General features: G+C 47.1%; 7 protein-coding genes and 1 long non-coding RNA gene across 14 annotated transcripts; 5 read left to right on the top strand and 3 right to left on the bottom strand.

The window, feature by feature from the left end:
* The first annotated feature begins 15,927 nt into the window (after positions 1-15,927).
* Positions 15,928-26,846, top strand: LOC101404011 (elongation factor 1-alpha, somatic form-like). Its single transcript, XM_004425717.3, has 7 exons — positions 15,928-16,274; positions 19,345-19,524; positions 19,623-19,919; positions 23,615-23,765; positions 23,849-24,105; positions 24,988-25,222; positions 26,523-26,846. Exons 1-7 carry the CDS (start codon positions 16,131-16,133, stop codon positions 26,642-26,644), a joined length of 1,386 nt encoding a protein of 461 aa, XP_004425774.1. The 5' UTR covers positions 15,928-16,130; the 3' UTR covers positions 26,645-26,846.
* Positions 26,847-28,897: 2,051 nt separating this feature from the next.
* Positions 28,898-33,372, top strand: RPL11 (ribosomal protein L11). Its single transcript, XM_087446573.1, has 6 exons — positions 28,898-28,918; positions 29,671-29,821; positions 31,087-31,193; positions 31,574-31,705; positions 32,760-32,870; positions 33,294-33,372. The coding sequence occupies exons 1-6, from the start codon at positions 28,913-28,915 to the stop codon at positions 33,321-33,323; spliced, it is 537 nt and encodes a 178-aa protein (XP_087302699.1). The 5' UTR covers positions 28,898-28,912; the 3' UTR covers positions 33,324-33,372.
* A 37,892-nt stretch (positions 33,373-71,264) lies between these two features.
* On the top strand, positions 71,265-83,928 carry ELOA (elongin A). Its single transcript, XM_004425720.3, has 11 exons — positions 71,265-71,382; positions 76,053-76,109; positions 76,904-77,010; positions 77,635-78,823; positions 79,197-79,302; positions 80,065-80,220; positions 80,325-80,422; positions 81,270-81,450; positions 81,724-81,835; positions 82,393-82,574; positions 83,541-83,928. The coding sequence occupies exons 1-11, from the start codon at positions 71,308-71,310 to the stop codon at positions 83,600-83,602; spliced, it is 2,325 nt and encodes a 774-aa protein (XP_004425777.1). The 5' UTR covers positions 71,265-71,307; the 3' UTR covers positions 83,603-83,928.
* Positions 82,542-94,271, bottom strand: LOC147914127 (uncharacterized). The gene is made up of 3 exons (XR_015555825.1): positions 93,763-94,271; positions 90,781-90,835; positions 82,542-82,734 (listed from the first exon to the last, which is right to left on the bottom strand). It is a non-coding gene; the product is annotated as an uncharacterized LOC147914127 (long non-coding RNA).
* A 127-nt stretch (positions 94,272-94,398) lies between these two features.
* PITHD1 (PITH domain containing 1) lies at positions 94,399-101,703 on the top strand. Its single transcript, XM_004426119.2, has 6 exons — positions 94,399-94,623; positions 95,331-95,374; positions 95,758-95,835; positions 99,333-99,437; positions 100,127-100,235; positions 100,769-101,703. The coding sequence occupies exons 1-6, from the start codon at positions 94,426-94,428 to the stop codon at positions 100,868-100,870; spliced, it is 636 nt and encodes a 211-aa protein (XP_004426176.2). The 5' UTR covers positions 94,399-94,425; the 3' UTR covers positions 100,871-101,703.
* A 2,449-nt stretch (positions 101,704-104,152) lies between these two features.
* Positions 104,153-108,580, top strand: LYPLA2 (lysophospholipase 2). 4 transcript variants are annotated; one of them, XM_087446568.1, is made up of 10 exons: positions 104,153-104,248; positions 105,002-105,053; positions 105,694-105,797; positions 106,202-106,267; positions 106,754-106,801; positions 106,892-106,962; positions 107,104-107,177; positions 107,257-107,358; positions 107,462-107,635; positions 107,723-108,580. In XM_087446568.1, exons 3-10 carry the CDS (start codon positions 105,757-105,759, stop codon positions 107,771-107,773), a joined length of 627 nt encoding a protein of 208 aa, XP_087302694.1. In that variant the 5' UTR covers positions 104,153-104,248; positions 105,002-105,053; positions 105,694-105,756; the 3' UTR covers positions 107,774-108,580. The 4 variants fall into 4 exon arrangements, with proteins under 4 accessions (XP_087302694.1, XP_087302696.1, XP_004425778.1 ...); XM_004425721.3 differs by lacking the exon at positions 105,002-105,053 and adding an exon at positions 106,068-106,099 and having other exon boundaries at positions 104,212-104,248; XM_087446569.1 differs by lacking the exon at positions 104,153-104,248 and adding an exon at positions 106,068-106,099 and having other exon boundaries at positions 105,029-105,053.
* Positions 108,581-108,632: 52 nt separating this feature from the next.
* On the bottom strand, positions 108,633-113,474 carry GALE (UDP-galactose-4-epimerase). Its single transcript, XM_014783978.2, has 11 exons — positions 113,377-113,474; positions 111,345-111,470; positions 111,084-111,199; positions 110,886-110,999; positions 110,446-110,622; positions 110,052-110,165; positions 109,896-109,962; positions 109,714-109,799; positions 109,521-109,598; positions 109,168-109,282; positions 108,633-109,023 (listed from the first exon to the last, which is right to left on the bottom strand). The coding sequence occupies exons 2-11, from the start codon at positions 111,463-111,465 to the stop codon at positions 108,965-108,967; spliced, it is 1,047 nt and encodes a 348-aa protein (XP_014639464.1). The 5' UTR covers positions 111,466-111,470; positions 113,377-113,474; the 3' UTR covers positions 108,633-108,964.
* A 991-nt stretch (positions 113,475-114,465) lies between these two features.
* Positions 114,466-130,317, bottom strand: HMGCL (3-hydroxy-3-methylglutaryl-CoA lyase). Of its 4 annotated transcripts, none has more exons than XM_004425723.3 (9): positions 130,215-130,317; positions 126,549-126,632; positions 124,628-124,735; positions 123,449-123,544; positions 121,697-121,845; positions 119,393-119,456; positions 117,749-117,937; positions 116,198-116,323; positions 114,466-115,174 (listed from the first exon to the last, which is right to left on the bottom strand). In XM_004425723.3, the coding sequence occupies exons 1-9, from the start codon at positions 130,272-130,274 to the stop codon at positions 115,073-115,075; spliced, it is 978 nt and encodes a 325-aa protein (XP_004425780.1). In that variant the 5' UTR covers positions 130,275-130,317; the 3' UTR covers positions 114,466-115,072. The 4 variants fall into 4 exon arrangements, with proteins under 4 accessions (XP_004425780.1, XP_087302697.1, XP_087302698.1 ...); XM_087446571.1 differs by having other exon boundaries at positions 130,239-130,305; XM_087446572.1 differs by having other exon boundaries at positions 129,997-130,285.
* Between the last annotated feature and the right edge of the window lie 9,169 nt (positions 130,318-139,486).

The following is a 139,486-nucleotide window of genomic DNA, read 5'->3' as shown; positions in this document are numbered from 1 at the left end:
TAACATGAGCCCAGATCAAGAAACGAACATGACCAGCCCCCCAGGAGCTCCCTTCTCACGTCTCCCAGTCACCACTTCTCCCCAGAGAGGAGCTACTCTTGGTAAGCTACTCTCCTCAGCTACTCTGAGGAGTACCCCAGAGAGCTACTCTTGGGTAACCCTTTCTTTAATTATCAATATAGATGGCATCTGTAGCCCTTAGGTATTATTTTCTTAGGGCTGCCGTAACAAAGGACCACAAACTTGGTGGCTTAAAGCAACAGAAATTTATTCTCTCATAGTTCCGGAGGCCAGAAGTCTGAAATCAAGGCGTTGGCAGAATAGATTCCTTCTGGAAGCTCTGAGAAGGATCCATTCCATGCCTTTCTCCTAGCTTCTGGTGGCTTCAGGCAAAATCCTTGGTGTTCCTTGGAGTGGGACCGCCCTCCAGTCTCTGCTGTCTCCACAGGCCTTTTCCTCTGTGTCTCTCTCTGTCCTTTTCTGTCTCTTGTAGGGACATTCTCATTGGATTTAGGGCCCACCCTAATCCAGTATGATCTCACCTGGATCCTTATCTAAATTACATCTGCAAAGACCCAGATAAGGTCACATTCTGAGGTTCCAAGTAGACATGAATCTTGGGGGGACACTATTCAACCCACTGTACCCCACAAGACTGTAAGCTCCAGGAGGGCGAGTGGCGCCACTCATCTTTGGATCCCCGGAACCTAGCCCAGGGCCTGGCGTATACAAGCTGCTCATGACACGTTGGCTGAATAGATGGATAAGTGGTACACCTTTGCATCAGGGGGGGACCAACACTGCGTGCCTGACCCGCAGGGGGTGGTCAGTAATTGATTGATGAGTGAATGAGATTCGAATGTGGGTTGAGGGTGGACGCAGAGGGTAGAAATCATAATAGGCGCTGTTCATTGAGCACTTTGTGCTCCCTGCTTTCTGGGCATGTTCCATTTAATCTCATTTTATAGATAAGTAGGGGCACCATATGTCCCGGTTTATTTGGGACAGTCCCAGTTTGCACCTACTGTCCCAACATAATGAGTATTTCATCCTCCCCTTTCACTCTCCCCTGTCATTCTCGGAAGTATCAATAAACTACATGGTCACCCCGCAGATAAGACAACTGAGGCCTTAAAATTTCTCTAGGGAATAAATTCAGTACCTGACATGCACCCTCCTCAGAGGCTCTGTTGCCCTCAACTGCCAGGAGTGGTGGGGCACGAATTAGGGCTGCCCCCACAGCCCCTCCATGCTCCCTCTCTTGTTGGTAATACTTCTTGTTCATGTCACTACATATTTGGGGCCTCCCTTGCCTGCTAGTTCAGGAACTCCCTGAAGACAGGGACCTTATTTCTGAGCCTCTCCTGGTCCTAGGGCCTCTCATCCCTGGTAGCTCCTCCAGGAAGCTTGAGGCCAAAGAACAGGGTCAGAGGAGCAGGGCTGAGGGTGAAAGGGAGAGAGTCAGGTTAACTTTTCACTCACCCCCTTCCCAGGGAGAATTGCAACTGGGTCTTGCTTGAAATGGGTCATTCATTTACTCAATCAACAAACAGGCATTGCTCTCCCAGTTAGGGCCAAGCCCTGGGCAAGGTGCTAAGATGCTGTGGAGAAGACGCCTGAGACCCCACTCGGAGACACAGACACAAGTCATTACGTTGTACTGAAGAGGGTCTTCCCGGTGAGTAGTGGGAAAGAGAGGACTCAGATCACATAAGCCTGCACGCGAATCCAGACTTTGCTCCTCACTAGCTGGTGACATTGGGCAATCCAACCACTCCACTTTTTTTTATCTTGAAAACATCTCTAACATCCATCTGTTTGGATTAGTGGTTCTCAAACTTTTTGGTCTCAGCAACTTTGTACACAAAAAATATTTAGCATATTGAAAATTAAAATTGAGAAATGCTTAAAACCAGAGAACACACATTTCATTTCCCATCAGAGCAATGACATAATCATGCATCATGTCACTTCCAGAAAACTCTACTGCATACTCATGAAAGAATGAGTATGAAAAAGACAAATAACATCTTTAGTATTGTTTTGAAAGTAGTTTTGACTGTGCAGACCCCCTGAAGGTCTCCAGAACCGCTGCTGTGGGTCGTGTTTTGTTCCGGCGCTCCAGGGGAACTCAGCAGGTGGTGTTTGTAGCTGTCACAAGGGCTGTGCGGAGGCCTGCACCACGCGCTCTGGGACACACAGTGGTCTTCAATGATGGGAGGGCCAGGAAGGGAGCACTTAAGTGTGCTTCTGAAGCATCAGGCACATGCCTGGTGGAAAAGGAGGGAGGACGCTCTCCAGGTAGAAGACAGAATAAATAAGGAGGTGGGGATATCTCAGGAAACAGTGCGGCTTGAGGGACATGGAAGACGTGTGTAAGTCTGTGTGTTTGGGGGAAATGCGGGGAGAATAGTGTCAGGCAATGAGGCTGTGGAGGTAAACTGGAGAAAGTCATGAAAGGCTTTGAAAGCCTGGAATGAATTTGAACTTCCTTCTGTCTTGAGCTTCTCAGCCTTTTCTGGAAAATTCGCTAGTGGCAGAGGAACAGAAACACATTCCAGATGGTCATGGGTTATGTGTGACCTTTTTGACTCCAGAATATATCTCTGTATTTTTAACTTACAGTCTTAACGGCAGCTACTGTTATTTGTTGAGCTCTTTCTGTGCGCCAGGCACTATGCTAATCTACCTACATCATCTTATTTAACTCATAACAAGGGAATGAACTGGAAGCTATTACTATCCCCGTTTTACAGGCTCAGAGAGGTTAAATAGTGTGTCCTAGGTCCCACAGCTTCTAGGACAGGTTTGGAATTGGAGCCCAGGCAACTTGATTCAAGACTTTGTGCTTTTAGCCACTCTACAGCCGATGAAGTAAAATGAAAATGTTGAATAAAATGGGCGGTCCTGGAAGATGTTTGGTCGATGATTTCCTGTACCCCACCTTGTGCTATGCTGTCCCCTCCTCGGGCACATGTGTGCTGCAGTTTGGGAAGCCCATCATGCAGTCTGGGAGGCACTTGGAGTTATTGCTAATTTCTAGAGTGACAGTGGCCAGTCACATCTCTGTTGTAGAAGGGGTGCCGTGGCAGGAGCACAGAGGATGGGCTGGAAGTGTGAGCCTGGAGGCTGGGCTATTGCAATCTAAAGCCCTAGCCTCCAGCGCCTGGGGTGGGGTCCAGGGGCATGACCCTAGTTCCAGAGCTCTGCTCCATCCCATTGGGCCTGGTCCTCATCATGCACATCTTCCTATGGTCGCCTATTCCCACCATGCGGACATGAGCCTGGCCATCGTGGGGAACAGCAGCAACCTGGTCCCCACAGCTAGCACCTCCAGCGATGGGTGTCCAGGGCCTCAGCCTAAGAACCTAGCGCGATGCATTCCCCCAACACCAAGGTACCCTGCTCCCCTGAGGCCACCCTGGGTTATCTCTTCCCGGGTTCAGGTTTCCACCCTGACTTCGGGTCCTAGAGCTGCCTGACCTGAAGAGAAACCTCTGGCGGATGAAACCTCTTGTCAGAGAGGAGGAAATTCCCATTCAGGCAGGTAGCACTTGGATAACAAATATCAGTTACCATCCTGATATGTGTTTTCCCTGTGTTATCTTATTTCATACATAAAACAGTTTCATTTCATTTATTTATTGCAAAAAACCCAGGGGCCGGCTGGGTGGCGCAAGCAGTTAAGTGCACGTGCTCCGCTGCGGCGGCCCGGGGTTCACCGGTTCGGATCCCGGGCGCGCACAGATGCACTGCTTGTCAAGCCATGCTGTGGCGGCGTCCCATATAAAGCGGAGGAAGATGGGCACGGATGTTAGCTCAGGGCCAGTCTTCCTCAGCAAAAAGAGGAGGATTGGCAGATGTTAGCTCAGGGCTGATCCCCTCACACAAAAAAAAAACAAAAAAAAAACCCAGAGGTAGGTACTATGATTCGCTCTATTTTACAGACGGGGAAACTGAGGCTCAGAGAGGTGAAGTCACTTGCCTGAGGTCACACAGCTCATATGTCCAGCAGCAGGGATTTGAACCCAGAGTCCAGCCTCTTAACCACTATTCTAACTGCCTCCTCTGAGCCTCAGTTTCCTCTCTGTAAAAGAGGAAAATTGTGTCTCCAATGGTTATTAAGTTATAAGTTTAGGTTCAGCGAGAGGTGGGAAGTGATGAGGAGTTCTCTGGACTCAGAGAGACTGGGCTCTAATCCCAGGTCTGCAACCTACTAGTTGGGTGACCTTAGTCATGTCACTTCCCCCCTCAGAGTGTGACTCTCTTCACTGTCAGAATGAGGAGATGTGGTCGTATTATTGGGAAGTTTTGTTGGAAGGAGTCAGGTGGACTTCCATTGGTGTGTGAAGTGGGATTTGGACTGTGGAGGTGAGGGGGGAGGGCACTGTAGGCAGAGGGAACAGCCAGAGCAAAGGCACGGAGGTGGTGTGTGTATGGGGAAAATCACAGTAACTGCATTTAATGAGATCCAACTTGACTCAAACCTCTTCTGCTGATGGCTCAACTCCCAGAGCACACCCCCACACCCTCTGCCTCCCCAAGTCTGGTGGAGCTGTTTACCCAGACTGCCTCATTCCATCAACAAACATAGTCATGGCTGGGGGTGGGGGTGGCATAGTGGCAAAGGCCTTAGAAGATGAGAGACTTGTATTCAAATCCCAGCCCCACTCCTTGTAGCAGTGTAACCTTGCATGAGTCTCTTCACCTCTCTGAACCTCAGTTTCCTTGTCTGAAAAATGGGAAGAATATCAACCAACTGCAGGGCGCAGTGGAGAGGGTTGAATGAGCCTGGGTGGTAGGCCCTCACCCGAGGCCTCTCCAACCCTCCCACGTTCTGGGTAGCTGTGTACAACTGGGGCTCAGATACACGTGGCCCCTGCTCAGAGCCTTCTCCTACAGTGTCCTCACCACCCAGATCCCCAGTGGCTACTTCACAGGCACCCTTGGTTGGAGGCAAGTCCTAGACACAAGGCTGCTGGTCTCCTCCCTGCCCAGCCTCCTGGTGCCCCCCACGCAGGGCCCCGGCTACCTTATCTGTCTCCTGCACGCCCTGTGGGGCTCACACAGGTAGGCACCCACCTCGTGGAGTACAGCCCTGTGCTCAACCAGGAGGGCGAGAACCAAACCCCAGCTCCCAGCTCCTACTTTATGAGGAAGCAGAGGCAACCCTTAAAAAAACTTTTTAGTTTTTAAAACTGCCTTGACAGATATGCCATATGGCAGTACCAGTTGGTAGACTATAAAACTGTTTCTCCTCCGGTTGATAAACAGCAGCTGCCCCAAACCCTGTGAGCACCCCCAGCACCCCGGCAGCCTCAGCCTACCCCAGAGACCCTACCACGGTTGTAAATAATTCCGGAAAGAATACCCCTGAAATTATATTGCCTTTTGATAAATACTTAGAATCGAGTTACTGAGGCAAAAGGATGCACATTGTAAGGCTTTAGATTCATATTTCCCAAAAACCATGCAGAGTTCATGTCAATTGAAACTCCCACCAGCAAAGGATGAGCGTGTCCATTTTCCCACATCTTCCCCAACAATGGTTTTTATAATTTTTGTATTGCGAGACAACCTGGAAGGTAAAAAACAGTATGTTGTTTTAATTTGCTTTTCTTTGATTCCTAGAAATGTTGACTACTGTTTCGTGTCTTCTTGGCTATTTGTCTGCTCGTGTATCGGCAGGGCCTCTTCTTAGTGATTTGCAGGGGATCTTTGTGTAGTAAGATGATGCAACTGTCACGTAAACTCTCAAATCCAGAACTGATTAGGGTATTGTGTCTCCCTCTCCTACCCCCTCCACCTCCTCCATGGAGTTAGGAGAGGAATAATTTTTACTCAGTCCACGAAGTCTTTTTATAGGAGAAATCTTGAGAAGAAGGAAAACAAGAGATACTGAGAGATTCCAAGTGCTTTTCATTTTGGAGGATTTTCCTCTCCCGTGTACCCTTCCCTGCTTCAAACTGTGAGAAGGTTGCTGTGTTCTTTGTACCTAGAATAACTGAGTCACGCCTCATGACAGGGCGTGATCTTTCTGGCTTGCTACACTCTCTGCACCAAGTGGGTCCCACCCAGGAAATCTCCTCATTCTTGAGCTGTGCTGACACAGGTAAGACCAAATCTACTGCCATCTCACCAAGCCCTGACTCACGGTGTCTCTGCTGCTCACCAGCTGGGTGTCCTTGTGCAAGTCCCCTAACCTCTCTGAGCCTCAATTCCTTCATCTCTGACATGGGGAAAACACTACCCACCTCTCAAGGGCTGTTGCACAGCTTAGACGAGGTAACGTGTAGAAGGCGCTGGACACAGTGCCTGGCACAGTGTAGGGGCTCAAGAAACATCTGTCAAATTCATAACTGATGGTGGTTTTCCTTTCAGTTTGTTCTCATCGCATCGTGTGTGTGTGTGTGTGTGTGTGTGTGTGTGTGTGTCCCCTTATTTAGCTTTCTCTTTTTTTCAACTGAAAACTTATTCAACTTTTCAGAAAAATAATAAACCAAACTCTGCGCTTTCACCTCTGTAGGTTAGGAACCTTTGGTGACGAGGAACAGAAGTTAAGTGGAGATTAATAGGAAAGAAGGAAGTGGGGAGAACTCATTACAAAGACTCAGGGCTGTCTCACAGATTCCAAGAGCTTGAAATGGGGCTGCTTCTCTCTGCTTCTCGCTGTAGGTCTGCTGTGTTCCTTTCTCTCTCTCTCTCTCTCTCTCTCCTTCTAGACTGGATTTCTCCACCACAGTGGCCACCAACTCTTGCTTCTCCCAGTCCCAGTCCCAACCATCTTCAGAGACTTACTAACTGACCCTAAATCCCAAAACCAGGTTCCAGTCAGAGAGACTGTGATTGGCCCAGACTCAGCTAGGTCCAATCCGATCTTGTCTCTTAAGAAATACACAGCAAGTCACTGCTGGAGGGCAAAAAGCTCCTTTTTGTAGGCAGGGAAAGACTGGGCCGGCTGAGAAGCTTGAGTTCTCTGAGACACTGGGGTGGAGGTGACTAGAAATTGAATTCAGAACTACAGAATTGATCCCAGAAGGTCAGAGCAAGAAAGAGATTCACATATTACCTCGTCCAACCTCTGCCACATTTTATAAAGAAGGAATGAGGTCCAAAGGTACGTGGTTTGTCCAAGGCTGCTCAGAGCTGGAACCAGAACTCGGGTCTGCTGGCACCATGGCTTAGTCTCAAGTTTTCAGAGGCCTGGACTTGATTTCTCCAAGAGCAGCGCTGTCTGATAGAACTTTCTATGGTGATGGAAACGTTCTCCCTCCGTGCCATTCAGTATGGTGGTTACTAGCCACATGGGGCTCTTGAGATGTGGCTATTGTGGCCGAGGAAACTGCATTTTAAATTTTACTTAATTTTAATTAATTTAACTTTAAATAGCCACATCTAGCTCGTGGCTACCATATTGGACGGGACTGCCCTAGAGCTTGAAACCAAAAGGAGTGGACACCAAATCCCTGCTAGATAAAGAAGCAAAAGATAAAAACAGTCCATGCAAGCAGATACACAGAGAAAACTATTACTTTGTAAAAGCATTTGGTAATTGCCGGTTACTATGGAAACGTAAAACAAAATTGCCTTAAGCTCTCTCCTTTCTATTAAATTGGTGAAAATAACTAACAGATGTAAATTACACCATTTAATCTCCCAACAACCTGTGAAATAGATCATTTGGAATGTTCTCAGGCCTGGGCAAATCATGTCTCCACTCTTATGATCTGTGTGTTCTTGGATAAATGATTTCTCTTTGCCTCAGTTTCCTTTTCTGTTAAATGGGATTCATATTACTACCGACCTCATAGGGTGTTTGCGAGGGGCAAATGAAATGACGCGTGTAAAGGGTTCACCTGGTACCTGGCATGTGGGAGGCGCTCCACGTATGTGACCTGGAATTATTATCTCTATTTTACGTGAGGCTCAGAGAGGGCAACTAACTTGCTCCCAATTGTTCAGCTGTTAAGGGTTGGAGCCAGGATTCATACTCAGGTCTCTCTAGCTCCAAAGCCTTCTTCTAAGCTGCCTCCCTACATGGCTCAGAGTCTCCTAGCATCCTCCCCTTTGCCCTCACTCACCCCTTCCTTACACCCCTGCCTCTAGGACCCTGGTGACTGCGTGGGGTCACTAGTCTCTGGGTTGTTCCTCAGACTGGGCTCCTGGGCGCCCCTCCACACACTGGGCACTGCCTGGGCTACATGTGGTGGGGCTGCTGAGTGACCTGCTGGTGTCCCAGCACTTCCTGCGGCTGACCGCGGTGGGGAAGCTCTCCTCCACCCTGGGAGGATGACCCTTGAAGGAGGAGAGGGAGAGCCAGGCTGGGTCGGTGGGAAGGAAGAGGAGGTGGAGGAAAGCCGAGGATGAAGATGGGAGAGAGAAGAGAAATGGGGTAGGGAGAAGGACTGGGAGCAAAGCAAGGAATGAAAAGGAGGGCAAACGTGGGAGAGGAGGGGAAGAGCTGAGAGAGAAAATCAAAAACATCTGCAGAACTCTTGCTCTGCGCTTCACGCTGTGCTAAGCATTTTCCTTTCCTCTTCATTCTCACCAGAAAACAGTGAGGTGGGGACTATCACAATCCCATTCTCTCAGGGAGTAAACTGAGGCAGAGAGCGGTCAGGTAGCTTGCCCACGGTCCCCCTGCTGGACAGTGGCATAGCTGTCGTCTGAGCCTGGGTCCCAGTTCTTCCCATGAAGAAGGGAGGTGGGGGAGGAGAACGGGAGAGGAAGATGGGAAGGAGGGCGGGGCTGGAGGAGGGGTGGGGGAGGGGAATTGAAGGGGGAGGGAGAGGAGAGCACCTCACCCTGGACAGGCTTGTCCTGTCCACCATTTCCCCCAGGAGGTCTGGGCCCCTCCGTGCTGGCCGTGGCTGCGAGTCCATCACCTTGGTCATCTTGTTCTTTCTCCCCAAGAGCAGGCTTCTTGGTGGACCTGATGGACATCGTCTCCAGATGAGGCTTCTCCTTCCCCTCCCCATCCTCCCTGCCAAATCCACCCTTCCCACCTGGGTAAAGGCTGGGCTCTGATGAGAAATAAAAGGTCAGAAGTACAAAACCCAAACAGAGGACAAAAACCAAGACCCATGGGCTAAATTCAATGCTCAGAAGGTCTGGGTTTGGTCCAAATAAGGATTTTATGAAACGGGAGACACCTTACAGAACCGGGTCTGACAACACGGGGAGCAGTGGCCAGCCCTGTGTGTGGTCTCCTGACCTTTCACCCTGCCTTTCATCCTGTCCTCAAGGTTGTCTTCATGGTAAAGAAATAGTTCTCTGTGCCCCCGTTTCTGTCAAATGTAGGAAAACGAAAGCCTAGGAGGGATGGATGTTTTAAGAAAAATGGAAGCATCTTTGTGAAAGCAAGGCTCATTTCTACATGTTTAATCGTAAACCAAGTGTCTGTGTTGCAGGAAAACAACTGATGAGTTTCACCTGCCCAGCCCCTGGAGGCACTGAGTTTGCAATCTCTGCACTGGATGGATCTAGCAAGTGTTTCTCAAAGACGGGGCATTTTCTTGGGCAGTGCTCTCTCTGTCAGGTGGGAACATCTATGCACCGAATGATGTTCCGCATCCCTGCCTTCCCCCACCCCCTAGTAAATGTCAGTAGTGACCCCCAAATCAGGTGTAGGTTTTGACCCAGAAGCTCCTTGGGATCTGGGCCAGCATCTGGGTAGCCATAGCACCCAGACCCGGGCCTGGCACAGAGTTGGTGCTCAGCAAGCCCTTGTTCTGTTCTGCTCGGTCCTTCACTGAGGACCTACTACACGCCAGCACCATCGAGAGACTTCACATCGACGATCTCATCTAATCCTTACAACATCCAACTGAAGTCAGTATCATGAAGCCTATTTTAGAGATAAAAATGCTAAGGCTCTGAGAGGGTAAGAAATGTGCCCAGGGCCACAGCTGTGGAACATCAGGGCCAATATTTGAACCCAGCCCTCCTGACTCCAAGACTTTTCTACCAGACCACAGCTGCCTCTCAGACCATGGGGAAAGCTAGAATGCCAGCCCACAGGGGGCAGGGGCTTTGTTGCTTTCATTCCCCAGTGCCTAGAACAGTGCCTGGCACACAGTAGGTGCTCAATAATACTTGCTCAAAAAAATGAATGAAGGCATAGATGAATGTGACAGTTTATTACCACATCGCAACTGCTAGTTTCTAAGCGAGTCTGAATCAATGCGTCTGTTTCTATTTTTTTATTTTATTTATTTTTTTCCCCCAAAGCCCCAGTAGATAGTTGTATGTCATAGCTGCACATCCTTCTAGTTGCTGTATGTGGGACGCAGCCTCAGCATGGCCGGAGAAGCGATGCGTCGGTGTGCGCCCGGGATCCGAACCCAGGCCGCCAGCAGTGGAGCGCGCGCACTTAACCGCTAAGCCACGGGGCCAGCCCAAGTCTGTTTCTATTGATTGATATTTCTCTTCATTTTGGGTCTTATTTACTTGCTTCTTTGCGTGCCTGGTAATTTTTTATTGGATGCCAGATGTTGCAAATTTTACCTTTTTGGGTGCTGGATATTTTTGTATTTCTATAAATTTTCTTGAAATTTGTTCTGGACACTTAAGTTACTTGGAAAAGTTTGATCGTTTCGAGGCCGGTTTGAGGCCATGTAAGGTGGGACCAGAGCAGCCTTTATTCTGGGGCTAATTTTGTCCCACTACTGAGACAATTCACTTCTGACTACTTTACCCAATCCCCCTTGAATTATGAGGATTTCCACTCTGCCTGGTGGGAACACAAGTATTCCTGATGCTAGTGAGTTCTGGTGATGGTTCCCTCTGTTCCTTCCAGGTGGTTCTTTCCCCAACCTCAGCTAGTTAGCTTTCTTACACACGTGCCAATTAGAACTCAGCTGAAGAGGGAACCTCTGCAGCTTTCTCTGCAGCTCTCTCCTCGTGCACTCCGCCCTGCTGACTCAGCCCCCTGGCCCTCACTGCTCCATCTCAACTCCAGGTGGCACCAGGCCCTCCCTTGGCTCTCCTCCCCTCTGCTGCAGCTGGAAACTCTCTCCAGGCAGCAAACTGGAGCAACTGTAGGACTCACCTCCTTGGTTTTCCTTCCTCAGGAATCACTGTCCTGCACTGCTTGTGGGACAATGTCAGAAAACCTTGTCTCATATATTTTGTCCAGTTTTTTTAGTCGTTTCGAGTAGGAGCGTATATCTGGTCCCTGTTACTCCATCTTGGCCAGAAGTGTTACTGGGTTTTTAATGGACCAGTTTCAAGTTTGTTTTTAGGACCTACTAAGGAGAAGGGTCCCTTGGACTAAGCAGCCTTTAAAATATTCTCTAAGGATAACCACAGAAAGGCTTGGAGAACTACATAATTCAATAAAAGCAGAGGTTGTTTTTTGTATTAGGAGTCAGAGGCCTGAGTCTCTCCTGTTCAGGATGGCATGTGGACTGGTTTTTGGAGGAATTCAAGCTGGTCCCTGCTCTCACACCTGACCCCTCTGTCTACAAATGCCGGCATCTTGACTCGCTTCCTCCATCCACGTAAGGTGTTCCTGCCTCAACCCTCCTAAGTAGGCACTTGTGCAGTCACACCTACACCAGCCTCCTCCCCAGAGCCACAGGGAACAGGATGATGGAACCTGGGCATCCCACCCTGGAAAGGGGAGAATCTTTGCACTAAATACATTGGGAGATGGTGGAGAGGCCTCGCCCAGCTACTTTTTTTTCCAAAAAAATTTAAACTTTTATTGTGAAGTAACTATAAACTCAAAGGAAGGTGTAAAAATAGTAATAGAGACTCACGTGCCCTTCCCCCAGCTTCCCCTAACGGTGATGTCTTATATAACTGTAGTACAATACCAAAACCAGGACATTGACACTGATCTTGACACTGCTATTAACTGGTCTACACGTCTTATTTGGTTTTCACCATTTTAAAAAATTGCATTCAGTAGCGGTTAAGTGCGCGCTCCACTGCGGCAGCCCCAGGCTCGGATCCCGGGCGCACACCAACTCACCGCTTGTCAAGCCATGCTGTGGCGGTGTCCCATATAAAGTGGAGGAAGATGGGCATGGATGTTAGCCCAGGGCCAGTATTCCTCAGCAAAAAGAGGAGGATTGGTGGAGATGTTAGCTCAGGGCTGATCTTCCTCACAAAAAAACAAAAAAACAAAAAAAAATTGCATTCATTTGTGTGTGTGTGTGTGTGTGTGTGAGTGTGTAGTTCTATGTGTAGGTTTTTCTCTCAAGTATGGGTTCGAGTAACCACCACCACAGTCAAGATACAGGACAGTCCCTTCACCACAAAGCACTGCCTCATGCTACCTCTTCGTATTCCCAAACATTCCCACCCTATCCCACCTCCCACCCTGTCCCTGTCCCCTGGGCAACCACTGATCTGTTCTCCATCTCTATAGTTTTGTCCTTTCGAGAATGTTCTATAAATGGAATCACACAGCATGTAATCTCTTTGAATCGACTTTTTTAACTAAGCATAATGCTCTTGAGGTCCATCCAGGTTGTTGCATGTACCAAGAGTTCATTCCTTGTCACAGAGTCATGTTCCTTGTCACAGAGTCATATTCCATGTCACAGATGTACCAGGGTCTCTTCAACCATTCACCCGTGGAAAGACATTTGGGCTGTTTTCAGTATTTTGGCATCACAGATAAAGCTGCTGTGAACATTTGTGTACAGGTTGTTGTGTGAAATTAAATTTTCATTTCTCTGGGACAAATGCCCACGAGTGCAGTTGCTGGGTTGCATGGTAAGTGCATGTTTAGTTTTATTAAGAAACTGCCAACCTGTTTGCCAGAGTGGCTGTACCATTTTACATTCCCACATATATTACTTTTATAATCCGAAAAAATATAGGATTTTTTTCAAAGAAAGAAAAACCTTGAAGGAAATATGATAACTGTGATAGTGTCAGGCGGTTGTAGGATTATGAATAATGTGGTTTTCTTTCTCTTTTTCTGTAACTTCTATATCGATTAGGTATTGCTTTAATAATTAATTTTTTCCAGACCCAAACTTTCGTATTGGAGGAAAAAAGACAGACCTGTGAAGATCTGTGAAATGCTGAGCTTGGCTTCTTTGGTTTACACCCTCTTACTTCATTCCTAGCAGTAAGGATGACGGAAAGACGGTTTAACTCGATTCTAGATAATACTCGCTGATTCCACAAGCATTCACTGAAGACCTACTGTGTGCCAGGCCCTTTGCTGGGCCCTGGGGGATAAGAGGTGACTGAGCCATGGTCTTTGCCCTGGAAGACCCCATAATGGAGTTTCCAGGACTGGCTTTTTTCAGAGCTTGAAGCAGTTTTATCTGGAGGCTGAAGCCTTAGGCCAAATCAAAGTGTCCAAAAGTGGCATTTAAAGAATCAGCAAGCCAGTGGGAAAAGCCCTTTGGGGACAAGGAGAGAAAAAAGGGGGTGTAGTTGGTGATGTTTTAAAAGAGGAACCGGAAGTAGCAAATTGCTTGCTATAATCTGAATGTTTGTGTCTCCCTAAAATTCATATGTTGAAATCTGAATGCCCAATATGATGGTATTAGGAGGTGGGGGCTTTGGGGTGATTAGGTCACAAGGGCTGAGCCCTCACAATGAGATTATGCCCTTTTAAAAGAGGCCCGAGAGGGCTCCCTTGCCATTCCACCGTGTGAGGATACAAGGACAAGTCAGCCACTGGAAGAGGGCCATCACCCAACCGTGCTGGCACCTTCATCTCAGAGTTCCAGCCTCCAGAACTGTGAGAAATAAATTTCAGTCATTTATAAGCCATCGAGTCTGTAGTATTTTGCTATAGCAGCCCGAACTGACTAAGACGTTGCTAATGTTGGGATTTCTGGGACTATGACAGCTTGGTGCAGAGACGGACTTTTGGGGACAATTAAGTCACTACCAACTTCATCTTGGCAAAAAGCCCAGTCTAGTGTTTTAAAAAACCCAGATATTAGAAAAATCTCTTGAGAGGTAAAATGAAATTTCTGACCCACTGGAGAGATGGATTAGCAAATAATAAGCATCTTAATTTATTAGGCACTTATTGACGTAATTCCACAGGCCAATGCCAAAACAGTGATAGACATTCCTACAGCAAAACCCTTTTACAGCTCATCTGACTTGCACAATAATCCTGTGAGGGCAGCTATCATCATCCTTCTCTCACTGATGAGATATTGAGGCTCAGACAGGTAAAGTGACCTGCCCAAGGTCACACAGCCATGAAGTGGTAGGGCTGAGACTTGGGGCCTGGTCTTTGGCTCCCAAAACCAGTTTCCTTCCCAACACTCAGATACTCAGAAGCATGAGCTGAAAGGCCAGAGACGGGTGAGAAATACAACCGTCCCAAGGGCCTCGCTTTGCCTATTATGAACTTGTGGGAGTTACAGCTAAGAAATTCTATTAACACACCAAGATGCCAAATAATTAATGAAAAACAAAGCTTAGAAGAAGGTGAAATTAGCTACATGATCCAACCACCCACGCACAAATCATTTCTCTACCACTACCTGCATCCTAAGAGGAAGGACCAAAATGGGCCAGTGTGATCAGCAAAGCGTTGTCATAACAGCCCTCCCCCGACCCCCGTCCCGGACTCCCAATTGCCCTGGTTGTAAGCACATTTTAATCTGTGGTTTGTGGTTAGAGCGCCCCCATGTGTTTCCACTTTGTCATAACTTTTTAAAGGACCAATTATCAGCTTCATCAAGATTTATAATGGGTGGGTTGCCTTATCTCCTTGAATCACAACATCACTGAGAGGTAGGTGAAAACCCAGGCTCAGAGGGGCCGAGGGACCATTGAATGAGAACAGCATAGCCGGGATTCTAATCCGATTAGGTTGGCCTGTCTCGGATGCCTGTTCTTTCTGCCACCTTTCCCTGCATCGGATTGGTCTCCAGGCACAGAGCCTGGTCCTCAGGAACTGATGTGTGGATGGTTCCGGAACTTCTGGAGAACGCCGGCATAATACGGGCCTCAGACTCCCGTCCAGTAGCTCTAAGCCTCAGCCCTGGGGGCAGCCCTTCCCTGAGGGGAGACAGACCCCTCCAGCTCATCTTCCCCTCAGTTCCCACCCTAAATATTCATTCAGCAACCCAGTGCTGGAGGCTGGGACCACAGAGATGAATGTGGCTGGGGCTGGTGTCACGTCCCTTCCTTCCTCCATTTCTTCAGACATTAATTCACAGAGAGGCAGAGCTGGGTTCTGGCTAAGATTCTGGGGTCAGACAACTTGAGTTCCCATCCTAATTCTGCTATTTTCTCATCAATGTGGTCCTGTTCCTGAGCCTCAGTTTCCTAATTTTTCAGACAGAGTTAGGAGTAGCATAAAGGTGATGGTGCATACAGGGGCCAGGGCCTGGGATGTGGTAAGCGGTCATTCCGCATTCACTCAACAAGCTCAAGGTTTGCTACCGATCAGGCTCTGTGCTGGCTGCTGGAGGGGATGAATCCAGTGGTTGGTGATGCCCAGGACCACCCAGGAAGCAGATATGTAAAAAGCTAGAGCCCCCACCCCCTCCCTCCTTCTGCCCCCACCCTTTCCTACGCACACCCTGAATGCCCAGGACAGCGAGTCCAGGACCTCCTCCCGGCCCCAGGTCCCTCCTTTCACCTCCCACCCCTAGGCCTGCCTTTGACCCTTGGGCCACCTCGTAGTGCCCAGTCTGGCACTGGGGGTGGTGGGGAGAGGGTATCAATCAGCATCTCAAAGGCCAGAGGCGCCTCCTTTTGTTGGGCAGCGGCCTCCTCCCCCTCCCCACCTGGAACACGAGAGCCCAGCCCCTGCAAGTTGGGCTGCTGGGCTTTCCCACAGCCAGCAGGAGCCAATGGGACCGTGGGGATGCAAGGGGTGGGCCTGGGATGTGGGCCGTAAAAGGGGGTGGGGCCGGGTGATCGGCCCTAGGTGCGAGGAGGCGTGAGGGGAGGAGCTCTGGAGGTAGGCACATCCTCCGTGGAGCTTGGGGAGAGACCAGAGCATCCTCCCCAGGTGAGAGGTGTTGTGGAGGCCTCCTTCGCCTGCCTTGCCGGCCAACTGTTTTCCTCTCCCATCTCACCCTCTGCTGGCTGAACTGGCCTAGTCCCAAGGAAGGTGAGCTGGGGGCACGGGTGGTCAGTTTTCACCCCAAGCATTCCTGCCCTCCTGTCTCCGAGCAGCCCCCAGCATGGGCAAAGAGAAGACCCACATCAACATCGTGGTCATCGGCCACGTGGACTCGGGCAAGTCCACCACGACTGGGCATCTCATCTACAAATGCGGGGGCATCGACAAGAGGACCATCGACAGGTTTGAGAAGGAGGCCTCCGAGGTGAGGCTGCTCTGCCTGAGCATCCCCTCCTTTCCAGCCTTGGTTTCCCTGGGAGGGATGCCTCATGGTGAGGGAGGGGACAGCCCAGTCCCGCTGAGCACCTGTTGGGCTGGTGGGTGCTTTCCCTTTCCATCGCGCGAGGCAGGTGGTGTGGCTGCCCTTTTCCAGGTGAGGCAAATGAGGCTCAGAGGGTTAAATAGCTTGCCTGAGGGTGGAGCCAAGGTTTAGATTCTAGTGTGACACAGGTGCCACGCCGTATCTCAGGAGGTAAAGCTGCCAACATCCCCATTTAAAAGGAGGAAAAGGATTTATTGGCCATGCATCTACCATGGATCTTGGGGTAGCTCCTCAGGATACAATGGTGAACATAACAAGCCTTGGCCCCCCAGGAGCTCTTGGTCACACACCCGCGTGTCACACAACAAGCTCAGTAACGGTGTGGGTGCTGTGGGAGCCATGGCAGGGATAATGAGCATGGCCTGGGAGGCCCTGAAGATTTCCCAGAGGAAGGGACCTCTGAGCCTTGAGGAAATGGGGAGGGTGTCCGTGAGCCACGAGGAGACCAGAACAGCAGATGCAGAGCCCCTGAGATGGAGAGTGGTTGTTTGATGAGACAGGGACATAGGCCTTGAAAGCCCTGCTTAAGGAGCCTGGCCACGGTCCCTGCAGCCACTAACAGATTGCAAGCATGGGAGTGAAGGGATCAGACAAGTCTTTTAGGAAGAGCCTGCTGGCTGCAGCATAGGGAGAACAGACTAAAGGGCCCAATGCGGGGGGCTGGAAAGCCAGTTAGGAGGTCGTCGCAGCTACCAGGTGAGCAAGGATGGGGCCTGGGCTCAGGCAGCAGCAGTGGGCATAGAGAGTAATGGATGGAGTCCAGGGACATGGAGGTGGGGAGTCCACAGAACTTAGGGGGTAGCTGTAGGCAAGGGGGGAAGAGGGGAAGAGGAGTTGAGGGTGACTCCCAAATTTCTGGCTTGGGAAATTGGATGGCCAGTGAATACCAGAGGCGGAACTGATCTGAGGTCCCAACAAGTCTACTCTTTTTTTTTTTTTGGTGAGGAAGATCAGCCCTGAGCTAACATCTGTTGCCAATCGTCCTTTTTTTGCTAAGGAAGATTGGCCCTGGGCTAACATCCGTGCCCATCTTCCTCTACTTTTCATATGTGGGACGCCGCCACAGCATGGCTTGATAAGCTGCGCGCAGGTCTGCGCCCGGGATCTGACCTGTGAACCCCCAGCCACGGAAGTGGAGCGTGCGAACCCAACCACTATGCCACCAGGCCGGCCCCTAACAAGTCTACTCTAGATGTGTGACATTTGAGGCGTCCTTGGGGCCTTCTGTGCTGATGTCTAGGGGGCAGCTGAATACTGAAGTCTGGAGCTCAGGATGGAAGTCCAGGTTGGAGCCTAGGCTATGGGATGAGCAGGGACATGCTGTGGGAAACGGTGAGGGAAGAGCGCGGGATGGGTGGGGAAAGAGGAACCCATGCGGGAGAATGGAAAGGGAGAGCCAGGGAGGGGGCTGGAAATGGAGTGAGGTGAAGAAGCATCTCAGCAAGATGCGAGTGGTCTGTAGAACCAGCTGCTGCAAAAGCATAAATAGAGAGGATCGAAAAAAGACAGCAACAGGTCATAAATGAGTGCCCTTGGCTACATAGTTCCCATTTTCCTAATCTTGGCTTTCCATGGTGCAGTCAGAATTGTTGCGGGGGCACTTATGTGGCCGGGGCTGTTAAGGAAAGCTTTAGAACCCTGAGAAAAGATGGATTGGTTCATAGCCAATGTGGTAGAAGCATAGCCAAGAAGGTTATGGAAAAACGAATGATCCGATGTTGTGGTTCTCAAACTCTTTGGGGAACTCTTTACACTCTTAAAGGGACCCAAATGAATTTTTGTTTATGTAAACTAGATCTGTCTATATTTACTATATTCAAAATTAAAAATGAGTTTTAAAAATATTTAATTTATTTAAAAATAACGGTAATAAACCCCTTACATATTAACATAAGTATCACATTTTTTTGTGTTTGAAAAGTAACTACTTTCCAAAACAAAAAATCCCAGAGTGGCATTGTCTTACATTTTTGTAGGTATCTTTAATGTCTGGCTTAATAGCAGACAGCTGGATTCTCATATCTACTTCTACATTCAATCTGTTGTGATTTCACATCATGCAGCCTCTAGAAAACACCACGAGGGGACCCTGGACCACTCTTTGAGAACTGCTTATCTAATGTGTATGCTAAACTGATGGGCTTCCTATAGCAGCAAAAGTCAGGATACTTGGTTTATGTCCTCTCTCTTAATGACCTAATCAGTTTTCTTGAGGCCACCTGGTCTCTGGTCTTTCCTCTGCTCCACTCTGCCCCTAGGGCGTAGCACAGTACTCTAGTTAGAGCTGAAATGAACAGATGCCCAGGATCTCTCAGCTCGCAAGTGGTAGTGTGGAGCCTAGACCATTGTGGTAAGCTCCATATGCTACAGACTTTACCAGTGCTGAAGAAAGTTGAACTGAGTCAGGGTCCCAGTACTTATGAGTCATGGCTACCATTTAACATGGACTTGTGGTTAAAAGCTTGAACTTGAGAGTCTGATGCCTTGGGTTCAGATCCCGGCTGTGCTGCTTATGAGCTGTGTGATCTAGGGCTGATCAGTTAATGTCTCTGTTACTTCATCTGTAAAATGGAAATGCTAAAACTTCACTGAGTGGTTGTGAGAATTAATCCGTGTTAAGTGCATAAAACAGCACCGGGTCCATGGTCAACATGCGCTTACGTGTTTGCTATTACTAACTTGAGGGCTTGCTGGTAGTGTGCCAGGCCCCTGTCCCTGTGCCAGGCTAGTCACTTTATCATATGGCCCTGGGTCACTCTGACTCTAAAACCTGCTCTAAAAGAAAAACTTGATTATGCAAGTAACACATTCTATTATTTAAAAATTCAAAGGCATCTCCATACACTGCCACCATGCGCTCTGACTCTCAACTTACTTGGGAACTTTCTTCTTGGTCGATGGGTGGCTTTGGAGGTAGGGGTGACCCTGGGTTTCCCTCCCACTCCTGGCCCAGATGGGCAAAGGCTCCTTCAAGTACGCCTGGGTGCTGGACAAGCTGAAGGCAGAGCGGGAGCGTGGCATCACCATTGACATCTCCCTGTGGAAGTTTGAGACCAAGAAATACTACATCACCATCATCGATGCCCCGGGTCACCGTGACTTCATCAAGAACATGATCACAGGCACCTCGCAGGTATCACGAGGTTTGCCTCGGCCCTGCTCTGGGGGTGGGCAGTGGGTGTCCCAGGCCAGGTCTGAGCTGGGCCTTCCTCTCTCTGTCCCTCGGGCCAGGCAGACTGCGCTGTGCTGATTGTGGCAAGTGGTGTAGGCGAGTTTGAGACGGGCATCTCCAAGAATGGGCAGACTCGTGAGCATGTCCTGCTGGCCTATACGCTGGGCGTGAAGCAGCTCATTGTGGCAGTCAACAAGATGGACATCACAGAGCCTCCTTACAGCAATGCGCGCTTTGAGGAGATCAGCAAGGAGGTGAAGGCCTATATCAAGAAGATCGGTTACAACTCTGAGGCTGTCGCCTTCGTGCCCATATCAGGCTGGCATGGAGACAATATGATAGAACCCAGCACCAAGGTAAGGGCTAGTGGGGCAGGGCCAATTACATGAGACTTTCCAACTCAGATCTTTGAGCTTCTCCTAGAATATAATACCCAGGATTTAGAGTGTGCTTATAGGTCAGTCACTGTGAATGATCTCCATCCCCATGGGACACATGATTTGATCCCCGTTTTACAGATGAACAAACAGAGGTAACTCAAAACTACACGACGAGTAAGCATAGAGCTGCACTGTCCAATGTGGTAGCCACTAGTTACATGTGGCTATTTAAATTATTAAAATTAAATCAAACTCAGTTCCTTGGGCCGGCCCTGTGGCTTGGTGGTTAAGTGCGCGTGCTGCGATGCTGGTGGCCCGGGTTCGGATCCCGGGTGCGCATCGAGGCACCACTTCTCCGTCCATCCTGAGGCCGAGTCCCACATACAGCAACTAGAAGGATGTGCAGCTATGACATACAACTATCTACTGGGGCTTTGGGGGGAAAAAAATAAAATAAATAAAATCTTTAAAAAAAAAAAAAAAAAAAACTCAGTTCCTTAATTGTATTAGCTACATTTCAAGTGTCCAACAACCATATGGGCTACCATATTGGACAGTGCAGTTATAGAATATTTCCATCATTGCGGAAAGTTCTGCAGTGCTGGCAGAGTCTAGAATTCTAGCCCATGCTCACAGCATCTAAGCTATCCTACTTCTCAAGACGGGTTAGGCAGTGTGGGGGCAATATGAGTGTGTCTATGATATAGTCACTGTGCTCATGGATTCGAGAATCTAGAAGGGTTTAAAATTCCTAGATGAGTGTCTCCCTACCAAGGAAGTCCAGCTCTAGCATCAGACCTGTGTTCAAGCCCCAGCTCCATCCCTTGCCCACAGTAGAGAGATTAGTGAGGTGTTAACACTCTGGGCCTTAGGACTCACTTCATGGGGTTGTGAGAATTATCTGAGAGAGACTCCACAAGGGCATCTGTTTATGCATACAGTTGGTGCTCAAGTGCTAACTGCTATCATTTGTTACATCACTAAAGCCTACCTTGTCTATAACTGACTTGAGGATTCTTAACCTTTTCATCCACATGTACATATCTGTCTTTTTCTGATTATAAAAGTAATGTCTAACACTTTTACAATGAGCATTTCATGTAGATATGAAGCATAAACTGCAATCCCATGGCTTGTAGATAACCTAGTTTTCTAGTTCTTTCTAGATGTTCACAGCTGGACTCAAACTATACATAATGTTCTACAGCACTTTATTTTTAAAATTTTTCTTGCTGTTCAAACGTGTTAAATAGTTAATGGGTGTTTTGTATCACCTCTCACAGAGGTACAGTAGTTTGTTTAGCCATGTCCATTATTAAATGAAAATGGTAATTAATGACTGGAGAAATTACTATGTGCCAAACACCAGACTAAGCACTTTACATATACACAACCCCATGAAGAAGGCGTTTATTCCCATGTGAAATAAGAAAATTGGGACACAGTGCAGTTAAGGTCACCAGGTTCTAAGAATGTTGTTTTTAATTTTATTAAAAGCTGCCATAAGCATCTTGGTAAATAAGTCTTTGCATGTGTCCTCGATAGCTTAATTAGAATAAGTTCTTAATGAAACAAAGGGTAGGCATTATTTTGGAGTCTTCTGACATGTACTGCCTAACTGTCCTTGAGAAAGATTAGAAGTGCCATTGGCAATGTGTTCATTTGGATGGTATTTGAACATTAGCACACTGGGCACTGTCCTTGGTGCTGAGGGTACAGCAGTGAATGAGACGCAACTCTGCTCATGGCACCTACTGTCTTGTTGGGAGGGGGGATAATATAGTGGATGATAAGTGCTGAGAAAAATCTAAAAGGTGAAGGGACATGGTATGAGAGAGTTACTTCATATTGGGTGGTCAAGGGGGGCTCTTCTTAAATGACATTAGAGCAGAAATCTGAAGCTTTCGATGCCTGTTTCCCTATACCCTGAGTATTATTAAACGTTTCAGCTGGTGAGATAAGGGGGTTTCATTCTCGTGTCCTTTTGAGCATTTATTAGGCACCTGCTATGTTCTAGATGCTAAAAGAACAAAGCATGCAGCCAGTGGACTAGATAATAGACTTGGGCTTTAGACTCAGCTCTCAAATAATACCTCTGACATCCAAGACCTCAGTTTCTCCATCTTTAAGATGGGGATGATGCCAACTACATAGGCTTGTTGTGTGGGTCTGTGAGTTGCCAAGTTCATCAAACTGAGGAGGCTGGTGTCTGGGGAGTTGACCTCATTATCAACTTCTGGTTTGGCCATTTGCCAGTCATTGGGCCTTGGCCAACCTACTTCTGACCCTCAATTATCCTCTCTGTGAAAAGAAGGAATACTCTTTTTTTTCTTATAAGTTTGAATTTATATAAAATCGCTTATTAAATTTTCTCGAAGCCTCCTATCTTCCCCTCTCTCCCACCCTCTATAATAGTTGAATATTAATAGAATTGGTAGCTTTCTTCCTTCAGCCACCAATTTTTGAGTCCTTGAGGTGTTCTGTGTGGCTTCTATACTGCCTAGCTCTGCTTCTCTTCAATGGAAGAAGGCTTCCGTTTCTGGAACCTTCTTCCCCATCCACCAAAGCCTTCCCTGATCTCCCTTCCCAACTGTTGCACCCATGGCAGTTGCTGCCTCCTCCCCGTCCTGAGAGTCTCACCAAGGACTGAGAGTGACCGTTCACCGAGAGCTTGCTGTGTGTGACCCCAGGGCCGGGGCACCTCTCCCAGGTCCTGCCTTTAACCGTCAGCTGTAGTGCTGAGGTAGGGGCTGGCGTTTCCTTTGACACTGATGGGAGACAGGTTTCAAAGCCTAGAGGTTTATTCAAGAACTCATGGCTGGAAAAGAGGAACTTCATCAGAATTCCAAGAGTCTGCCTGACCTAAGGCCCAAGTGCTGACCAGCTCTGCTGCTTGGTGTTCTGGCCGACCTTAACATCAACCACCTCGGTTCTTTCTGTACCTTGTCTGTCCTGGATTTCCAGTTAACTGATACATCTTTGAGGGCAAGATGATGTCTCTGATGAACTCTGGCCAGGGTTTTTAGAGGAGTAAATATAAAGTCTGCTTAAAAGGCATGTATACAATGTACTGTCATACTGAAAGTCATCCTCCTAGAAGGTCTTATACTCAATAATGCTGCCCTCACGTGCAATTCTGCTCCCTTGGTCTTTAGACCCTGCAGCACATTCTTCAGGGTGCCTCTGTTGGGGAACATCTTAGTCTTCAGAAGGTGTGAGTGTTGGAGTATTTGAGTCTTGTTTTCATTCTTACTCCTCCAGTGCTTACTTAGCTTTGCTGTATGTTAACAAGCACTTTCTCTTCTCTGGACCTCAGTTTCCCCCACCTGTGTAATGCAGATGGAATGAGATCTAAGGGCTATCCAGATTCTAGGAATCTCTGCTTCCTGAAATACGTTGGCTCAACTCAGAGGCCTGTGAGATTTAGTCATTGCCACCATTGAGTGGGCGCATGGTACGTGTCAAGCCTTGCGCTTGGTGGACTGCCTGTGGTCTGTTGTGTCTTTACACTGGTCTGCAAGGTGGGCAGTGATATTGCCGTGGCACAGATGAGGAAGCCGAGGCTGACGATGCATAAAGAAATTGCTTGAGGTCCCATGTTAAGTAAGGGCCAGTACCTGGGACAGGTGCTTTTGGGGCTGCATGAGCTGCACCCTTGGTGGTTTTTCTAGATGCCCTGGTTCAAAGGCTGGAAGATCACCAGGAAGGAAGGGACCATGGCAGGCATGACGCTGCTGGAAGCACTGGACTCCATCGTGCCCCCTGCCCGCCCTATGGACAAGCCCCTGCGGCTGCCCCTGCAGGATGTGTACAAGATTGGGGGTGAGAACATGCCATGTAGGGTACTCGGGTTGGGGGTCCACTGGGGTCTGGCTGCTGATGGCCCGGTTGCTCTGTCCCTCCAGGTATTGGCACTGTGCCTGTGGGCCGGGTGGAAACTGGCTTCCTCAAACCGGGTATGGTGGTGACCTTTGCCCCCTGCAACATCACCACGGAGGTCAAGTCTGTGGAGATGCACCACGAGGCCCTGGCCGAGGCCCTGCCTGGTGATAACGTGGGCTTCAACGTGAAGAACGTGTCCGTGAAGGACATCAGGCGGGGCAACGTGGCAGGGGACAGCAAGAATGACCCGCCCTTAGAGGCGGGGAGCTTCATCTCGCAGGTGAGAAGGCCCACTTAGGAGTGACCTCGTGAGGTGGCCATACTGTCCTGCGAGCAGGATGGGTCACTGGGTCATTCAGGAAGTGGTCACTGAGCACGTACTCTGTGCTGGGCACTTGATGGCAGTGTGGGTAGAGTCAGACAATCTGGGTTAGAGTCCTGACTCTACAGTTTATTTGCTGCTTGTCCTTGAACGAGACAGTGCATTTTGCTGAACCTATTAATTTCCAGAATACAGTCTTGAGGCCTTCAAGTAGAGCAGTTCTCAAACCGGGTGGATTAGAATCACCAGGGAACTGTTTCAAAAATGCAGATTCCTAGGCCTCTCTCCAGTAGTTCTGATTCAATAGGTCTCTGTGGAAACTGGCAATCTGTATGTTTGGAGCTCTCAGGTGTTTTCTTGGCCCAGAGTTAGAATATGAAGCCCTTTCTTAATGCAGTGTCTGACACATTCTTAGATGCATGTGGAGGCTGGTGCTACCTGGCAGTGATCTTGGGAGCATTAAATGAGGTGACGTATAAGACAGCTATCCTGGGGCTGCTTAACAAGTTAGGTAGCTGCTATTATTATAATCCATTTTTCTAAATGGCGGGGAGAAGCAGTACATGTAATGACATCTATGTGTGTAGGTTTTAGTATTACTCATGCTCAGCTCGGCCTCTTCCTATGAAATTTCAGGTAAGTTACTCAGGATCCCTGCTGTGAAAATTAAATTGGGATGCATGAGATTTGCTTTGCATGGAACTTGGTCTACCCTATACATGTTCACACGTTCACTATAATTTACAGCGTGTCCAAGGCACCTGACCGCTTAGCTGGTTAGGGCCACCTCCTTTGAAGGACGGTTGGCCAATGCCCTCCCCGTCCTACCCTGCATTCCAGGTGATCATTCTCAACCATCCCGGCAGCATTGCAGCTGGCTACTCGCCAGTCCTGGACTGCCACACAGCCCACATCGCCTGCAAGTTTGCAGAGCTGAGAGAGAAGATCGACCGGCGCTCGGGCAAGAAGCTGGAAGACAACCCCAAAGCCCTGAAGTCTGGGGACTCAGCTATCGTCCAGATGATCCCGGGCAAGCCCATGTGCGTGGAGAGCTTCTCCGAGTTCCCACCGCTTGGTAAGGCCCAACAGCACCTGGCTGCCAGGGCTGCCCCTTCCTCCTCCTGGCTCCAGGGAGCCAGTTGGCCAATGTGTCACACCTGAGCCAGGTAGCGGAACCTGGTCAGAAGGATCTGAGCGCCAAGTTATCAGGGCACAAAAAGGGAAAGCAGCTTGCCTAGTGACACACAGCAAGGCAGGGGCCACTTTAGAGCCTTGCTACTCAAAGTGTGGTTCGTGGACCAGACATCGCCTGGGAGTGGGTTAGGAATGCAGAATCTCAGGCTCCATCCAGACCTGCTGAACTCAGATCTGCATTTTAACAAGACCCCAGGTAACTGGGATGCACATCAGTGTGAGAAGCACTGACGGAGAGGAGGGGAATAGAGCAGAGATTAGTAGGGACTTTCTTTTTCCTTCCTTCTCTCTATTGAGTAGCTTTCAAACCTGGTGGATTACCAGAACCATTCATGGAGACCATTAAACCCAGAGGCTCAGGCCCTGATAGACTTACCTGGTCAAGGCTGCAATGTAGGGGTCTGTTTCTTAGATTCCCCAAGTAAGCTATGCATGGCTGGGCTTCAACCATTAACCTAGACCGTTCTGAACTCAAATATGTAGGGAGTAGGCACTTATATGAAGGGCTAGATGTTAGATATTTACAAATAAACAAGTCCCTGCCCTCAGGGTCTCCCAGTTAATGGGGAAGGGGGTAAATTTCAAAAGGCTAATTTTAGAGGTGGGCCAAAGAGGCTGCTACATGAATCTTGCAATGCTGGGTTAGTTCCTCCTATCTCTTCCAAAAATCCTGAGGCTTGAAGCCAGGTGCCAAAGCCTTTCCCTCCACAGTTTGAAGTTAGGGGAGCATTCAAGAACCCCCAGAAGCAACTGCCAGATTCACGGTTGAATGTAAATGAGATCCATCCCCTGGGCTGTAATGGGCACAGAGAAGGTGCTGGTTGCCTGGCGGCTGGGGGCATTAGTACAGTAGGGTGGTGGGTGCACCGAAGCAAAGCTCCCCTGTGACCTTTATTTATGCAAGCAGGACAGTGAAGTGGCTGAGAATATAAGCACTGGTGTGAGACTTCTGGGTTTTCAACCATTAAAGCCAGGTGACCTTCAACTTCTGTGTCTCAGTTTTCTTATCTGTAAAAGAGAGAACAATAATGAGATTTACTGAGAGTTGTTGGGAGAATTAATGAGCCTATAAGTAGATCTCAAAGTATCACTTACACGGCTCACTTGACTTCCTGTGCAGGTGTCCCATAGCTATGCCCTGGCAGTGTTCCCCACTTGTTTCTCTGCATTCTGTGTCCTAGGTCGCTTCGCTGTGCGTGACATGAGGCAGACGGTGGCTGTCGGGGTCATCAAGGCTGTGGAGAAAAAAGCAGCGTCTGGTGGCAGAGTCACCAAGTCAGCCGTGAAGGCGGCCAGGAAGTGAGTGGTGACAGCTCCTTCTGGGCCCTGCAGGCCACAGGCAGCCCACACGGAGCCACACCTGGGAAAGAGCGGGTCAAGGAGAAGCCTTGGACTTGCTCTTCTCTTGCCTGAACTGTCGTAAATGTGCCCCTGCTCACGCAGGTTTCCTTTTGTGGATGAGTTTGAGGTCTGGGAATAAAGCACAGCACGTCTTTTTGCCTCTGCTTCTGCTGACCTTGGTGTCTTGAGCCAGGAGGACACAGGTGGGGTGCTGGGTCTGCTTCTGCCCCTCTGCCTGCCTTCTGGGGGCCTGACTGGTGCAAGCAGCAGAGAGCTGGGGTCACAGGGAGGAAGAGGTGTAGAGGGGAAACCTTTGGCCTGGACCTTGTTCATCAGCTCCTAGAACAGGACTGGGCTCTGGTCTCAGACTGCCTGATTTAAATAGTGTCTATAAAAGTCACTAAACTTCTGTGTAGCCTTGTCTGCTCAAATGTAAAACGGGAAAACAGTGACAGTATCTGCCTCCACAGGGATGTTGAAGATTAAGTGAACCAGTAGTGCCTGCTGGACATGATAAACTAGCTATTAATGAGCTACTCCAGTTGACATGGTGTGGGCGCCGGAACCAAGAGAGAGCTATCCTGAGGAAGTTCTGTCGGAGAAAAGTTAGGGAAGGGAAAGGAATGAGACTGAGTTTGGAGAATGAGCTCTGTGTTATATCTTTGTAGGTACGTGTTTCCCTCAGGTTATTTTCTGCACTTTGACAATTTCAGAGTTACAGATAAGTTGCAAGAAGTCCCATGTATCCTTCACCCAGATTCCCCAAATCTTAAATTTACCACATTTGCTTTATCCTTTTCACTCTAAATATACATTTTTTTTTCTGAACCATTTGAGAGTAAGCTGCAGACATAATGCCCCTTTACCCCCAATACTGAATGTGTATTTTTTAAACCCAAGGGCATTCTTATATACCCAAGGTCAAGTAATCAGAATGAGGGCATTAAATTAACATGGGTACATTTCTGAAGTCTACAGACCTGTCCCAATAACATACTTGACAGCAAAAGAAAATCCAGGATCATGTGTTGCATTCAATTGTCTTATCTCTTTAGCACAAGTTTTGAAGCAGCTCCTCTGTTGGGTCTGGCCTTCCCAGAGGTCTGGCTGGGGGCCCAGCTCTAGGCTAGCTGGTGGTGCTCTATGGAGGAGGCTCAAAAGAGGGGTCTTTTGTCTTCGCCCTCCTCCATCAGCCTAGCTTCCCAGAAGTGCCCTTTTGTCCCTACAGGGAGGGCCTGGGGGCTTCTGCCTCCCCTATGATGATAAGAGAAGGGGATTACAGCAGCAGAGGGAAGCGGCTTGGCTCCTTTTCCACCAAGGCCCTGTATGTTCTCCTTTTCCCATTTGTTCCTGTGAAAGAAACTGGCTGACTCAAGGCCGGCTTCTACCTGGGATGCGGATCCTGGCACTCCCTTGGGTCCTGCTGCTGAGGATTTAGTGCAAACCAGAGAGCCCTATTGTTGTCTGAGACTGGAGTCCTTGTCTGTCAGAGACTAATCTGCCAGCCACCTTTGTGCCTGCAGGATAACCATCTCTTGATGACATACCATATGTAACATTTTGTGGGGAGGGGTGTTGCTTGGATAGAGTGCATTTATATTAACAAGAGTAACCACTTATTGTGGGCTTATTATGTGCTCTACACGATTACGTCATTTAATTTTCACAACAATCTCATGTGATATGAGTACCTAATTTAAAGATGAAGAAAACTGTGGCTGAAAGAGGTTTAATTAGTAATCTGCCCCAGGTCACATAGCTATGAGCTAGCCAAGACAGGACCACATCTGCCTATCTTCATAGCTCGGGATTCTTAAACCACCACTCAGTTCTAACTGTATAAGTTCCATTTGTTTACATTGTTACAGAATAAATTATTTTGCTTTATAGTTTGCATAATTGAGTTAATGTAGTTCCGCCTGTTTCATCACGCAAGAACCACCAAGTCCTGAGACTGTGGGAGGGAAGGGCGTCAATGGGCACTGGAAGCTCGAGGAAATGCCAGTTCAGGGAGCTTTAAACATTATTTTTGGAAAACCCCGGTCCCAGTCTTCAGCCTGCGTCGCCTGCAGTTGCTAGCAGTATCCACGCGGGGGCGCCGGCGCCGCGCTGCTCCAGACGCGCCTCTCTTCCTCTCCCTCATCTCTCTGGTGAGCTTGGGATAAAAGCCCGCCTCCTGGCCCATGAGGCCCTGGGCCGGAAGCTTCACTTTCTCTTCCTGTTTCCCACCATGGCGGTAAGTAGCTGATGCTGGGGTTTGCTTCCCTTCATCCATCTCCATCCACGGCCCGCCGAGCCCGCGGGGGCTGCGGAGCCTGTGGCCCGAGGAGAACGGACTCCGCAGTGCTGGCCGTGCCGAACCTGGCAGAGCCATGTGGCCTGAGGGCGCGGACCTGGACCCTGTCGCCCTTTCTCCCGCCCTCCTAGGAGCGGGCTCGGGGCCGCCGCCCGCCGGGCTCAGAAGCGCGGCCCGTAGGCTGCAGCGAGGGCGAGTGGAGCGCACGGAGGGGTGTGGGACACGGGGCCCGGACCTGTTTCCGTTCCCGGGGGCTGCAGACGCGCGCGGTGCTCGGGACTCTCAGCCGGTTCCTCCGCTTCGGGAGGGCGCCGCCAAGCTGCCCTGGAACGGGGTGGGCGACGTCGCACCACGTGCTTGCTGAGCAGTTACGTGCTGTTTCTGCCCCCCTCCCCCGTCGGCCTTTTACGAGGCGCGCTCCTGTCACCCTGCACGTTGAGTCCCTTGGGGTTCGTCCTCAGTGTCCAGGTGGCTGTCCTGTTTCTGCTCCCCCATTCTTCAGTGGGGGAGGAGAAACAAGATCCCGAGCTGTCGTCTTGATGCCTCGCAGACAGACGCGGTGGTACCTTGTTCTTAACCCCTCGGCCTTTGTTGCGATTCGGGATGGGCAGACACCAGTAGGCCGTGTAGGAAAATGCTGGGCTGGCGGTGGCGGGGTTGAGGGTGTTGACTCCTGCGCTTCCCTGTTGCAGCAGGATCAAGGTGAGAAGGAGAACCCCATGCGGGAGCTTCGCATCCGCAAGCTCTGCCTCAACATCTGCGTGGGGGAGAGTGGGGACAGACTGACGCGGGCAGCCAAGGTGCTGGAGCAGCTCACCGGCCAGACCCCGGTGTTCTCCAAGGGTGAGTGGGGGCCGGCGCGGGGGGACTGGCCGCTCTGCCCGCCTGGGTGTTTCTGAACTGCTTCGCTGTCAAGCCTGTTGAGTGTCCCTTTTGAAAGTGTCAAAGTCGGCACCCCTTAAAAGCATTCCCTTCCTGAGCTACCCCAGAAGTATCTTTTCAAGATTGGGTGTGGCGTTGGAATACCAGATTTTACTAGCCCAAGTAAAGATTTTCCAGGTACCGGGGATGAGGCGGAGTGGAAATGGTGGGAGTGCAGTGCATGGTGTTAGGTCTGATAAGCAGTTAGGCTTACACAGGCTCCGTTAGGAGCAGGGCTGTGTACCTGGACTAACTGGGTTCAAATACTGGCTCCACCACTTGCTCGTCTGTGACTTTGGCCTCTGTGGACTTAAGCTGCTTACTTGCACAAAAGGAAAGATGATGCTTGCTTTATAAGATTGTGGAGAACGGAATGAGTTAGTGTATATGAAATACCTGCTACATATCAAGCACAATGTAGGCGTTGTTATTGTTTTGTTACTTTTTTATTTTTCAAGTTTCATTGAGGCCGGCCCGGTGGTGTAGCGGTAAAGTGCGCGCGCTCCGCTGCGGCGGCGCAGGGTTCGGATCCCAGGCGCGCACCGACGCACTGCTTGTCGGGCCATGCTGTGGTGGCGTTTCATATAAAGTGGAGGAAGATGGGTACGGATGTTAGCCCAGCGCCCGTCTTCCTCAGCAAAAAGAGGATTGGCAGATGTTAGTTCAGTTTGTGATCTTCTTCACACACAAAAAAAAAAGTTTCATTGTTTTAGGATAGTGGAATATGACAAGTTTCTTGGGTTCAGATCCTGCCAGTTATTATCAACTGTGATCTTGGGCAAGTGAATCTCGCACAATCTCATCTGTAAAATGGGGATAACGGTACAGTAAGGTTTTAGCAAATATTAGCTGTTACCAATGTTTTGTTTTCTTTAGAACACAGTTATCTTTTTTTCTGGGGACCTATTCTGGTTGTGAACTTGCTGTTCCTGAGACTTAGACATTGTGACTTGGAGCTCTTAATTGCTTGAGGATGGCTGAATGACTTGGAGGTTGGAAAATCACTTTCCTCTGTTAAACAGATGAGACCAGTATAACAGATGTAGGTGACACTGGTTAGAACAGCACCATTTAGAGTAGATTGATACTTAATGTCTCTTTGGAGTTGTGGGGATGATGTTGTGGGGAAGAGGTGAGTGCAGTGGGAGTGTGACAACACCTGACTCCTTGTTACCCCCTGCCTGCAGCCAGATACACCGTCAGATCCTTTGGCATCAGGAGAAATGAAAAGATTGCCGTCCACTGCACAGTCCGTGGGGCCAAGGCAGAGGAAATCTTGGAGAAAGGTCTAAAGGTGAGGCTGATCCCATCGTGGGGTGATACTGGAGTGCCAGCTTAACACATGTAGATAATTATAGTGGCAGTAGTTACACAATGTACTGTCTTTGGTGGTCTGATTTTTTTTTTCTAAAGTTCTGAAGGGCTTTTCCTGCACTCGGCAGGGTTAACCTGTATTTGATCCTTTCTCTGGGTTTTTCCCTGCCCTTTGAAAGTTGGGAGAGTTCTATAAAATCCATAGTTGGGATGTGATTGGTGTACTGGGGAAATCAGATTTTGTTCCTGGCCCAGTTGAGTCGAATTAGATTTCTGGGTGCTGAGTGTTGCAGGCTAAGCTAATTATTTGGGGGGAATTTGAGTTGACAAGGAGTGTGATGGCTGCATGTTTCTCCTCAGGTGCGAGAGTATGAGTTAAGAAAAAATAACTTCTCAGATACTGGAAACTTTGGTTTTGGAATTCAAGAACACATCGATCTGGGGATCAAATATGACCCGAGCATTGGTATCTACGGCCTGGACTTCTACGTGGTATGAATATTCAGTCTTTTCCACTCCTGGTCTGTGAGGACAGTGGAATCGCCTTTATTTCATATGTGCTATCTTGATGTTCAAATGTTGGACTGAAGCTTTGAGTGTTGTCTGCTTTTGTCTTCTCCCCCTTGGGAAGATGTGCCTTATTTGTGGCAGGTGTAGGGAGGGATCCAGCACTGAACTAGGTAGATAAGATCTTGCTTTTGTGAAGCTTACAGTGTAAGCTCTAGGAAGCACTGATAAGGTTAAAGGTAGATGAAGGAAACTATTCCATCCAGCCACTGAATTGAAAATTTGAGAGTGTATGGTGCTGCATTTGGCATGTGGTTTGGCTGCACTGAGGCTGCCATTTCCCAGCTCCTTCCCTTAGACCTTGGGGATTGGGTGGCTTTCCATCCAGAGGATATAGAAGCTGGTTTGGTGGTGCAGCTGTTGCTCAGGATGGGAATTTCAATGTAGAAATAACCATTTGTGTTCCTGCAATGTTTTGGTGCAACCATAAAACTAAATAACAAAAATCAGAAGTCTTGACTAGTATGGAACCTGAATGATGGCTGCACTCTCATTAGATTTGAATAGTCAAACAGTAATGAGAACTGGGTGCTCACAGGGAGTTTGGGAACAGCAAATCTTTAAGAAGCACTTTTGACCTGAAGCAGAATGAGGGAAATGTAACAATTTCTTTGTGCTTCTCAGAATTTGAAGTTTTCTGTAGTGCACATGTTGTAGTAAGATGTTTTTTAATGTTACTTTTAAAAATAAAAGTGCTTTGGAGATGGGAGAGCAGTGGTGGAGAATCCTTAGCTACCATTGGAAGTTAGGAAGGGGGGAGGTGTTGCAGGTTCCAGCCTCCAAAGCAAACGTATAGTATGGTGGTGTGTTGTCCAGGATGCTGGTAACTGTTCCATGAGACACTGAGATCATGAGTCTCTTGCTCCAGAATTCGTTGGGCCACAGGTGACTCTTGAAGATCAGTCTCCAATGTGTGAGTCTTGTCCATCTGCTCTTGACTCTGAGCTGGCTAGGTGACTGTTGGTTATTCCTGGGACAGGTGCTGGGTAGGCCAGGTTTCAGCATCGCAGACAAGAAGCGCAGGACAGGCTGCATTGGGGCCAAACACAGAATCAGCAAAGAGGAGGCCATGCGCTGGTTCCAACAGAAGGTAAAGCTGATTTATCAGGTGGAGTGGTGGAATGTGGTGTTGGTGAATGGTGTTGGGCTTTGGGGATGCAAAATGTAGCAGCTCTAAAGATAGAATATTTGGGCACCTTGGCAAATGGGGGCTTCAGGGTTGGTGGTTTAAAAGAACGCCCAGAACCAGGCCTTCTCCCCACCCCCATGAATGCAGGTGGCTGGGAGGGGAGGAATATAGCTTTAATAGGAGCCCCTTTTTTCTCGGGGTATAGTGCAGTTAAGCACAGCGTAGTAGTTATTAAAACTGGCCGGTTTCCTGTTTAGTCCAGAAGGGATATGGGATTCAGAGCCGAAGTTCATGTTGCAGATTTGAATTTTCAAGCGTTAGCCATTGCTGCAATCTTTGCTGTTGCCTCCTGTTCTGAAAAAAATAAAATCTCTTCTCTTTCAGTATGATGGGATCATCCTTCCTGGCAAATAAATTCCCGTTTCTATCCAAAAGGCCAATAAAAAGTTTTCAGTGAAATGTACATTACTGTTGTGTATTCTGTGAAAGGAGCCTGGCCATATTCAAGTCCTTGGACCTCAAGCCACTTAAAGCTTCGATGGGAATAGCTGGTAACAACCCTGTCATCCTCTGATTGGATGCCAGTGTTTGCGGCAAATCCAAGCCTGAGCTTCGCAGCATTGCCTGTGCCCACCACACCCTTGTTGTTGGGCTGTGGTGCAGTAGTCCCCTGGAAACTGATCTTAGAGGGGAGGGGACGCTTGGGGCTGGGGTTTGAGTTTAGAGCCTTAATTAAAGGTGGGGTGCCGTGCTCCTGTGTGCCGGGAGGCTCTCCTCTATTCGCTGATTCTCTTCTTCACTAGAGATTTTACCAGCACTGATGTCTGGTGAAGGGTTCACAGGCTTTGGTGTGATGCTCGGGGTTAAATTTGTTTTAACTATTTAGGCTTGCTTTTCCTTTAAAATGAGGAGACTCTATAGGGTTGTTGAGAGGCAGCATAGGTGGAGGGTGGTCCTTGAGGCAAATTGCCTGGATTCAATTCCCTGACCTCCCTTTTATTAGCTGTTACGTTAAGCAAATTAATCTCTCTGCCTCAGTTTCTTCACTGTACCATGGAGGCAATAATAATAGTAGTACGTCCTGGTGGGTTAAATGGTGTAATAGCCTGTGGAATGCTTAGACTTGTACCAGGCACATGGAGCTCAGAAGGGGCTCATTTTGTGTTTTGGTATACGAGAAATGTTACTATAACCAGTTTGCTTCCCCTGTGGTGTGAAAGCAGAATTTTCTTGCCTGTGTTTTTCCAGGTCACTGAAGCAGGGACATTCAGAAGGCACCATTTCTCTGACTGTTAGACGCAGTACTTGGCCAGTGGTTCACAGTTTTCAATCTTGAGTTTAAATTTTGAGCACCTGTTAATTCAGTTCAGTAATTTCCTCACTTGTGACTAATGAGTTAAATTGTTCTTGAGCCAGGCCACTTTTCATTGCTGTTAAATGGTTCTCTGATTTGTTAGCTGCCTTGTGGGTATTTTAAAACCCAAAGATTATTTGGTGTGCTTAATTTTTTATGAAAATATGACTTATTTTGTCTTCCTGATAATAAAGTCTTATCCGATAAGATCACATCCAGATGCTTAAAGGGGAGAATCATGAAATGTGTTACCTTGTACTTTTTATTTCTCTTAAAATATCAATGTGCGTTCACTTGTCAATCTTTTACTGTAGGGCCAGGGCCACCACTTGTAAATGGAATGAACACTTGTGAAGGAAACTGATTCTTGTGATTCAGCTTCATTTTTATAGGAGGGAACTTTACTTGTTTTTACTTCTATAATTACAGTAACAGCTGCCACTAGAATAAACATCTTTGAGAACAAACTAACTCTTGGTGACTATCTAGCTAACTAGTGCTGGGTGCTGGCTGCTTGGAAGTCAGTCTGTTTTACAGAGGAGATGGAGAGCGTATGCTAGTTTCATCTAAATCATTTCAGAAGTATGAAATGTAGAAAGTGAGAGTCCCTCCAATGCTACTACTGACCTTGTGCACTTTCCTGTTAGCCATTTGCCTTGTAGCTGTATGTATTTTATGTTTGCGTTACTATTTAATTTTAACAATATAAACCTGCCTACCCTTCATTTGGTCCTGCTGTATTGTGTACTCAGTTGACTTGACTTCCCGTATCAAAAAAAAAAAAATTAAACTGCTTGGCCTCTTGGCCCAGTGGAAAGAGGGCTCTTGGGAGTTCAGAGGTCTAACTGGATTTTAGTCCCAGCTCTAGCAGTATATTTTAGGTGAATCATGAAACATCTTGGGGACTGGACCAAGTGGGGATACTTGCCTTAACCAGTTTAGAGCAGCCACTGTCAGGGTGGTTAGAAGCTTGGCCTCCGAACAGATGTCACGCTGGAGTCTAAAGCATTAGAGCTTGTTGAGCTTGCTAGTGACTGGATTAGGATCACCTGGGGGTTTCTTAACACTTGAGCCTCACCTCAGACCTACTGAATTAGAATCTGCCTTTTAACAATATCTGCAGGTGATAGGTATGCACACTGAAGTGTAGAAGCACTACCCACATCCTCATGCTGAAACAAAGGGAGGGAGGACATAATGTCCAAGGAGATTTGTTTAATAAATTTAGTTCTGTGAAGTTCTTGCTGTGTGGTTTTTTCCCCTGATTTCTTGAGCTGCTGCACATGAAAACTTGGATCAATGGTAGGTGGCCCTCCATCCCCATGTCGCATTGTGAGTGTCCTCAGAATAAGCTAGTGTCCCTAGTGGGCCTCTGTATGTATCCTGTACCGGGCCCATACATACTGGATGCTGCTTTGCTGAATGAATCCTCTAGTCCTGCAGTTACCCTCAAAGGCAGAGTTCTCATGCTGGTGCAATAATACCTATCCCCATTCTGGGGTATTTGAACATGTACAGGGGTGAGCTTTTGAATATCACAGGAAGTAGGGCTGCTGTTTGCATTAGTGCCTGGAGGCCAGGTATGTCAGACTTCTGCTATTCAGGATGACCAACACAAGTACATGAAGTGCTGTGGGGATAGGTGCAGGATTGTCACTGATACTTAAGCAGATGGATGGATGATGGGGGCAAGCCAGCTGTGCAAACTTGAGGAGGTCCCAGTCTGTTCAGTTGAGGAATAGCATAGAGACTGTATCTAGAGTAAGAGTGGAGGGGAGTAGTAGATCAGGCTAGTGAGGGGCCAGATCACAGAGCCTGCCATTGGTGGCTCTAGCTGCTGTGGCAAGACAGACTTGAGAAAGGGGAGTTGGAGCAGAAACAAAGAAATCAAGTTACTGTACCAGAGTGCTGGCATTTTCATCCACATAGGCTGGCCAAAGGGGAGAGAGCAACATGTAGGTAAGAGTAGTCTAGGGGCTGGCCTGGTGGCGCAAGCAGTTAAGTGTGTGCACTCCGCTGCGGCGGCCCGGGGTTCGCGGGTTGGGATCCCGGGGCGCACCAAAGTACTGCTTGTCAAGCCGTGCTGTGGCGGCGTCCCATATAAAGTAGAGGAAGATGGGCACGGATGTTAGCTCAGGGCCAATCTTCCTCAGCAAAAAAGAGGAGGATTGGCAGATGTTAGCTCAGGGCTGATCTTCCTCACAAAAAAGGTAGTCTAGAGTTCTTTTTAAAGATGTGATCAAAACCTTTAAAAATTATGTGTGTGCATGCATATGTTACCATTTTGAGCTGTTAGGTAGAAAGTATCAGGCCACGAGGACTGTCTTTATGCCAAACAACTTTAATAAAAAATTATGCATGATAATCATAGGGCTGAGGACAGTAGGTTCTCTCCCTCACTGGGAACACTAGCAAAACACTAGCAAACATGGTTAATGTTACCTTCTAGGCCTTTTTTTTTTTTTTTTTAACATTAAAAGGAAACTGTAGCTAGAATTTTATTTTGTGCTTTTTTTCCCCTCTTAAGTATTCTCATGTCATTATAGTGGCTTCATAATATGCCATCTTTTGGATGTATAGGACATATTGCCTTATCTGTGCAGCCAGCACTAAATGTCAGGAATGTCAGTTCCATAGAACTGCCCCAGTAGAGGCTTTTTTTTGTCCTGTTGTCTTGACCCTGTGTCCAGTGAGTGTCTGTAAGGTACTTGCATAGTATCTTGAAGCTGTTACATGGTGTGTAGTTGAAAGAACGCTAAGCTGAAAGAAGGTCATCTAGGTTCTAATTTCCACTTTGTTTCTCCTGTTAGCATCGTGACCATAGGCAAGTAACGAGGTAAATTGCAGCCTCTCTGGCCCTCTAGAGCAGACTAGCCTATTGGATTTTGTGTATAGCCCTTTATCTTCTGAATTTGGTGCTTTTGCCCTTTCCTGCAGCTTAGCCATCCAGTAGTCCCACTGTTAAACTCCACACATGTGCCAGCTGGTGGGTAAAGACCACAATGAGTAGGCTGCCGGAGGAGCCTGAGTCCTCAAGGGTTAAGGCCCAGCCGGGTCTTCTAGGTGAGTGGGGAGGTCAGGGCCCAGAACCACCCACAAATAGTTTAAGCTGCCAGCCACTGGGGACCTAGCTGGTGCCTGGGGGTACAGAACCACTTTCAGAGCAGCTTGTTATGGAAACCACAGTTGTGGTTGTCAGAGGGGAATCCAGCTTAAGGCACCTGGGGGTACCAGGAGGACTGAAGTTGACTCTGTTCAAGGTACAGGTGCAAGAAAGGTTAGGAATCAAATGCAGATGGTTTTTTTTCACAAATCTGAAGAATGTTGAGTTGTGATTGTACCAGTTGAGGACTTATGTAACTTGATTTTAGAATGTTATATAATTATATTTATCACTATTGATTTAATTTGCTATGTGATAAATATGTCAGTAGTTACCTGGAGACTAAAAGTAGCTTGAAAGGCAAAGGCATGCAACAGTTCAAGCAGAAATGATGTTCTAGACTCCCTCAGTTACCCAGCTGAATGTATTCTTGATAACAAGACTTTTAACCCTTTTAATACCATGGTGACTGCCTCTGGAAGTGTTTTCCTATAGTGTATTTCTGTTTTTTGCTTTTAAAGATTGGTTCTGCTCAAACATTACACAGTATGTCATAGTGGATAAGAGCACAGAATTTGGAATTTAAACATCTCAAATCCCTTGCAGGGCCCCGGCTGATACTGTAGGCTTGTTTTCTATGAGGACTCCCACTAGCTGCCATCTGGCTCCTCTTCCAACTCTAATTTTAGGAAATAGTTGTGCAATGGTTGTTACTCTCAGAGTAGTCATCCAGGGAAACTCCAGGGGGAGGGGTATGCTTTCCTGGATGTTGGTTGGTATTCTTTCCTGACATGCATATATTATCCTATTTAGTTTTCATGACTTTATGAGGTGTTACAATGACAAGGACACAGATTGCAGCATAGAGAAGGAAATGAACTGCCCAAAGTCACAAGTGGTGGTGGAACCAGTCTTCAAACCAAGGTGGTCAGACTCCAGAACCTCCAGATCTGCTATCCTTTTGTATAGGTGTGTAGCTCTTAAATAATAAGGCTAAACCACACATCTGCCCCTTGAAGTATACTTCCATCAGATTTTCCCTGAAATTAAGTTGACCAACATACAAAATGCTGTTTAGGGCCAGCCCCAGTGGCCTAGTGGTTATTAAGTTCGGCATGCTCCACTTTGGCAGCCTGGGTTCAGTTCCTGGGTGCAGACCTACACCACTCGCGGCCATGCTGGGGCGGTGACCCACATACAAAATAGAGGAAGATTGGCAACAGATGTTAGCTAAGGGCTACTCTTCCTCAGCAAAAAGATGAAGATCGGCAACAGTTGTTAGCTCAGAGCCAATATTTCTCAGCAACAATAACGACAAAAAATGCTGTTTGTCATTCTATTCGATATTCTCCAAGTCCCCAAGGAGGGCTGGCAATCAGAAATGGAGTTGGTCTTATCAACAATTGAGTCTAGGGGCCGGCCCGGTGGCACAAGTGGTTAAGTGTGCGTGCTCTGCTGCAGTGGCCCGGGGTTCGCCGGTTCGCATCCCGGACGCACACTGATGCACCGCTTGGCAAGCCATGCTGTGGCGGCGTCCCATATAAAGTGGAGGAAAATGGGCATGGATGTTAGCCCAGGGCCAGTCTTCCTCAGCGAAGAGGAGGATTGGCAGATGTTAGCTCAGGGCCGATCTTGCTCAAAAAAAACAATTGAGTCTATCTGTAGGGACAAACACCCAGGTAGCCCCTGAGTTATAATTAAAGGAAGAAAGTTCCTCAGAATGGGAGATATGTGTTTTGTAGTGGACTCTGTAATCTCAGTCACGAGGCTCATTGTATATTCCCAGTGTCTGACCTTCGAGACCAGCTTGTTGCTCAGATTGGGCACAGACAGCAACACTGCCACTTACTACCTGGGTGAGACCTTAGGCAACTCAGCCAGCCTCTCTGGGTCTCAGGTCTTATGTAAAATTGGTCAGCACCTACCTTGCAGGGTTATTTTCAAGAATTAAAGGTGGTATATGTAAATCACTTGGCACATAGTAGGAGATGCTGTCAGGATGTAAATACTGTGTGTTGAGTATATATTCTGTGTGGTCTGTGGTAGGCTTCAATGTAAGGGGTTTTATTCTGTGGCTTGAGTGCTACTCTTTCCTGGGAAAGAAAAGATGAGGATGGGGGTTATTCCCTGTAAAGGTATTGAGTAAGCTTGGATTCAGGGGGTTGTTTGCCAGGCTTCTCTTCTTTCAGGGAGTCCCTAAAATCTAAGAAGAACTGGGCTTTGGGAGTGACAGCAACTGAGAGAGGGCCCAGGTACAGCTTCCTGTTCTCTCAGTTCGGCATTTGCCTATCTTGTCATTCATTCAACAAATACTTGAGTGCTTACTTACATGAAGCATGGCATTGAACCACACACACAAGCCCTGCTGCTAAGTGGACAAAAAGTGCATATCCCTCTTCCTCCTCCTACGTTGCAGGTGGAAAACAATCCAGTGCCCACTTTAGTGTTATAAATAACAAAATATGGTTCCTCTCCAGTATAACAATACAATGATATTAATTATGCTTCTCCAAATCATCCCTTACTCCCGCTAAAAAAATGGGCAGTGGGGATTTGCTCCTCTTGAGGGAGTTCCATCCCTTCTCCTCCCCACCCCAGTGTTGGAAAGCACTGGATGAGTTGGGTCCTAGGGACAAGTTTGAGTTCACAGAACACAGTAGTCTAAGTGTGGTCTAGGGTCACCACATTCTTTAAAAATGCAGATTCCTGAATGCCACTCAGAGACTTGAACTTTGTGGGGCTCAGAAATTCGCCCTCTTACAAGACTGAAAGTTGAGATTCGTTGTTCTCTCGACAGCTTTCAAAGTTTTTTGTCCACGGCCTGATAAAAAAAGAAATTTTATATCACCACTTATTACATACATATACTCACCTCTGAAAAATGTTTTATGAAACAATATCCTTACTACAGGCAATGCATTCTCATTTTATGGTCTGTTCTGTTTGTTTTCCTAGTGCTGATTCTAACCTATTAAATCTGCAGTTTGAAAAACCCTGCTCTACAATGTAGTCAGTCTGGTTTCAATCCCAGAGGCAGAACTTCTGAGCCAGAAGAGCCCTCAGGGTCATGCAGCAGTCCCTAAGTCCTCATCCTTGCCCAGTGCTGGACTGGTTACAGGTGAATCACATGAGACATTTATTTAAAATATAGATTCCAGGCCCTAACCCCAGAGATCTTAGAGTGAAATATAGGAATCTATTTTTTAACAAGCTTCCTAGATGATTTTTGTGTGTGTGAGGAAAATCAGCCCTGAGCTAACATCCATGCCAATCTTCCTCTTTTTGCTGAGGAAGACCGGCCCTGAGCTAACGTCTATTGCCAATCCTCCTCCATTTTTTCCCTTTTCTCCCCAAAGCCCCGGAGATAGTTGTATGTCATAGTTGCACATCCTTCTAGTTGCTGTATGTGGGACGCAGCCTCAGCATGGCCGGAGAAATGGTGCGTCGGTGTGCGCCCGGGATCCGAACCCGGGCCGCCAGTAGCGGAGTGCGTGCACTCAACCGCTAAGCCATGGGACCGGCCCCCCTAGATGATTTTTATACACAGCCAGGTTTGAAAATTCTAGGATGCAATCCTTAAGCTGTGAGGGCCCTCTAGTATGGCAGAGGATTTGAATTTGCCTGTCTCTGCTGTATAGAGGGCAGAGTTTCTCAATTTGTATATCACCTTCAGATTACTTCTGAAATACTATTATTTATGAGATATTTTCTTTAAAAGTCATAAAAGAGCCTGTCACTACTGAATTTACCGGTTTGACATGTTTATTATATTACTTTCTAATATACTAAAATAAATATGTAACTAAAAAAAGTGTCTCCTGTTAAAATCATTTTTTCAATAACTTCTTTGCCCACTAAATGCTCGGCACTGTTTAAGGTTCTTAGGTTGCAACAGTGAATAAAGATTGCTGCCTTCATGGAGCTTGCAGTCTAGTGGAGGGAGATGGACAATAAACAATACACAGGGCCGGCCTCGTGGCTTAGCGGTTAAGTGCACGTGCTCTGCTGCTGGCAGCCCGGGTTCAGATCCTGCGTGCACACTGACGCACCGCTTCTCCGGCCATGCTGAGGCCGCGTCCCACGTACAGCAGCTAGAAGGATGTGCAGCTATGACATACAACTATCTACTGGGGCTTTGGGGGAAAAAATAAATAAAAATTATAAAAAAAAAAACAATACACAAGTAAATTATAAAGTATGTTATAAGATGATGTGCGTGGTGGAGAAAAGAAAAAGAGTGAGATTGGGGGGGTGGGGAGGGCTGGTCAGGGTAGGCCTCGCTGAGAAAGATTTGAGAAGACTTGAAGGAGGTAAGAGTTGGCCAAATGGATCTATGAGGAAGAGCTTTCCAGAGAGAGGGAACAGCTGGAGCAAAGGCCCTCTGCCAGGAGCATGTGGCACAGAGACGAGTATAGCCAGGCAGAGTGAGGGGAAGAGTAGGAGGGGATGAGATCAGAGAGGTGGGGGTCAGGGAGCAGCTCATATAGGGCTTTGTAGGCCATTATAAAGATTTCTGCCTTTACTGTGAGTGAAGTGAATCACTCAGTGAAGTGAATCACAGCAGAGGCATCACATGATCTGACTTCATTTAGAAACTACCTGCTATGTTGATACTGGAATATGGGGAGGGCGTGGGTAGAAGCAGAAAGACCTGTTGGAAAGTATTGTAGTAAACCAAGCAGTCATGTTTGCTCTGACATGGTGGCAGCATTGGAGGTGGTGGGAAATGGTCAGATAATGGATACGTTTTGAAGGTAAATCAGCAGGATTTCTTTGAAGGAATAGATGAGGGATATGAGAGAAAGAAAAGTCAAGAGACTAATTTCTAGCCTAAGCAATAGGAGATATGGAGTTGCTGTTAATTTAGATAGGGAAGGCTGTGTGTGAAGCAGACTTGACAGGAAACTAGGAATTCCATTTTGAACATGTTTAAGATGTCTATTAGTCATCCAAGGGGAGATGTTGAGTAGGCAGCCTGGAGTCTGGGCTGCAGATATGTGTTTGGTGGTCTTCCATGTAGAGATACCCATATTTAAAGGCTTGAGACTGGATGAAATCATAAGGGAGTCAGTGTGATGAAAAGAGAAGAGGACTTGGACTGAACCTTGGGGTATTTCAGCATTAAGAGGTCTGGGAAAAGAAAAGGAATTGGCAAAGGAGACTAAGAAGGAGGGACCAGTCAAATAGGAGAAAAAACAGAAGAGTTTAGTATTCTGGAAGTCAAGTGAGAGTGTGTGAAGGAGAAGGGCATGATGGACTGAGGGGAGTGCTGCTGATAGATCAAGTAAAGTGAGGACTGAGAAGTGACCATTGGGTTTCACAACGTGGAGGTCACCAGTGACCTGGACTGGAGCAGTGCCGATAGGGTGACAGGCGTGAAAACCTGAGTAGAGTGGGCTTGAGAGAGAATGGCGGGAGAGTGACGGGGGACAGCTAGTAAAGATAGCTCTTATGAGGAGTTTTGCTGTCAAGGGGAGCAAAGATGGGAGAAATAACTTTTTCTGGTAATTGGAAAAATCCAGTAGAGAGAAACATTGATGTGAGAGAGGGGAGACTTGCTGTAGCAGTATCTTTGAACAAGTGAGAGGGGTTGGCTTTTAGCACACAAGTGGAGGGATTAGATTTGGATAGAAGCATGGCTGGGGTGTGGTAGTCAGTCGAGAGGCTGAGTATGTGGTGCAGAGTTGGGTAGGTGGTAGATGTGGGAGGGAGATCTGTGGAAGTTCTCTTCTGATTTTCTCACTGGAGTAGGAGAGTAAGGATGGGGGAAGAGGTGTTAGGCATTAGAGAAGGAGTGAAAGAGTCATCTGGGAGAATCCTGCACCAGATACGGGGGAGTGCTACTGAAGCACAGGACCCTCCCAGTGGAGAACCCGTGGGTGAAGAAACAAGTTTGAGAGGTGAAGGGCTGTGCTCAGGATCATACAGCTGGTTAATGGCAGAGCCAAGCCTAATCCAAATCGCCTAGTTTCCTGGTCAGGTACTTGATAGATCCACATGGAACTAATCTTTTCCAAGATAGAATCCTCTTGGCTCTCCCTGGTATGTCTCAACCTACAGGTCTGTTCTGATACAGAGAGCTGTCCTGTGAGCAGCTTTCTCTTGTCTCTGCTCTTGCTCTCTGGATTCTTACTTGGCTGTCTTCCAGCTCTGCTCTGAATCCTTGTCCTGCAGATCAGTGATGCTCGAACTTAAGAGTGCATTAGAATCTCCTGTAAGACTTGTAAAAACTAGATTGCTGAGACCCCCCCCTCAGAATTTCTGACTCAATACAGTGATGTGGCACATAAGGACATTCCAGTCAATGACGGGCTACATATACGACTGTGGATCCATAAGATTTGTACCATACAGCCTAGGTGTATAGTAGGCTATTCCATCTAGGTTAGTGTAAGTACACTCTATGATGTTCATACAGTGACGAAATCACCTAACGATGCATTTCTCAGAACATCTCCCCATCCTTAAGCGACGCATGACTGTAGCTCTGGGGTAGTGTCTGAGAATTTGCATTTCTAACAAGTTCCCAGGTGGTGCTGAAGCTACTGATTCAAGAACCATGCTTTGAGGACCACAGAACCAGACTATACATTTCTCTATTGGGTTTAAGTTCGTGAACTTGGAAAGCATCTGTCTTCTATCATGCCTCAGGAGTACCTCCCATTGACTGTGTTCTAAGAATGTTTGTTTACCTATCCTTCTCAAACTCTTCCAAAAAATTGAGGAGCGGGGGAAGCTCCCTAACTCATTCTACGAAGCTGACATTACCCTGATACCAAAACCAGACAAGGACAACACAAAAAAAGAAAATTACAGGCCAATATCACTGATGAACATCGATGCAAAAATCCTCAATAAAATACTAGCAAATCGCATACAACAATACGTTAAAAAGATTATACACCATGATCAAGTGGGATTTATTCCAGAGATGCAGGGATGGTTTAACATTCGCAAATCAATCAACGTAATACACCACATTAATAAAATGAATAAAAATCACATGATCATCTCAATAGATGCAGAGAAAGCATTTGACAAGATACAGCATCCATTTATGATAAAAACTCTGAATAAAATTGGTATAGAAGGAAAGTACCTCAACATAATAAAGACCATATATGAGAAACCCACAGCTAATATCATCCTCAATGGTGAAAAACTGAAAGCCATCCCTCTAAGAACAGGAACCAGACAAGGATGCCCACTGTCACGACTCCTATTTAACATAGTACTGGAAGTCCTAGCCAGAGCAATCAGGCAAGAGAAAGAAATAAAAGGGATCCAAATTGGAAAGGAAGAAGTGAAACTGTCACTATTTGCAGATGACATGATTTTATATATAGAAAACCCCAAAGAATCCACCAGAAAACTTTTAGAAGTAATAAACGAATATGGTAAAGTTGCAGGATACAAAATCAACATACAAAAATCAGTTGCATTTCTGTACACTAACAACGAAGTAGCAGAAAGAGAAATTAAGAATACCATCCCATTTACAATTGCAACAAAAAGAATAAAATATCTAGGAATAAACTTAACCAAAGAAGTGAAAGATCTGTACACCGAAAACTATAAAACATTTTTGAAAGAAATTGAAGAAGACACAAAGAAATGGAAAGATATTCCGTGCTCTTGGATTGGAAGAATTAACATATTTAAGATGTCCATACTTCCTAAAGCCATCTATAGATTCAATGCAATCCCTATCAAAGTTCCAACAACATTTTTCACAGAAATAGAACAAAGAATCCTAAAATTTATATGGAACAACAAAAGACCCCGAATAGCTAAAGGAATCCTCAGAAAAAAGAACAAAGCTGGAGGTATCACACTCCCTGATTTCAAAATATACTACAAAGCTGTAGTAACCAAAACAGCATGGTACTGGCACAAAAACAGACACACAGATCAATGGAATAGAATCGAAAGCCCAGAAATAAACCCACACATCTATGGACAGCTAATCTTTGACAAAGGAGCCAAGAACATACAATGGGGAAAAGAAAGTCTCTTCAACAAATGGTGTTGGGAAAACTGGATAGCCATATGCAAAAAAATGAAAGTAGACCCTTACCTTACACCATACACAAAAATTAACTCCAAATGGATTAAAGACTTGAATGTAAGACCTGAAACTGTGAAAATTCTAGAAGAAAACATAGGCAGTACGCTCTTCGACATCAGTCTTAGCAACATCTTCTCAAACACCACGTCTGACCGGGCAAGAGAAACAATAGAAAAAATAAACAAATGGGACTACATCAAACTAAAAAGCTTCTGCACAGCAAAGGAAACCATCAACAAAACGAAAAGACAACCTAACAATTGGGAGAAGATATTTGCAAACCATACTTCTGATAAGGGCTTAATCTCCAAAATATATAAAGAACTCATGCATCTTACCAACAAAACTACCAACCCAATTAAAAAATGGGCAAAGGACCTGAACAGACATTTCTCCAAAGAAGATATACAGATGGCTAACAGACACATGAAAAGATGTTCAAAATCATTAACTATCAGGGAAATGCAAATCAAAACTACAATGAGATATCACCTGACGCCCGTCAGAATGGCTATAATTAACAAGACAGGAAACAACATGTGTTGGAGAGGATGTGGAGAGAGGGGAACTCTCATACACTGCTGGTGGGAGTGCAAACTGGTGCAGCCACTATGGAAAACAGTATGGAGATTCCTCAAAAAATCAAGGATAGAACTACCATATGATCCAGCCATCCCACTGCTGGGTATATATCCAAAGAACTTGAAAACACCAATTTGTACAGGTACATGCACCCATGTGTTCATTGCAGCGTTATTCACAATAGCCAAGACTTGGAAGCAACCTAAGTGCCCATCAAGGGACGAATGGATAAAGAAGCTGTGGTATATATACACAATGGAATACTACTCAGCCATAAGAAACGATGAAATCCAGCCATTTGTGACAACATGGATGGACATTGAGGGTATAATGCAAAGTGAAATAAGTCAGAGGGAGAAGGTCAAATACCACATGATTTCCTTCATTAAGTAGTAGATAATAACAACAATAAACAAACACATAGGGACAGAGATTGGATTGGTGGTTACCAGAGGGGAAGGGGGGAGGGAGGAGGGTGAAAGGGATAATTCGGTACATGTGTGTGGTGATGGGTTGTAATTAGTATTTTGGTGGTGAACATGATGTAATCTATGCAGAAATAGAAGTACAGTGATGTACACCTGAAATTTTTACAATGTTATAAACCAATGTTACTGCAATAAACCAATGTTACTGCAAAAAAAAAAATAATAAATAAGAATGTTTGTTGAACTCATTCATTCAGCAAATTTATATTGAATACCCACTGGCTATGTGTTGGAATCTGGGGATACAGCAGTGGAAGACAGTCTGTCCCCAAGGAACTTGCAATTTAATGGGGGAGACAAATGAATAAATCAACACTGTGCTTCCCCACCGTTTTTCCCCCCAGCTTTATTGAGGTATAATTGACAAAATTGTATATATTTAAAGTGTACATGTAATGATTTGATATATGTATACATTGTGAAATGATTACTACAATCAAGTTCATTAACACATCCATCACCTTACATGGTTACCTTTTTTTTTTTGGTGAGAACACTTGAGAATACTTCTCCAACTTTATTTATTCCAATACTGCTTTTATTATTTTTATTTTTGCCATTTTGCCATTTTTGCCAGGTACGACCTGTATTATTACCTAATGCTTCTTCTAAATTGACTCTTGTTAAGTTTATGTCTCTTTATTTTCTACTGTAAATAGGTCATCAGTATCACTAGCTGGTTAGATTCTGTTGCCTGCTAAAAGGCTCTGGACCTGAGGCTTGCTCTATTCAAGAATAAGTAGCAGTGTTTAGAGGGTGCTAAAGAGAACTATTAATAGCTGTCTGCTCCTGAGCACTTACCATGTGCGGGAAATATATTATTAACTCTCGATCCTTAGCATGACCCCGTTTGTACTACTATCCCTACAGCACCAGTGAAGAAGCTGAGGCACAGAGAAGTCAGTCGGCTCTCAAGTGCCATTGCAGGGACTGAACCTAGGCAGTCCGGCTCCAGAGGCCGTGCTCTTCACCACCACACACTGAAGCTTCTTTCTTGTAGTCAGAGACTGAAAGAGAGTTAGAAAGGGAGTAATTTTCTCACTTTGTGGTTCAATAATATTTATTATTGTGTCCATGTGCCATCTAAAATCATGCATGCCACCATAGTAGTACTCACCCCACACTTTAGGATACAGCAGGTTAGAAGACTGTGGTGTATGGTGTGCCAGAGGTTTGCTTAGGCTGTTTTGCGAGTACTACATGTGCGCACGTGTGTTTGGGGGGACATGGGGGATGATGACAAAAATCTTAGTTGATTTAAATCTCAGTGTCCTGAGTGAAGCAGGCAAAGAGAAGAGTTAAGGCAAGTCATTGCAGGCAGGGCAATAGTGATCACTGGGTGGGATGCAAGAAGAAGGATGTCAAGTTATCTGGGGTGTCTGGAGCTGAGAGAGGTGTGGGGGCGTGACAGGAAGGATTTGGGAAGCTGGCCAGCTGTAGTGGGGAGGGCACGGGCTCTGGAGCCACAGAGATCTGGGACGGAGTCCCAGTCCTGGCTCTTAATAACCTTCTGATCTTGGTGAGTTTCTTAATTTCTCTGAATTCAGTTTTTTCTTTGGTAAATAGGGATAAATATTCCTATCTGACTTGGTTTTTATGAGAAGTAAAAATAAAGCAAGTGAAGTTATTATGACATGAATGGTCATTATTCTCAGTGATCTTTGTGTTTAGAAAGCGCATCCTAGCAGCAGTATACAGGGGCATCAGGACCGCGCAGAGGCAGAACGGTGTGCCACATTCCTGCTGTGAGATGCTGTGGCCTGAACTGAGGCAGTTGGAGAGGGGATGGCAAGTAGAGGTAGCTGAGTGATATCTGGTGTTTGCAAATTTTAGTCAAAATTACTGCTGTTTGCAAGCAGCCCTGAAAGTCCATAGCAAATTTTAATTTGTAATTTTGCTGAGACATCCTGAGAGATGTCTTTTGTGAAAATCATTTGCTAGTGAGGGTGTGGAGGTGAAGAGAAAATGATGCGGTCTAAGGAGGATGGTTTCTGAGACAGAAACCAACTGGGGACAAAGAGTGGAGGTCAGATTCAGCAGACTTGGATCGATGATGTACAGTGGCCTCTGTATAGGCAGAGTACTGTGTACCCTGCAGCAAAGAGGAAAAGCCATTTGTTTTCATCCAGTGTAAAAATCACTCATCCAAGGAGAAGGAAAAGGTCAGGCAAAAGTTGAACAGAGAATTGACTAGTTCTATAAAGCACTATAGTCCTGGGTTTATATGATCAGTGGGTATCTAAGGGTCTTTTCTTTTTCCCAGTTATACTTTGATATTTTGGAGGCCATTATATGGAATATAAATTTGGGGAGTTCTCAAAAGTCTCCTATCCCTCCAGAATATCAAGTGTTCTCTGTAGAATTGATAGGCCTTGGTTTGTAATTTTCAAGGCTATACTTTTCTCATGTTTTCAACAATGGCAACAATAAATGATGAAGTCATCAAGTGTAGGTTCTGAAAAGCAATTACAGGCCAGGCAGCTTAGCTTGAGATATGTTAATCTGGTATCCTGGTCCAGTCTTTCAAAGTACTTGCCACTGGTCAGAGCATATCTGGAGGACTGTGGTCAGTTTGGAGGTTTATATTTTAAGAGGGAAGTTGACATTATAAAGTAAGGTCCAAGGAGGGCCTCCAGGTATAGAGGAGAAAAGGTGTCTGGACTGTCTGAGATCATTTGTACAAATACATCTCATTCATCCGAGCTAGAAGCATATAATTGTCTAGACTGGTGGGTTCAGCCTAGACTGACCCCCCCTTGAGCCATAACAGCTGTTAGAGCTGAAATAAAAGGGCGTTAAATTCAGACCTGCCCTTTACTGTTGAACTTGAACTTGTACATTAACCTCTCTGAGCTTCAGTTTCCTTATTTGCAAAATAGAGATAATGCTATCACACAGGATTATTGAGAGCTAAATGAGGTCTTACCTGTACAGTGTCTGCCATAGAGTAGGTCCACAACAAGCATTGGCTCTGACATACAGGCAACTTCTAAACAGTCTTTGTTTAGAAGAATGAATAGAATAGATAACATCTATCTAGTTATTCATCTAACAAGTATTTATTGAAGACTCCTGTATTTCAGGCACTGTTTAAGCTCTGGGTATACTTACTCTTGTGGAGCTTAACATTTACTAAACAAACGAATATACAATATCAAGCATTGATTAAGTGGCGTGAAAGGTAACTGGGTAGAGAATGATGGATGGTGTTGAGTGGTGAGGGGAGACCTCTGGGGGTTACATTCGAGCAGACCTGAAAGAAGTGAGGGAGGCAGTCTTGTGAATATCTTGAGGAACAGCTAATTCAAGACAGAGGGAACTTGCAAAGACCTTGACATGAGAAAGGACTTGGTCACTTTGAGAAACAGCAAGGAAGTGGAGAATGGAAAGAAAAGAGGCTGAAGAGGTGCAGAGCAGACCACTTAAGGCCTCTAAGTCCATGGTAATAAAGATTTTGGATTGTAGTGTGATGGGAAGGTTTGGAGGGGTTTGGAAAAGGAATTGAGGTGGTCTGATGTAGTCCTCCCTCTGCCCGTGGCATTTCATCTACTCTACCTTTATTTTTTAACTTTTTATTTTGAAATACTTTTAGACTTAAAGAAGAGTTGCAAAAACAGAAGTCACACACAAATGAGTACAAGTAAAATGGAGAAGATGGGTAGATTATATCAACATTAGTATCCTGGTTGTGATATTATACTATAATTTTGCAAAATATTACCATTGGGGGAAACTGGGCAAAGTGTACAAGGGATCTCTGTATTATTTTTTACAACTGCATGTGAATCTACAATTATCTCAATAAAATTTTCAATTAAAAAAATAGTAGAGAGCTCTTATATACCCTTCACCCAGTTTCCCCTGATATTAACATCGTATGTAACCATAGAACATTGATCAAAATTAAGAAGTCAATATTGGTACAATACTACAGACTTTATTTTGATTTCACCAGTTTTTCTACTAATGCCCCTTCTCTGTTGCAGGATCCAATCCGGATCCCACATCGCAGTTAGTTCTTATCTATCGTTGGTCTCATCTGATCTGTGGCAGTTCTTGGTGGTTTTTTTTTTTTTTTTTGAGGAAGATTAGCCCTGAGCTAACATGCATGCCAATCCTCCTCTTTCTGCTGAGGAAGACCGGCTCTGAGCTAACATCTATTGCCAATCCTCCTCCTTTTTCTCCCCAAAGCCCCAGGAGATAGTTGTATGTCATAGTTGCACGTCCTTCTAGTTGCTGTATGTGGGACGCTGCCTCAGCATGGCTGGACAAGCGGTGCGTTGGTGCGCGCCCAGGATCCGAACCCGGTCCGCCAGTAACGGAGCGCGCGCATTTAACCGCTAAGCCACGGGGCTGGCCCCCCGGTTCTTGGTCTTTGCTTGTCTTTCCTGACACTGATACTTTTGAAGAGCACTGATCAGTTACTTTGTAGAATGCCCCTCAATTTAGGTTTGTCTGATGTTTTCTCATGATTAGATTGAGGTTAGTGCATTTTGGGGAAGAATACCACAGAGGTGATATGCTCTTCTCAGTATATCATGATCAGGGGGTATGAGATGTTGATATTTTACTAAAGAGGTAGGAAAAGAAAGGATCTGACTTAAGTAACTTTGGAAAATAGTGTTTGGAAATTGTAAGGCTAAAGACAAAAAGAACTATACACAAACACAGTATTTTAGTTGGTAAATGTGTTTATTAGACTGGGGGAAGGGAAAGAGAGGAGGAGTCTGAGTTAGCAATTCTGAAATTATTCTAGGATTGAACAATAAGTAAATATATTGGAAATAATAAGAACCAGATTTCTCAGTGTTAAAAAAGAAGTGACAGGGGCCAGCCCAGTGGTGTAGCAGTTAAGTTTGGCATTCCTCTTTGGCAGCCCAGGGTTCACCGGTTTGGATCCTGGGCATGGACCTACTCAACGCTCATTAAGCCATGCAGAGGTGGCATCCCATATAGAAGAGCTACAACTCTACAACTATGATACACAACTATGTATTGGGGCTTTGGGGAGAAAAAAGGAGAAAAGGGGAAGATTGGCAACAGATGTTAGCACAGGGCCAATCTTTCTCAAAAAAAAAGTAACAAAAAGAATTATCAGGGGCCAGCTTGGTGGCATGGTGGTGAAGTTTGCACACTCCACTTCGGCAGCCTGGAGTTCGCAGGTTTGGATCCCGGGCCTGGACCTACACACTGCTCGTCGGGCTATGCTGTGGTGGCGTCTCACATACAAAATATAGGAAGATGGGCAGTGGATGTTAGCTCAGGGCCGATCTTCCTCACCAAAAACAAACAAACAAACAAACAAAAAACAGTTACCAGTAAGCAAAGGGGAAATGCTAGAATGAACCCTGTGGTGCTGAATTGGAGTTGGAGTTATTGGTTGGAACTCGATACAGAGATAAGTGTGTGTATATACATAAGTTTGTATAAATACATATATTTCCTAGCTGTTTCTGCTGAGAAGGCCCAGTAACACCAACAGATACCCCAGATCACCACCTTACCCAAGCGACCAGGATTAACGTCACTAGTAATAAGACATATTGACATCATGGCGTATGTTTTTAAAAAATTAGTCGTGAAGAGAGCAGGCTGTAGGGGCAAAGAATGGATGTGGAGGCCCTTGCAATGAGAGTGAGTGACTTGGAATAGGTTGGTAGTGGTGAAGACAAGGTGAGCAGGGTGAGATTCTGGATATTTGATTCTGCATCTATTTGAAGATTGGATTGACAGGATTTTTGATGGATTGGATTGTATAAGGGGCCTCAGAGAAAATGACGTCAAGATTGCCACCTAGGTTTGGCTTGAACAGCTGGATGAATGGCCATGCTAGTTCCCGGTGAGGAAAGACAGCGGAAGGAGCAGGTTCAAAGAGAGCAAATCAAGAGTTTGGTTTTAGACATATTGTATTTGAGGTGTCTTTTAATCATCTAAATGGAGATGTTGGATAAGTGGGGAAATAGATAGAAGCTTGGGAGTTACCAGGATACAGAATGAATCTGTTTATGCGTTGTATGTAGCAGACTGCTTCTCAAACTTTAGTGGTCTTACAAATACTCTAGAGCTTATTACAACAGAGATTCCTGGGCCTCCCAGGGATTCTGATTCAGCAGATCTGAGGTAGAGTTGAGAATTTGCATTTCTAACAATTTTGCAAGTGATGCTGATGCTGCTGGTCTTCCAAGCATATTTTGAGTAGAACTTGGTGCTGGCCTTTTCCCCTGTGTCTTTGGTTTTTCTTTCCTCTCTTTCAAGGCAAAATATCATACTCTGGAGGACAAGTGACTAAAAGCCATATGCCTCAACTAATTATTTCTTTTTAAAACAGATAACCTGGGGCCGGCCCCGTGGCTTAGTGGTTAAGTGCGCACGCTCCGCTACTGGCCGCCTGGGTTCGGATCCCAGGTGCACACCAACGCACCGCTTGTCCGGCCATGCTGAGGCCACGTCCCACATACAGCAACTAGAAGGATGTGCAACTATGACATACAACTATCTACTGGGGCCTTGGGGAGAAAAAGAGAAAAAAACGGAGGAGGATTGGCAATAGATGTTAGGTCAGGGCCAGTCTTCCTCAGCAAAAAGAGGAGGATGGGCATGGATGTTAGCTCAGGGCTGATCTTCCTCACAAAACAAAACAAAACAAACAAAAAAAAGTAAAACAGATAACCTGAGTTTCATTTACTTTCTGTTGCCTAAAATCACAGCATGAGTGAAGGGCAGAGTCAGAATTTGAACCCAAATCTCCTGAGTGCGTTATACCCTACTGCCATATGCAGGATACGTAACCTTAGACAAATCTTTAAGCTCTCCCAGTTTCTGCCTGGCTCAAAAGAGATGATATATGTGAAAATGCCATGCAAACTCTAACAGTGTATCCTTGTGAGGGGTTCCCATCATCACCATTTCAGATGTGGTCAGTGTTCGTCAATGTGCCTAACATTTCTGATCTGGGAATAGTGAGGACACTCTCAGCTCTGATTGTGGACCAAGCCTCCGTGGAGAGAATGTGTGGTGTATAATGAATTCCTCTGTGCTCTAGAATATGTTCCTTTGGTCTTTGTTTTAGAAATTGCCCCTGTGGTGATCAAAACCACAAAGGCTTTCAAAAACAGATTATCATGCCTGTCAGCTGAGCACACATGGTATGTGTGGAGGCAATTAGAGAGGAGATAAGGGAGAACTAACATTTTACTGACAGCATCTCCTTTGTTCCAGGCCCTTTACATATTTGAGAGAATCTTTACAGTTGCCCTATGAATTGTATAATATTCCCATTTTACAGATGAGGAAAGAGACGCTCAGAGTCACCACCGGGAAGTGGTGGAGCTTGAATTCTAACCTTGTTCCTTCTGACTCAAAGCAGCTTTCACGTTGTGCTCTGTTGCCTCAAGAGGAAAAGTGAAGCGTTCAATACTTGTGCTCAGTTTTATGTGATTCTACCTAATAGCTCCAAGTGTAAGACCATAGGGAGAGTGAGCCCCACGAAAAGGCATGAAAACTTAAAAAAGTGGGGGAAACATGATAAACTTATGGGCACGTGCCCTCCTTGGGACCTCTGGGAGTGAAAACCCCTGTCAGGAACTGCTCCCCGTTTCCTTCTGTTTACGTCTACTTCAGGCTCCACCCTTCACCCAAGTCAGCTAAATTACCATTTGTTCAATCATTTAACAAACATTGATTGAAGCACCAGCTTGAGCTGGCCCCAGAAGTAAGATAGACATGGTTCCTACCCTCATGGCACTAAAGGCTGCAGTGGAGGAAGAGGGCAGGGAGAGAATGGACAAAAAGCAATGTATATTAAACATAGAATTACCATTTGATCCAGCAATTCCATTCTGGGTGTATACACAAAAGAATTGAAAGCAGAGGAACAGATATTTGTACACCAATGTTCATGGCAGCATTATTCACAATAGCCAAAAGGTGGAAGCAAGCCCAAGTGTCCATAGATGGATGCATGGATAAACAAAATGTGGTACATCCATGGAATGTTATTCAGCCTTAAATAGGAGTGAAATTCTGACACATTACAACATGGAGGAACCTTGAGGACATTATGCTGAGTTAAATAAGCCAGACACAAAAGGACAAATATTGTATGATTCCACTTATATGAAGTACCTAGAGTAGTCAAATTCATAGAGACAGAAAGTAGAAAAGTGGTTACCAGGAGCTGGGAGAGGGAGAATGGGGAGTTACTGTTTGCTGGGTGTTGAGTTTCAGTTTGGGATGATGGAAAAGTTCTGGAGGTGAATAGCGATGTTGGTTGCACTACAATGAGTGTATTTAATGCCACTGAACTGTATTTAAAAATAGTTAAAATGGTAAATTTTGTGTTATGTATATTTTACCACAGTGAAAAAAAGTAATACATTTGGGAGTCTGTCTTGAAGAAAATGAAATGAAAAATTATGAAAATAGATTCATCTTATATTTAACCAGAGAAAGGTAATACAAATAGTCATATGATTGCCATCATGGTAAGTGCTACAGAGAGTGCTCCCTGGAGTTGGGAGAGAAGATAGCAGCAAGTGAACCTGCTCTGGGTAGTGGGATTAGGGAACTGGGAAGGGCTTCCTCAAGGGAATGGCATTTAAACCAAACCCTGAAAGAGCTTGGTGACAGGGGGGTGGGTATGTGTGGAGGACAGAACATTACAGACAGAAGGACCAGCAAGGGAAGGCCAGGAGCGGGGCCGGCCCTGTGGCTTAGCGGTTAAGTGTGTGTGCTCCGCTACTGGCAGCCTGGGTTCGGATCCCGGGTGCGCACTGACGCACCGCTTCTCTGGCCATGCTGAGGCCGCGTCCCACATACAGCAACTAGAAGGATGTGCAACTATGACATACAACTGTCTACTGGGGCTTTGGGGAAAAAAAAAGGAGGAGGATTGGCAATAGATGTTAGCTCAGAGCCGGTCTTCCTCAGCAAAAAAAAAAAGGAGGATTAGCATGGATGTTAGCTCAGGGCTGATCTTCCTCACAAAAAAAATTAAATAAATAAAATTAAAAAAAAAAAAAAAGGGAAGGCCAGGAGCAGGAAAGGCCCTCAGTGCAGTGGAGGAATTGCAAGGTTTGTGTGTGGAGCACAGAGGAGGAGGCAGAGTGGGGAGGGGAGGTTGGGCTTACAGGGCCTTGCAAAGGATTTTAGCCTTCTCCCAAGAGCAAATGGAATCCACCAAAGAGTTTGAGCAAGGGATTTTGATTTCTAATTTGCAAGGCTGTTGTCTTAGTTGACACTAAGTAGAAAGAGAAGGAAATTAAAGTTTATTGAGAGATTACTCTGTAGCAGCTAGCTGCTTTATCTACCATTCACCTGTCACTAAGCATAACACTTGCACAGACAAAAGATGATGAATGAAATTCTAGACTTGAGTACGAGGAGGTGCTCATGATGATCCAGATTGTTGATTTTACAGATAAGGCTCAGGCTGGTGAAGCCGTTTGACCCAAGATAGTGCTGCATGTGGGATCCTGGGCTCTATGCTTTAAAGGGTCTTTCCCTGGACCTCTAGGAGCTGTGCACCTCCCCACAGGGTGAGAAGACCACGTGGCCCAGGAATTGTGCCAACTCAGAGCCCATACCCCCTTCCAGCCCATACCATAAATCATGAAGCCCCACGTTTCCTTGCTAAAATGACCCCAGCTCTCTTCCAGAGCCTCTTCTCTGAGTCCCTCCTCCCGAGAACACTGGTGTGTGTAGGCCCAAGGGGTGGCAAAGGGGCTGTTGTATGTGGGAGTGCGACTTTGGGTTGTACTTGATGTCGCCCCCCAGGTGAACTTGAGGCCCTCGTGCTGCAGGGCAGAGCCTAGGACAGTTTCCTAGTTTCCTAACTGCTGCTGTAAAGAAGTTAAACAAACTTATTCTCTTACATTTCTGGAGGCCAGAAGTCTGAAATGGGTCTCAGTGGGCTCTAATCCAGGTGTCAGCAGGGTTGTACTCCTTTCTGGAGGCTTTACAGGAGAATCCATTTACTTGCTTTTTCCACCTTCTAGAGGCCACCTATGTTCCTTGGCTTGTGGCCCTCTTCCTCCCCCTTCAAAGCTGGTAATCGTATGACTCCAACCTCTGCTTCTGTTGTCATGTCTTCTCTGACTCTGATTCTTCTGCCTCCCTCTTTCACTTGTGAGGAAGGACCCTTGTGATTACATTGGGCCCGCCCACACAATCCAGGATAATCTCCCTATCTCAAGGTCATAGCAATCTCACTTCTCCCTTGCCACATAAAATAACATATTCACAGGCTCCAGGGAGTAGGCTGTGGACATCTTGGGCAAAGGGGGTATTATTGTGCCTACCACAGGTGGGAAGAGAAGCGTAGGTCAGGGGCTGCTTTTCCTCATGCCGCCATATTTCTGAGAACTCTGGGAATTCTAAATTTCAGCCTAGCCTTCCAGGTCATTATGAAGGTGTATTTATCAAGGTAGGAGAATAGAATAGAAACTATGTTTAATGGTTTGTTAGTTTAACTGATAACTTTTGGATATTTAGACATATGGTATGTGGGCCTCTATTTGCACTCCTGCCACTGGCCCTGCAAATATTAGGGGTAGGCCTAACCCAAAGTCACATATCAAGCGAGTGTCCAAATTAGAACACACAAATTAGAACCCAGATCCTGTTATTTCCACCACACAAGGCCACCTCTTCAAAGAGAAGTGAGGCAACAGGCCTCACTGCGTATGTGTCTCTCCCTGCCTCCCTGCTGGTGACAGGGCTGTCTGGTTTTGAACTTCCTGTCCAGAGCCTGACTTGATGAAGCTTCTGAAGCTGCAGTCCTCCGCTGACTACTTTCCCGTCTTCCCATACCTTACTCATACCATGTGTTGCCCTCTGTGAATACCTCTGAGACGACCCTCCTCTGGCTCATTCACGTTCACTCTGTACAGAGTCACCAAACGATCAGCGCCTCCACTAGGGGTACGGAGATGGTTTAGTCGCTGCCCCTGCCCTCAAGGAGCTCACAGTCTAGTGAGGGCGCCAGACAGTGGACAACAGTGATGAGCGCGATGATTACCTGGGCAGATCTGGGGGTGGGGTTAGGTAGAGCCTTTTCCAAGGAAGTGGTTCTCAAGCTGAGTCTTAACTAGACCAGAAGGCTGTGGGCTGGAATTTTGGGTTGAGAAAGTGGCATAGTCATAGGCCCTGAGCCTACAGCAGGGCAAGTTTGGGGAATCCCAAATTGGTCATGATGACTGGATCAAAGAGTGGGAGGTGTGAGGAGGCAGAAATAAGGCTTAAAATACTAAGCCAGATTGACCTTGATAGACCATAGGCTTCATGAGGGGCCTAAATGTTAATCTTCGCTTAGCCTCCATGCTGGCGAGGTGTCTGGTACGTAGCAGGTGCTCAGTAAATATTTGCTGAAAGATTGAATGACATGGAGTTCCTGCACACCACACGGGAACCTGCACTTTATATCCTGGAAGCCAATGGTTCTCAACCTTGGCTGCACATTAGAATCACCTGGGGGAGCTTTAAAAACTAAAAATCTGGGGCCTATGCCAAAACAGTTTAGTCTGAATCTCAGGATGTGCGGACTTGGTGCGTTGAGATGGTCTTAAAAACTCCCTAGGTGATTCTAATGTGCAGCCAGAGCTGAGAGTCAGAGCTTCAGGCCACAGCGAGACCATGGAAGGGTTTTACCCAAAATCAGATTTGCATGTTAGAAATGCCCTGAATTGACAGCTCTGCAGGAAATGAATGGGGCTGGGTGCAGATGTGGTGGTTGTTGAGAGGTGGTTTTAGTGATCCAGGTGAGAGAGAATGAGAGCCCCAGCAAAGGAGGTGCATGAAGCAAGTGGATTTTGAAAGAGTTTAGGAAGATACAATCAACAGGATCCAGTGACTGGGGGCGGATGGGTAAGAATCTAAGATGGCCCCCTGGTTTCATGCCTGGGCAACTTAGGTGAATAATGGTGCTGTTTCCTGGAATTAGAAATACTGGGCAGAGACAGGTTTAGGGAGGGTTTCCTGCCGTAAACCTAACAGTTCTCTCTCAAAAGCTGTCTGCTCTCTTACTGGCCTTCTGAGTGGTAAGCCCCAGGCTTTCCCTAATCTTCTTCGCCTCGCCTCAAGCCCTGCGTAGTTCCAGCTACTTTCTTTTCTTCTTTACCACCTTCACTGTCCACTTGGGGGGGGGGTTTGTGGGGGCCACTTCTCCCACAAAATCTGGCTGCCGACAGGTCACACAGCTCTTTAGCTCTTCTCCTCCGTGCTGCCCCAAAGACACACTCTGGGCCTGTTTTCTTTAAAAAAATAAAAGGGGGGTACAGGAATGGGGGCAACAGGGAGAAGGTTTCCCCTACTGTTATCAAAATAACATTCATTTGGGAACATTTGGAAAAGACTGAAAAAGAACTCGCTTACCTTGTGCCCACATAAAACCAATCACCGCCATCATTCTGGTATGTTTCCTCCCTCCCTTTTTTTTCGCTAGACGTAGATGATTTTGTTTTGTTCCTTTTATAGTTGTAATCATACTGGTGAAACTGAACTCATTATAAAAATAACGAGGCAGCTTAAGGGAGACAGCTTGAGTGTGGTACAGAGAAAGCAATAGAAAAATAGACCCAGTGGAGGCAAGGGCTTGGAAACAGGCACTCATACAGTGTTGGTAGGAATATACATTGGTAGAGCCGTTTGGAGGGCAATTTGATGATACCTATCAAAATCTTATAGGCATGACCTTGACCCCATAATTCTACTTAGAATTATCCTGCAAGGGGCCGGCCCAGTGGCACAAGAGGTTAAGTGTGCACGTTCCACTTCGGCAGCCCAGGGTTCGAAAGTTCGGATCCCTGGTGTGCACCAACACACTGCTTGTCAGGCCATGCTGTGGCGGCGTCCCATGTAAAGTGGAGGAAGATGGGTACAGATGTTAGCTCAGGGCCAATCTTCCTCAGTAAAAAAAAAAAAAAAAAAAAAGGATTGGCGTCGGATGTTAGCTGTTAGCTCAGGGCTGATCTTCCTCATTAAAAAAAAAGAATTATCCTGCAAAAACAAATTTTCAAGTGCACAAAATTAGGTGGACGAGGATGTTTGATGCATCAATTTTTTAATAAAACAAGGAAAAACTGGAGACAGTCTAAATGTTTACAAGGAGATAAGTTAGATAAATTACAGGATGTCTATAGAAATGGAGTACCATGCTGATATGGCAAGTGCTCCACAGTATATTGTTAAGTGGGGGGAAAACACATTGCAGGATGGTATGTGGGATCCCATTTTGGTATTAAAGGCAAACACAAAATGCTTATGTCTTGCAGGGGAGGCACTGAAGTGTGAACAGTGGTGACCACGAAGAGTGAACTGGCGAAGTGTGGGAGGGGGGGACTCCAGAGGCCTGTCAGGGTTGCACTGAGATTCAGGCTCTTCAGTGAGAAGACCGGTTCAAATCCCAGTTCTGCCTCTTATTAGCTGTGTGACCTTTGACGAGTTATTAACCTTCCGTGCCTTCATTTTCTCACAAGTAAAATGGAGAGTATAATTGTTCCTATATCATAGGATTGAAGTGGGAATAAATTATTTAGTTCATGTATGACACATTAACAGTGCTTAAGCATATGAATGTGCTTAATCAGTATGAGCTACATCAGAGATTCCTGAGATTACGTTCCAGCTTTGCCACTTATTGGGCAGGTGAGTGGCATGTTAACTGCTCTGAAACTCAGTTTCCTGCAGGGTTGTAAGGATTTGGGATAATAGGATGTAAATATCTTGCTGAAGAAAGTGTCCCTGGCTGTAGTTCCTGGCCCCATTGCAGAGTTGGTAATACGAGTCTCTGGATTTTATTTCTGAGAGTGGATCCCATTAAATCTCCAGCTGAGGGGGGCACACGTCAGTGCTTCCAGGGCTAGAGGTAACGGAAGTTGGTTGCAGCAGCCCCAGAGCCAGAGGCCGGGAGAACGGTGTGGACGTGGTGAAAGGCGGGGTTCAGCTTCTCCTCAGCTCCAGCCACATGTCGTTGGGTGGAGACAGGGCCAAGAGCGGGGATCTTAGCATTCTTCAAGAGAAGTTGTGAAATCTCCTGATTTTTAACTCTTGGCGATTAGTTCAATTTTGTAAACACTGTGAGGGCAAACAAAACATGGCAGCGGGCCATGTTTTTAGCCCTCGAGCTGCCAGTTTGCTGTCTCTGCTCTAGCCTTTCTGTGCTTGGGTTAGCAGAATATTTACTAAGTGCCTGCTGTACCTGTGCTCCTCAGCGCCTGGTCGTGTTTATTGTTCTGCAACCTCAGGTCCACTGGCCCAGTCTTCCTACCAGGTGCTCGTTCAGTCTGGTGGGTTTGAAACGGTATTTCGTTGTGGTTTTAATTTGCATTTCCCTGATTACTGAGATTGAACATCTTTCTTTGTATCCGTAGAAGTTTCCTCTTCCTCAGTAGAATTTTTGTTTTGCGTCTTTGGATCATCCTCTAATTGCTGATAGAGTTAGGGCTTCCCTAATGGAATTTTTCTTTTGAATAACATCACACCCACTAGACTGGACTCCTTGTTCAGGTTTGGGGCTGTCTGCACATCTTAGGAGGCCCAGCACCAAACATAGTGCCTGCCACAGAGTAGGAGTTCAGTAAATATTTGAATGAAGCAAGTCCGGTTTCAAGAGTGTATTTCTTTGTTTGTTTTGTGGCTCTTGGCACAAGTATTTTTGATTTAGCTATCACCTTATTCCACAAGCACAGCTCCCCCACGTCGATGAGAAAACAGAGAGAGATTTGTGTGTCTTGCCCCATTAAAACCAGGAAGTAGAAAGAGGAACTGGCTGGTCTTACAGAAACAGTGATTCTTTGAGGTGATTAGGAAAGTGTCTTTTGAAGGGGGTTTTGGAGCTTGAGAGAGTGCAAGATTGAAACTAGGATAACCAACTGCATAGACGTTATCCTGACGTGAGGCTGAGGAGGACAACCCTGAGATGTGAGGCCCCCTTGGTAGTCAGTGCATATCGTATTAATACCTGGGATTGAATGTGCCCTTTTCCCCATGACATAGAGGGTCCTCCCTCCTTCACTGGTCAGTCACAAAGTGAGGCCTCTTTCATGGTGAAGTGGGAAGTGCATTGTTTTCACAGCCAGAGACCTGGGTTCCGGTCCCAGTGGTTCCCATTACCTCACCAAGCCTCAATTTCTTTTTCTATAAAATGGGGACAATAATATCCACCTCATAAAGCTGTCCTTTTTTTTTTTATAATTTTATTTATTTATTTATTTTCCCCCCCAAAGCCCCAGTGGATAGTTGTATGTCATAGCTGCCATCCTTCTAGTTGCTGTATATGGGACGAGGCCTCAGCATGGCCAGAGAAGCGGTGCGTCGGTGCGTGCCCGGGGTTCCGAACCCCGGGCCGCCAGCAGCGGAGCGCGCGCACTTAACCGCTAAGCCACGGGGCTGGCCCTAAAGCTGTCCTTTAAATGGGAAAACATGTAAAGCACCCACTTCTGCTAAGAATACTAAGTCTCCCATTTGATTTTTGCTGTTGTTGTTACCATCACTAGCCAGCCTTCATACTGGGTCAGAGGGGCCTCTTATCTGGTGGGGAGGGATCTAACCCCATATTTGACACAGAATCAATCTGCTTATCATAGGCAACTCTGCTCCCAGAAGTGGTCTTCCTAGGGATTTGCTGGTCAAGCCTGGTCTTTGTCTGTAGTGGCAGTTTCTCTGATTCTTGGTTACACAGCAACTTCTCTAGAGAGTAAGTTCCTTGAGGCCTACAGGGAGGTCACGCTGGTTTGAACATGGTGGTTCTGTGTGGCTGGAGGTCATGCTGGTTTGAACATGGTGGTTCTCTATGGCTGGTTTTGCATCTGTGCTCAGATTACCTGCTTTTTGTCTTCAAAGTTGAAGAATATGCCAGCCTCACAACCCCTTTAATCAGTACCCACTGGAAGTATTTGTGGATGTGTGTACAATTTCAGGGTGCCTTGACCGAGATTGGGGTGAGGGGGGAAATACACTGCGAGCGTTGCCTTTTCCCTCGGCTCTGCTTCTTATGCCCTCCACTCAAACCATACTTCAATTTCCTCCAATACAGCAGACTCTGTCAGACCTCCAGTCCCTTTACACCTACTGTTGCCTCACCTGGAGTGTCCTTCCACTTACCTCTCACCTGGCAAATTCCTTCCTTCTCATCCTTCAAGATTGAGGTGAAATGATCCCTCTCTGCAGCCTCCTTTGGCCCTCCAGGCAGAGTTAGGCCTCTCTTCTTTGTAGGTATTCATTCACTCACTCACTTGGTTAGCTACAGCTTAATTGAGGGTCTACTGGGTGCCAGGCTGAGGCGACTGGGATTCACAAAAAAAAGAGTCCTTGCCTAAAGGAGTTCATAGGCTAGCAGGAGAGACAGACCCAAGCATGCGGACAGGCATATTGACTGCATTAGGGAAGCTCTGAGGAGGAGCACCTCACTGGCCTTGGGGGACAGATGTGAGGATAGGTTCCTGAAGGTGGTGACACCCGTGTCCTAAGAGTGTGTGGGTATCCAGGTGGAAGGATGGGCAGAGGGCACAGAGGAGAGAAATAATGTAGTGCATGCAGGACAAAGGGAAGCAGCTGATTTTGCTGGAACATAGGCAGGGGCCAGAAAATGTAGGACTTCCTAATAGGGTCAACCATATGAAATTGTCATTTTTGTAGGTCAAAACAAAAATAGTCAGATATCATCAATTTCAAATGGTTCAAGCTAATATGTCACCCTAAAGATCTTATATCTTGTCTTAGTGTTTCCCAACCTTCTGTCATTCTTTTTTTTTTTTTTTTTTTGTGAGGAAGATCAGCCCTGAGCTAACATCTGATCCCAACCCTCCTCTTTTTTGCTGAGGAAGATTGGCCCTGAGCTAACATCCATGCCCATCTTCCTCTACTTTGTATGGGATGCCACCACAGCATGGCTTGACAATCAGTGCATCAGTACACGCCCAGGATCTGAACCTGCCAACCCCAGGCTGCCGAAGCAGAGAAGCGGAGTGCACGCACTTAACCACTTGCGCCACTGGGCCAGCCCCCAAACTTCTGTCGTTCTTGAATCACCTTCACAATTTTTACCTTCCATGAGGTCCTATCTGCTCTGTATCCACTTAAATTTTATTTAAAGAGACTCACTTTTTTTACTTAAATAAGTTTATTTTAAAAGGAAACTTGATGTCAAAAAAAAAAAAAAAATCACTCCACGTAAAAAGAAGCTAATTGTAAAAACAAACTCAACGAAAACAAAACTCTTACTAGATCCTGTGGCCTGCCATGCTCTGCCTAAAAATTTCCCCTTCCACAAGTAAAAGAGGTCTAAGCAATTGTTAGAGAAGTGTGCAGTCAGAAAGTTTGAGAGAGTAGACCTCAAGGTTTGAGGGCCCAAAATGTTCGTGGCAGTAGGAATTTAGAGGAGAAGATGGAATCAAGAGATGTTTGGGAATACCAACTGGAAGTGTTTACAGTTTCAGGGCACCTTGACCTAATCACCAGGATTAATTAGATGTGGTAGGAGAGAAAAGAGGAATCAAAAATGGCTTTCAGGTTTCTAGCCTGGAAGGCTTGGGGGTAGATGATGTGCCAGCTATAGATGTGGTAAACAGTGATTTAGGGGAGATGATGATGAGGTAAATTTTGCATGTCTTGCATTTGAGATGCCCAACAAATAGCCAGGGTGAGGGTTCAGAGTAGAGCCATCAGTCCTTGAGGCTGATGGTATGAGCCCTCTAATAGAGGAGCTGTGGAGGCAGCCATTTTGGTGAGTGTGCTTTGCTGCACATCTTCCCAGCCTAAGAATAGATCTTTGCCCTTCCCTGTGGAGGCATAGATGGAGGTCCCAGGGGGCAGCAGTGTTCTTAGGTCGTCTCTGTCTCAACAGCACCTGGCTCACCAGAGGAGAGTAGGTTTTTTTGTTTTGTTTTGTTTTGTTTTTTGCTGAAGAAGATTCACCCTGAGCTAACATCTGTGCCAGTCTTCCTCTATTTTGTACGTGGGTTACTGCCCCTCCACGGCCATGAGTTGTGTAGGTCCACGCCCGGGAACTGAACCCAGGCTGCCAAAGCAGAGCATGCCGAACTTAACCACTAGGCCACGGGGCCAGCCTGAAGACTGGGTTTGAGGAGAAGACAGCAAGTTCCATCTTGAACCTACTGAGTCCTAGGGCCATGGGGGGGCCTCCAGGGGAAACTGTCTCATCCAGATAGATTCTGAACTCCACCCAGGCAATCTAAAGTTTGGGACTAAACCTATAGATTTGGGAATCACCAGCCTATAGGTGGTGGTAGAAACCATGAGTGTGGATAAGAATGCCCAAAGTGTAGTATCATAAAAGTAGTGGGCCTAGGACTAAACCCAGAGGAACTGTAGCATGTAAGGGGAGAGAAATGGTGGAAAAGGAGACCATTACGGAAACAGAAAAGGAACAGAATCAGAAGATGGAAGTGTGACGGAAACCAACAGCATGGAGCTTCCCAGAGAGGAGAAATCACCAATGTCAGATATAACAGAGAGGTCTGCCATGATAAAAACACCTTCAAATGTTGCAATTGGGGTGTTACTGGTGACCTTAGAAAAGCTGTTTTCAGTAGAGTGGTGAGACTAGAAGCTAACATTCATACTGGATCAAGGAGATGAACAAGCATAGACATCAAATGTAGACTGTATTTGGGGGGAGGTATAACATATCTTTGTTTTTTATTCATTCAATAAATATTTATTGACTGCCTACTATGTGCCAGGCACTGTTCTAGGTGGCAATGAATAAAGCAGTGAACAAGAAGTTCTCGCTTTCATGGAACTTACATTCTAGGAATAGAGAGAGAGACACTATATACAGTATATCAGGTGGAGATAAGTTCTTTGAAGAAAAATGAAGAGACAGGTCTGTGTGTGCGCTATTTCATGTAAGGTGATTAGGTAAGGTCTCTCTGATCAGCTGACTGTTAAAAGGGATTGTTGAGTTTGTTTTAAAGCACAGTATCAGGTTAGTTGTAGTCCTTAATTCTTTTTTTTTTTTCAATTTTTTTTTGAGGAAGATTGGCCCTGAGCTAACATCTGTTGCCAATCCTCCCTGCTTTTTTCCTTTTTTCTCCCCAAAGCCCCAGTAGATAGTTGTGTGTCATAGTTGTACATCCTTCTAGTTGCTCTATGTGGGATGCCGCCTCAGCATGGCTTGATGAGCAGTGCATAGGTCCCTGCCCGGGATCTGAACCGGTGAACGTGGGGCCTCCAAAGTGGAGCAGGTGAACTTAACTGCTACGCCAGCCACAGGGCCGGCCCTGTAGTCCTTAATTCTTGGTAGATTGTCTACAGTGTTAAAGTAATTAGTTTACAGGTCTTATCACTCCACTACCTAGGATCCATAAAACTTTACAATCAAATACAAATTCCTTACCATGGCCTCTAAGACCCTCCATAATCTGCCTTCCTCACCAAATTCATCTGGTACTACTGCAGCCACGTGCACCAAAGATGAATTGAATGAGTGAATGAATGGATGAAATGTGTCAGTTGGATGGTGTCTTCCCAGGTGGCTTCTCTGGCAACAGGCAACAAGGCAGCTTAAGGCAAAGAGCTCAAGCTTTGGTGCTGGATAAACCTGGCTTTGACTCCCTGCTGTGCTGCTTACACGTCCTGTGAGCTCGGGTAGGTCCAAATCCTCAGCTTCCTCGTCTGTGAAATGGAGATTATATGGTATCTATATTGCAGGATTGTTTTAAGGATAAGGTTGATTGGGCCGCCCCGTGGCTTAGCGGTCAAGTGTGCGTGCTCCGCTACTGGCCGCCCGGGTACGGATCCCGGGCGTGCACTGACGCACCGCTTCTCCGGCCATGCTGAGGCCGCGTCCCACACACAGCAACTGGAAGGATGTGCAACTATGACAGACAACCATCTACTGGGGCTTTGGGGGGAAAAAAAAGAGGAGGAGGATTGGCAATAGATGTTAGCTCAGGGCCGGTCTTCCTCACAAAAAAAAAAAAATTTTACTTTAGTGTTCATATTTTAATCTATAGGAGCTCTTTTTTTTTTTTTTTTGTGAGGAAGATCAGCCCTGAGCTAACGTCCATGCCAATCCTCCTCTTTTTTGCTGGGAAAGACTGGCTCTGGGCTAACATCTGTGCCCATCTTCCTCCACTTTATATGGGACGCCGCCACAGCACGGCCTGACAAGAGGATTGGTGTGCGCCCGGGGATCCGAACCGGGGCCACCAGCAGCGGAGCACGCACACTTAACCGCTATGCCACGGGGCTGGCCCCCAAGGTTGATAGTTAATGCAAATTGCTTATCGTAATGCCTGCACACTGTAAACGCCAGGAATTGGTAGTATTATTATCATCATTGTTAATGTTATTACTTTGACCGATCAGTCCCCTGTTAACAGATGAGGAACCAGGCCTGGCCAGAGCCAGGGATGAGTCTCAGGGATGAGGAGAGGTGACCGGCACCGAGGTATTCAGAGGTGGAGTGCAGGCCAGTGTGGGCTTTGGAGCTGAGCAGACCTTGGTTCACATTTTGGACTTGTCATTTACTGCATTTGAGCTAGTTGCTCAACCTCTCTGAGCCTTGGGTTCTCCATCCTTAAAATGCCTCACGAGGTTGTTGGAAGGTGGAGAGATGACGCATGTAAAGGTAGTGCAGAGCTGGGCCCCCTAGAAGGTGCTCACCAGGCAAGCAGCAGTTCTTCCCAAACCTGCTGTGGTGCTCCTTTCTTAATCTTCTCTACTTAACCTAGCAGTTTTTAATTTTTTTTTTTCCCTAAAGAGAGGAGGGAGACGTGGACCTCTCTGAGAATTTGTAATCCGTGGACATCCAAACTCAGAGGGTTCATAGACCTCTGCTGACACTGGGGGGAGAAAATTTAATCAATCCAGACTGAATCCAGTCAGTCGAGCTCTCCATTTTCCTCTCCCTCCTCCTCCCCTTTCTTTCTCTTTCCTGTCTAGCCCCATCAGTTCCAGGCTAGCTGCCTTTAGCTCACACATTCTCTAATAACTTCCTTCCAAGAGCATTCTCAGCAAAGACCACAACCACACTCTCAGTTTCTGGGGCTGAGGGCATGGTGTCATTTAAATTTCCTAAGTATCAGTGTCCTTATCTGTAAAATGGATAGTGAGGATTAATTAAAGTAACATTATTGGTTGATCGCACTGTGCCAGGTGTGTTCACATACAATCTCATTTAATCCCCCAGCAATGCTGTGAGGCAGCTCTTTCATTCAACTCAGTCAATATTTATTGAGTGCCTACTGTGTTCTAGGTTCCGTGTAGCCACAGTGATGCCTCATGGAGCTTACATAATGGGAAGAGACTATAAAAACATGAACCAGTAAATAAGATAATTTTAAAGATTTTATTTACTTATTTATTTATTTTTTTCCCCCAAAGCCCCAGTAGATAGTTGTATGTCATAGCTGCACATCCTTCTAGTTGCTGTATGTGGGACGCAGCCTCAGCATGGCCGGAGAAGCGGTGCGTCGGTGTGCGCCCAGGATCCGAACCCGAGTTGCCAGTAGCGGAGCACACGCCCTTCAGGATCCGAACCCGAGTTGCCAGTAGCGGAGCGCACGCCCTTAACCGCTAAGCCATGGGGCTGGCCCAAGATAATTTTAAACTGTGATAAATGTTGTAGTAAAAATAAAGAGCCAAGGGAAAGCATTTAGGTTACTACCTAGATACAATTTATATAAATTCATACAGTATAAAAGTATCAAAGTATATACTTGTTACTTTTTTATTTTTATGGTAGCTTGTTTTCCTGGTAAATCCAGATTCTCTGGGCTGCTCTCCACCAGCATTATAGAATGCTGCAGTCGCCCCCTTTAGACAAAGGGCCTCAGAGAGTTTCTGGCCTGATATCCTTAAGTTGTTAGTGGAGAATTTAATCCAACATCAAGGCTGTCTATAAAAGGTGTGGATTTTGAACCTCAGACACCATTCCCTGGAGCTGGCAGTCTCCACTTGTATTACTATATTTGAGGAGGGCGAACCCAGCCTGTGAAACCCAGAAAGATGCCATTCCTAAGTAAATAACCAGCTGAACATATTTGAAGGATGTGAAACAAAGATGAATGTAGTCAATTCAGAAAAATGATCCCACTGGGGAAGAGAACAGTGGCTATAACTGTGCAGAATAAAACTGCCCAGATGGAGGGTTTTATATTCTCCTTTACAGCAACACACAATATTCTCTTTACCAAGGCAATGAATTTTCCCTAATAATTGCTGCTTTAAAAAAAATACCTACTGTATGCCAGTTGCTTAACATAACATATTATAAGCCTCACAAGAAATCTGTAAAGTAGGAGGAAACAATTTCAGCCATTTTAGGTAACTTGACCAGGAGCCACAGTTAGCACTGGTAGAGTTGGGGTTTGGAACTCAGGTTGTCACTGAGCCCTAACCCTGTGTGTCCTTTACACCCACCATCCAACCACCCTCAGATGCTGCCTACTTGGTAAGGTAGAGGAGTGGCAGAGCCCAGTGCAGGAGAGGTCCAGGGGGGAGCCCTCCACCCACCAGTATTCCTCACTCAACACACTGTCCAGTCCGCAGAATCTCACTTGAACATTCCATGAAAGGCAAGGGCTTCTTTCTGCTATTGAGGGCAAGATGGCTGGTGGTTTTTGGTTTTTTTCACTTGTCTTTCAGTGTTTTAAATGACTCTAGCACCAGCCAGCAGGATTGCTCTTTTCCAAAATTAAAATACCTTTAGGTTATTTTCATTATAAAAGTAGATCATACTTGTTGCAAAAACTCAAAAGTGTGCATAGCAGAAGATGAGAGCCTCCCTGCCCATCTTTCTTCCCTAGTATAGCCTTAAACATGCCTTCTGAGCAGAATAAGATGGGTCTTTTAATTCTCCTCACAGGGGGCTCTATAGTGCTGGTAAGAGACCTAGGCAGTCCCCCTCAAGTTTTCAGATGATACTCTGGGGTAGCCTTAAGTTAAATAATAATCAGTTCCGTTTTCAACAGACCTTAATGGAATGTCACTTGTGAGCTAGATATTGCTGATCCAAAATGGACAAAACAGGCTGTGACCTTAGGGACCTCGTTCTGGTGTTGAACACTCTTGTGTAAACCAAGGATTGCCGTGGAAATCCCTTAGTGAACATAGACAGAGTATCATTTTTAGAACTGGTTAAAACTTTGTTTTTAATCAGAATGACACATACATAATACACTGATCAGAGAAGTATTCTTATATTCAAGTGTAAGAGTTCTTTACTTCATAGGCAAGCCTGACTCAGGCTGACATAGATGGGGTGGAGGGCTGGGGTGCGCCCTCTCCAGTAGCCCCCAGCAGCATGCATTATTTCTTTTCATTCTGGCTGTTGATATCTCCCTGGGTAACATGCGCAAAATGTTCCAGTGTCCCGAGTATATGCCAGGTCGGTTAGTCAGCAATTCTGCTTCAAGAACCGGCCCGTTTTCCATTACACCAATGCTACATTTTCAAAATGGAAGCAATTTAAAATGTAAAAGCATTTACTGTGCAGAGGAGGGAGACTCTAGGGCCAGGACTAGAATCCAAGTCTCCTCACACCACTTAGTTGCCTTTTCCATTACACCCCACAATTGAGTCTTAGGGCACCAAATGGGTGGTCATTAATCTTGTGTGGACTTTTTATCCAATGCTGATTTTATCAACTGGATTGTGCTGGGCAGAGATTTAAAGTTGGAAAGGTTGGTCACTGCACTTAAATAGCCCAGACACAAGACAAAAGAATAAATTGACAATTTTATCTACTCCCTGAAAAGGCTTCGTCTGTTTTGGAGGGAGGGGCACCAAGCAGAGGGGTGGGAACACAGTAGGGGGGGCTTCTCAGCATAGTGAATGAATGAAAGCTCATTTGAGGAAACAATTTACATTAAGTTTCTTTTTCTTTTTCTGGAGCTGGGGCCTGGAAGAGTCTCTGGGCTTTCCCCAATTTGGAGAAAGGTCAGGTTAGGTACATTGCCACGTTGCTGCTGGAGATCCGATTAGGATCTAATCTCATCTAATCTAATCTAATGAGACATAATCAATGGTGATATTTTAAGTCAGTTCTCAACGTTTTAGTTGTTCTTTTTAATAGTAATAGTAGTAATAGTAAAATTTAGTGCCTCTAGGATGAGGTAAGTGCCCTCAAGGATGGTGTCTTGGGCTGGTCTGATTCAGGCCCTACTGAATTCAGGCCCTATTTCAGAGGAAATAGCCATTCATTCCTTCACGAAGTATTTATTTGGTGCCTATGTACCAGACACTGTTTTTGGGGAAAATGAGACACATCAGCTATTACCTCATGTAGCTACACTGTTTGACTTTTGACAAATCCCTTTCTCTCTCTGGGCTTCAATTCCTCGAGCTATTTATTCAGAGATGTGCGCTTCTTTGCAAGTTAATTTGGTCTTCCTGAGCCTCAGTTTCCTCATCTGTCAAGTGGGGATGTATAACTCGTTTCATTGGGTTGTATTGAGGATAACATTAAACTAGCCCAACCACTGGCGCTTCAGTGCGCTCAACCTAGGACGGTCGCTGTCGTTAATCCCCGCTGATCCCGATTGGCGGACCAGCCCTGGAACACTGACAGGTGTTAATTAGGGCGTGGCGCTCAGCGCCCGGCAGGGAGGGGGAGGATTAGGATTTATAAAGCCCGGGTCTGCGCTGCGGCCTCATTCCGTCCCCAGCAGACAGCGGAGAGGCGTCCCGGGGCGGGGCCCTGTCCCGGGGGCGGGGCCGCCGCCGAGGCCCGGAAGGGGCCGCCGCGCTTCCGTCTCCGCCGGGCTGCACGGAGGGCGGAGCTGCGCCCGAGGCCGCGACGCGAGCCCAGTTCCGGCGAGGAGGCCGCGCCAGTGACAGCGATGGCGGCGGAGTCGGCGCTCCAAGTTGTGGAGAAGCTGCAGGCGCGCCTGGCCGCGAACCCGGACCCGAAGAAGGTGAGCGGGCGGCGGCGCGGGCGGGCGGGCGTTGGGCGCGGCGCGGCCCCGTAACGGTCGCGGGCCCGGGCGCGGCCCATGCCGACCGGCCGGCCGTGGGGCTCGGACCCGGCGCCAGGCCCGCCGGGCTCGCGGCCTGGGCCGGGCAGTTCGGCCGCTGGCCGCTGGCCGCTGCCGGCGCGGGGGCCGCGGGGCGGGCGGGCGGGGCGGCCGGGCCTCCCTGCGCCGGGCCGGGCCGGGCCGGGCGCGCTCCGTGCGGGCGCCGCGTGCCAGCGGGGCTCCCGGCCCGCCCTCGGCGTCCCGGGCCAGCTGTTTCCTGCCGGGAGCTCGCCTGCGGGTCACTGCGGCCCGCTCCGCTCCCTGCGAGGTCTTGCTGACGGCTTCGTGTCTTGTGATGTTTGTTCGGAGGGCGGAGGAGACGGTCCTCTCCGTGAAGGAGGCAGTCCGAGCTCGTGTGTGGTCCTGCGTCTCCAAGACACGTTGTTGGTGCTTTCTGGCTGCATATTAGGACGTGGACCTTTTCGCTTTCTCAGTAAATCCCTTTCAAAACAGAACAAACAAACCTCACATCACCTAGCTGTATGTACGCCTAAAAACTTAGGTTGTAATTGGAAGAAAAAAAAAAAAGATTAGAAGTTGGCAGCTAGATTTCTTTCTGGCCTTGATAGAAAGGTACGAGCTACCGTTTCTCGTCGCTGCGAGTGATGGGCAACCATTTTTAATGGTACTCAGCTAGTTTTGTTTTGTTTTTGTGAACTGTTTTCTTAAGTTAAATGCATTCTTCTCCCCCTCTGACTTTCTGTTATCCAGCTTCTCGGTGTCTGGGAGAGTGTCTGGTGGATGTTAGAATTTTTTTAAAATTGAAATACAGCGATGAAAACCCTTAAGGTGTTGGACTTTCTCTGTCAGCATTCAGCTGGAGTGTGCAGTTCCTAAGAGTTGGCTCTCCGGGCCCCAGAGTGCCTTTTGAAGAGGAAATAATCGAGGGTGGCAGTCGAGATGAAGTGGCGAGATCTGGGTTCTGATCCGTTTACCAGCCGTGGATGTGAGGGACGTTCTTTGCTGAGCCTGTTTTCTCACCTGCTTCTTCCCAGGATGAAACTAAAAGGCGGAAGCAGCAGGCTCATAGGAAATGCTCAGTAGCTATTCATCGCTGCTCTACAATTTTTCTTGAAGGGCCCCTTTCTTTTCACCTGTTCCCAGCCTTTCATAGGTGAGGGGTTTTTTTCCTCCATTTCTACAGGCTGCACATAGCATCTCACCATCAGGCCACTTTTTAAGTCTTCTCAGGCATACCAAGCTCAAAGGTCCACTTCTTCAGGAAGCCATGTTAGTTTTAGATCTGTGAAAACTTAAATACTTTCAATTGCTTTCTGTTATATTTTCTGTTGTGGCTTTAGTACCTAGTGACCAGGAATATTTACAAGTTTCTTTTTACAATAATCCTTTGTGGACATCTAATAAATTGTCATTATTTCCGAGTACTAGTTTGTTTTCCTAAACACTGTAGGTTTGTGACTGAATTTTAAGACCTTAAAGCAATATTATGTAAATTCTCCTCCACCAATTTGGTCATTATTTCTATGAGGTTACAAAAAAATGCGCCATGTAGTATCTATAGTCATTTTTTCCATTTGAACTTTGAAGTAGCTTTTCTAGTAGTTGATGTGCATGCAATTTCAAATTAGGAAAAGGTTTGTTTGGCTTTTCTCCCTACTTGAACTATTAGTAATTATTGTGAGTATTTGGGCTTTCTCTTCCCAAAGAGAAAGTCACTTAACTTCTGGCTTTGCATTATGAAGTAAGCACTAGGAAGATGAGAGAATGTTGGGAGATCATTTTTGCAAAGAGCACAATAGTTGACATTCGGGAATGAGCTAACTGCAGAGGGAAAACTGCAAGCTGGCATACTGGCCTTCTTCTTCTCAACCTTCTGTTAACCCAACAAGCTCCCACAGGTTGTTCTTGAAATTGCAAGATGATTATATAGTAGTATTGAATTTGCAGCTAAATCTTGATTTCAAACTGTTATTAGCCAAAGGGTTGATTCCACACCTATGTTCATGGATTTTCTGGTATTAAACACTGGTGTTGAGCTGTAACTCTGTTTTTGCTTTAAGTCCATCTGTGTATGATCTGGGCTTAGTTGGGGAAAAGGTATCAGGCTGACCAGGGTCACTTGGTTCCTACTATTTAATTGGAAACAATTTTCATTGCTGGTAAAGTTACCTGTCCTGTGTTACATTTTGAATGTCAAAACCACCAAGAACACAGTTTGATGGCAAGTGGAGAACAAGGGGTCGACACTATGAGAATCTTTTGCTCTTTAGGTTGAAGGAGTGTGCAAAGGACAACCAAGATTCCAAAGCATGTACTGTGCAAATGTTTGACATTTCTCAATGGCCTGTTATCAGTTCTTGCAAACTCTACAATTGGTCCCTTGGTTTGATAACAGCAAGTTTCCACTTAGCTGAGGATGCCCAAATGCTTTTACCTTGTTATTGCTTTGTTCTTTCTTGAACCTCATTGAAAATAGAGGGGCTCTGAAGCCCTTTTTCTGTATTGGGCTACATCAGTTTGAAGATCAGTCTTCAATTCTGTTTTGCTTAAAGCGAAAACAGAGTTACAGCTCGACACCAGGGTTTTAGTTTTGGCTGCTTTTAAGTTGCCCCTACTAACCCAAATCAAAGCAGAAAGGCAGCTTTACACTTCCAGTTAGTGCTAGGCTTTGAGATGAACACAGCCTCAGAGACTTCTGGCCCATCCTTATGTGTTGGCTTTCTAGAGGTCCTGTGACTCTTTGTCCCCATGGTGACCTCTTTACTCTGTGCACTGTAAACTGTCTAACAACGTAATGGTGAGGAGGAGCTCTTCTCTGTTTCAGGTATGCTAAGAGGCACACGAGCTACTGCTCTGTTTTCTTTTCCTATTTTATAATGACAGTTTTATGTTGGATGTTTCTCCTGGCTTTGTACATGCTGTGGTAGACACACTTGACTTACTAGCTCGTTAGGCAAATGACCTAACCTCACTGAGCTCGATTTCAATATCTGTAAAATGAGGAGAACAGTATCCACTTTAATAAAGTTGGTTAATGAGAATGAAATGAAGTAACACATGTAAGAGCTTAGCATAGTAGCCGACACACAGTAGATGGTATATAAATGCCTTCCAGGGAATGACATTAGGGGAGACAACCTGTTTTTAACCTTTTCAATGATTCTAAATTTTCCTTTAAGAAAAGGAATTGGCATTAATCTTTGCACCCATGGCTTGGGTGACAAGAAATTCACATAAGCTTCCTCCTGAGTTGGGTGATGGTGGTGAACACATTTGAAGTGGAGGATGATTTTCACTCAACTATGAAGATGAAACTCCCTAGATACACCACTTGGCTTCTCATTTGTTCCCAGTCAAAAAAGATTATCACTTTGATCCAATTGCTCTGCCTAGCGACCATGTTCAGTAATTATTGAAGTAGAATGACCAGAAAAACATACTTGCTACTCCACCTAATAGCAATATGGCGCACTAATTATAGTCTGAGCCACACGTGGAAGAACAGATCTTGTTATCTAATATTTAAATGTGAAGGTAGTCACAGTTATCTATTTTGTGCTTTGCAGCTCTTCTCAGATGGTCAGTATGTTTATGTACACGGATGTCTAGAGAAAGGCAGAGCCAGTCATGACTTCGGGTAGAAATGGAGCAAGTAGGAATTGGCTGGTGAATATCTGGTTGAGGATCAAGGGTGGACATGTAAAGAGCTGTCAGTTGATGAATGAAATGATTAATAATAAGCATTTATTGAACTTTTATAGCATTCCAGGCATATGGCTAAGGCCTGCACATGGTTTATCTCAGTGCATCCTTACAGCTTGTGAAGTAGAGACAGGATCCAGTTCCTATTTTGCAGATGAAGTAACTGAGGTTCAGAGAGGTTACCGACTTGCACAAGATCACCAGGCAAGGAGGTAACAGAGCCAGCTGACGCCTGTCTCTGACTCCGGAACTCTAACAGCTCTGCTATCCTGATTTTGACCTAGATTTAGAGACTACAGAAAGGAAATGTGACCAAACCCAGATGGCTTTTCTAATCTACCCAGACATTTTGTGTTCACCCTTTGCAACAGCAAAGCTCTGATTCTGGCCCCTTGAAGTTGGTCTTGGCTTCCCACTTGTGTCCAAACAACAATTCTGTTAAACACTGTGACTCTTCCTGTAAACACGATACCCTTTTCCTGTAGAGACCTCGTCTCCTTTTTACATTCCTCTGTGTCAGGTCTGTGGGTAATTTTCCTAAAGTTGGTACCTTTCTCAGAAATTCTCTCAGAACTGGGGCAAAATGATAGTTGTTGATGACTTTTGTTAGAGTTGGTAGGTTTGATTCTCTTCTCTAGGTCTTATTTCCCCTTTGGCGTAGCATAGTGGTTGAAAGTGCGGAATCTAAAGCCACAGACCTGAGTGAATCCTGCCCTCTGCATCCTGGGGCAAGCAACTTAACTGTCCTGACCTTGTTTGCACACCTGTAAAATAGGGTAATAACCATACTTATTCCTGTATAACACTTAGAACTGAGTAAGCACTTCACTGTCAGATATTATTTTTATTTGTTCTAGTGAATGATTATGATTTTATAGAAATTAATGTTTATTTTATTTTCTCCACAGCTATTGAAATATTTGAAGAAACTCTCCGCCTTGCCTATTACAGTAGACATTCTTGCGGTAAGAACTGTGTGACTTTAGGTATTATATGACTATATCCCATCCCCTCTCCACTGGGAGAGATTGTACAGTGAGATTAAGAGCATGGGCTTTGGAAGTGAAAGAAACCAGACACAAGGCCACATTATTGTATGGTTCTATTTATATGAAATGTCCAGAATAGGCAAATCCATAGATAGAAAGTAGATTAGTGGTTGCCAGGGGGTGGGGGTAATTGAGAGGAACAGAGTTTCTTTTTAGGGTGATGGAAATGTTTTGGCATTAGTGGTGATGGTTGCGCAGTATTGTAAGCATTTGAAAACCACTGAACTATACACTTTAAAATGGTTAAAATGCTGAATTTTATCGCAAAATTTTTTTAAAAAATTAAAAGAACATTGGCTTTCTCATCAACTAGTCCTGGATTCACATCCAAGTTCTGTGACTTTAGGCTCTTCTTTCTTTGTAAAATAGGGCAGATTCCTGCCTCACAGAGTTGTAAGGATTGATTCAGATAACAGTATGCAAAGTTAGCTCAGTGCCTGACACCTGCCATAATCATCTTGTTATTGTTAAAGTTTTAGAAGTGTTTTGATTCAGTGTTTTCCTCTTCTGAATCTGGTATGCTTTGCTACTGTGTGTCATTAGAGGTTTGGGGCATAGACACAAAGTAATTTTGTATTGAGACTTGCAAGGTATGTTTTAGGAAGGAAGTATTGATATGTTGAGTTTGTCAAAGCAGGCGGCCTTATTTCTTTAGAAAATTGTGAGCCTTGTTTCACAACCTTCTAACAATTCCTTTGTCAAATTTGTAGGAAACTGGGGTTGGGAAAACAGTAAATAGCTTGCGAAAACATGAGCACGTTGGAAGCTTTGCCAGGAACCTAGTGGCCCAGTGGAAGAAGCTGGTTCCTGTGGAACGGTGAGAACGTTTACTGTGTAGGTTTGTTCAACTGCGTGGTTACATCTGGTATCAGAGTGTTTGCAGACAGAAAAGTTTTTCTTTATTATCCTCTCTCTGCCCTCTTATTTAAAATATTTATTTTGTCTTTTATTATTATAAAAATAATCCATGAGCACTAGAATATTAGAAAATATTAAAAAATAGACATAAGAATAAAAATTTCTTGTAATTCTACCATCCAAAGATAAGCATTATTAACATTTTGGTATGTTCTTTCTACCCTCTTCTTAAAAGTTGTGAACAAACTATATAAATAACAGCCTCTTTTTTATGGAACAAGTTAACTATGTCCCCATGTTGAAAAATTTTTAAGGCATTTTCATGTTCACAAGCTATTTGATCTTCTTTGTGGTCTATGGTTAAATTCGTTGTTTTCCGTTTATTGAATATTTGAGTCTTCCCAATTTTAAAACTTAGGTGAGCATCTGTGAGCAGTACCCATTTACCTTTCTCCCAAGACCTTGTTTCTGACCCTGCATCCTCTTCCTCTCTTTTGTGAGTTCAGGTTCCATGATTTTGTCCTCTGAGTAAGGATTACACTGAGATTTATATCTGCTTTGTCTGCTTTTTCTTTTATTGTAGAAGCACTGAGCCTGATGAACAGGACTATGAGAAGAGCGGTTCCCGAAAACGCCCCAGGGACGCCCTTCAGAAGGAGGAGGAGCTAGAGGAGGACTACCAAGAAAACTGGAAAGCCTCTAGTAGTCAGTCATATAGTCCTGATCACAGACAGAAAAAACACAGGAAACTCTCGGAGTTTGAGAGACCTCACAAAGTGTCCCACAGTCATGAGAGGAGAGACGAGAGAAAGAGGTGCCACAGAGTTTCACCAGTTTACTCCTCAGACCACGAATCTTCTGATTACGGCCATGTTCAGTCCCCTCCGTCGTCTACCAGTCCTCATCAGGTGTCCGTGGACCGTTACAGATCCCTAGAGGAGGACCACGAGCCCTTTGTCCCACACCAGAAGCCTGGAAAAGGCCACAGTAATGCCTTTCAGGACAGACTCGGGGTCAGTCAAGAACGACACCTGGGTGAACCCCAGGGGAAAGGGGTTGTGAGTCAGAACAAGGAACACAAATCTTCCCACAGAGAAAAATGTCCCGTGGATGCCAAGGGAGATGAGAAGTCGTCTTTGAGCAGAGAGAAGTCACACAAGGCCGTCTCTAAGGAGGACACCAGGAGGCCTCTCTCAGGGGACAGCTCAAAGGAGAAGCCGCCCTCTGGCGGGGTGAGGAAAGAGAAGGAGCGAGAGGGCAGCACCAAGAAGAAGTTTTTATCCCCCTCGGAGGTTGCTTCAGACAACCATGTTAAAAAACCAAAGCACAGAGACTCAGAGAAAACCAAATCTGACAAAAACAAGCCAAGTGTAGACAGCTTAAACATAGGAAAGGGGGCAGGAGACCTGTTGCCCAAGGTAAAAGAGAAGGTTTCTAACAACCTAAAGACTCAAGAGGGGAAAGTAAAAACCTCTCATTCAGAGAGAAAGTCAGGGGGCTCTCTCCCTAAAGTTGAGGAGGCGGAGATGGATGATGAATTCGAGCAGCCCACCATGTCTTTTGAGTCATACCTCAGCTATGACCAGCCCCGGAAGAAAAAGAAAAAGATTGTGAAAACTTCAGCCACGACTCTTGGAGAAAAGGGACTTAAAAAAAATGATTCGAAAAGCACTAGTAAAAACTTGGACTCGGTTCAGAAATTACCTAAGGTGAACGAAAACAAGCCAGAGAAGCTTCAGCCGACTGGTGCCGATTCAGCCAAGCTGAAAAAGGTAACCCCTTCAGCCCCTTGGTGGCTTCCCATTCAGAGCATCTGGCCCTGCAGAGCTCCCAGGACCCACCCTGCTGCTGTTTTGCTTGACTGGCTTTTACGTGGCCTGTTGAATTTCAGTTTGAAGTAATTGCCTCTCTAGCTGCCAGGGTAGGTAATACCCAAGATAAGTATTTTCTGAGGTGTCGCATTGTGCTGGGCCCACGTATATGTATTTCCTGACTTAGGTGGTGTCAGACATGACTGCCACCCCTCCTCCAGCCTGGATCTGCCTGTGAAGTTATCTGCCTGTTAACACTGCTGGGAATTGACTGTAGGAAGGAGAGCTGTGCTTGTAGAAAGGAGCTCTCCAGTCACTGGTCTCTTCTCTGCAGGTCCCCACCGATGCATTGCCAGACCTCCCATTGCCCATGATACAGGCCAATTACCGTCCACTTCCTTCCCTCGACTTGATATCCTCCTTCCAACCAAAGCGAAAAGGTAATTTTCATTTTTAAATGGGAAAAAGATTTTAAAAATTCATTCATGATCTCCATCAGATTTTGGTGCATTTCCTAATCACGCAGGCTCTGGAGTTTGATGGCTTGGGTTTGAGTCCCAGCTCTGGCTCCTACAAGTTATATGAACTTGGGTAATAACTTAATTTCCTTGGACTTCACTTTTATATTCTGTAAATGGGAATAATAATAATGGTATCTGCCTCATGGGGCTGTTAAGTGGATTAAAAGTGATAATCCTGGTAAAGCTCTTAGCTCCAGGTTTTTTCACATAGTAAGCGTTCACTAAACTTAGCTGCTGCTGTTACTAGTAGCCCTTTATTCTGTATGTTTTACATGAGCTTTTTATCTTAAAAAAAAAGTCTAGTTTGAATAGCAAAAGAAATAGAAGCCATATACTTGTCCCTCTGCAAGAGACTAACAGAAAAATCACAGTTCATCCATATAGTGGCATCCTGTGCAGCTGTAAAAAACGTGGAAAGTCTGTGTACTGACATGGAATGATTTCTAAAATGTGATAAATGAAAAAACGATGATAGTATGTTATTAATTGGTTAAAAAGGAATAAAATACATCCTTGCTTATTTTTGCATTGACTCTCTAGAAGGATACACAAGAGACCGGTTGTGCTGGTTGCCTTTGAGAAAGGGAACTGGGAGGCTGAGGGATGGGGCGGGAAGGAGAGTTTTCACTGTATAGCTTGGTGCCTTTTGTAACTTACATTCCTGTTTTTCTCGCCTTATAGCCCTCTCTTCACCCCAGGAAGAGGAAGAAGCTGGATTCACTGGACGGAGAATGAATTCTAAGATGCAGGTGTATTCCGGTTCCAAGTGTGCCTACCTCCCCAAAATGATGACCTTGCACCAGCAGTGCATCCGGGTACTAAAGAACAACATCGACTGTAAGTCTCACACTTCTCCTGTTCTCAAGCATGGTGTGGCACGGGAACCTGCTCACTGGGTAGCTCGGCCGCTACTCAGCGCTGTCACCCTTGATTCTCTGCAGCAATCTTTGAAGTGGGAGGCGTCCCGTATTCGCTCCTTGAACCCGTCTTGGAGAGGTGTACGCCTGAGCAGTTGTATCGCATCGAGGAATACAATCACGTGAGTATCCTGTCTGGGTGGGAAGAGGGCAGTTGTCTGGCTTGTGTCTCCAGGAATAGCTTTGTCTCTGTGAATCTGCTGTGGCTGCAGGGCAGGCCAGTGGTCGGGTCATTGTTCTGGGCTTGTTTGGTTTGCCGATGGGCCTTTAAACAAGCATCTTTTTAGCACCCGCTCCTGGCATCTTAAGTGGGTCTCTTGGGCTACAATCAAGGTGGGATTCAAAGGGAGCGAAACACACTTCCCACCCCTCCCTTGAGCTTGCCTGGTCACAAGGTCAGGGAGAATTCTGGCAGCACAGCCCCTCGGATCCGGGGTGGGGACGGAGCTTTATGTTGACACTCAGGTGTCTGGTGAACAGAAGAGAGCACAGATTGGCTGGGTGTCTCTAGAGACATCTAGATCTATCCAGAAATCCTTCCGTAATGCAGAGTATGCTCACTTGATTGTGTTAGTTGTCTCTCTCTGATTCCAGGGATCTATAGCTGATCCTCTTCCTTCGGTGGCCCCCTTGCCATTATAGTTGAGGGCAGTGCCAGGGAAAGGCCTGGATTTGACTTCATCCCATTTCTGCCCTTCACTGATTTTCTGAAGGAAAAGCCTGATCTTAAACTAATTTTTCTGTGGTCGTCTCTCAGTCTCACAGCCCCCAAAGCAGCTAGTGCCTCACACTTAGCATTGTTTTAATTCAGTGATTTGATTTTTTTCTAGAACTGTGGTATCTTAGTATAATACTACTACTATGAGGACCAAAAAATCATTAGGAAACTAGTCACCCCTAGGTGATTAAGATGGAAAAGAGATATGTAACCGTGCTTGCATATAAATGATGTCCTGGTTCTGATTTTAGGTATTAATTGAAGAAACAGATCAATTATGGAAAATTCATTGTCACCGAGACTTTAAGGAAGAAAGGCCAGAGGAGTATGAGTCGTGGCGGGAGATGTACCTGCGGCTCCAGGATGCCCGAGAGCAGCGGCTGCGAGTACTCACGAAGAACATCCGCTCTGCACACGCTAATAAGCCCAAAGGTCAGGGGGCAGGGGAGGAGCCGCAGGATGGGCCTGGCAACATCGTGAGCCCCGATGCAGGGCCTCGGGGGCCCTAAATCTCTCTTGTATTTGCGGGGGGTGGGGGGGTCTTCTGCCACCGCCCATGCTACCCTATAGAGGGGTCTTCAGGGTTGATAATCCCCTAGTTTTGGGAGCACTTGAAAAGCCTTTGTCTCTTAATAATGCAGACTATTAAAATAACAGTAGCATCTGCTCAAGAAGGCAGGTATTCATCTCCATATTTGTCCACAGGCCGACAAGCAAAGATGGCCTTTGTCAACTCTGTGGCCAAGCCGCCTCGTGATGTTCGAAGAAGGCAGGAGAAGTTTGGAACAGGAGGAGCAGTTGTGCTTGAGAAGATCAAGTAAGATCTCTGCTCCTCCATGGTTTCTGCATACTTAGGGAATCTTCAACCCTGAGAGGCAGCCCAGGGGCAGCAAGCCATTTACTTTTGGGTGAAAGCATGGCATTGCAGAGTGAGTTCTGGAGGCTGACCTCGACCTCCCTGTGCCTCAGCTTCTCTGACTGCAGTGTGCGCAGGATGATTACCCCTACCTCTGGGGGCCGGGGGGTTAAGGTTAAATGGAGAACAGGGCCTCACTTCTGGGAAACATGCCCTTAGGCTTTTCTTTTTCCCATTTAAACAAATAACCTATTACTGTGATGACTTTAAGTCACATTAGCATTTTCAAAATACAGACTTACACCTAAACAGTGAAAAGTTATCACTTTTGAGATATGAGATTATCATTCATTCTGAAGGGCTAATGCCCTCAGAGCCACCACCAGAATCTGGGGTGCTAGGGTCCACTGGTCACAGCCACAAAACTGAGTCTTTCTTAAACAGGCCAGCTTCAGACTGTTGGTGCGGAGGGCATATTTCTCGCGCTCTTGCCTAACTGGCTCTGTTCTGTGTTACAGGATTAAGCCAGCCCCGTACTCCACAGGAAGCAGCCACGCCCCCTTTAGCAGTGGCAGCAGCAACAACTTCAACTCCAGCCCCGAGGAGCCAGCCTATGATGGCCCGAGCACCAGCAGCGCCCACTTGGCGCCTGCGGTCAGCAGCACTGTTGGCTATGACCCTAGGAAACCGACTGTGAAGAGTGAGTAGCTTGGGGCTCCTACCCGCTGCTTCGGTGTTGTCCCCGCTGCACGGTACTCTGTATTAGATGTAGTGCACCTATGGCGCCTTGCGCATCGCTCCTCTAGATGTCAGTGCCTCCTTTCCCCGCAGGCACTGCTTCCTTCATAATGCACGTGTATCTGTGAAATAATGATCAGAGGGAATGTTCATTTTGGCACTCTGCTTTTTCACCTAAATGTAGACTCATTTCTCCAGGCAGTAACTTGAGGTTCATAACTGTCATTATTAACAGCTAAACAATAGTACATCCTGTTGAGGTTTTATAACCTTATAACCCCAGCTTTCAAGTATTTATTTTTTATATCTAGTTGGGTCTATTTTATATTTTATTAACTTGACTACCATAGACTATCCCCAGTATTCTAAAGGGAGTGTCCTAACTTAAGAAAAGCATTATTCTGTATTCACTTCAGGGGCCATGGGAGGTGGGGTTCCTGGCTTAAGCCCTAGCTGTGCTTAGGCTAGCCCATCGAGGTGGGGCTAGCCCTCCTTAGGTGGTCTTTGCATTTAGCTGGTCTTAGACCTGTTGCAACACTGGACAGACGAGGGCCGGAGAGGGGTGCTTTTTGCTGGTTTGGATATTGGCGAGGCAGAGTTAAATTATGGCTCAGAATGGCCTTTAGAGTCTGGCAAGGATTGACTTCCAGGTCTGCCACTTACTGTACAACCAGGGGCAAGTTGGCCAGTCTCTCTGAGTATCGATGAGGTTGTTAGAGAGAGTGATTGAGCAGCTGGCAGGTGCTCAGGAAGTGTTAGCTCTGTGCTGCTGCTTTCACTGGTGGTAGCAGAGAGCTGCCACTTGTGTCCATTTGTGTAGTGCTACAGAGTCAAGTGGAGTGCAAGGCCTGGCTCTGATTGTCGGCCACTAGTGGCGTGTGTCTAAACTGCCACCAGTCTGAAACAACTGCCTTATATCTCTTCACAGAAATAGCCCCCATGATGGCCAAGACGATTAAAGCTTTCAAGAACAGATTTTCCCGACGATAAACTGAGGACTTGCCTTGGAGATGGAATTTGGGGGCGAGGAATACAAGGACAGTAGGGGTTGGGGAATGGAACTTCCAAAGGAGACCAGAGTCTTTTGCTCCATGGAACCTCTTGGTCTCCAAACCCCGCTCAGTTCGCAGGTGTCGCCCTGTGCTCCGTGTGCCACAGCCACTGCCTCCCTGCCTGGAGAGCCCTTCAGAATTCTGAAGATGTGAAGCCTCAGTCTCACTGAGGATTTTAAGGTCAATTATACTTTTGTTGTTAATTAGCTTCTTTGTAAACTATACGACATAGTTTTAATTAATAAATATTGCCCCCAGATTGTATTTATATTACCCCCAGTTTTTTTTGTTTGTTTGTTTGTTTTTGGTCTTCTTCCACAAACTTAGCCTTTCAGGGTCATTCATTAGTTAGACAAAAGCCTGGTGAAAGCCATTCACCTGTCCCAGTTCAGCTCTCCTGGGTGAACTCTGGTCCGGAGGGAGGACTGGGCGTCCCCAGAGCCTGTGTGGGGTCGGCCGCACGTGGGCCGAGGAGTGGGTCCTGGGTTGCCTGTCCTCAGGGGAGCCCCGCCGTGGAGACAGGAGTGCTCACGCTAGACCCCACCCCCCACCCCGAGACCCTTCTCAGTGTGGCTTTGAGTTCCTCTGCAGGCACATCTCGTTTTTACTCATTAAGTAGTATTTATTATGGGAGGTTATTTGTAAAGGTCTAGAGTCTTTCCCCCATCCTTTTTGCCAGTTCCTACTTTTTTTTGAGGCTCACTAGAGGACACTGAACCTTGAGAGATGGATTTGCACAGAACCTCAGCATTTCTACAATTTCCAATTTCTGATCCAAAACCGAGGGCTTTTTTCCTCCCCCGTTTTTCCTTCTCCCCACTATTGTGGGGAAAAACACAAACACATGGCAGGTCTCTGCGGGGGCCCCCCAAATACAACTTTAGAGTTTTAAAAGCCAGCACTTTAATCTCTTGTTCCCTGTGAATTGCTACTAGAAGTGAATGGTTTTAAAAGTTGTCATGCTATGTTGGAAATTGGCTTTTTTTTTTTTGTCTTTCTTTAAAAAGTAAGATCATGTGATTGGAAGAGCACAATAATTTGCTGTGTTTTGTAGAGAACTTTGCAGCCGAAGCTCTTGCTACTTTGTTTAAGCCAGAATTTAGAGAGAAGGGCCAACTTCGGGAAAGTGTCTGAGCTGTAGTGTCAAGATGGGAGAGAACCACAGGGACATCCATCAGGTTTAGGAACGGAGAGTCTCACTTTCCAGGTGACTTAGCAGCAAGATCAGAACCAGGAGGACAGTGTCAGTGCCCTTCCTGGCTGTTGAAGAGCACTGATCTTGTAGGAACCCACTTGGTTGTGACCCAGGTAGAAGTAGATGCTATAAATTTGAGGTGCCCATGCTTAAGAAACCTGAGAAGTAGACTGAGGGCATGGTTAGTGTGACAGCCTGAGGAGTCTGGCAGTTGGGCCCCTCGATGAGCTCACTGAAAGCCCAGAATATGGAGCTCACTGTTTTTAACCATTCTGGAGACTCGGTTAGGCTAACTTGGAAGATTCCAGAGCAACACAGGAAATCTGTGCAGCAGAGGCTGCGTTGTCGAGTGTGCATTGCTGGGCAGGGTGCCTGTTGTGACGGGACACAAGTATCGCTGTGTTTTAATTTGCTGTCTTTTTGAACTGGGTAAAGCATTTCTCTTGGTCGTCTGTATTACCATTCCACCCCTATCCCCTAGCCTGCTCCCTAATTCTGGTATTAGGAAGCCTCTTACCTAAACCAAATGAACTTCTGGGTCAGGTGCCAGACATGTCTTGCCTAGAGTAGCTTCCTCTAGGTGTCCACCATCTTGCATTTGTCTCTTAGCTACGTGTTCAAGTCTTTGTCATTGAAACCAGTTTTTCATATTTCAGATTCAATTGTGTATGACGTAATTTGTTTTCTTAGGAGTCTTTAGGCAGGGAGGGAAGAAAGGACACATATTTGTTCATGCCAACAGCACTACCCATTTTTGGCACATAAAGATTTTTGATCACCTCTGTTTGCATAGAGCCAGATCTTTCCTCCCTTCTCCTCGAAGAGTGTCTGCATCAGGGATGTGACTTGGTGAGAAGAGTGAGGAGGGAAGAGGAAAAACTGAATTTCTGAACGACCTCCTCCCCTGGGTTATTGACATGGCTGCAGAGCAGACACAGGATGATGTTGAACCTTTGGTCTCATTTGTGAAAACTTGTGCAATTCCTTTTTTTTCTGTGCTACACTACATACAAATCACCAAATTATAAATTAATCCTTTGTGATCCTTGGTGTAATGAGCAGTTTCTTTGGGGCTTTCTCTTTCTTTCTGGGAAGCGGGAGGGAAAGGAGCAAGGTATCATCCTGCTCTTCATTTGTATTTTGGTCCCGAAATGTAAATACAATTTTCTATGTTACTTTTTTGTGGTAACTACCAAGATGAATATTTTAATTAGATAAGTTATATGAAAAGGAAGGCAAATTCCATGTCTAAATAAAAAACCAACAAAAAAACCCCATATACTGTTGTGTTTCTTCCTTTCTCCCTTATTGTGTCAGAGAATGGAAGTCGGTCACAAAATGTCTGGCTCTTGGCTGGGAGGCAGAGATCCTAATCCTTGGGCTGGGCCATAAAGGACGCTGGATTTCTCTCTGGAGCATAGCAGGACAGGGAAGGGGGGGACTCGGGGGGAAGAGCCCTGTGAGCTAAGGGGGGAAAGTCAGATAAAAACGAGCACCTCGTGGGGACCAGGCACCATCCCGTTTTTATACTTGGAACCCTGGGACTGAGCGGTTAAACCCTGTTTTAGTTAGAAGCTGAGGCCCAGAGGGTGAAATAACAGCCAAAGCCACATAGCTAGTGAGTGGCAAAGGGAAGGATCTGAAACCCAGATTCTCTGCAAAATGTGTGCCACCCCACCTCTCAGTCACTTCTTGGGGGTGAAGCACCTCGATCTTAAAGTGGTTCCCTAATGAGAGCATGATGAACCCTAATGCAGAAAGGGCAAGTCAGCAAGACTTAAGAAGAACCTGCCGTGTTGGCCTGGCTGGGCTGCAGGAGTTTCAGCATTTGACGATGCAGCTGGGCTTGGTTTCAGCCCCTGCATATGTCCAGTGGGTTGGGTTTTACATCAAATCTACAGCATCTCCCAGCAACACGGTTTTATTACCCCCTCTCTCCTAAGAGGACATTCTTGGTTTATGGTCTAGACTTACTTTTCCCGATTCTTTACTGGATCTGAGTCTCACTGTTAGAAATTACTAGGCATCAAAGTTAATTATGGAATGTGGTATCTAATGGATGGCTTGACCCAGAGTTTGTCCCTTACTCATTAATTTGACATTTGCTGAGCCAGGACCTGTATTAGACCCTGGGATGGAGTAACACAGTCAGTCTGGTGCTCACTGTCAGGTAAGAGTAGCTGACCTCACTGGTTATGCACCTATTGTGTGCCAGGCACCACTCTCTCTCATATACGTTGTCTCGATTATCACAGTGATCCTACAACATAGTTGGTCATGGCCCTATTTTAAAAATGAGAACACTGAAGCACAGGGAAATTAAGAATTTGCCCAAAGTCACACAATTGGTGAGCAGTGGTGCTGTGTGTTGGCCTGACTCCCAAGCACATTGTCTCAGTCACATTGTCCATCTCATGTACAAACACGCATGCCCAGTGTTGGGAGCAAAGCCGACCCCCAAGGCAAGAAGATGCCAGGGCCAAGGCCCTAATAGTTTCTAAGAACGATTTCTCTGCTGCATGCAACTATGCCCAGAAGAATCCTCTACCTGGCTTATCACCTTGACAGATGTCCCCTTCACAGGGTTTCTCCACTAGGGTTCCACATCCACTGAAATCTCTCCCTGGTTAGTTGGCTGAACAGTGAAATATGCAGTTTGTCTTCAGGCCCCCAGACTTAATTTCTGTGATGCCCACTGTCTCAACTCTTCAAAAACTCCTGAGGAACGTTTAAGCCATCAAAATTTTACAAAGCTCTACCTGTGTTTCTCAAGCATAGCATCTCCGGGTTGGGGCTCCAAAGTGTGCATTAAAAATAAAAAAAGCAACCCAAGCAATCCTTAAAATGTACATTAAAGTTTGAGAACTACTCCAGAGAATTTGCCGCAAAGAGTTTAAAATCTCTTCACAGCTGGTCCACTGGTCAGGGCTGGGAAGCTTGGACATTCAATCACACAGCAAATATTTGTGTTGCCCCCACTCTGTGTCACTGAATAAGACGGACATGGCCCCTGCCTTCATGGAGCTTTCATCTAGCAATGGAGACAGTAATCAACTAATTGCACAAGTCATTGTTTAAAATACAGATTTCTGGGCCCCACTGCAGAAATCTGTTCGAATAGGTCAGAGGTAGGATCTGGAAATGTGTACTTTTTTATAGGCCTCCCCCAATGAGTTTGATGAGCAGCCTGGTTAAAGAATGCCAAGTGTAGTGGAAAAACAATGCTTGAGCTTTGGAATGAGTCAGATCCAGGTTCAAATCGTGGCTCCACCACTCTTTAGCTTTGTGATGCCTCTCTGAGCCTCGGTTTCCTCATCTGTAAAATGGGAATAATGACACCGCACAGGAACTCTTCTAAGGATTCAATGAGAGAAGGGGAGCTCAGTAAATTTTAGTATCCTTCCTTCATTCCCTCTAAACGTGGAATGAAAGGAAAAGTTTTGTTTCCTATTGATGGGAATTGAAGCTTTAGGGTCACAAGCTAAGAATTATTTTCAGGTCAGCAAGTCCTTCCTGATAACTGAAATCTTAGCCCCTGCTGCCCCAGACACGGTTAGTTCAACTTGTCTGTTTTTGGATTTCTATCCATTCTTTCAGGTCCCTAACAACCATCAAAAAGGCAGACTCTACCTAATTTCTTCTTATCTCAGGGGTCACAAACTCAAATACCGGGAATTTGGTGTAAGACAATGAGGCGTGGTGGGGACGGAAAGAAAATGAGAGCAATTTACACAACTCCACCTGAATGTTTCCAGGTGGAAGGCAGGGCCCACTGTTGGCACATCTGAGTTTTAAAGGAAAGACAGAAATCTAGACTTCTATGTAAAATTTCCCAGTTTTTAAAACCCTGTGCCCCAGCTATATGCAATATATCAGAAAACTTATGTAAAGTGGATGATTTTCCAGAAAAATACAACTTATCCAAATTGAACCCTACAGAGATGGCAAGTCTAAACAGACTAAGTACCACAGAAGAAATAGAGAAAGTAGTTGTAGAGCCTTCCTCGTAAGAAAGCTCCAAGCCAAGAGGGTTTCATAGGGGAACTCCTTCAACGGTAAAGATCAGATAAGACCAGTGCCCTTATACCATTCCAAAGCAAAGAAAAAGAAGGAAAATGCTATTGAAGCTAGTGTAACACCCAGATAGAGACTAGATGAAGATTGCACTAAAAAAAATTACAGACCAATCTTATTTATGAAGATTGATGTGACTATCCTCAATATTAGCAGAATCTAATAGCATGTTAAAGCAATCAAGCCTCAACAGGGTTTATTTAGGACCGGCAGGATAGTCAGACTATTAAGATGAGCTAGGATGGCAGTTCTCAACTGGAGGTGATTTTGCCCACAATAAGACACTGAGCAAGAAATGTCAGACATTCCACAATGCACAAGACAGCCCCCACAGCAAAGAATTATCTGGGCCCAAATGTCATTAGTGCCGAGGATAAGGAACCCTGGACCTTGCAGTGACAACTCCCAAATCTCAGTGGCTCGAAACAACAAAGGCTTGTTCCTCACTCACACTACACGTCCTCTGTGGGTCTGAGGGGGCTCTGTTTTATGTCATCCTCGCTCAAGGACCCAGGCTAAGGGAGGCACCTTCCTTGTGCTGCTAAGATTTTCAAGGCACAAGAATGTTGCACTGGCCCCTAAGCTATGTCCAGAAGTGACATTCATCGTATTTCATGGACTGCACCTAAATTCAAGGGGACAGGGAAGTACAATCCATCCATCTGCCTGGATGCAGAGAACTAGCAATATTTGCTAACAGCCCCAAAGACTCCAAATGCAATCACGGCAGCTTGGACTCTCAGGTAATCCATAAGGCCAACCAGCTTCAAATCTCACACGTCCTAGCTGCGGGCCCTCAAGCAAGTCACTTAAACTCTCTATGTCTCCGTTTCTTCCTCCAAAAATGAGGAAGATACATCAACCTTGCAGAGCTATCATATGTTACGAGTTAAAACATGCAAAGTGCTTAGAACAGTGCCTGGCACACAGAAGGAGCTCAGGACATGTTAGCCAGGACACTGATGATGAATTAGGTGAAGTATCCAACAAGGAATGGGCATTTCGTAAAGGATTGTTGTTATGACTGAAACTCTGAGGAAAATGACTTGTCCAAGGTAACCCAGCTGGAAAGAGCAGCATGGCAGTTAACAGCCTGAGCTCTGGGCTCTCAGCTTGGCACAGAGTAAGTACTCAATAAATGTTAATTGGGGCCAGCACAGGGGCCCAGTGGTGTAGTGGTTAAGTTCACATGCTCTACTTCAGCGGCCGGGGGTTCACCAGTTCAGATCCCGGGTGTGGACCTACACACCGCTCATCAAGCCATGCTGTAGGTTGTTCCACATACGAAGTAGAGGAGGATTGGCACAGATGTTAGCTCAGTGACAATTCTCCTCAAGCAAAAAGAGGAAGATTGGCAAGTTAGCTCAGGGCCAATCTTCCTCCCCCGGCTCCCCCGCAAAAAAGTTAATATTTGCAGAAGGTCTAATGTGGTTAAGAGTAAGGACTCTGGAGGCCCACTGCCTGGGTTTAAATCCTAGTTCCACTGCTAACCAGCTGTGTGACCTTGGGCAAGTTACTTAGCCTCTCTGTGCCCCAGTTTTCTCATCTATCAAATGAGGATAATAATAGGCCACCTGCAATTATGAAGGTTAAAAAATAATATAAGTAAAACACCTGGGACAGTGCTTGGCACATGGTTACTGCCATATGGTTGTTAACTATTATTGTTCCTATATTCTCCATTTGCCACAAAAAAGCATTCAAAAGTAACAGAAAAACAGTTTGTTTCTGCCAGCCTAATTGAGACAGCAGAGACGGATACGAATTCAGCAGTCCCCGAGCTACAGAAATGTTTGCAGATGGAGCCTGGGAGTAGGAGAAAGAAAAAAACTGGAAGCTTTTCCTACCTGCCCCAGGGTAGTCCCAGAAGTCAGTGAGAATTCCCATCGTCCTCAGTCATCCCTGCAACATAGGAGGGCAAGAGAAGGGACAGGCAGAGTAAGCAGAGTAAGCAGAGGGAAAGGCATTATTCCCAAATCAGAGCTAAGTTACCTGGCAACTCTGGTTTCTTCCAAATCCAGCCCCCTTAGCAATTGCAGTTTCCCATCTAACCAGACGGGGGCGTTGAGCTGAAAGTCTTGCTCAGCAACAGTAATAGCCACTAAACCTTTTCCCACCAACCAGAGGTTGTCCCAAACACTTTTCCTGCATTTTCTCATATTACTCTCATAATAAAACCCTACAAAGTAGGTACTCATTACTCTCATTTTATATATGACAAATCTGAGGCTTAGGAAAGCTAAGCAACTTGCCCAGTGGGCCATACCTAATATTTGTGGGACTGGGGCAAGAGTACAAATGAAGGCATACTTAGAAAGTTATAAATGGAGCTAACGAACTGTTAAATAAAATACAGTCTATGCTGCTACCTTGACAAATGAACCTTCACAAGGACCTGGAAGGCCACATTCAAATTTCTGGGCCTCTTGGAACTTTGCACTAGGAGGTGGTCGAAACGGGGAGAGCAGGACCCTAGCCCCACCCCCCTTCTCTTCATGCCCCTAAATATGTTTCCCTGCAAGGGGCCTGTGCATATGTGTGCAGATATCCTAACCTGTATGCTCATGTTCTGTTCTAGGGTTTCTAAACTGAAAGGGTCCATCACGTATCCAGCCCAATGAATGACAAAGGAGCCACAACAAAGCACAACATTATCACATTTCAGAACACTAGGGACTAATTAATCTTAAAAGCTTCCAGGAATGGAGCAGGGGGGAAACCTATACAAAGAATGAGGAATCAGAATGGCATTGTGCTTCACAAAGCTAGAAGAAAACAGAGCAATATCTTCAAAATTCTGAAAGAATTTTATCTTCGGCCAAATTACCAATTAAATATCAGGGAAGAAGAAAGACATTTTCAGTGGTCATTTAACATGTATGGTTGTGTCGTAGCCAGCCTTTCATGAGGTCCACCTCCTGGTATTCGCACCCTTACATAGTTCCCTCTCACCTTGAATATGGCTGACCTGTGGAACCATGGGATGTTGCAGAATTGACAGTATGTGACTTCTAAGACTAGGTCATAAAAGACATTGTGGTTTCTACTTTGCTTTCTCTTGGATCACTTGCTCTGGTGAAAGCCGGCCACCATGTCATGAGGACAGTCAAGCAGTCCTATGGAAAGGTCCACATGGCAGGGAACTGAGACCTCCTGCCAATGACCTGCACCAACTTGCCAGCCATGTGAGTGCACCATCTTGGAAGTGGATCCTCCACCCCCAGTGAAGGCTTCAGAAGACTTTAGACTAAGGAGAGAGCTGAGCCAGAACACCCAGCTAAGCTACTCCCAAATTCCTGACTCACACAAACTGTGAGACAAATGCTAATTGTTGTTTTAAGCCATTAGCAAAAATTACAGAAGCAGAGGGTTAAAAAGTGCTCGTGCGATTGGGTCTTCCCTCTCTTGCTCCTGGAACTCTGCAACTGCCACCATGTGACTAAGCTCAGGTAGCCTGCTGGGGACATGTGGCCCCATCACCTCAGCTGACAGCCAACATCAACCAGACATGTGAGTGACGCCATTCCAAATTATTCAGCCAGAAGCCAAACTGGCCCAGAAAAGAACTGCCCAGGTAATCTACAGAATCATGAGAAATAATAAATGCTTGTTGCTTAAAGCTTTTAAGTTTTGGGGTGATTTGTTACACAGCATAAGCTAATTGATACAACATATTTACCTCATGTGCACCTTTTCTTTCAGGAAACTATAGGATGTGTTTAAAGTCTGGTTACTTCCTAACCTTATCTGATCTCGGGCAAGTTAATTCACCTCTTTAAGCCTTACTTTTCCTCATCTTCAAACTGGAGATAACATTGGGTAATACCTGTCTTAAAGTTCACGTGACAAATAACTGAGATGAACTACATAACATGCTTAGCACAATGCCTGGCACATAGGTCTCAATAAATCAGTAAGTGGTGACAACGATGAAAATGACAGGAGAGAAGCCAAAAGTGAGTAGATTTCCCAGATAAGGCCTGTGTTAGTCCTGCAGTGAGACTTACAAAGAAAGGCTGGGTGTATCATTGAATTAAACAAATATTTACTAAGCGATTACCATGTGCCAAACCCCTTGCCTGCAACTGTGATGTGAAAGCAGGAATCCTTCATGACATTGAGCTATTTTGAACCAGGACAAAGTTTGCCAATTTCACAAAGAATTAAACTAGGACATCAAAACATTTCTGAATGAAACTTGAAAAGATGGATATTTTAGTTTGTATTTCATCAGCCCCAGTCTTATCTGGACACTCCAGGGCCAGAAGTAAAGGGCATGGGATGTCCAGAGTACCCCATACATCCTCTGTCTCTACATCCTCTGTCTTGTCCCTTCCCCACCACGGAGTAAGAACACATTCTATCCTGAAACCAAAATCACTTCAACTCTAAACAGTGGCTTTCAATTCTTTTGACCTCAACCCACGATATGAAAAACATTTTATATTGCACCCGATTACACAAACCCAAAACTGAAACAAAAGTTTCATAAATTGAGACAAAATGTGCGAAACATTCTGAATTTTTTATTATATTCTATTTTATTTTTTGAATGCTGGTCACAATCCTCTAAATGGATTTTAAGACCCATTAATGCATCACAGCCAGCTGTTTGAAAAATTGCTCTGAAACATCACACGGGGAGGAGACTTAAAGGTCATCTAGTCCAATCTTTGCACTTTACAGGGGGCAAACTAGACTCAGAGCGGCTGTCACTTGCCCAAGGCCACACAGCTAGCAAGTGGCAGTGCTTGGATTTGAGCCAAGGTCTGACAGCTATTGAATTCTTACCATGTCAGCCACCGTGCATTATTTCATGTAATACTCACTGCGATCGTATGAAACAGATATTATTATTCCCACTTGACAGATGAGGAAACGAAGTCTCACGATGGGGACAATGACTTATTCAGAGTGTCACACCGTCGGTAGCAGACCCAGGACTTTTCTCCAGATCCGGCTGTCCGTAAAGCTCACTATGAAGAAAGTTGTTATGAAAGTGGGTTAGTGAGCTTTAAGCGCCTAAGCTTGCACGTGTGAGGCAGTGATGACGCTGTGCTCCCCCCTCTTCCGGGCCTTATCATCGCGCAAGCTTCCCTCCACCAGCTTCCCAAAAACGTTGGCGGTAAAAGAAAAGAGCACAGACTTTAGCCTAAGGGGGGAGAAGGATTCGAAACCCAGCGCCACCATTTGCTCGGAACACCAGATTAATCTCTCTTCCCCTCAGTTCCCACATCTGTGAAGCTGGGATAGCAAAGGCATCCGTCGCCTGGACCGAAAGAGTCAACATTAACTCCCCGGCACCTGCAAGCGCACGTCAAACGCCAGCCCTCTCCGAGCCCCGCCCCCTTCTCCCCGGGCGCAGGCGCGGCTCAGGAGCGCCTTTTACGACGCGGCGGCCGCGGCGCGCTTGGCGGCCGGAGCGGAGCGCGGCCAGAGCGGCGCGGGCGGCGGCAGCGGGGCCGAGGGGACGCGCGGGCGGTGGCGTCGCCATGTCGCACGGCCACAGCCACGGCGGGGGCGGCTGCCGTTGCGCCGCCGAACGAGAGGAGCCGCCGGAGCAGCGCGGCCTGGCCTACGGCCTGTACCTGCGCATCGACCTGGAGCGGCTGCAGTGCCTCAACGAGAGCCGCGAGGGCAGCGGCCGCGGCGTCTTCAAGCCGTGGGAGGAGCGGACCGACCGCTCCAAGGTGGGCCTTCCGCGGCCGGGGGCGGGCGGGCGAGGCGGGGACCCGCGCGGGGCGTCGGGCCGCCGGCTGCTCTGTCAGCCTCGTTTCTGAAGTTAAAAATAGCGACAGCCCGATTGCCAGGCGCTTTCCCGTGCCCGTCTCCTGCCAGCCCTTTGGGAGGCGACCAGGGTCGGGTCTCCCCATTTTGCAGATAGAGAACTGAGGCCCAGAGAGGGAAAGGGGCTCTTTGGCTTTGCACGGTCAACATTCTGTTCCAGGGTTACGGGGGTGGTGAGGGAGGATGGCCATGACGGTGTTTTCCACACCGTTTGACCACCGGTCCTGGTGGCTGCCAGATCGTGTCACCTGATGGAGACCGAAGATCAGCCTGGGGAAATGGAGTGTGTTGTCCTGTCTACAGCGTTTGTCATCGTGGGGTCACAGAGCCAGTTGAAAGCTGTGGACGGCATAGGCACAGATCTTTGCACACAATTTCAGGAGGCTCGTCGGCCCTGGAAGTTCATTCCTGGGCTCCCCATTAAGAACCCTCTGATTGGCTGGTCTATGGCTATTGACTTATTAACAACAAGTTAGTAAGTGCTGGAAAACCGAAGAGGTTGATTATTTGCATTGCACTCCAGTTGTAGAACAGGGTGGATGATGCCAAAAATTGTAGGCTCTCAGCAAATATTTGTTTCTTTCTCCACCCCCCTCCCTATTCCCTCCAGTTTGTTGAAAGTGACGCAGATGAAGAGCTTCTCTTTAATATTCCGTAAGTATCTCCTCGGTGCTTTTCTCAGGGTACATAGGCTGTAGCCAGTTGCCTTATCAGGATTCATTCACCGGTTGTATCGAGCAGACATCTGTTTCTAGAAATGGGGTAAATTACCATGGTGGGTGTGAGAAGGGAAGCATCATAGCTTTCTTGCTGGAGACTGAAAAAAGATGTATTTGTTAAAAGATAACTGAGAAGTCAAGGTAAATCTTTTAGACCTGCAGAATGCCAGAGGCAGATAGGATCTTAGGAGTTATCTCGTACAAGTCTGACATGTGGGTAAACTGAAGCCCGGAAAGGGGAAGGGTCTTGCCCAGTGTCACACAGCTCAGTAGAGATTCAAACCCAGGTTGACAACCTTCTCTTTTGCATTCTGGCAGATTTACAGGCAATGTCAAGCTCAAAGGCATCATCATAATGGGAGAGGACGATGACTCACACCCCTCTGAGATGCGACTGTAAGTGGCAAGGGCTTAAGCCCTCGAGAAACTCCTGGTTCTCTTTCTCTTTCCTCTAGTAGCACTTTATTCCAGAATAATATAATTTTTTCTTTTTACTGGGTTAAATATCCTCTCCCCTCCTTAAAAAAAGATCTTGTTCTTGTCCTGCACACACTTATCTCTTCCCGAATTAACGACTTTTTTAGACTAAGCCATCTTTAAGGCCAACAGCTTATCTCTTTTCAAAGTGCTTGCTGTGGCACCGTTCATTCAGAGAGCATCCTATAAATGCCAATTGTTGATGACTTTGCAGTTTTCTTGATAAGCCAGCTGCAGATCTCAAATGATCGTTGTGGATTCTACTTTTGTTAGCTTCAGAATTTTCCCTTGCTGTTTCATGCAGTTATAATCTTTGCCTGTGTTTTGTTGTCATGGAATTACTCTGAGTTTGCGTGGCTTTTAGTTAGCAAAGTTCTATATCCCTCTTGTAACGCTTCATCTATTGCCACTAGAGCTAGTACTCCCTTTTTGACAACTTGCCTTATGCTGGCATAGCCTTCCTAAACAAAGGGGAAAACCGCTTTTTGAGTGCTGGAGAAACAAATATCAGAAGACCTTTACATAAAAAAATTTCTCCTGGGGCTGGCCCGGTGGCGTAGCGGTTAAGTACTTGCGTTCCTGTTCAGCGGCCTGGGGTTCACCAGTTTGGATCCTGGGCACGGACCTACGCACTGCTCATCAACCCATGCTGAGGCCGCGTCCCACATACAGCAACTAGAAGGATGTGCGACTATGACATACAACTATCTACTGGGGCTTTGGGGAGGGGAAAAAAAAGGCAAAAAGGAGGAAGATTGGCAGTAGATGTTAGCTCAGAGCCAATCTTCCTCAAAAAAAATATGTTAGAAAAAAATCTCTTGGGGCCGGCCTGGTGGCGCAAGCAGTTAAGTGCATGCGCTCCCCTTTGGGGGCCCGGGGTTCGCAGGTTTGGATCCCTGGCGTGCACTGACACACCGCTTGTCAGGCCATGCTGTGGTGGCGTCCCATATAAAGTAGAGGAAGATGGGCACGGACGTTAGCTCAGGGCCAATCTTCCTCAGCAAAAAAAAGAGGAGAATCGGCATCAAATGTTAGCTCAGGGCTGATCTTCCTCAAAAAAAAAAATTTGTTTTGAAAAATTGATCAATTTATTTATTTTTTTGGTGAGGAAGATCAGCCCTCAGCTAACATCCTATGCCAATCCTCCTCTTTTTGCTGAGGTGGATTGGGCCTGGGCTAACATCCATGTCCATCTTCCTCCACTTTATATGGGATACCGCCACAGCATGGCTTGACAAGCAGTGCGTCGGTGCATGCCCAGGATCCGAACCTGCGAACCCGGGCCGCTGAAGCGGAGTGCGCGCACCTAACTGCTGTGCCACTGGGCTGGCCCCTTAAAATTGATCAATTTAAATGAGAGACTTAAGAGATTGAAACTATTTTTGAATGTTAGAAACATGAATTTGAAAGCCAATCCACATATTTAATCATTTTAAGAAAACAAAGTACATTTGAGTTGATGCTTTTGGAGACTCACTTACTTAGGAGATGGATTGGTTTGAGAAGACTAGACATCCATATTGCATTCTGGTTAAGAGTGGGCTCTGGAATAAACTACTTGGATTCAAATTCTGGCTGTACCACTTGCTAGCTGCATGACTTTGGGGCGTTACTTATCTTCTTCATATCTCGATTTTCTCATATGTAAAATGGAAGGGTAATAGTCCGAACCTCATAAGATTGTGGAGAGAATTAAATAGATATAATGTGTAAAGAGCTTAGAATAAGTCTGGAACATAGTAAGTGCCCAATTTTGGGAGGGCAGGTGCAAATACTTCCATAGCCTTAAGTTGTAAGCACTTCACATGTATTACACTGTATCAAATCTAAGATGTCATTGATTGTAAAGGCACCATTATTTTATGTACCATTAATTAAAAAATATTGCCTCTTTAGCAATGACATGCTGTTGACGTATCCAGAAAAGTTAAATTGAGACTTAAATCAGTGAAATTTGAACACAGACGAGGTGTTAGATGATATTAAAGAATTGTTGTTAATTGTTCATTTTTGTAAAATGGTATTATAGTTTTTTTTTTAAGAAGTCCTTACATTTTAGAGATACATACTGAAGTGTTAGTGAAATGATATGTTTGCAATTGCTTTAAAATATCAAGCACAAACAAAATGGGGGAGATAGGCAAAATCGGCATAATGTTGGTTATTGAAGCTGAGTGATAAGTATATGGAGATTCATTATATTTTTCTCTCTGCTTTTGTGTGTGTTTGAAATTTTCCATAGTAAAATTTTTTTAATATATGTGTGTCTTAGAATTGATTCAATTTAATCTCCACATCAACTGTATGAGATATGTACTCTCACTATCCTCATTTTACAGATGAGGAAACTGAGACACAGAGAGGTTAAATCACTTGCCCAAAATTACACAGCTGGTAAGTGACAGAGCCGAGCTTTAAATCTAGGAAGTCAGGTTCCAGAGACACTGCTTAACTACAGTGCTACACTGCCTTTCATAATGCTGCTCATAAATGTTCACTGTTATTATTATTCTATGCATCATTCTTAGAAACACTTTGAAGCAAACATTTGCTTTCTTAAATTACATGCATTTTGCTGCAACTACTAGCTATGCCCCTCCCATGTGGGTGTATTAATAAATCACTCTAGTGATGGTGGTGGGGTGTGGCTCAGGCCTTTAGAATTTGTGAGTTATAGAGGAGACAGCTGTTTCTTAGATATTTCTTTTTTTTTTTTTTTTTTTAATTTTTTGTTTATTGCAGTAACATTGGTTTATAACATTGTAAAAATTTCAGGTGTACATCATTGTACTTCTATTTCTGCATAGATTACATCATGTTCTTAGATATTTCTTTGAAAAAAGTTTTCTTCACTGGCAGTTTTACTTGACTTTTCAAAGCCCATTGTGAGTTTGCAGACTTTTGTGCTCTTTTCAAAGTGGAAATCCCCAAATTGTATTTTTTTAAGAATTGTAAGATGACTCAGTGTATAGGGTAATTTTGAACACAAAAAAATGCTTGAGTGTTGGGTTACCTGATCATATCTCTTAACTGTGTTTAATATGTTTCTGCCAAAGTATTTTTTTCCCATGAGTAAGCTGTGTTATTTAACATCCTCAGCTTGATCTGAATGTGCTGAGTTGCTTATTTTCTCCATGCATTTGCTGCACGTGACTTAGTTTGAGCTGTCTCTTTGTGTATTGCTTCTCATGTGATCTTAACCCACTCAAAGATACCATTGGCTTATGTTGCAGTTCTCAGCTCTTTTCATGTTGGATGAAAGATATTTGTGTATAAATGCCAGTAAAATGCCATTTCTGAAATTTGATCTCCTTTTGATAGAACTGAAGGCAGTTGAGGAGTCAGTAGGAAGTTTTGAAAAACTGAAAAATGTGATAACGCACATTTGTTGATTTTTCTTCCCTTTCCTTTCTCAGGTACAAGAACATTCCACAGATGTCCTTTGATGATACAGACAGGGAGCCAGATCAGACCTTTAGTCTGAACCGGGATCTTACAGGAGAATTAGAGTATGCCACAAAGTAAGCACTGGGCCTGTCTTCCATTCTGTGGCTTCTGAGGAGCAGCAGGCACTCCCTCATTTGCAGTGAGCACGTATGCATTAGTGCTTACCAGGCTTGCAGTTTATTTTTGGCCCGTCTCCTGCCCTCTTAGCATAGGAAATAAAACAGTGGAGGAGTGTTGATCCTTGGCTTGGTCAGTTTTTGGCAGAGATTCGGCACAAGCCACAGACTTGTTAACTTGTAAGCAGTTGGCAGATCTGAGTGAGCTTCTAGGATGGTCTTAGGAAAGATGTGTTTTCAGAATTCCTCCTTGCGTAGTGGGCTTACTGCAGGCCAAGTTACACGTGACCACCTTATCTCTTCACTAGTTCTCCCTTTTTCCTAAGGGTTGGTCAACACTGAACTTGCTTTTGAACCCCTGCCTGGTCATACAGCATTTCTCATTCCTGCTCCCTGAGGGCAGGGGCAGTGTTGATTCATTTTTCTATCCCTGTTGCCTTGGGCAGGATCTGGCAGATGCTCAGTAAATGTTCCCTGAACTAATTGCTTGTCTGAAGGAGAAGAATGAGACATAAGACCCCAAGAGTGTTCTCTGACATTTGCCTGGGTTTTACCACAAGTTGGAGCTAGAATTGTTTTGACATGACCATGAGCTACTCATTGAATTCTAACCTATGTCTCCTCTCCCCATTCCTTTCATCCTCTAGAATTTCTCGTTTTTCAAATGTCTATCATCTCTCAATTCATATTTCAAAAAACTTTGGAGCAGATACCACAAAGGTCTTTTATATTGGCCTGAGAGGAGAATGGACTGAGGTAAGATGGGGTTGGAAACATTATTGCCCCCCTCCAATATATGTATTTATGTGTATAGATGTCTGCATGCTGTGGTAGTGGAAGCTTTAAGGAAAGGAAAAAGAGCAAGTGCGACATTGATTGCTCCCCGTCTGTTTGTAATTTTTCTTGGTTTCGTCACTAAACTGTCTGATACAGGTATTTTTCAGGGGGTTGAAACAATACAATTGATGTCACTTCAGTTTTTCCACTTTAAAATTCTTTCCTTCGTTCAACATTTTTGATAACTTTTCTTGTTCCAGGCACCAGAGATAAGATGATAAACAAGATAGACAAGGTCCTATTCTCATGGTGCCTCCATTATAGTGGGGAAATGAATCTTCTAAGTTATGGGGTGACTCGTTGATAATGATCTTTGCAGACTTCTCAGGATAAAAGTGTCAGAAGGGAGAAGAGATTAGATGATGGCTTCTAGAAATGAACCTGAATAAGGACTTCTCCATTGTGTGGTCTGGGAAATGACCAGCTGACCCAGCCTCTCAATTTTCTTGCAGCTTCGCCGACATGAGGTGACGATCTGCAATTATGAAGCATCAGCCAACCCAGCAGACCACAGGGTCCATCAGGTTACCCCACAGACACACTTCATTTCCTAAGGGCTGGCCAAGGCTCCCACACTGTGTCAGTGAAGATGTGTGACATCCTGTTGGGAAGGACAGAGATGGGGCTCCAGAGAGAGTTGGCTGCTACAGCCTCTGCCAAGCTTTGTCTTGGGGGCTGGCTGCAGAAACCTGGCCTGTGGAAGACACCACACCACCGGGGAGGGGTGTGTGGGTGCTGAGGGACAATCATGATTTTCTAGGGCCCTGCAGAAATTGGGTCTTGGGCTGGTCAGCATCTGACAGTCTTGGATAATGCCTGCCTTTCCAGTCACTGTGGCCATGGAATCCCAAGTGTCTTGTTGCTTTGTGGCAGGAATTTTGTGTGAATTGTTTTTTTAAAAATGGAAACTATTTCTGGGCTGCAGTAAACTTACTGAAGCCTCAGCATTGTGTTTGTATTAGCCATCAGGAGGGTCTCCAACTAGAAATACTTGTTCCTGCTTGCTCCTTCTCCCTGTCATTGTTCAGCTTTCTTGTCAAGTTGCCCAGCTTGAAGTTGTCTGTCATGCATTAGTGTCTTCTGGTTATAGCTAGAAGAGCAGGAGTCTCCTGATGATGCTTAATAGCTTGAGGAGAAGGTCTTTTTCCTACTGCCTAGGTAAGCAGTCTGGGGAGAGCATGGGCATCATTTCTGTGTTTGTGGGTATCCTGGTCGTGGTAAGATTGGGACTTAGGTAAGATTCCCCTTGGAACATCCTTAATGTTTATTAGCTTCTAACTAGTGTTGTAAGCCCAGTGCCAGAATTTTGGAGATCTCAATTCTTCTGTTCATGGCTTTTTATTCACTGTGACTAATAAGCTTCCTAATAAATCCTTGCCAGACTTAATGTTTGTATATTCTTTTGAGTTCTTGGTAGTACAGAAACTTTTACTTTAGCGGGAACTGTATGGAACTTTGAAATTGGTGGTGGTTGTTGTTTTGGATTAGGTAGATAAGTGCTACAATTATATCAAGACTAGATCAGTTTCTCCGGAAAGGTCAAGCTTAATTCTGTTCAGTAGGCTAAAACCACTCCTACATGCATCCACCCACATTTTGTAAAGAGGAAGGTGAGACTAAAAACCTATATTCCATTTCTCATGACAGGAAGTAACTTGTAGAGGGTGACATTTACAAAAATAAGAGAGAACAGATTCTGGAGGTCCTCAGAAGAAATGAGGGTGAGGAAAGTAAGTGAGCAGCACATCCGGTCTGAAGTGGACCCAAAACTTTGGACTTAAATTTTGAAAGTCAGTACAACAATTGGAGAGAATTTAATGTAAAAAGAGGGGATTTGAGATGGTTGGTATCCTCTCCCTTGGGGCCGGCCCGGTGGTGTAGTGGTTAAGTGCACGCGCTCTGCTGTTGGTGGCCCGGGGTTCAGATCCCGGGCTTGCATCGATGCACCGCTTGTCAGACCATGCTGTGGCGGCATCCCATATAAAGTGGAGGAAGACAGGCACAGATGTTAGCCCAGGGCCAGTCTTCCTCAGCAAAAAGAGGAAGACTGGCATGGATGTTAGCTCAGGGCTGATCTTCCTCACAAAAAAAAAAAAAAGTATTCTCTCCCTTGCAGAAAATAGAAACAATTGATAATGGGAATTAGTCTTGAATCTGATCCTCTTGAGAGAATTCCTCTGAGGGATTGGCCCCACACTGTTGTTAAAAGGATATGCCCATGGTTTCTCCAGCCTGTCCTAGGGAAAGCCTGCCACCACCAAGCCTTGTCGAGCCTCGAAGTTTCTAAAGTGCAGCCTGAAGTTAACCAGAATGCAAACACAATTCTTGATGCACTAAGGGTCCTACTCACTCCTCAGCCACAGCCTCTTTGTTTTGGTTGGATCATTTTGGAGATAAAAATTAAAGGCTATGTTTTAATTTGGAGTAGGGGGGAAACAAAGTTAGAAATCTTAGAAAAGACTAGGCCTTGATTAATTCCACTAATTAGAGCACTAATCACAAGTAGCTCCTGGGACTGGGCCTCTGAATCTGAAGCTTCACTCTGATGAATTTGCTCAAAGTGCCACAGTGTCTCAGGTGACTGGGGTGGGGGGCAGGTTCTTCCACAAGCAGACCCAGCAGGGATTCTGTTGGGAGTGGGGGCAGCTGTGTTGTCTGCATCCACTCATCCCCTTGCTTCTGACTTCTGGTCCTGGGGCCTTGGCTTGCTGTGGTCCTCTGGACCCAGAGTTGTCCTGCTCGGAATTCTGATATTATAGGCTCTGTGACCTGTTGCGCACTTAAGACCAAACTGCCTCGACCCGGGAAAAAGTGCTTCGTTGAGCTTTTAATTTTACTGTTTTCTTTTAGTTCAAAGAAAAACTATCGTAAGTTACGCTGGGAGAATGCGTCCTGAGCTGCTGAGGGATGAGTGTGACTCACATCCTGTTTGCAGATGCCCACGTGTTTTCTCCTGGACATGGGCCTTCAGCTCAGTTTGCCTCCCCTTCCAGCCCTTCTGAGGACCCCATTTCCACTTTACCAGGGCAGCAAGCAACAAAGGGTGACTCAGTGGTGACCAAATGAAGCCCTTTTTGTTCTTAACTGGATCTCATCAGTGGTGCTATTTTGTGCACTGTCTGGATGGCATTGCTTGTGAGGGCGGAGCTAAGACAACACTCCCAGTGCCTGTCCAGCTGTCCTGATATGGCCGGTGTTATTCTCCCAGGGTCCTGTTTAGAGTCATTAAGCCCTCACACTGTGATTTGACAGTGTATATGGCATTTCCACACGACCTCATTTGAACCTAACAGCAAAGCTGTGAAGTAGGCAGGGTGGTCATTATCACCATTTTATAGTCAGGAAGCAGGTGCAGAGAGACAGCATTAAGGTGTAATCCTGAGATTGCTGTTTCCTTCCCTTCCCTGAGCCTTGTTTTCTCATCCTTAAAATTAAGACTGGAGAACCAGATGGTCTCTAAGGATCTTTTCCGTTCAGTGTGTAATTCCATCTATGATCCTGGAATAGGGCATTAAAGCCAGTGGTCGATACCCAAGACCGTAACGAAGCGCGCCCATGGGGATGGGAAAGTGGGAAACTGTGCCAGTTGTGACGAATGCCTGTCCTTCCGGACAGGTTTCCTGCAGGAGGCTCACGGGTGATGGCAGCAAGTAGGAGTCACACATGCGCTGTCCAGATTCTGCAGGTGACCCGTGGCTTAGTTACGGGGCGTGGCCCCACCGTATCCAACATGGCAGCTCCTGTCTGGAGAAACCCCACTCCCACTTCCGGGTTCCGTACCGCTGGCCAGGCTACTTCCGGCAGCGAGGTGGCTGGGTTCCCGGGACTCGAACGGAAGTTCCGGCGGGGGCGGCCGAGGGGGAAGAGTGTGTGTCTGTGCCGGAGAAAGAGGAGACTCGCCGGAGAGGTCTTGAACCCCCCAGGGAGTGGAGGTACCCTGGTCCCGGTCCAGCAGGCGGAGGGAGGGCACTGGGGGGCGATCGGACCACCGCGAGGGTCCTGGCGATGGGGAGGGGGAACCGTGATTGTGAGGGATGGGGGTGGGGAGTAAGGTGCGAAGAGGCGCTGTTCAGTCCTGGGGACTTTGGGGGTAGAAGGGGCAAGAACGGGGAGTGATGAGAGGGAAGTCAGGGTCGGAAGTGGAAGATCCCATTGTGGGGCGGGGGCTCCCAGGATCAAAGGTAGAACGCCCCTTTGTGAGCAGGAGCGGGTCCTGGGTCAGGGTAGAAAATGTCACTGTGGGAAGGGGGCGACCCTTGGTCAGAAGAGAAGTTCCCATTGTGGAGAGTGGCAGACCCTGGATCAGGGTGGAAGTTTTTACTGTGGGGAGGGAGACCCCAGGTCAGGGGGGAAGGCACCACTCTGAGAGGGAGGGGGCACCCTGGGATGAGAGGTGGAAGTCCCCCAGTGGAGAAGGAAGGGAATCCCAGCTCAGGGAGAAAGGTGCATTCCCCTGTGGGAAGAGGGACCCCAGGGTCAGAGGTGAGAGGTCCCACTGTGGAGAGGTGCACTTGGGGTCAGAGGTGGAAGATGGAAGCCTGTTTGGGGGGGTGGGAGGGGTGGGTGCTACTGAGAAGGGTAGGCACTTAGGGGCAGGTAGCAAAGCTTCCGGGGAGTTTGGAGGTTGCTAAGGATGGGGAGGAGCCAGCCAGCCTGACATTCTTTTGTGTGTTTGGGAGTCCCAGAGTGTGGTCAAGCGGGGACCCGTTTGGAGTCAGTGGGCAGCAGCAGCAACAGGTAGCCCCATTCAGGGAGGTGTGGGGCACCAGTTAAGGGGTGGGTCGTGGATGGGAGTCCATGTGTCTTCTGGGGACATGGGCAGCCCCCAGGGGCTCTGGGAATAGCTGAGCCGGGAACCGCTGTGATGGGGGCTGGATGGGAGGGAGGTCGAAGAAAATGTGTGTGTGTTGGGGGGTGGGTAGGAGCTGGAAGCATATTTCACTGGCATTTTTCTCCCCTTCATTTCCCAGTAGGGCTGGGAGTTGGGGAGGAGGGGACCCAGGGGCTCTAGAGAAGGGGGATGATTGGAGAGCAGGGAGGAGGCAGTTACCCGCAGCAGGGGATGCCCTGGCTCCCCTCCCCCACGGCCTCTAAGCCCTGCCTCTGTCCCATCTCCAGCAAGCTCAGGCCGTGTACAGGGCCAAAACCAGGCCACTAGGGTGGCTGCCTCTGCTTTTCAGCCCTGGAATGGAGGCAAACTTCCGACCTGCTCTGGCCCGAGACTTCTTGCCTACCTTTGCCTTGTGCTTGGGACAGAACCTGGAGTGCTATGCGGGGCTGATGGTCTAGGCAGGCCCTGGGTTGAGGCCCTGCCCCTGTGTCAGGAGTCCCTCCCCTGCCTGGTCTTGCTCTTGACCACTCCCCTGACTTCGCACAGGCCCCAGCCGTGGAGCCCTGCAGTGTATGTGTGGTAACACCATGTCTGTGCCCCTGCTCACCGATGCTGCCACTGTGTCTGGAGCTGAGCGGGAAACGGCCGCGGTAAGTGTCCGCTCCTACTCACTGCGGCCCCCAGGCCAGCTGGGGAACTGGCTGGAGGGGGTGTGGGAAATATGGAGGTGGCAGTGACGAGAAGGGAGCAGCCTGAAGCCAGGAGGCAGGAGGGTAATAACCTGTTGGGCCCATTACCTCAGTTCCCCCAGGTCCTTGGGGGTGGGGGATGGGAGGCCAGGAGTTGGAGGACAGAGGGGGAATGATAGCGGGATGATGACTGCCCTCTTCCTCATCTCCCCACCTCTGCTCCTTTTCCAGGTTATTTTTTTACATGGACTTGGAGACACAGGGTGAGTGAGCTGGGGAGGGGCTCAGTGGGCAGGGCTGGAGAGGCCTGCCGCCGTCCCTTTCTCCCTCTCCACATCCGTGCCTTTCTCCCTTCCCTCCTACAGGCACAGCTGGGCTGACGCCCTCTCCACCATCCGGCTCCCTCACGTCAAATACATCTGTCCCCATGCGTGAGTGTCACCCCAGCAAGGAGGGGCTGAAGATGAGGATCAGCTGGGGAGTGGTCCTGTGGTCCCAGGCCTATTCTCCCCTCCCAGCTGCATCTGGGGCCTGGGCCCAGGGCAGTCAGAAGTGCCATTTTCAGCCTTCACTCCTGTGGAGCCCTCAGGAATGAGGTCCAACCCCAACCCCCAGCCCCAGGCCTCCTAGACCTGAGGCCTCCTAGCACCAGGACCTCCTGTGCCCCTTCCCCAAGCACTCACCGACTGAGCTGCAACCCCGTCACACCCGAGTGTTGGGCTCTGCTTCTCCATCGCTACTGCTGATGCCCAACCACAGCCTCCAGCCCCACGTGGCAGGTTGCCTGGCAACACCTTAAACACAGGCCCTGCCTGCTGGGAGGGGCCACAGGGGCTGCCCTGCCCCCTCCCAGGCTCTCTGCTGTGGCTTTCTCATCCCTCCTGAACATGATGGCCCATCTTGCTGTCTCTCCCCAGGCCTCGGATCCCTGTGACACTCAACATGAAGATGGTGATGCCCTCCTGGTGAGTTTGGGGAAGGGGGATGGGAGCCGAGGGAGCTACAGGAGGCTGGCCAGGGTCTTCCAGTAGCTGCCAATGCCTCTGCTCCCCCAGGTTTGATCTGATGGGGCTGAGTCCAGACGCCCCAGAGGACGAGGCTGGCATCAAGAAGGCAGCAGAGAACAGTAAGGCCCCAGCCCCTCCTCAGCATCCTCCCTCTCCCCCTCCGTCCCCCAGGAAAGTGCCGGGCAGTACCTCTGTCTGGCTCCCTTCCTTGGGCCCTTCCAGCAGCTTTGCCCCCACCTAGTCTTGCCCCCTCCCCCCAGTCAAGGCCTTGATTGAGCACGAGATGAAGAACGGGATCCCTGCCAATCGTATTGTCCTGGGAGGCTTTTCACAGGTGAGAGGAGAGAAAGGTGGGTTGGGGGGTGGGCGAGTGAGCTGAGCCCTCATGACTTCTCCTTCTCTCTTCCCTCCAGGGTGGGGCGCTGTCCCTCTACACGGCCCTCACCTGCCCCCACCCCCTGGCTGGCATTGTGGCATTGAGCTGTTGGCTGCCTTTGCACCGGGCCTTCCCCCAAGTGAGTGTCTCCACGACTCTCCTCCAGCCCTTTGAGCCTCCCTATGGCTTGGGGATTGTGCTGAAGCACTGGCCTTGCCCTCTGAGTCCTGTCTGGCCCACAGGCAGCCAACGGCAGTGCCAAGGACCTGGCCATCCTTCAGTGCCATGGGGAGCTGGACCCCATGGTTCCTGTACGGTTTGGGGCCCTGACGGCCGAAAAGCTGCGGTCCGTTGTCACACCCGCCAGGGTCCAGTTCAAGACTTACCCAGGTGTCATGCACAGCTCCTGTCCTCAGGTCAGTGGTGCAGGGCCACTGCCCACTCCCACCCCTCTCCCTCCTCCCTCCAGCCAGGAGCCTCTCACAGTCCCCCCTTACCCCCAGGAGATGGCAGCTGTGAAGGAGTTTCTTGAGAAGCTGCTGCCTCCTGTCTAACCAGAGTTGCTGGCCTCCAGCGCATCCCCCACCTCATGGGGGACCCAGCACGTGCGGCACCATCTTGGATCTGAGCCGGTCGAGCCCGTCCCCACCCTCCCTGACCCGTCTTCTTCCCACAGGCCTCTGGGGCAGGCGGGCCGAGGCCTGGCCAGGCCCTGCTTCCTGGCCTCAGCCACCTGGCTGTCTGCAGCACGGGGTGGGCTGCTTTCTTATCCCATTTCCCTGGAGGTGGGCCCCCCTGGCAGCAGTATTGGAGGGGCTGTAGGCAGCGGAAGAAAGGGGCCTAGCCGCTGACCCACTCACTCAGGACCTCACTCACTAGCCCCGCTTTGGGCCCCCTCCTGTGACCTCAGGGTTTGGCCCATGGGGCCCTCCCAGGCCCCACCTACCACCTCCCACCCCAACTGATTCTGCCCAGATAATCGTGTGTCTCTCCTGCCTCCACTCCAGCTGCTTCTCAATCATGAATGTGTCTGTGGCCCCAGGCCCCCTTGCTGCTGTGGGCTCCCTGCCCCTGGGCAGGAGTGTTGGTGAGGGGGCGGAGTCCTTCGAGGGGGTCTTCCCTCAGCTGTTTCTGACTTGGGGCTGGGCCCTGCCTCCCCATTACCCTCCTCCCCCGCAGGCCTGGAGCCTGCAGGGCTGCACTGAGGCTCAAGGTCTCCCCCAGCTGTCTCACCCCCACGCTGTCCCCAGGGGGTGGTGGGGGAGGAGTTGTGTCTCGTCTTCTGTCTCCATGTGGTTTTGGGTGTTTTTCTTGTTGTGTCCTGGATTCCGATAAAATTAAAGAAATTGCTTCAACTCTTAGGCATGGCTGCTTCTATCCGAGGGGTAGAGAGGGACCACATGCAAGAATCTGTCCCAGTGTAAGAAAACTTTTTATTTTAAATACTTTGGAAAGCTCCTTCATAGCAGTATAAATTAGTGCCTGGGAGGAGGGTGTTTTGTCTCAGGGCCCTGCCTCCCCATCTCACTCTTGGGGGTGCTGATGGGTTCCCAGACCCTGTGAAAGAGAAAAGTTAGAGACCCCGACTCCAGGTCAGTGGAGCCCTTGGCCTCATGCCTGGTGGGCTGAGTGGGCCCAGCTGGGGTTTGAGGTAGGGGAGCCTCTGAGACCCCTGGGTTCCTGCCAGAGGCTGGAGAGCAGGCAGTTGTTTCTGTTCCTTTTCTGGACCATGGTAGGGGAGGGTCTTAGGCCTGCGTGCTAAAGCCTGAAGGATTCTGCTTCTGCCAGCGCCATAGATCTTCACCTGTGATAGGGTGAGGTGTGTGGTCAGGGTCCACATTGGAGTGCAGGGCCCCCCAACCTCAGGCAGCCCAGGGTGGGCATGCCCAGACCGAGTCAGTTCCTTCTTAGCCCCTAACTCTCTCCCAGGAGTCCAGCCGGCACTCACACATCCTGTCCAGCCCTAAGGCTGCTGTCCAGCCCAACTCCTTGAGGGCCAGGCTGGGGTTGGCATAACAGGCAGCCACATCACCTTCCCGCCGTGCCACCACCTTGTACGGGATCTGCAAGAGAAGGGGCAGGCATGGCTTACCTGAGCTGGCCCTGGCCTCACCCACCCAGCTGCTGAGCTGGCCCTCAGGAAGTGCAGGTGCAGAGCAGGGGCTCGCTTGCGAGCACCGGGTGCTAACGCAGGCCAAGTAGACGGGGCAGTGCTGGGGTGCCCGTCAGGTAGGCTAGTGGGAGGGGCCCAGGTCTGCTGCTGCTGTGAGTCGGGTGGGGTGGGGTAAACGGTAGGCCTACCTCCTTCCCGGAAGCCTTCTCCATGGCCTGGACCATCTGCAGCACCGAATAGCCCGTGCCGGTGCCCAGGTTGTAGATCTGCCCAGGAGAGTGAACAGAAATTGGGGGGGGGCTGGACTAACCACCCCTCTGGGCCCCATTTGCCCGGGACTCCATCTCCTTCTCCTCCCTTGCTTCTCCCTTCTCTCCCTACCCGGCAGCCACACTGCTCCTTCAGCTTCCTCAAGGCTGCGATGTGGCCCTTGGCCAGATCCACGACGTGGATATAATCCCGGACACCTGCAGAGGAGGAAGTGGTTGGGGAGGAAGGTTCAGTCTAGTCTGTCCCACCTCAGTCTCTCTCCCACTCTTGAATCCTCCTGGTCCTGGGCTCACCTGTGCCATCCTCTGTGTCATAGTCGTCACCAAAGACATTCAGTATCTCCCGTCGCCCGATCGCCACCTGGAGTGGAGATCAGGTCAGCTCTTCCTAGGCCCTTGGCACCAGCTGTACCCCCTCAACCCTAGGGCCACCCCCCACTTCTCCCTTACCTGGGAGACATAGGGCATGAGGTTGTTGGGGATGCCCTGGGGATCCTCGCCTATGCGGCCTGAGGCGTGGGCGCCTATGGGGTTGAAATATCGCAGCAGCACTGCATTCCAGGCCTGTGGGACACAGGTCACATCGGGGGTAGGGGCCCAGGCTGTGTGAGCCGGCTGAATCCTGAGCCCTTTCCCCCCAAGCCCCACCTGTTCTCTGTCCCTAGAAAGGAGCAGAGGATTGGGCCCTCCCCCCAGTGCTGTGACCTTGGGCAAGTCACCACCGCTTCCTGAGCCTTAGCTTCCTCCTTGCTGGGAGTTGCTCAGGATCCCATTCTCAGGCTCATGGGGAAGCCATGAGGAGTCCATGAGCGGAGCCAGGGCTGGGTCAAGGGGGGGCCCTCACCTTGTCTGCCTGGCACAGGTCCCGGATCATTTCCTCAATGAAGAACTTGGACTTGCCGTAGGGGTTGGTACAGCCACCTGTGGGGTGGGCCTCGTCCAGGGGCAGGTACTGGGGGTTCCCGTACACGGTGGCTGAGCTGCTGAACACCAGGTTCTTCACCCCGTGGGCCCTCATGATCTGGCCGTGGAAGGGAGGCGTCAGGGGCCTCTGCCTCACACGTTATTCCCACCCCCTTACTCCTTCACAGGTGGGTGAGGCTGAGGTATGGGCACTCCTATGTACAGATGGGGAGACTGAGGCTGAGAGGTAAAGAAAACATGTGTCCAAGATGATACAGCTTGGGCCTTGTCTGACTGTATCCTCGGGCCCTTAACCACTGTGTTTGGCACTGCCCGCCTGGCTAGAGGTCCTCCCACTGTCTGTGTCCTTGCCCGTCTCACCTCCAGAAGCTGGATGCTTCCTGTCAGGTTAACTCTGTAATAATCCAGAGGCTTCTGCACTGACTCGCCCACAGCTTTGAGCCCCGCAAAGTGGATGACCGCCATAAAGCTGTGCTGCAGGGGCAGAGCCGGGGTCAAAGGTTGCTTTACAGGCCCTGACCCTCGGCAGTGCCCCCTGCCTGCCTGTCAATCACCCACCTTCTTGAAGAGACACTGTAGGGCTGCCTGGTCCAAGATGTCCATCTCCTCAAACTCCACAGAGCGGCCTGTCAGCTCCTGAACCCGCCGTAGGCTTTCAGCCATGGAGCCCTCTCCTGGCCATCAGAATCAGAGGCGATGGGGTCCCGGGTTCCCAAGAGACTAGCCAGACACACACACACACCCCTCGAAGGTGGAGGTGGAAGCGAGGGTTTTCCTTCCATCCTCTCCAGAAGCCCCAGCCCCCTGCCCCATGCTCACCACGGATGGCATTGTGGAAGTTGTCGATGACCACAGGCGAATAGCCCGCCTCCAGCAGCTCCAGCACTGTGTGGCTGCCGATGTAGCCAGCCCCACCTGTTACCAGCACCTTCTCTGCCATTGCACCTGGCCCAGGACACAGAGTCTCAGAGGTGGCTGAGGCTCCCCACTCCGGGCCTCCTCCTAGCTGGAGTCTGGCCTCTGGAGGGAGGCAGTAGTGTGTCCTAGTTAATAGGGTGACTCTGGAGTCAGCCCTGGTCCAAGTCTGGATCCACCACTTTCTGGCCTTAGGCCTTGGAGAGCACTTATCCTCTCCTGGCCTCAGTTTCCATCTCTATAAGATGGAGCTTATAATTGTACAAATATGTGGTGGTGTGAGGGTTCAATGAGGTGATGTTTTTCTTTTTCTTTTTTGCCAAGGAAGATTTGCCCTGAACTAACTTCTGTGACAATCTTCCTCTATTTTGTATGTGGGTCGCCACCACAGCATGGCCACTGACCAGCATGTAGGTCTGCGCCTGGGAACTGAACCTGGGCCGCCGAAGCAGAGCCCGCCAAACTTAACCACTAGGCCACGGGGCCGGCCCCTAAATGAGGTGATTTTACAGGCCTGCTGCATGGTACAGGCGGGGAACCTGACTCACAGGTGCTGTGTTTTCTAGTCCCAATTGACCTAAGGTTGAGAATATGGAACCTGAGGCTCCACACTGCTTTCCCCAAGGTGTCTGGGGACTGGACAATCCTGGGCAGAAGGAAACGTGGCAGCACTGGGACTCCCAAGAGCCCAGGAAGGGGTTCTGTCTGCTCAGACTCAGGCCTTCTCAGTTCCTCTGCCACCACTAGGTGTAAACTGGCTCTCAGGTTGGTGACTAATACCTCCTGCTCTAGGCAGCCCCCCTGACTCCCTCTTCCTCAAGGGGAGCTGGGACGAAGCTGGAAATATACCAGATGACCTCAGGGTGGGGTGCTTTGCCAGGCAGGCTGAGCCCAGCTCTGGGGCACAGCACTGCAGTCCTGAAGAGGGCCCCACCCCACCCCAGGGCAGCCAGGCTGGCTCAGGCTCTGCCCATGCCAGGGCCAGACGGGTCACTACGGGCTTGGAGCTAGGCAACACTGAGCCAGGGGGTGTAGACGTGGCTTTGGCCCCAACTCCACTGCCAGGTGTGCACCTCCGCCCTGAACAAACTCTGAGGGCAGAGTGAGGAGGAAGTCCTAGACACTGAGGCCTTTCATTCGGCCTGGCCTGCAGCCTCCTTCCTCCAGGCTGCCTCAATCCCCTTCTGGGCTCACTTTACTCCCAGCCGCTTGACTGAGTGCCTGCTGCATGCCAGGCTCTGTACCAGTCACTTTTGCATTATTTTCTTGAAGTCCCCCAACACCCTGATGAGAAAGGTGTTATTACTGGCACTTTACAGAGAATGATACTAAGGTCAGAGAGGTGAAGTAATTTGCCTGAGGTCACCCAGCTAGTGACAGCCGGGCTAGAATCTGGATCTCCGGGCTCACAGCCCTGCCCCTCTCCCCAAGCAGTTCGCCCTTCCCCCGCACTGCTTCCTTCTGGACTCTGCTCCCGACGCCGAGGCCGCCCCCGCCCCCACCCCGCCGAGCTCCACGCACTGTGCGGACCCCCGGGAAGTGGTCACGGAGGGGCCCTGGGAGGCAAGAAGGCTGGTGAGGCCAGCCTCGGCCCGGACGGGCGGGGCGACCTCGGTCAGCTGTCGCCTCCTCAGTTTCCCCGGTCTGTATAACGGAGGGGAGAAGGCCTGGGCCGTGAGCGCTCGAGTGCGCTGGGCCTCGGGCTGGGATTGGGGCCGCGGCTCGGGGGGTCTGAGCTACGAGTCCCCAGGCCGGGAATGAATGAACCGGGCCGCCCCAGCCAAGGCAGCAGGATCTGAGAGCTGGGAGCAGCGGCGGGCCCGCCCAGGCGGGACTCTGCCCAGAACGCAGCCCGGACCCCTGAAACTCTCCCTCCCTCCCGGCGGACCCCCCGGCCCCTCGCGAGCCCGCCCGGCCCCTCATTCGCCTCCCGAACCTGCTCGGGACCGCACGCCCCGCGCTGCCTCCAGCGGCGCCGCCTCCCGCGTCCCCCGTCCGGGTCCCTTTAAGAGCCGACGGCCACCTTGGTCCCGCCCCCTCAACGCCCCCAAGGAAACGTGTCACTTGGGAGACGGCACTACGGGGCGCCGAGAGGACAAAAGGCACTGCGACTTCGAGGCGCCTGCGCATTGCACTCCCGCAGCGGGCAGGAGCGGGCGGCGGCGTGGACCGGGGCCCGGGAGCCGAGCGCCGGAGGTCCGCTGCCTGTGCGGTACCCGGGTCCCCGCGCCAGGCGCGAGCGCGCCGGGAGATGGGCTCGTCGAGGGCGCCCGGCAGCTGTCGCGGCGGGAGCCAGAGGCCGAGGGGGAGCCGACGACCCCGGCCCCACGCTCACCCACAGGCTCTCCAACCCTTTTGTCCCCTTTCTTCAGAGGCGCCCTTGGAGGAAATGTATGGCTGCCTGGAACAGAGGCAGTAGGGCCGGCGCCCGCCCACAGGCTGCTGGTCCTGGGAAGGCTAGACCGAACCCCCGCAGCGCTGAGGTAGGAATTACAGTGCTGATTACACTCAGCCTTCACAAACCGTGTGCTGCTGGGAACGGTCTGTCTGCACCCTACCTACCACAGCAGGTTAGAAAATGCTTTTATGTTTCTGTTTAGAATAAAGGTAGGGCTGGGGAATGATGTGTATAAAGGCATGACATACTGAGTGATGCAACCTGAGCAAAGCAGCAAACGCAGGAGGGTTTCCCACAGCCTGGGGTGCCCTGGCCGGCCGAGTCCAGCAAGGACGACTGACCAACGGCAGAGCCCTGGTACCCACAGGTAAGGGCGCCCAGACCCAGAGGAGCACGTGGCGGCTGCTGCCTTGTGCAGCAGCCCTGCTCAGAGTCAGCAGTCTCAGAAACTGCTTCTCCAGGGTGTTCCGGCCAGCCCTGAGTAAGCCCAGAGCTGCTGAGGTCCAGTCACTATGAATTTGGGGCTCAGGTGGGGCAACGGAGAAAATCCAGAGATTAATAAACTGAAGTCCACATTTTTCTCTGAGTGCAGTGTTGTAAAGATGTTTAATCCCCCCCCCCCGCCCCCCGTATATACACACATCTGCACAACAGCATACTGGAATGGTTCTGGGTCATTAAACCTTAATTACATAAACTGTTTTCAAAAATCACCATAGAGTGGAGATTTTCCAGAAGTGCTGGAGTTGGCAGGTGGCCAGCACAGCAGCTCAGCCCTCACCCCTTCAGCAAATGCCCTCTGCCAGCCTGGGGAGAAACTCCTGCCCTTTGCCCTGTGACATCAGAGAGCAATGGCCCCAAGGCTACGGCAGGGCCCAGCTGTGTAGAGGAGCCGCTGGCAGATTTCATCAGAGATGAGACTTGAGGATCAACCCAAGCCGGGGAATTGGGTTCCCAAGTGCCCTCAGGCATTCAACGCCTGACTGCTGAGTCCGTGGTGAAAGGAGACCTCTAGCCCCCAAAGCCTCTCCCTCATGCTCAGGTCAGGCAGGGAGGGCCTGAAGCCAAGCAGCTCCTGTCTGTCGGCTCCTTTCTGCCAGGACAGACCTATGTGCAGGGCTGGTGGTGAGGTGCCTCCTCCTGTGAATTTCATTTCCATTTCCATGTACTCATTGGTGCATCATCCATGCCCCTAGTCCCACACAGTCCCCAGGGCTTCGGGTGGGCAGGGGACTCACAGTTTACAGGTAGCCTGAGCCACTTTAGAGCTGGTTTTTCTGTTCAGGGCTTGACAGATAAAGGTCCCAGCTTCCAGGAGCTTCTGGAGGTTCACACCCTTTGAGAAACAAGTTAGAGGATGCAGTAAGTCATGACATGCCCTCAACGCCCAGGGAAACATCAGTCTGGACAGACAACTGTGATACTGAAAGAGTAAAGGTGAAGACAAACAGGCTCTTGTGCCTCTGATGGGGGACACCAGCTGCCTGTGAGGTGTGTCCTGGCATCTGGGGTTGCCCCTCTGACTCCCCTGTATAAAATGCCTCAATCTGTGTCATGGCTGTAGTGCCGCCCCCTGGGTAGGGGTCTCATCAGTCTTGTTCAGTACTCCATCGCCAGGGCCTAGCACAGGGCCTGGCCCATAGTGGTCAAAAACTACCCAGTGACATAAGGACTGTGAAGCAGAGAGAGGCGGGAGTAAAAACGCCAACTAAAAGGGCCACAGCAAAACCTCTGTTCATGACAATAGCTCCTATGGACTGATGTGTGCTGTGGGCTCAGCTCTGGGCCAAGAATTCTACTGCCTACCTAATCCTCGTAACAGCCCTACAAGATAAGTGCTATTATTACTCCTATTTCTTAGGCCCAGAGAGGTGAAGCAATCTGTCAGGTCACACAGCCTGTGAGTGGCAGGACTAGGTTTTAAACTCAGTTCCATCTGATCCCAAAGCACAGACGGTATACTGCCTCCAACCCACACTGAGGGGCCTTACTCTGACAGAGCCCTGGGGGTCTGTCTAATTCTACTGCCCTCATTTCACAGAGGACGAAACAAAGGTTCAAAGGGAACGGACTCATTTCAGGTGGGCCTCACCCCTTTCAGGGCTCTTTCCTACATCTTGGTGCCTCCTCGAACTGAACTGTCAAACTCACACTGAGAGCCTGGCCTCGAGGCCTCGATCAACCACACTGTGCCATCTCAAAACCCTAAGCTAAAACATCCCTAATCCCCTGGCACCCTTCCCTCTTAACCGCGCCCCCCCCCCGGCCCCGCCCCCCAATCCTTCAACAAACCCCATCTGCTTCAGGCTGAGCTGTGGTCAGTTCAGGGCTGCCGCCACCAGGGGGCAGGCGGGCTTACCGTGTGAATGCCCAAGCCTGCCAGCATGTAGACGAGGTCCTCCGTAGCCAAGTTTCCCGATGCCCCCTGTGCATAGGGACAGCCTCCAAGTCCTGCCACAGAAGAGTCCACGACACTCACTCCCATCTAGAAACATAAGGATGGTGAGACATGGCTGTCACTGTGGGGACCAGAGCCTACAAAGGCGGTCCTTGTGAACCTCCCAATTGTCTGCTGCTTGAAATTCCACTGACAGTTATTCATTCCTTTGGCTAAGAATTCTGTTAAAGTGAAAATCCCACTGAAAGAAAGAGAGAGTGTTTCTCTTTTTAGTTCCTGAACAGTGTGAGTCTTTTTTGCATATACTGTTTCCTCTGCCAGGAATATCTTCCCTCAGTTCCTTTCGTGGTTGACTCCTTCTCAACCTTAAGGTCTCAGCCTAAAAGCCACCACCTCAGAGAAGCCCTTCCTGATCACCACTGACCTAAAGTAACCCCCTCCCCCATTGAGATTTCAGGCCCCTGCTGTTCACTGTGATTCATGTAAGCTCTCCTGCCCCCACCCAAGGCTGCTCTCACTGCAAGTTGGACCTCTAACCCCTCGAGGCCTATTCCATGGGCTGACTGCATTTCCCTAGGTCAGCAGCTTCCTACTCTCCTAGGTGACTGTGTCACTTTCTCCTCTCTCCTTAATCCTCTAACAGACCTTAACATTGACAACTACAACTCGGAGAAAACAGACCCAGAAGGTAATAGAATCATCTGGCTTAAAGATATGAGCCTCTAGAAGATAACTTGAGAGTAAAAAAAAAGGTGGCCCAAGATTGCTCTAGGTAACCTAGAGACAACAGGTTAGACTTGGACTAATGCTACAGCAAGGTAGCCTGTGGTCAGATATTCAGAACTTTCTTTCTAAGGGCCGCCAGTCCATGGAATCCTCATTCTGGGCCAGCCCATAAGAAGCAAACCTCAAGGGAAACCCAATCTGAGGTCTTAGTCCAATCTTTGGGCAACAACATTGAAGGCTCTCCCTCTGAGTGACCTCTGCCTACCTCCCTACTTCCTGTCTCCTTGCCTGCTCCCCTCACACAGGTGCGTGCACACACTCACAACCCTGGATGCGATCACAGGGCCAGCGCCTGAGTCCTCCGAACCCCACCTTAGTCCTGCCACGCAGTGCTGCCTACTCACCTTTCCACCTCCCTCTTTCAACTGCTTAACTTCTTCACGTCCTTCAAGTCTCGCTCAGGCCTCTTCTGGCAAATCCTCTCTGACCACCCCAGCTGGGATGGGGGCCTGCCTCAGCCCCGTGCTTCCTCTCTTTGTGGTATCTGCCATAATGTATGAGGATTATCACCTAACTCCCCTGACTGTCTCCCCTAACAGACAGATGTGGGCCTTTTCAGGGCAAGGTCTCATGTCTGTGTCCACTACGGCCATTCCAGGGCCTGGCACACAGGCATCAGCATTCAGCATGGTGAGTGCAGGCTGAAAGAGGGAACATAGCTGTCCTGCCACCATGCCCTTTGGAAGAATGGACATGTGCCTTTCTCCTAAGATATGCCCTGATTACCTGCAGGGCCATCAAGGTGTTGGCCAGGGCCTGGCCATAGGTGTCATGGCAGTGGACAGCCAGGGCAGCCACTGGCACCTCGTACATGACAGCAGACAGCATATCCTTCATGCCCCCAGGGGTGCCCACGCCGATGGTGTCCCCCAGGGAGATCTCGTAGCAGCCCATTGAGTACATCTTCTTGGCAACCTGGGGAAACAAGTAGGCATATGGAGGACACCAGATTCCCTAAGCCAGGGGTCCTTCACCTATGCAGAACACCTCCCCGTCTGAAGCACTAAAATCCCATCGCATGATAGGTTTCTTACAACTTGCTGAGTGGGAACAATAATCCTCTTCCTGCTCCACAAGACTGGGATGCAAGGGAGCAGAGCCGCCACTGGTGCAGGCCCTGGGCTCCAACTCCTGGGCTTTCCTCCCACCCGTCTCTGCCTTCAGGCCTTCACTTACCACCTTCACACACTGTGTCAGACCCAAGTATCGGAATCAGTAAAACTTATTCCTTTCACGCAGCTTTATCCTCTGTGAGAAGATCTGTGAAATCATGGGTCTGAAGTGCTAGTTATACAGTTTTAGGAGAAATACCTAACTATTAAAATGTTCAGAAGTCCATCTGCAAACCTCTAAAATCACTGCAAAACCAGAGCAGTATCTGCCCCACCCAAGGAGAAGCTGCCCCACACTGTTCTGCTGGAGAAGGTGGAGGGAGGATGTGGCAGGGCCAGGGACGTACATGATACTCAACAGTCTGCTGGATAAAGGATACGGTGAGCCCCCTCCCCCCACTGCCCAGGCAGGCAGAGGGATAAGGAGCTGTGGCAGACTGTGGGCGGCAGAGTGTGCAGAGGAAGGAGCAGGCTTTGGAGTGATGTGATGCTGGATTGAAATCCCAGTTCTGCTGCTCACTAGCTATGGGACCTTGGAAAGGGACTTAACTTTTCTGAGCTTCAATTTCTGCTTCTGAAAAACAGCGATGAGCCTCTGCAGGGTGAGGCCTGGCGGCATCAGGAGGCTGAGACCTGGAGCACAGCAGCCCCTCTCAATAAGCAATTGCTACCGTCAGCATTCCTCATTTTTGGATGCTACATGGTGTTGTGGAAAGAGCAAGTGGGCTTTGGAGGTAAACAAGATGGGAGCTGAGCCCTGGTTTCACCACATGCAACCTGCATGGCAAGTTAGTCAGTCTACTTCCTCAGCTGCAAAGTTTGCAGGGTGGTTTTGAGGACTAAATGACATAAGCTCTCGTGTTGCTCAAACTCAATTCCCGCACTGGTTCTTCTCAGAGCAGACTTGGTTACTGCTCAGAGGCTGTCAAGTGGCCTTTCCGACAACTACAAGGAACTGCAGGAACTCTTGGGTCAGGAACCCCTCTGCAGAGAATTATCACCTCAACTATCACCTGTCCACTGACCAGAATGGAAACTGAATCGGAGGCTTTCACTCTGGGGTAGAAGGCAGGGGCTTCAGAGACTCCAGGCTGGGCTAGGAGGTGGGCCTCCAGGAGCCAGTGAGGGCCTTAATGAAGGAGCTGGGGGAACAAATGAAATGAGTGACCCGCCAGGAAAGGGTGGCAAGGAGAGGCTGTGCACTCGGAGCAGGCAAGGTAGCCAACCCTCAGAAAACCCCGCCCTGACACACACACACCTCAGCTACTTTGGCCGGGGAGATCTTCCCTTCATAGGGGCATCCAAGCACACAGGAGACATACCTGTGGGAAGACAGGCAAGGAGTGGTGTCAGAGCCCGCGAGCTCTCTGGCCAGCAGGCTGAGGCAGGGTCGCTGTCTGACACACGTCCCTGGTTTGCCCACAATCAGAGCCTGAAGCTGGGCAGGAGGCCAAGCGCCTGGGTGAAAGGCTATTTCAATGATGTGGAGCCAGAATGACGGTAGTGCCGCTTAGTGCCAGGAGGGGGCAGTGGAGAGCCAAGGCAGGGCAGGGAGGGGACTACAAGGCCTGTAGTTCAGGAAGCAGAGGCTGCCTAGGTCTCAGGAGAGGCAGCCAGAGACCAGTCGAGGAGGAGGCAAAGCTAGAGAGGGCAATGTGAGCAGGCACTGAGCCGCACAGAGGTGAGGTAAAGCAGAACATGGGCCAGGGGAGCTGGGGCCCATACTCACAGGAGGGGACCGAGGACTCATGAAACCAAAGGCAGGAACAGAAGAGCTGGGCTGACCTGAGACCAAGGGATCAGCTGCTCCGGTGAGCAGAGGATTCATGCACTCATTTATTCAACTGGCGTTTACTGAGTTGCCCACTATGTGCCAGGCACTGGGGTAGTGCAGTGAGGAAGACTAAGTCCCTACCTCATGGAGCTTATTGCAAGTTAGGGAGAGAGCTGATAAAAAGGCAGCCAAATAAGTGAAGGGGATAATCTCAGACAGTGATGTGCTATGAAGGGAAGAACAGGCAAGTGTGCCATTAGAGGAGGCCACCAGCAGCTAGGGTGGTCCGGGAAGGTCTCTGTGAAGACATGATGCTGAAGCTGAGAGCGGGGGGAGAGCCAGGGGAAGGGCACTGCAGGCAGAGAGAAGCGCCAGTGTAGCAGCTCTGAGATGGAAGAGTGGGCATGTTCAGACACAGAACAAGGAGAGCAGAGCTGCAGCATGGAGAGCGAGGGGCAGAGAAATACAACGTGAGGTGGAGAGGTGGGCACGGGCCCAATCATGGGGTCTTGCAAGCTATGGTAAGGAGTCTGGTTCTTGCATGTAGACAGCTTCTATTTCCACCCAGCCCACTGGAGATGAGGTACCATTAAAACCTTTTAGAGTCTAGCAAACTATTCTGCATATTAAGAGGCATAATAAATGTCTGCTGGATAAATAATTTCAGACTCAAAGACGTGTATATTTTTTCATTTCAATTCTCCCCCTTATTCTCCAGCCATTACTGAGCAAGAAAAAGATAAGAGACACTGAAGAAAGAGCACAGGCTTGGGGGTCAGACAGACGTGAGGAGCCCCTACTTCCCCACCCATCCATATGCCCGTTAGTCCCTGAGCACCTACTGTGTGCTAGTCCCTGAGCTGGGAGAAGGAGCATGTCAGGGACTGAGAAATGTGGGCTCTGCACAGCAGCCCAGAGGAAGGGCACCAACTCCAGCTGAGGGACAGAGAAAGCTTCTTGGAGAAACTGGCACCCATGAGGGGACCAGAAGATGAGCAGGAGTTAGCCCTGACAAGTAGGTTGTAGGAGGAAGAGAGTTCTGAGTCCATAGAAAGCAGGTGCAAAGTTCCAGAGGCAAGAGAGAGTGGGAGCATGTGACAAATGGAAAGAAGTTCCAGTTGGGCTGGAACGCAGCGTGCAGAGGAAGCAGGGCCAGAGGGGAACAGTGAGCAATGAGGCTACAGAGAGTGGCAGGGTCTTGTACAACATGCTGAACAGTCTGGAGCTGGGAGTCACTGAAAGGTCTTCAACCAGGGAGTGATGTGATCAGACGTGCACTTTTCAGAGAGTACTCTGGCTGCAGCCTGGACTGCTGTGACCTTACAGCTGACTCTTCATTCTTCCTGAGCCTCGGTGTTGTCATCTGTAAGTGGGGATAGCCCCCTCCTTGCTGGGCGACTGTAAGGCTACAGTTAGATAACACATGGACAATGCCTGGCACTACTGCTATTAAAGACGTGATGCTGGAAACTTAGAGACCCAGGGGCTTCTTCAGGGGTGTGTGAAGAGTTGGTGGTGGAGCCAGGATTAAACTGACCTCCACAAACCTCGTTTAGTGTCTGTTTTGCCAGATCCTCTGGTGAACTGACCCAAAAGTCAGGTTTGGAGAAAGCACTTGCTAGAATTTCTTCTGACCACATTCACTTGAGACGAGTGTCTAAGTGTGGAGCTCAGGCGGCCTGCACCCGAGATAAGGAGTTTGTGGGGGAGGGCTGCTTGAGTCAGAGCCCGGCCTCACTCCAGAACGGTACTGAGGAAAGGAGGGCAACTGGATGTGCCCACACTCACCCCCGCACAGGGATGCTGGTTGCCCGAGCTGCCTGCAGGATGTCGCTGAACCGCCGCACACTCTCGTCAATGGAGCAGTTGATGTTCTTCTTGGTGAAGAGCTCCGAGGCAGCTCCAAAGATGCTCACTTCCTTGGCTCCAGCAGCAACCTGCCAACAGCCACGTGAACTCTTTTCAGCATTTTCTCTTCAAGGAACACCGACACAGAGTGGCAAAACTCTTGTCTTATAGTGAATTTTATGATAAATGGATGTTACAGGTTGAATCGTGCCCTTCCCAAAATCATATGTTGAAATCCTGACCCCTAGAACCTCAGAAAGGAACCTGATTTGGAAATAGGGTCATTGTAGATTAACTAGCTAAGATGAGGTCACATTGGTCCCTACTCCAATATGACTGGTGCCCTTATAACACGCAGCCATGTGAAGACAGACACAAGGGGAAGGCCAGTGAAGATGCAGGTAGATACTGGAGTGATGCATCCATAAGCAAAGGAATGCCAAGGATTGCCAGTTGTCACCAGAAACTAGGAGAGAAGCATGGAACAGATTCTCCCTCAGAGCCCTGAATAGGAACCAACCCTGCTGACACCTTGATTTTGGACTTCTGGCCTCCAGAACTGTGAGAAAATATATTTCTGTTGTTTTTTTTGTCTTTTTTATAATTTTATTTATTTATTATTTTTTTTCCCCCAAAGCCCCAGTAGATAGTTGTGTCATAACTGCACATCCTTCTAGCTGCTGTATGTGGGATGCGGCCTCAGTATGGCCAGAGAAGCGGTGTGTCGGTGCGCGCCCGGGATCTGAACCCCGGGCCACCAGCATCGGAGCGCGTGCACTTAACCGCTAAGCCACGGGGCCGGCCCCATTTCTGTTGTTTTAAGCCACCTAGTTTTTGGTACTTTGTAAGGGCAGCTGTAGGAAATTAACAGAGTGAATTAGATTTCAATAATAAAGAAAGCTTGGCCTTCCCCCAAGGACCAACACTGCTGCTGCCATCACCACCCTGGAAGTCACTTTTTTTTTTTTCTGCTGAGGAAGAGTCACCCTGAGCTAACATCTGTTGCCAATCTTCCTCTTTTTTTTTTTTTGCTTGAGGAAGATTAGCCCTGAGCTAACACCTGTGCCAATCTTCCTCTATTTTATATGTGGGTCACTGCCACAGCATGGCTGACGAGTGGCGTAGGTCTGCGCCTGGGATCCGAACCCGCAAACCCAGGCCACCAAAGCAGAGCACATGGAACTTTAACCACTTGGCCACGGGGCTGGCCCCTGGAAGTCACTCTTAAAAGAAGCTTTTTGCCTAAATTCAGAATCGACATCTGCAATGATGTTCTCATCTAAAATTATAAGAAAGTTGGCAGATACTAGCAACTACTTTTGAAACTCTCGTGGAAACCTTGATTATCTTTCTTTAAAGAGGAAATGGGTAATAACAACAAGAGCTAGTATTTATGAAGCTATTATCTTCCACCAGGCTCTTGCTAAGCAATTTATGTGCACTCTATCTTCTGAAATCCTCACAACATTAGGTGCTATCATTAGCCCTATTTTATAGGCAGGATCTGAGGCTCAGGGAGGTTAAGCAGCTTGTCAAGAGCAGAGAGCTGGGAGTAGCAGGGCCAGGACTGCCCCTGGGTCTGTCTGCCAGTGCTCATCACCACTGGAGACAAGTCATTCAGAAAGACATCCCGGGACAGGGACTACGGCCCTCAGTCTCACTTCAGGGGCCCCCACCAAGCTAGTCTCTTACCGCTGCCTGGAAGCCTTTGAAATTTGGGGTCAGGACTGGGTAGTTGATGCCAGGAAATTTCTGGATGCCCTTCAAGACTTCAGTGTGGTCAGCCATCTGGGAGCCAAAGGAGACATTGCCAAGTCACTGCCAAGGGCAGGCAGAGAGCTCAAGTAGAGAAAATCTTTTTATCATGAAATCTCTGTTCTCCAGAACCCTTAGCAAATGAGTCCTTTTGCAGAGCTGAGTCTCCCCAATGCTTTAACTATCTGTTGGACTGATGACGGGCCAGAAGGCTCCTTGGTATCAGTGATAGCCTCAACTTCTCCATATGGCCCATACCGTCAGCTTTACACAAGCAGTACCGGCAGTAATACTACTACCAGCCATTTACTGAGAGCATACACCGAGCCAGGCACTGGGCTCAGCTCTCTCTGTGTTATTTAACATTCAGCTGACACAAGATCTTTCTTCCCACTTGACTGACTGTGAATCAGGAGTCATCAGTCTTTCCCTTTTACAAATGCAGAAACCATGTCTCCAGACAGGCCTAAAGACTCTAGACTTCTAGATCCAGAAGAGACCTGAGCAGTCATCTTCAGCCTGGAGAGGGAAGGCCTCTCCAAGGTCACCAAGCAAGTCAGGGGCAGAGCTAAGACTGAATCCAAGCCTTCCACCTCCCAGGTGAGGTTCTTTTGCTGCCACGCTCCCATGAATCACCTGAGACCTCTAAAAGCCAGACATCTGGAAACCTATGTTCAGGACTTCTACTTACTTCCAGGGAAAATGCAAAACTTTACATCCCTCTCATCTGAGAAACACCTCTTTTTTTTTTTTTTTTAATATTTTTATTTTTATTTATTTATTTAATTTTTTTTTTTTGAGAGGAAGATCAGCCCTGAGCTAACATCCATGCTAATCCTCCTCTTTTTGCTGAGGAAGACCGGCTCTGAGCTAACATCTATTGCCAACCCTCCTCCTTTTTTTACCCCCAAAGCCCCAGTAGACAGTTGTATGTCATAGTCGCATATCCTTCTAGTTGCTGTATGTGGGACGCGGCCTCAGCATGGCCGGCGAAGCGGTGCGTTGGTGCACGCCCGGGATCCGAACCCGGGCTGCCAGCAGCGGAGCGCGTGCACTTAACCGCTAAGCCACGGGGCCGGCCCTGAGAAACACCTCTTAATGAAGGCTGGGGCTCACCTGGGGAACCCACTTAGGGGACACAAAGCTGGTGGCTTCTATAACGGGAAGTCCGGCTTCAGAAAGCATGTCTATCAGCTTGATTTTCACAGGGGTAGGTACGATATTCTGCAATGGGGAGAGAAACACCAGAAAAGATAGGTCAGCAAAGTTGGGAATAAAATGGTCTCAGAATGCACTGCCTGTTATTTCAAAGCCTTTGCTGCGGCGAGCACTTTACTACCCCAACTTCCAAACACTAACATGAATTCACATGTAATCCTCACCAATAGGTGGGGTATGAGACTTGTCTTCAAGTTCTACAGATACTATTCAGGTTAAAATATTAACTCGAAAAGGGGTTAATATTTACATGGAAGTATTTTTCTGCCATACAGGCTTTTTCTTAAGTAAATGTTTGTTACTTTATGACTTATAAACAAATTGAGATCAATGTGCCATGGCCTGAAAGGGCAGAGATGACTAACCCTCTGGGTCCTGTGAGATGGGGCCCCCAAAGTGTCACACCCTCCCCTTTTCTGTCTCCCAACTGGCATAGGATCTCATCCTCACATGTTCAGCCTATTGCTTCTTTCTCTCCCTCCCCCACCATGTCTAGCTGCTCACCAGATTCTGTGGATTCCTCTTTCCAAATCTACCATCACTATCCTATGCATTTTATGGCATGCTCTCACTCTACCAATTCATCCCACACAGGAATCCATTTAAAACAGTCTCCATTATTTCACTCTCCTGCTCAAAAGCCTTCTATGGCTCCCTAGTACTTACAGGATTAGGTCAAAAATCCTAAGAACTCCAAGTCCTTCTTGCCAGCACCCCACCCCCACAACCAATTTCTCTCCTGCTTTAACTTAATCCATTCCACAAGTAATTTTTGACAGCCCTCCATGTTCCATGGATTGTACTAGGTGCTAGGCATACAGCAGTGAATAAAACAGACATGATTCTGCCATGATAGAGCTTACAGCTTACTGTTTCCAAACAAGCGCTCAATATTAAAGCTAGGCTAATCATGCTTAAAGAAAAAAAAAAAGCTTTTCTTATTGAAAAACTAATTAATACATGATTATTTCAGGAAAAACATGCCAAAAACAAAAGAAAACCACTCTTAAAACCTCCCAGAGACAACACTATTAACACCCTGATATGTAACTTTCTAGATGTGTGCAGTCCAATACATTAGACACTATCCATATGTGGTTATTTAGTTTAATTAAAATTATAAAAAAATAAAAATTCAGTTCCCCAGCCACACTAGCCAAATTTCAAGTGCTCAATAGCCACATGTGTCTAGTGGCTACCAGACAGGACAGCTCAAGTCCAGAACATTTCCATCTTCACAGAAAGTTCTATTGGACAGCACTGTTCTAGATCCTTTTCTAGGGAGATGCTCCCACATATATATACTTTGTTTCTCACATAAAACTGTAAGATTAAAAAATATACATACTATTTTATAATCTGCTTGAGTCAATATATTCCTGTATTAACAGCTCCATAATATTCCATTTTACGAAAAGTCATTAATGTATTTAATCTAACTTTCCGCATACTGAGCACTGAGGTTGTTTCCAGCTGTTCTGCTGCTACAACAGGGTTGTAAGGAACATCCCCAAGGACAGGTCTTTGAATGTGGCCTTCATGACTTCCTTTGGATAAATGCCCTTACCTTCACTCTACACTCCTGCAGCACTTACCAGCCACCTGCCCCACGGGGCCTTGAGATGGACCCGGGACACCACACCTGTAGCATCACTGTCTTAGATTGCTTAACTGTCACAGGTGCCTGCCTGGCCTCCCCGACCCTGCCCAAGTCAGGCAGGGCGATCATGTCTTGCACAGCTCTAGCCATCCCTGCTGCACTGACCACATGGAACTCTCAATGCTCGAAAAACTGTTTCTGGTTGATTTCCATCTTTACCTTTTCATTTTGTAGTCCATCTCGGGGACCGACTTCCACAATTTTCACCCGCTTTGGGAAAGTACCCACAGATGAGGTGCTGACCTTTGGTTTAAAAGAGGAAACAAAAGTAACAGGAAGAGACTGTCACAATTCTCCAGGGGCACAAATCTGAAAGAACAGAGTCATCTTCAATAATACTGAGATAAGAAGCAATTTCTCACCATTTAATTTACATATGGTCTGTTGTAGAATTAAGAACAAAAAGAATATTTCACTCAGAAACAGGAATGAACAAGAGATTCACGCTCCCAGTACAGGCCCAATTCCAACTCCCCTGAAGTCCAGACCCATTTCCAACTGCCTATCTGACAGGTGAGCATTTTAGCTTGTTTCTTACACAAACCTATTTGCACCTCTCAAACTCAGAAGTTACAAAACAGAACTGTTTAATTTCTCCTAAAGCCCAGCCTGACTTCAACCTCTCTAGCTCAGTAAAAAGCATCACATGCATTCTGTTGCTTAGGCTAGAAAGCTGACTCACCCCCGTCCCCCACTCACCATGGCCTATAAGGTGCTTATCATTTGGCTCCTGCTGATTTCAGTGAACTCATTACTTGTTCCTACTCTTCCACAAACCACCCTTCCCCAGCCATGGGGTCACTAGACTCCAGTCCCACTGGCCTTTCTCTCACAGCAGGGCCTCAGTGCTTACTGTTCCCTATGCCCAGGATGCTATTCCCACATCTGGCTCCCTTTCATCTTTCAGTCATAGAGAGGCCTCCTCTGACCACCCTTTGTAAACCTGCCAATCCTCTCACCCTCATTACTTTCTAATGCAGGACTAGAACTACCTCCTTCACAGCACTGCTAAAGAATGCCTACTCAGTGTTTCCTCCAGTACAACATACGCTCTGTGAGGGACTCTGTCCCGACCTCCACTTCATCCCTTGTGTTTGGCACTATGCTTGGCACAAAGCAGGCCCTCATTAAAACATTACTGAAATAACAAATAAATGCATGCAGGAAGCGCAATTACTGGGTGTCGGGAGGAGTAGCTAATCTTGGAATTTGTGGGGTTGGGGCGATGGAGAGGGCTCCGTTCTGTTACAATCACAGGCTGGGCGATGACAAGGAGAGGGGGTTTGAGGGGAGACAACACCTTCAGCAGCTGAAGACGTTAAAAAAAAGGCCTGAGTCTCCTCTATAGAAACTCTGCCCCAAATCTTCCCCTTTCACCACCAAGCAATACGAGGCTCCTTTTCCCTCCTTCCTGTGTTCTTAATACTACAACTCTTCAAAGTAACTTCGTTTTGGGGCCGGCCCGTGGCTTAGCGGTTGAGTGCGCGCGCTCCGATACTGGCGGCCTGGGTTCGGATCCTGGGCGCGCACCGACGCACCGCTTGTCCGGCCATGCTGAGGCCACGTCCCACATACAGCAACTGGAGGGACGTGCAACTATGACATACAACTATCTACTGGGGCTTTGGGGAAAAAAAGGAGGAGGATTGGCAATAGATGTTAGCTCAGAGCCGGTCTTCCTCAGCAAAAAGAGGAGGATTAGCATGGATGTTAGCTCAGGGCTGATCTTCCTCACAAAAAAAAAAAAAAAAGACAAAGTAACTGCGTTTTACCTGATGTAATCTGGATAAACATATTGCAGTGGGGCAAGGGGAAAGGTGCACTGTGTAATCTGATAAGATCCCAAACTCCTGAAACTCTTCAGGAAGGAAATACTCCCTGCTATGAATCAGCTGGAACTTCAACAACTCACCTGACTGGCCTTAGTTTTAGCCAGCAAAGCTTCCTAGAGACTAAGGTGATGAGCCATTGAATTCCATGAAGTCAAGAGGCTAAGCTGGAAAGTCCCTGCAAGCTGAATCTCCCTCCAACAGGGATGTTCAGCCTCTGCTGGTACATTCCAGTGGGATCATTTTAGGGTAATGTAAGCTTCCTGAGGCAGGGACTGTGTTTTATTCATTGCTATATTTCCAAGGCCCTGGGACATAATAGGGGCTCAAAAAATAACTGCTGAATGTTGTTGAAAGAATGTAAAACCTGCTTCCATGTTCCTTTTATTAGAACAGAATAAAGTTAATTCCACTTTCTTCCCCATAACAACTCTTCATATAACAACAACAAAATAACAATTCACATTTATCAAGCATTCAATATTTGCCAGGCACTTCTAAGAGCCTTTTACATATGAATTCATATCATTCTCTCAACAACCTTATTAGGTAGGAACTTCTATAATCCCCATTTTACTGCGGGAAAGCCAAAGCCCAAAGATTAAGTAACTTTCCCAAGGTCACATGGTTAGCTAGTCACTGAGCCAATATTTGAACCTGGCAGTGTGGATCTAGAGCGCATGCTCTTGACCCCTAGTTCTGCTCAGAGATGACCTAACCACACAAGTCCCGAGCCACAGCCTCCTGAGCTATGGTGTACTTGTATCAACAGCTAATACTGACTAAAGCCCAGTGCTAACGTCAGGCATCAGGACCTCATTTAGTCCCTACTGTGTAGGGGCTATCATTACCCCAACTCCACAGAGGAGGAAACAGCCTCAGAAAGATTACTCCAAATCACACAGCTAGGAAGTGGGGAAGTTTGGATGTGAACCCTCTGGTTCTGATACCAACTCCATGCTAGCAACCCCGTGGAGGGCCTAACACCACTATCTCATGACACCAGGAATTTTTTCAAAGCACATTAATATCATATCATTTAATTTTCTTAATTTTTCACGTTGGAATTACCATCTTTATTTTACACCTGAACAATTGGTGGAGGAGAGTGGCCTAGTAGACGTTCAAGCGGCTTTCTGAGAGGGGCCCACTGCCACGATAGTGTAATTTTCCCCACTGCACAGCTCTAACTCCTTCTCAACTCTCTAAGGCAAAACCACCACAAGCGACGATCATTTACTAAGAGCTAGAACAATGTCAAACGCTTTCCCTACATTTTCTTTCATCTCCAAAACCCTGAGGTAATGTTTATCCACGTTACGGATGAGAAAACTGAGGTTTAGGAAGTAATTATGTCACTCAGCCTAGAAAGTGGCAGAACCACTGGGACACTATAGCTTGAGCTTTACCTTACACAATTTATTCAACCTTTTATAGAACTAGGTCTCCTCCACATTCCCTTCACTCACTGAGCATGGGAGACAAGGGGCGACACCAGACTCGAAGAGGCCCACAGTACAATTCCAGGGGAACCACAGCGCCGCCCCACGCGACCCCCAAGTCCCGCTCGGCGCGCTGGGACAGCGCGCCAAACGTCCCCAAACGCGACAAGAGCTGGACACGGAGGTGGAAGAGGGGGATGACCTTGCTTTTTCCACGCGGAAGTGGAAGGGTATTCGGGATTTTCACTGAGGAGGAGCCGGGAGAGGTCTGAAGCTCAATTAGAGAGAGAAAGGTGCCGGGGTCACCAGGAAGAGCTTTGGAGAGGAAATTAGGACCTGGGTTGAGCAAGTCGCTTCCATCTCTGGGCCTCAGTTTCCCCATGCCCCTCAAGGGATTTGGGCGGGACAGAGAGGGTCCAAGACTCCAAGGCCCTTCCGACTCTGGCCTGAAGACTGTCCGGCTTCTCTCAGAGAGCAGCCGCCACGGGCCAAGCCCCCGACCTCGACCGTCACGGTGCCTGCGGAGCCGCCCCTCGGCGGGCCGGGGCACTTACAGCCCGGAGGGACGCCAAGCCCACCAGTCTCCGCGGCAGCTCCCGCCTCACTGTCGCCATCTTGTCCCAGCTTCCCGCGCGGCCGCCCAGCTGAGTCCCACGTGATCGCAGACCGTCTGGTGGGCATGGCCCCGCCTTTGGGGCGGGGCCTCTGGAGCGACGTGGTGGCGCTCTGCGCAGGCCCCGCCCCCAGCCTCTCTCTTCGTACTTATTTCTTCCGGCTGGTCTCGGTCCTTTTCGTTTTTACTGAGCGCCTTTCATATGCCAGGTGAAGTGGGGCGCCAGGGCAATAAGGATGAACAAAAATTAACCAAATTCTCTGACTGCATGAGTTTAGAATCTGGGCGGTATGGGAAGACAGATATTAACAACACACAGTTATATAATTACTACCTTTCACAATAATACGCAGCATTACTATTTGCCATTCACCGCTTTCTTTGCACATATTGACTCATTCATCACGATCTTCAGGATTCAAATGCAGGCAGCTGACTCTAGAGAGCGAAGCATCCTTTGATTTCATACTTTGAAGAATAGTGAGCTCTATCCAGGTAAAGAAGATACAAGGAAAGCTTTCCAGACAGAGAGAATAGCACATGCCAAGGTCCTGAGGCAAAGAAATGAAAGGCTGAGTAGTGTTTTTCAAAATGCACGTTGTTCCTCATTAATTGGTCATAATATCAATTTACTGGGTACCAACTATTTTTTTTAAGAAATGGAGTAGAAAATTTCAGAGTCCATTGTATAAGTAGTAAAGCTAAATACTGGTTTGCAAAATATTTGTTATTATATATGTCAACCAGGTTGCAATGTAAAATATATTTCTTACTGTAGGCTGCAATTAGAAATGTTTGAAAAACATTGTTTTAGAAAGATGAAAAGAAGACCAGAATGATTGGAGAGCAGGCAGGGAGTAGGAAGGGGACTTTCTACTAAGACAGGAGAGATTGGCAGAGACCATACCACAGGGCTTTGGAGAACACGTTGATAATAGCTATCGTAATACCAGTGCATTTCAAAGGTTTTAATCAGGGAGATATGATCAAATTTGCATTTTGTAAATAGTCATTGTGGCTACTGGGTGGGTGGATATCAAAGTGGTGAGTGCACTGACTGGCATTCTCAGGGGAGGCAGAGAAGGCACTGTCCCTGTCTTCAAGGGGCTTAGATTTTAGCTAGGGCGAGAACAAGACATGATAAGTGTTGTGTTATGCTTTCGCAGCACTGAAAATTTCCTTCCTCCTAACAGAGCGCACTCATAGAATTCTCCAACCTGCAGCTAGAGGGCTCAACTCGACCCCAAAATACTAGCATGGCATTTACAATAACTATGACTTTCAAGACTGGTACACTGAAAACTTCAAACCATTGTTGATATTACAGAAGACGTAACTAAATGAAAGACATCCTGTTGTTCATGAATTAGAAGATTTAATATTGTTAAGATGTCAGTACTACCCAAAGTGATCTACAGTTTCAATGCAATCCCTATCAAAATCTCAATGACTTTTTTTTTGCAGAAGTAAAAAAATCCATCCCAAAATTGGTATGGAATCTCAAGAGACCCTGAATAGCCAAAATGATCTTGAAAAAGAAGCACAAAGTTGGAGGAATCGCACTCCCCGATTTCAAAACTTACTATATTAATCAAAACAGTGTGGTACTGGCATAAAGGAAGACATATAGACCAATGGAATAGAATTGAGAACCCAGAAATAAACCCTCACATATATGGTCAACTAATTTTCAACAAGGATGCCAAGATCATTCAGTGGGGGAAAGGGCAGTCTTTTCAACAAATGGTACTGGGGTCATTGGATATCCACATGCAAAAGAATGAAGTTGGACCCTTACCTGACACCATATACAAAAATTAACTCAAGATGGATCAAAGACCTAAATGTGAGAGGTAAAATTATAAAACTCTTAGAAGAAAACATAGGGGAAAAGCTTCATGACATTCGATTTGGCAATAGTTTCTTGGTTATGACACCAGAATCACAGGCAACAAAAGAAAAAATAGATAAATTGGCCTTCATCACTTTTGTGCATCAAAGGAGACTGTCAACTCTCAAGAACAAGACGGCAACCTGCAAAATGGGAAAAAAAATTTGCAAATCATATGTCTGATAAGGGATTAATATCCAGAATATACAAAGAACTCCTAAAACTCAATAATAAATGAAACAAACAACCAACTCAAAAATGGGTAAGGACTTGAATAGACATTTCTCTGAAGATATACAAATGGCCAATAAGCACATGAAAAGATGCTCAACATCACTAATCATTAGAGAAATGCAAATCAAAAACACAATGAGATACCACTTCAAACCTACTAGAATAGCTATATAAAAAATAAAAATAAAAAAATAACAAGTGTGGGCTAGGATGTGGAGAAATTGGAATCCTCATACATTGCTGGTGGGAATGTAAAATGGTGCGGCCGCTATGGAATACAGTATGGCAGTTCCTCAAACATAGAATTACCATATGATCCAGCAATTCTGCTTTATACCCAAAAGCATTGAATGCAAGGATTGGAACAGATATTTACACACCTGTGTTTATAACAGCATTATTCACAATAGCCAAAAGATGGAAACAACCCAAATGTCCATCAATGTATGAATGGATAAACAAAATGTGGTATATACATACAATAGAATATTATTCAGCCTTAAAAAGAAATGAAATTCTGATACCTGGTACAACATGAATAAACCTTGAAAATACTATACTAAGCTAGACACTAAAGGACAAATATCATATGATTCCACTTATATGAGGTACTTAGAATAGTCAAATGCATATAGAAAGAAAATATAGTGGTTACCAGGGACTAAGGAGAGAGGGGTATGGGGAGTTATTGTTTAATGGGTACAGAGTCCCAGTGTGGGAAGATGAAAATGTTCTGAAGGTGAATAGTGGAGATGATTGCACAACAATGTGAATGTACTTAATGCCACTGAATTGTATACTCAAAAAGGATTAAAATGGTAAATTTTATGTTAGGTGTATTTTACCACAATAAAAAAGTACACACATACACACAAGGCCTGCCCTTGCCAGTTCCTGGTCCCCATCACTCCTAATTGTATCACAGATAGTTGGATTCACTCATTTCCTGGCTGTCCCCTGAAAGCACTTGTTGGTAAATTATGCAAATGTAAATTAGTTACAAGTCCAGCTCTGAGGTGAAGGCCTAAAGGGCAGAGAGTTTAACTGGTTGTTCACTGTGGTGTCCACAATACTAGCTACATGGCTGGCACTAAGTAAATATTAACTGAAAGACAATTACTACCAAATGTAGCAGAGTCTGCTCAGGGTCACCCTCAGTTGGAATCTTATTTTAACTCAAGATGTGAGAAAAATAACTGAAAAACTCAAGTAAGTAGAATAAAGGACAAAATAAAAGGTAGAAACGCAAATGAAATAGCAAAAACCTTACAACTGACAGAAAATCATCCAATTAAAAAAAAAGGAAAGTGACTCTTTGAGACTAATAAAATTGACACCATTGTGTGACCATATTGGTCACAAAAAAAGGCATGAATAAAACAAGAGGACAGAATTAAAGACACTGCACTGTTTAATGTGCAAATTTATGGACATTAAATCTAAAAACTTTGTTGAAATGGATTTCCTAGAAAATTGTAACTTTAAAAAGTGGCTCAAAAATAAAAGAATCCTCACATCCTGTAAGCAAAGAGACAGATAATAACAAGTGTTGGCAAGGATGTGGAGAAATTGGAACCTTCATTCATGACTAGTGGGAGTGTAAAATGGTGCAGCTGCCGTGGAAAAGAATTTAGCGGTTTCTCAAAGAGCTAAATATAGAATTACCATATGATCCAGCAATTCCACTCCTAGGTATACACCCAAGAGAACTGAAAAGCAGGAACTCAAAGAGATAACTTGTACGTCAGTATTCATAGCAGCATTATTATTCACAATAGCCAAAAGATGTAAACAATTCAAATGTCCATCAGCTGATGGATGGATAAACAACATGTGGTATTTACATACAATGGAATATTATTCAGCCTTAAAAAGGAATGCAATTTTGATACATACAACAACATGAATAAACCTTGTAAATATTATGCTAAGTGAAACAAACTAGACACAAAAGGACAAATATTGTATGATTCCACTTATATGAAATATCTAGAATAGGCAAATTCATAGAGACAGAAAGCAGATTAGAGATTACCAGGGGCTGGGGGTGGGGGTGGGAGGAATGGGGAGTTATTGCTTAAAGTGTATAGATTTTCTCTTTGGAGTAATAAAAATCTTAGAAATAGCTAGTGTTGATGATTGCATGACATTGTGTAAGTAATCATTGCCACTGAATTGTACACTTAAAAATGGTTAAAATGACAAATTTTATGTTACATATATATATTTTTTATCATAATAAAAAAAAACAGAGTTACCAAATGACCCAGTAATTCTACTCTAGAGATATACTCAAGAGAAATAAAAATGGGGCTGGCCCATGGCTTAGTGGTTAAGTGCGCGTGCTCCGCTACTGGCAGCCCGGGTTTGGAAGCTGGGCGCGCACCGAGGCACTGCTTGTCCAGCCGTGCTGAGGCCGCGTCCCACATACAGCAACTAGAAGGATGTGCAACTATGACATACAACTATCTACTGGGGCCTTGGGGAGAAAAAGGGAAAAAAAGGAGGAGGATTGGCAATAGATGTTAGCTCAGAGCTGGTCTTCCTCAGCAAAAAGAAGAGGAGTAGCATGGATGTTAGCTCAGGGCTGATCTTCCTCACAAAAAAAAAAAGAGAGAGAAATAAAAATGTTTGTACACTAATGTTCATAGCAGCCTTATTCATAATTAGCCTAAAAGTGGAAGCAAACCAAATGTCCATCAAGTGATGAATAAATAAAATGTGGTGGTATGTCCATACAGTGAAATGTTGTTCAGTCATAAAAAGAAGTAAAGTCCTGATACATGTGAGAACAAGGACCAACCTTGAAAAAATTATGCTAAGTGAAAGAAAGCAGACACAAAAGCCCACATATTGTATGATTGCGTTTATATGAGGCACCAAGCACAGGCAAGTTCACAGAAACAGAAAGTTGATTAGTGGTTAGCTGGGCTGGGAGAGTATTTAGAGAAGATGGGGTGACTGCTAAAAGGTACAGGGTTTCCTTTGGGGATGATAAAAATGTTCTAAAATTGGTGGTCATGACGGTTGGACAACTCTGTGAATATACTAAAAACCACTGGATTGTACATTTTATGTGAGTGAGTTGTATAATGTTAAGTGTATCTCAATAATGCTGCTTTTAAAATGGCAAAAACATGGAGCCAGCCCCGTGGTGTAGTGGTTAAGTTCAGCATGCTCTGCTTCAGTGGCCTGGGTTCTGTTCCCAGGTGTGGACCCACACCACTTGTCAGCCATGCTGTGGCAGTGACCCACATACGAAGTAGAGGAAGATTGGCAGAGATGTTAGCTCAGGGCAAATGTCCCTCAGCAAAATAAATAAATAATAAATAAAATAAAATAAATGGCAAAAACATAATTAAATAAATAAAGGAAGGGAAAGTCCCTGAGATGACCTACAACAGAGTCCTTTGGGCCTCAAAGACCCAGTCCCGCATTTCTACCTGCTCAAGGCTGGCTGTCTGGGTCTATGGCTCAAGGAAGCCCCCACAAGCACAATAACTTAAGCCTGGACAAGATCTCCTCAGCTGCACCACATGTCCCCTGGAGGCCCCTGGTAGGACTGCCTACCTTCAGAAAATTCCTAGCCCATTAACACACTATGGGAGTCACTTTTGTTAGTGTCCTAAGATAAGCACAGTGAAAAAATAATTTGTCAGTGGGACTGGTGGCAGATGGGAGAAAGCAGCCTCCCAAGGTTCCCAGCTGAAGAGTCGAGACATGGCTTGGGCCTCAATTTTGTAAAGGGTTCAATCCACTCTTCACTGCAAACTGTCCTGGCCTGGCCTGGTAATTCCAACACTGAATTATTGGGACATGTGAATTGAGGGCAAACCTTGTAGGGAGTTCAATTTACTCATCTCCACTGAGAAAGATCTTCCAAAGTAGATTTACTAAAGATATTTGATATAATCTGGAAGGGCTAAGAGTTGGGGGACACACTTTGAGCCTCCATTTTGTAAGGGGGTCCATCTACACGTCTCCACAGCAAACCATCCTGGCCTGTGACCCTCCACTGAGCTATTCCACATGATCAGGAGGCTGAAAGAAAATGACAGACCTCAGACCTCAATTTTGTAAGAAGTTGAATTTACTGATCTCCATCATAACCATCCTGGAATCTGGAACCATGTCCAACACTGTGGATTTACTCCAGACATTAAGACGCAATCTGAAAGTCTTAGAGTTGGGGACATAGTTTGGGACTCAAGTTTGCAAGTAGCTGAACCTACTGGTCTCCATCGGAGCCATCCTAGAATCAAGCCCAACAGCGCAGATTTACTTCAGACATTTGATGCAAAGACTTAAGAGTTGGGGACAGAATTGGGGACTCAATTTTGTAAGGAGCTGTCTGCCACTTTTCACAGCAGCCATTCTCGAATAACGCCCAACAGCGATTTCCTCAAGACATTGCAAGCAATATCGAAATCTTAGAGTTGGAGCCACAATTTGGGATTAAATTTTTAAGGAGTTGGATTTACTCTTCTCCATTAGAGTCATCCTAGAATCATGCCCCAAAGCACTCCAGACATTCAGTATCTTCTGAAAGATTTAACAACTGAGGACACACCTGGCTCTGTGATTTTGCCAGAAGTTGGATCTATTCGCGGATGCACCCAACGAGACTGACTGTGGACCTTCTATACAACCAGAGAGGCTGAGGTGCGAAAGCCTCCAACAGGTCTGAGAGGCCGAGCAGTGCCATCCGGTCCCCTCTGCTTCTCCTTCTGGTGGGAAACGGTGGTTGGAATCTTAGAGCGGTTGGAGCTGTGACGGTTGGTCTCTTGCACAACTTTTGCTAATTTTGTTTTAGGTAGCTTATATCTTTTGTTGTTATGGTAAATGGAAATATTTCTTTGTTTTCTAGTTTTTGGACTGTAGAGATGCAATTGATTTTTGTTTATTGATTCAACAACCTGCTAAAGTATCTTATTAATTCTAGTAATTCATTTGTATATTCTTTGAAGTTTTCTATGTGGACAATCACATCATCCAAGAACAATGATAGCTTGGTTTCAACCTTGCTAATTCTTACACCTCTTATTTATTTTATTATTTTTTTGTAATTTTATTTATTTGTTTTTCCCCCAAAGCCCCAGTAGATAGTTGTATGTCACAGTTGCACATCCTTCTAGTTGCTGTATGTGGGACGTGGCCTCAGCATGGCCGGAGAAGCGGTGTGTTGGTGCGCACCTGGGATCCGAACCCTGGCCGCCAGCAGCGGAGCACGTGCACTTAACCGCTAAGCCATGGGGCCAGCCCTATTTTTTTTATTTGATAATTTTGTGTGTGTGTGTGTGTGAGGAAGATTGGCCCTCAGCTAAGGTCTATTACCAATCTTCCTCTTTTTTTTTTTCTTGAGGAAGATTAGCCCTGAGATAACGTCTGTGCCAGTCTTCCTCTATTTGCACGTGGGTCTCCACCACAGCATGGCTTGACAAGTGGTCTAGATCCATGCCTGAGATCCAAACCCGTGAACCCAGGCCTTGGAAGCAGAGCAGGCGGGACTTAACCACTACGCCACACGGCTGGCCCCTGCTTAGAACTTTTTGTATCTGTTTCTTAGTGGATAGAGCTATCTTTTTATTTCACTCTCTTCCTCTAATTGTGGTATCAAAGTTATTGTAGTATTAGGAATGAGTTGAGGGGTGTTTTCTTTTTCCATTGTCTGAAAAACTATTAAGACTTCCAACCTCTTTGGAAGTTGTGTGGGCCTCATCTGTAAAACCATCTAGGTCTGGTGTTTTTTTTATGGGAAGATTGGGCACTACTGATCAGTTTCTACTACTCAGTTTGTTTAAATGTTAGAGGACTTTCGAGTTTTCTATTTCTCCTTAAGCCATTTTACTTAATGCTATTTTCTAGGAATGTGTTCATTTTATGTTTTAAATTTTATTGATATAAAATTATCCATATTATACTCTTTTTAATCTTGGCGTGTAGTCTGTCCTTTTTTATTCTCAAAGTTGTTTATTTGTGCCTTATCTCTTTTTCTAGTTGTCTATTTTGTTAGTATTTCAAAGAATCAACTATTGGCCCTGTTGATCATTACTGTGTTCTGCTTCTTTAGTTTCTGCTTTGAATTTCATTACTTCTACTTTCTTTGGATTGGTGCTCTGTTTTTCAACCTCTCCCAATTTAGTTTTTCAGATAATAGAAAAAGAGAACACTCCTCAACTCATTCCTAATACTACAATAACTTTGATACCACAATTAGAGAAGGAGAGTGAAATAAAAAGATAGCTCTATCCACTAAGAAACAGATATAAAAAGTTCTAAGCAGGGGCCAGCTGTGTGGCGTAGTGGTTAAGTCCCGCCTGCTCTGCTTCCAAGGCCTGGGTTCATGGGTTTGGATCTCGGGCATGGATCTACACCACTTGTCAAGCCATGCTGTGGTGGCGACCCACATGCAAATAGAGGAAGACTGGCACAGATGTTATCTCAGGGCTAATCTTCCTCAAGAAAAAAAAAAAAAAAGAGGAAGATTGGTAACAGACCTTAGCTGAGGGCCCATCTTCCTCACACACACACACACACACAAAATTATCAAATAAAAAAAAAATAAATAAGAGGTGTAAGAATTAGCAAGGTTGAAACCAAGCTATCATTGTTCCTGGACGATGTGATTGTTCACGTAGAAAACTTCAAAGGATATACAAATGAATTATTAGAATTAATAAGATACTTTAGCAGGTTGTTGGAAAATAGTTATGGGGATGGATGGTGGCAATGGTTGCACATTATAAATGTATTTGATATCACTGAACTGTACACTTAAAAATGGTTAACATGGTAAACTTTATGTGTGTTTTACTACCACAATAAAAAAAAAAGTGGAAAAAGAGTACTTAAAGGAGATGTATAGCCTCAAATGTTTATGTTGAAAAAACGAAAGGTTGAGATTTAATGAGTTATTTAATAACATTGTAAAGAAATTTTTAGGGTTTTTAGAGATCTTACATATAAGATCTTATCATCTGCAAACAGAGATAATTTTACTTCTTCCTTTCCAATTTGGATGACATTTATTTCTTTTTCTTGCATAGTTACTCTGGCTAGGACTCTCAGTACTACATTGAATATGTGAA

Source organism: Ceratotherium simum, chromosome 22 (genome assembly GCF_057802395.1).
Source record: "Ceratotherium simum simum isolate JZ-2026a chromosome 22, ASM5780239v1, whole genome shotgun sequence".
Lineage (NCBI taxonomy): Eukaryota > Metazoa > Chordata > Mammalia > Perissodactyla > Rhinocerotidae > Ceratotherium > Ceratotherium simum.
Note: the sequence above shows the minus strand (reverse complement) of the source record. Positions and strands in the feature narration are given on the sequence as shown.

Coding starts and splice junctions, on each gene's coding strand:
- LOC101404011 (XM_004425717.3), top strand. CDS start 16,131: ATGGGCAAAGAGAAGACCCACATCAACATCGTGGTCATCGGCCACGTG. Junction 19,525..19,622: donor TGATCACAGGCACCTCGCAG/GTATCACGAGGT, acceptor CCCTCGGGCCAG/GCAGACTGCGCTGTGCTGAT. Junction 25,223..26,522: donor CTCCGAGTTCCCACCGCTTG/GTAAGGCCCAAC, acceptor TCTGTGTCCTAG/GTCGCTTCGCTGTGCGTGAC.
- RPL11 (XM_087446573.1), top strand. Junction 29,822..31,086: donor GACCCCGGTGTTCTCCAAGG/GTGAGTGGGGGC, acceptor CCCTGCCTGCAG/CCAGATACACCGTCAGATCC. Junction 31,194..31,573: donor TCTTGGAGAAAGGTCTAAAG/GTGAGGCTGATC, acceptor GTTTCTCCTCAG/GTGCGAGAGTATGAGTTAAG.
- ELOA (XM_004425720.3), top strand. CDS start 71,308: ATGGCGGCGGAGTCGGCGCTCCAAGTTGTGGAGAAGCTGCAGGCGCGC. Junction 77,011..77,634: donor AAGCTGGTTCCTGTGGAACG/GTGAGAACGTTT, acceptor CTTTTATTGTAG/AAGCACTGAGCCTGATGAAC. Junction 81,451..81,723: donor ACACGCTAATAAGCCCAAAG/GTCAGGGGGCAG, acceptor ATTTGTCCACAG/GCCGACAAGCAAAGATGGCC.
- PITHD1 (XM_004426119.2), top strand. CDS start 94,426: ATGTCGCACGGCCACAGCCACGGCGGGGGCGGCTGCCGTTGCGCCGCC. Junction 95,375..95,757: donor GAGCTTCTCTTTAATATTCC/GTAAGTATCTCC, acceptor GCATTCTGGCAG/ATTTACAGGCAATGTCAAGC. Junction 100,236..100,768: donor TGAGAGGAGAATGGACTGAG/GTAAGATGGGGT, acceptor ATTTTCTTGCAG/CTTCGCCGACATGAGGTGAC.
- LYPLA2 (XM_004425721.3), top strand. CDS start 105,720: ATGTGTGGTAACACCATGTCTGTGCCCCTGCTCACCGATGCTGCCACT. Junction 105,798..106,067: donor CTGAGCGGGAAACGGCCGCG/GTAAGTGTCCGC, acceptor CTCCTTTTCCAG/GTTATTTTTTTACATGGACT. Junction 106,268..106,753: donor AAATACATCTGTCCCCATGC/GTGAGTGTCACC, acceptor GTCTCTCCCCAG/GCCTCGGATCCCTGTGACAC.
- GALE (XM_014783978.2), bottom strand. CDS start 111,465: ATGGCAGAGAAGGTGCTGGTAACAGGTGGGGCTGGCTACATCGGCAGC. Junction 109,800..109,895: donor TGACACAGAGGATGGCACAG/GTGAGCCCAGGA, acceptor CCTCCTCTGCAG/GTGTCCGGGATTATATCCAC. Junction 109,024..109,167: donor CTTAGGGCTGGACAGGATGT/GTGAGTGCCGGC, acceptor ACCCTATCACAG/GTGAAGATCTATGGCGCTGG.
- HMGCL (XM_004425723.3), bottom strand. CDS start 130,274: ATGGCGACAGTGAGGCGGGAGCTGCCGCGGAGACTGGTGGGCTTGGCG. Junction 124,736..126,548: donor ATGGACTACAAAATGAAAAG/GTAAAGATGGAA, acceptor TCCCCATTGCAG/AATATCGTACCTACCCCTGT. Junction 115,175..116,197: donor CAGGCTTGGGCATTCACACG/GTAAGCCCGCCT, acceptor TGTTTCTCAAAG/GGTGTGAACCTCCAGAAGCT.